Source organism: Sorghum bicolor, chromosome 6 (genome assembly GCF_000003195.3).
Source record: "Sorghum bicolor cultivar BTx623 chromosome 6, Sorghum_bicolor_NCBIv3, whole genome shotgun sequence".
Taxonomy (NCBI): domain Eukaryota; kingdom Viridiplantae; phylum Streptophyta; class Magnoliopsida; order Poales; family Poaceae; genus Sorghum; species Sorghum bicolor.
The window spans coordinates 46,436,701-46,561,115 of NC_012875.2; the positions used below are offsets into that span (position 1 = coordinate 46,436,701).

At 43.3% G+C, this 124,415-nt stretch overlaps 10 protein-coding genes across 16 annotated transcripts; 5 read left to right on the plus strand and 5 right to left on the minus strand.

Moving 5' to 3' along the window:
* Positions 23,067 to 40,620, plus strand: LOC8075867. Of its 4 annotated transcripts, none has more exons than XR_002454112.1 (5): positions 23,067 to 23,343; positions 24,813 to 25,291; positions 32,013 to 32,248; positions 39,168 to 39,453; positions 39,684 to 40,620. XR_002454112.1 is itself a non-coding variant. In XM_021462917.1 (5 exons), the coding sequence occupies exons 1-4, from the start codon at positions 23,216 to 23,218 to the stop codon at positions 32,378 to 32,380; spliced, it is 882 nt and encodes a 293-aa protein (XP_021318592.1). In that variant the 5' UTR covers positions 23,067 to 23,215; the 3' UTR covers positions 32,381 to 32,414; positions 39,684 to 40,620. The 4 variants fall into 4 exon arrangements, 2 of the variants coding, with proteins under 2 accessions (XP_021318592.1, XP_021318591.1); XR_002454113.1 differs by having other exon boundaries at positions 39,168 to 39,339; XM_021462917.1 differs by lacking the exon at positions 39,168 to 39,453 and adding an exon at positions 32,342 to 32,414.
* On the minus strand, positions 45,820 to 47,745 carry LOC8075868 (trihelix transcription factor ASIL2). The gene has a single exon (XM_002447868.2). It carries the CDS (start codon positions 47,351 to 47,353, stop codon positions 46,127 to 46,129), a length of 1,227 nt encoding a protein of 408 aa, XP_002447913.1. The 5' UTR covers positions 47,354 to 47,745; the 3' UTR covers positions 45,820 to 46,126.
* On the plus strand, positions 50,992 to 56,137 carry LOC8080362 (sm-like protein LSM1B). The gene is made up of 5 exons (XM_002446503.2): positions 50,992 to 51,271; positions 53,320 to 53,388; positions 53,463 to 53,578; positions 53,665 to 53,727; positions 55,716 to 56,137. Exons 1-5 carry the CDS (start codon positions 51,211 to 51,213, stop codon positions 55,791 to 55,793), a joined length of 387 nt encoding a protein of 128 aa, XP_002446548.1. The 5' UTR covers positions 50,992 to 51,210; the 3' UTR covers positions 55,794 to 56,137.
* LOC8075869 lies at positions 58,239 to 59,229 on the minus strand. Its single transcript, XM_002447869.2, has one exon. The coding sequence runs from the start codon at positions 59,031 to 59,033 to the stop codon at positions 58,680 to 58,682; it is 354 nt and encodes a 117-aa protein (XP_002447914.1). The 5' UTR covers positions 59,034 to 59,229; the 3' UTR covers positions 58,239 to 58,679.
* LOC8079389 (pentatricopeptide repeat-containing protein At2g06000) lies at positions 75,538 to 83,064 on the minus strand. Of its 2 annotated transcripts, XM_021462418.1 has the most exons (6): positions 81,140 to 83,064; positions 80,207 to 80,691; positions 77,021 to 77,791; positions 76,848 to 76,937; positions 75,960 to 76,073; positions 75,538 to 75,794 (listed from the first exon to the last, which is right to left on the minus strand). In XM_021462418.1, the coding sequence occupies exon 1, from the start codon at positions 82,896 to 82,898 to the stop codon at positions 81,246 to 81,248; it is 1,653 nt and encodes a 550-aa protein (XP_021318093.1). In that variant the 5' UTR covers positions 82,899 to 83,064; the 3' UTR covers positions 75,538 to 75,794; positions 75,960 to 76,073; positions 76,848 to 76,937; positions 77,021 to 77,791; positions 80,207 to 80,691; positions 81,140 to 81,245. The 2 variants fall into 2 exon arrangements, with proteins under 2 accessions (XP_021318093.1, XP_002447917.1); XM_002447872.2 differs by having other exon boundaries at positions 75,538 to 76,073.
* LOC8080365 (protein LURP-one-related 6) lies at positions 77,794 to 79,874 on the plus strand. 2 transcript variants are annotated; one of them, XM_002446505.2, is made up of 3 exons: positions 77,794 to 78,124; positions 78,527 to 78,769; positions 79,127 to 79,874. In XM_002446505.2, the coding sequence occupies exons 1-3, from the start codon at positions 77,900 to 77,902 to the stop codon at positions 79,256 to 79,258; spliced, it is 600 nt and encodes a 199-aa protein (XP_002446550.1). In that variant the 5' UTR covers positions 77,794 to 77,899; the 3' UTR covers positions 79,259 to 79,874. The 2 variants fall into 2 exon arrangements, with proteins under 2 accessions (XP_002446550.1, XP_021318094.1); XM_021462419.1 differs by lacking the exon at positions 79,127 to 79,874 and having other exon boundaries at positions 77,802 to 78,124; positions 78,527 to 79,125.
* On the plus strand, positions 85,797 to 88,192 carry LOC8080366. Its single transcript, XM_002446506.2, has 4 exons — positions 85,797 to 86,112; positions 86,373 to 86,525; positions 87,464 to 87,639; positions 87,776 to 88,192. The coding sequence occupies exons 1-4, from the start codon at positions 85,954 to 85,956 to the stop codon at positions 87,876 to 87,878; spliced, it is 591 nt and encodes a 196-aa protein (XP_002446551.1). The 5' UTR covers positions 85,797 to 85,953; the 3' UTR covers positions 87,879 to 88,192.
* LOC8065833 (probable signal peptidase complex subunit 2) lies at positions 88,268 to 91,260 on the minus strand. The gene is made up of 5 exons (XM_002447873.2): positions 91,035 to 91,260; positions 90,767 to 90,918; positions 90,562 to 90,643; positions 89,066 to 89,208; positions 88,268 to 88,570 (listed from the first exon to the last, which is right to left on the minus strand). Exons 1-5 carry the CDS (start codon positions 91,140 to 91,142, stop codon positions 88,477 to 88,479), a joined length of 579 nt encoding a protein of 192 aa, XP_002447918.1. The 5' UTR covers positions 91,143 to 91,260; the 3' UTR covers positions 88,268 to 88,476.
* Positions 97,080 to 99,737, minus strand: LOC8080367 (lysine-rich arabinogalactan protein 19). Its single transcript, XM_021463599.1, has 2 exons — positions 99,694 to 99,737; positions 97,080 to 98,106 (listed from the first exon to the last, which is right to left on the minus strand). Exons 1-2 carry the CDS (start codon positions 99,735 to 99,737, stop codon positions 97,524 to 97,526), a joined length of 627 nt encoding a protein of 208 aa, XP_021319274.1. The 3' UTR covers positions 97,080 to 97,523.
* On the plus strand, positions 99,511 to 105,961 carry LOC8080368 (peptidyl-prolyl cis-trans isomerase FKBP53). Of its 2 annotated transcripts, XM_002446507.2 has the most exons (12): positions 99,511 to 99,751; positions 99,848 to 99,921; positions 100,263 to 100,477; positions 100,638 to 100,737; positions 100,816 to 100,915; positions 101,705 to 102,002; positions 102,085 to 102,309; positions 102,411 to 102,630; positions 102,822 to 102,906; positions 102,993 to 103,034; positions 103,121 to 103,169; positions 103,255 to 103,641. In XM_002446507.2, the coding sequence occupies exons 1-12, from the start codon at positions 99,736 to 99,738 to the stop codon at positions 103,331 to 103,333; spliced, it is 1,503 nt and encodes a 500-aa protein (XP_002446552.1). In that variant the 5' UTR covers positions 99,511 to 99,735; the 3' UTR covers positions 103,334 to 103,641. The 2 variants fall into 2 exon arrangements, with proteins under 2 accessions (XP_002446552.1, XP_021319005.1); XM_021463330.1 differs by lacking the exons at positions 99,511 to 99,751; positions 99,848 to 99,921; positions 100,263 to 100,477; ... (2 more) ...; positions 101,705 to 102,002; positions 102,085 to 102,309 and having other exon boundaries at positions 102,602 to 102,630; positions 103,255 to 105,961.

Sequence of the window (124,415 nt, forward strand, 5' to 3'; positions counted from 1 at the left end):
GAGTTGGGGTTAAAGTTTTGTAGCTCCACCTCGTAGTAGTGCACGAGCGCCCGCATGAACCGGCAGGCCGGAATCCCGAACCCCCGGTCTAAGAACGACAGGAAGCAAACCACATAGCCTGGTGGCGGGTTTGGCTCCCTGTCGTTTACCGGAGGCATGAGCCACTCTAGCATTCTCTCGTCCGTGACAGGACTGAGAAGTCCACCCGCCACGCGGGCCTCCAGTGCCGCCTCAGTGATGTTGCACGGGTGCCACATGTAGTCGCCAACCATGGCTAGAGGCGGATGTGAGCGCTTGGAAATAGCACGGTGGTGGTAGGGAGGCGGTAGCAGGGGGCTTGGAGGCGAAAGTGTTTGGAGGCAAAGGCAGGTGGGGAAAGAACTAAAGACCCCTGTGGCGGCTTTTATAGAAGAATTGCACCACAACCCATCCTCCACGGAATGGATCGAGGAGGGAAAAAGAAACCACCGACCGCCTCATTAACCAAGAGAGGTAACCGAGACATCCACCCCTTCCGATTCCCACGCTAACTGCGTGCACGCGCGCATTAATTTCGCAGGCGAAGCGTCCAATCTAGCTCGGGCGCAACGACGCGGTCGTTCCAGCTCCCAATGCGAGCCGCCTCAAAAGGAGCGCCCCCCTAATTGGGTAAGGGCGGTTCCTTCTAGGGCAAGGGGCGCCCGACCCCCCTGCTACGCCCGAGGCGATACCTCCTAAGGTAAAAATCCCCAGGCCATGGCCACTGACGGTCCAGAGGTTGCGAGACTGACCTACAAAGTGGGTTTGAACAGTCGCCTCAGGATAACCGAGTAAGGGATGACTGAGGATGAGCACTATAGAGGCTGTTGCCCGAGCCCCATAGGGGCTCGGCGCATCCTTAACAGTCGTATCCGAGACCCATGCGGGTGTCGCGTGAGTGGGATCCATCGAGGGAGGCATCGAGCCCTCAGAACCTACCGAAAGGTTTCGACATCTGTTGACACTTGCTAACACCACTTGAATACTAGGTTGTCATCCCCAGCATGGCACTAGAGTGTACTATGGTATTTATACACACACAGATAAATCCGCAAGCGCACGGATACCGTTGTAGCTTTTACCCGGTTAAAGGTTTTATCGTATCCACAGGGAAATAGGAGAACTGATCTACGCTCTAACTTAACCTAGATAGATAGGTAGGTGTAAATAGGAAAGATGATAGAATTGAATAAGTATAATATTAATGGTAAGATAACAATGGATGATAATATGGGAATAGAGTAGAGCAATCTAGTATATGGGCGATGGTAGGAGAATAAAGAGGATAACTATAGTTTCTCTACTTCAAAGGGGTATGTCTATGTGTGGCATGAACCACGTGATAAGAATACACCACAAAGGATGCTTATCCATAGGCCGATAAACCCTACCAGTCCTGCTAACAGGAGGTGGACTACAGGGGACCAACGTAACTGTCACCTACGCGGCCTACCACACGATCCGGCTAGACAGGGGATATCCACAAGTAATCTAGGTCTAAGCACCATGCTTACACCTATACTACAACTCTCACCTATAGTGTCCTATAGATTAAAGTACTCAAAAGAGTTGTGAACCAGAACATACATGGATAGTAATTGCATAATGAAATAAGAAGTAGATTACCAGAGTCATCCCATGAGCAAGCTTGATTAGAGCTTGATCATGGCGAAGTACAACCAGAGGAAGAACCGACAGGCCGGCCTCTCCTCCAATCCTTCCTCGCTCTCCATCTCGCTACTATCTAGATCTACTCTAGTTTAGAGATGAGAGGAGAGCTCTCATCTCCAAACCCTAGCTTTTGCTCTGTCTATGAATAATGAATAAGGATGAAGGGGTGTCTCCTCCAGGGGCCAGGGGGTCTGCTTATATAGTCCCCTCAAGTGAATGTGGGTCGTCTGATCAAACCGACATTAATCTCATGATTTTCCTTGATCCTTTTGGTCGGTGGAGCATAATCCGCGAGATGAAACGTGATTGGCCACAACACCTAGGCGGGCGCCCAAGGGGGGAGGGTGGGCGCTGTTGGGTATTCTTAACATCATTACCAAAAGTAGACGTAGTTTTCTAATTCTAATAACGGTTCCAAAAATGTCAAACCTATCCCTCATACCACTTAAGCCAAGTTGTCATCCCCAGCATGACATGAGAGACGTGGTATTGAAATATGCAATTGCTCATCTAAATATATAATGAATGGGATCTGCAAGCGCACAGATTAATACCGATGTAGCATTTTAACCGGGAAGTATTCCAGGTATCGTTATTTATATTTTTACCACTGGGAAGGGATTAGTAACCATCAATATTGATTATAGAATGGAATATGAGATTGAGTATCTATCATTGCATGTATAATTGAGAACATTTATCTAACTCTTTCATACAGGGGTAAGTGTCACATAAAGGATATATAAAGTAATGAATAGTGACAAAGATAATTAATCTGATCAGCATAACTTAGCCACATAATAAATATGATAAGCACCTCAATTAGATATTCTAGAAAGTCATTAGCATGGAATTAGAACGAACTACAAGAATATTTCCTAAGTTATTCTCAACTATATAGTCTAGCATATCATAGTTAGTGCAAGTATACTTAGCAATCATTGCGAGACAAGACTACACCCATGCATAGTGATATTAGCAAGGAATATGAGAAACAACGTAATCACTCCCCTGTAATAATGTTGCTCTGCCAGCCCAATACACGAGAGGGGGACTATATAAGAATCAATGAAGCTGTCACTATCACGAACTACCCCACGATCTGGCATATTGGGTACAATCACAGATAAATACGGTATAAGCACCACGCCTACACAATATGTATCATTTACCCATGGAGCCGATGGATAAACGCTATACGATCCTAAACATGTATGTAGATCCAATCTAACTAAGCCAAGTATATAACTATGATAAACTAAGAACAATATAATCTTGAATATAAACAAGTAGAGCAAAGTCATAAGCAATATATTGAAGTAGAACAAAGTCATATTCATAATATTGAAGAACAAAGATGAACAATTAGAAGAACAATTATAGAATTACCAAGAATCCTCTTGACAGATCTGGAAACCAATCGAAGATTGACTCCTTCTAGTTCTAATCCTATGTAGCTATGCTAATCTAGATGTCTAATTGCTGTGGTGGCTATAGGCTTGATCAGAGGCTTCTTCTCCCTTGAGAATAATGAATTAGGGTTGAGAGGCTCTCTCCTCCAGGGGCCAGGGGGTCTGGTTTTATAGTCCCTCCAAGTGAATATGGGCCGTTGGATCAAACCGACATTGATTGAACGGTTATCCTTGATCCTTTAGGTCGGTGGAGATTGATCCCGAAAGAGAGTTCTGATTTGACTCTGTAAGGGGGCGGGCGCCCTGGTCTCCTGGGCGGGCGCCCAGGGCCAGGCTCCGTTCGGCCTCCGCTTCGCTCTCGTGGCTTCTGGAGTCTTCCAGATGTAAGATAATTGCGCGGCACGTTGATATCTCTATGTAATCCCGACGTGTGGGCCTTTCTTCCGTATTTCCTGATAACCCCCCTGCAGAAATAGACAAACACCAAAACTCGTGGAATTCTGTCAGATAAAACCCTAAGTCTGGATGTTGATTTTATTTGGATCCTTTTCTTTGTTTATTTGATAGTTAAATTTGATACTTAAGGACCGTCAACAAACTCCCCCAAGCTTACCTCTTGCTCGTCTCTGAGCAAGGATATGCTCAGTGATGGATCAAAAGTTGTTGTAATGTCTTTAAAAATTGACGGTACATATGCTTTTAAATAAGATCCCATCTCTGAGTTAGAGTAAACTTTCAAGACTTAAAACTTACTTTACCTTTCACCATGGGACTTGTAACCGTCACTTCTGTCTTAAATAGTTAAAAGATAGAACGGTCTAGCCAAGTGCCATGTCTCTTATTCTTGATCAGCTATAGCTCTGGAGTTTTTGCAGATTTTCAAATAAAACTCAGAGATTTCTTGTTTTACTCTCTCAAATCTCTCTGTTGTAGTATTTCTGGATCCTTACCAAGGCAGTGATGGTATATGCCTTCTCTCAATATATGTGGTATTTGTGGTATAAGGCATAGTGATATTGCCTTCTCTCTCACCCTACTCTAATAAGGCTTTTGATATTTGGAGCTCATAGGTGGGAGATAAAATATACATACTTACAAGACATTTATTGTATAGTCAAACCATGGATCCAAAGAAACAAATCAATAAGTCAAATCAAGATGTGCATGTGTGGCGAATGGATTGTGTATGGTGATGATGGTGATAACAATGGTGAAAGTCTAATTATACTTTTGCTCTTTGAGGGGATACATACCTTTCTTGCTTTTTGAAACTTCTTGAGGAGAATGAGATGCTCTATATTTTGTTTTTATTTTCTCTCAGATGGGTATCTTGTACCCCTAATTCTACTGTCGGACACTTGTCCATTTTTACCTCTCGTCTCACTTTTTCTTTTCTTTCGAGGTTCCGAGCACTTGCCCCTTTTTATTTCCTCGTATTCTTTCTCTCTTTTTTTAGAGCACTCATCTCTTGAGATAATATAGCAAGTGGTAGTAACAAGATAACTTGAGCATTTATTTCACAAGGGAAAAACAAAGATGTTTTTGGCTATTCTCTCTCTGATTAGGAGTAGAATATTTTTAGGTGTTTCTGGAGATGGAAATGGATGGATATATGTGGATGTGTACTTCCAGAGTAGAAGTAGCGTATGTGAGTGAACGTGTAAGTGAATCTTGATTTATCCACATGACAAGCTCCTAAGGGTCTTACACAGCTTGACCACACTCAATGCTCATAAGCAGTAAAAAATAAATGTGTGGCTCAAAGTCTAGCAAGCATGTATATATGGCTGTGGTAGGAATTTAAACTCTCATCATAAAGGAACTCATCATGTGATATTTTAAATATTTTCAAAGATAAAATTCTCTAGAATTCTAGCATCTCTAGGAACAGATAAACAACAGCTCAACCTTCCCATATCGTATCCATTAACAACTTAGACTTCAGATCAAGTTTTCTTCCCACAAGTTTAGGTTTAGAGCAAGCTTTAAATTATAACAGTTATGTCTAAACTTGAGAGAGAACTTAAATTTGAAAATTAGGCAGAGCAACTATTCATCATATCCATACTAGAGTTTCATTATTAAGATTCAGATTAGCATAGCCACTTTATTTATTTATTAAACACACTAAGCAAAAGATATATATATATAAGTACAAAATCTTTATTTGGTTTTTCATAGTTATTTATAATTTAATATAATATAAGTATAAAGATAGATAGAAATACTTATCGGGATAAATGGTGGTGCTCTCCCCCAAGCTGAATTTTGACGTAATTTCTTCTGATGTAGCTAGCAGGTGGCAGAGGTGTATTTGAAAGTCTGTATCCAGACAGCGATTAGTATGTCCTCCGTCTGCTAGTCTTCTTGATTCTTAAATTCTGTGGAGCTCAAATAGACAACAAATCTTGTGGAACTGATTAGGTGTTAGCATAAATATCTAGCCATTATCATGTTGAGCCTCCTCAATAAATGTTACTCCCTATTTTTATATTTTCATTTTATAAAGCACAAAAGATATTTATTTTATTTTTATGCCACCACAGTGAATGTACTTATGGGTTTTTATGCCACTCATATACTCACATGGGGCTTACTATTTTTTTAACATTTTTATTTTCTTTTTAGGATAGTATGAACATAATTAACTAAGTAACTATTTTAAATATTTAGAAGGGAAAGGATAACTACCAAGTTTACCTCTTGGCAAGACGTTCGGTGTTTTTAAGTCCTCTGAACGGGACTCTCCGTTTTCTTCAGTTGTCCTGGGATTCGTTGGGTGGCGTAGTCGGTACTTCCGGCGGCGCCTCTTCTTCATGTATAGTTATCTTCTCTCTCCACACCTGACTTGGTGCTACGGTCTCCTCAGAATAATTCTGTTTAAACTGTACGTCTTCTGACCTTACCACTTCTCCTTCGTAGTCTGCCCATCCATCCTTGATGATTTGCCTCCTCTGGTTGCGGTTGCGTCGTTTTCTGACCTGCTTAGAGTCTTCAACAATATAGTTAGGGTCAGTAAAATAGCGGCGTACCTTCTCTGAGGGGAAGTGCATATGGACTTCTCCAGTTCCAATGTAGATGATTGCTTTAACGGTGCTGAGGAACGGTCTTCCAAGGATGATGGGTGGATCGTATTCGTCTTCTCCCATGTCAATAACCTGAAAGTCTGTGTAGACAAAATGATCGTCTATTTTGACAAGGACATCAGTTGCTATTCCTTTAACCTCTCAAAACGTCTGATCTGCCATCTGGAGCTGAATGTATGTTGGTTTCAGGGGCATGGTTCCGAACAAGAGCCGATAGGTGACTGCGGCCATTATGTTGACGCCCGATCCGGTGTCGCAAGTCGTCTTGTAGAAGTTGTATCCATTTATGGAGCAATAGATGCTTGGCATTCCTGGGTCGTCCTTCTTGGTCAGAAATGGTGACTTAAGTTGATGCTCTTGACCTCCATGAACTGCAGTGACCATCTTAGCTAATCAAAGAACAAGAGACATGGCGCTTGACTAGACTGTTCTATCTTTTAACTGTTCAAGACACAAGTGATGGTTGCAAGCCCCATGGTGAAAGGTAAAATGAGTAAGTTTTAAGTCTTAACAATTTACTCTAACTCAGAGATGAGATCTTGCTTGAACACATGTGTACTTTTAAGGCATGAAACCACTGCAGAAACTCTTGAGTCTATCCTTGCTCAGGGACGAGCAAGAGGTAAGCTTGGGGGAGTTGTTGACGGTCCTTAAGTACCAAACATAATCATCAAATAAATAAAGAAAAGGATCCAAATGCAACCAACACCCAGACTTAGGGTTTTATCTGACTGAATTCCACGAGTTTTGGTGTTTATCTATTTCTGCAGGGAGTTATCAGGAAATATGGAGGAAAGGCCCACATGTCGGGTTTACATAGAGATATTAACGTGCCACGCAATTTTTCTCAACCTAGAAGAGTCCAGAAGCCACGAGAACGAACGGGAGTCTGAGCGGGCCCGGGGATAGGGCGCCCGCCCTCCCCCCTAGGGCGCCCACCCTGCTACAGGGACCAATCAGGTCCCGCCTCGCGGATTATGCTCCACCGACCTAAAGGATTAAGGAAAACCGTGCGATTAAGGTCGGTTTGATCTGACGGCCCACGTTCATTTGGAGGGGCTATATAAGTAGGCCCCCTGACCCCTGAAGGAGAGCAATCCCATTATTCATTAGCATATTTTCCAGAGAGGATTCAGAGAGAGAGGTCCCTCTAGGGTTCCAACCTCATAGGGCTTAGCATCCAATGTGAGATTAGAATTAGTTCTTCTAGATTGAGAGAGATAGAGTGGAGCTGTAGATCGGAGGAAGCCCGGCGTGTCGGTGTCTACTCCGAGGTTGTACCAGCGGGATCAAGTCTCCTAACCCAAGGCTTGCTCCTAGGATTCTTCAGTATTTCGACTTCTAAATTCTAGTAAGTTCTTTGTTCTTATTGTTCTTTGGTTTATGAGTTTACTTTAATCTCTTCTGGTAGAGTTTAGAGTAATCATTGCTAGTGTAAACGTGGTGTTTGGGCTAGGGTACTCATAGATATCCCCTGTCTAGCCGGACCATGGTAGTAGTGAGAAACGTGACATTTCCGTAGCTATCTCTATAGCCCACAATCCCGTTAGCAGGATCGGTAGGGTTTATAGGTGCGGGTCGAACATCCTTTGTGGTGTCTAGATTCCGTAAGCCTTTCCAATAGAACAGTAGATCATCCTTACCAAGGTTAGAACGAGAGTACGGTTGTAGTCTTCTCTATACATCGCTCACATCAAATCACATTGTTTGTAGCCTAAAGGGTAGTAGCAATAGATTTGGTTAGTCAGATGCACGCCTTCTTCCAGTGGTAAAAATATAAATACGATACTCTGGATAACCTCCCGGGTGAAGTGCTCACCGATATCCGTGCACTTGCGGATCATTTTCTGATGGCGTTAACAAATATCAACAGTGGGGAACCTTAGGGATCCCGTACTAGCAAGCCCTCGAGCATTCCATGGTTGATCTTGAAAGTCACCTTTGTTTCTTCTAGTCTTGATAGATAGGAACAAGTTTCATCTGAGTTCTTTCTTGAGAGAAACCTTAGATTGATCTTCTCAGATGTGCGTTTTGAAAAAAATGCCCTCACTGAGTGTTGCCCTAAGCCTCTTTCTATTTGGTATAAAAAGCTAGAGGGTCTTCCTTTTTTGAAAACTTTGAGGGTCTTTTCTGAGGATATGGACCCGGCAGCCCCCGAGCCTTTGTCCGGGTTCTTTTGCAGGAAGAGCCCAGAACAGTGGATCTAGCAGTCGTATCCTAAGAAATGTGCTTCTGACTTCTTCTGCGGTCTTTGGCTTGTTGTCCTCTTTCATCAGAGTTAGGTGGTAGTTGGTTGTTGAGTATTTACTCTTAGGCATTCATGGGTTGTACGGTGCTCAAGATATTCTCCAAATATATTGTCCTATGATTATGTGTACTGTTGCTTATTTATCCATCCTTTCCTGTCTTCTTCATCAAAACTTGTTGGTGGACTTGGTCTTTGTGCTTTGATTTTTTCCTATAAATACTTTTTTGGTGAGCTTGAGTCGAATCATTGAAAGGCTTGTTGTTCCTTTGCATGTGGCTCTGTAGCATGTTGTTTCATATAGCTAAGCTTTGTTTTGGTTGGTCTGTTCAGCCCCCGAGCATGAGCGCTCGGCTTGTTGAAGTCTCTAAATCTTTGCTCATAGCCTTGATGGTTTGTGAGTTGGAGCAGTCCCGGGAGTTGATAGAAAGTCCAATATAGCCTCATATGGATGGAAGATTTCTTGTGATGGGGTTCAGAAGCAGATTAAACCCCTGGTAGCATCATACTAGCTTCCACTTTTTGGTAGATGGGACAGTTCTTGTGATGCGGGCTTCATTTCCTCATGCAGGAGCTTTTGATCGGTCCTTGCGTTGGGTCTTGCTATTGTACTGTGCAGATCAGCACATGTTGGAGACTTTATGAAGATGGGTTCCGGCTAAATTTCTTGCATAAAGTTTTGTGCCTTGATCATAGAGTTCTTTGCTGTCCCCTAGTCCAAAAAAGGTTCTCCGCATTGGTTGTTGTACTAGACTTTGATTTGTATGCGCTCTATAATTTATTGTCATGCCCAGGTGGGAAGATTTTGATATTTGTCCTTCTAAGTTCATACCCATGGTGCTCTTTAGTTTGTACATCCTTAACGAAATGAGTACATTTCTTTAACTAAATCAAGTACCTCTTTCACTCTTGATCTAACCTTCCCCTTATGCTTCATGATCTTTTTCTTATTTGCTACATTATATTGTAAAAAGGTGTGCTATTGTCTTGTCAATCAAATCCTGGAGTTAATCCATGGAGAAGTCGAGGCACCACATTGATTTTACGGTGGACAGTAATTGTGTCCTTATCTTCTAGGGACTATTGAGTTGCCTTTGGCCTCATTGATCGCCCCATTAAACTGCTAGTTTGCTTCAAGTTTTCTCAACTTGCCTCCTTCACTTTCTCTTGTTCATTGGCTGCTCATCGGAGGAAGGTGCTCGCTCATCAAAAGCGTATCTTTAAGGCCCTATGCATTTCATAGCCTAGAGCAACCTCATCAGCTTGGGGTCCTCATTAGGGTCCTACTCGCCATGGTCATCGTCTTCTTCATCGTCGATTTCTTCGTCGTATTCTTTCAGTGTCAAAGCCCCTCTTTTGGCAAGAGGTGTGCCATCAGCATTGAAGCCTGAGTGTGAGGACAGACACCCAGGCCCTTCCTCTGTCAGGCCTAGCGATTCCCTTGTGGACGTCATCATAATGCCAATGGCGGCTCCACTGATCATCCTTAGCAACGATAATGAGGATGATGATAAAGTCGACTAGGCAACTCTCGCCAGTGATGATGAGTCATTGGGTAATAAGTCTCCTATGAGGGGCTAAGGGCGCCTGTGAGTGGTGTTATTAGCCCTTGCTTTGATGTTGGCATAAAGGAGATCAAAGGATGGACTACATGGCTTCTCTCCGTTAGCTTAGCTTTATCTTAGGTCTTCTAGGATTTTGATATCCTAGGTAGTTAAGTATATTTATCTTTTGTCATGGTCTCATTGATCCTCCTTATGTAAACAACTTTACTTGTTTTACTTCTGTGAAAGTACTTCCATCTTTAAATTCTCTCGAGTACTTTTCTTCTTGTAAGTGCTATCTGTTTGAGTACTTCTTTCTTTTCTATTCTTCTCATAGTCCCTTTGATTTGGACGTTCTGTATTTGAGTGTGAGCCTGAAAAGGCTGCATGCACATCCCTTGAGCTCTTTCTGATCATGCCCTAGCTTTTTATGACTTTCATTTGGTCATCGGACCCTATGTGAATACTTGTTTTTCTCTTCGAAGTTGTTGCATACTCATTAGTTTGTAATATTTCGTTAACGGTTGGGTTCTTCTGCCTAACTGCTCGTAGGTGTCTTCGAGCTCTGAAGTCGAGTACTTCGGCCTAGTTCCTTTAGACGTGCTCAAATTCCGAGTTAGGTTCTTCCACCTAGTTGTTCGTAGGTGTGCCCCTCGAGTTGAGCACCATACTCAGAGTCTGGTTCTTCTACCTAGTTGTTTGTAGGCATACACAAGCTTTGAGTTGGGTTATTTTGCCTAGTTTTTTAGGCGTACCCAATCTCTAGAGTCAAGTTGAACAGTTCTGTTGTGGGTTGTTTTGTTTTCTTGGTACCTTCAATTGGATGGGTCATCTTTGTGAGCTAGACGTGTGCCTAGATTGGTCATAAGCATTTCCACGATGCTCTTCCTCTAGTTATGCCCTTGCTTTTTATGACATAAGTCATGTGAGCATCGACATAGGGCTTGCTAGGTTCTCTCATCTAGTCTTATCAAAGGCTAGGATTGGTCAAGCATAGGTCAAGCAAAAGACAACAATGCAAATAAAATCTATGGAATGGCTTCTATGTTGTGGGATATCATAGCATCATGAGAAAGCAAGCATACTTGGAAAGTGGCAAAAGAGACATGAGTCGATGTTCTTGGATTGGTCTCTACAATGGCTTGCTTTTCATGAACAAGAAGATCTTGATAGTGAACTAGGTTTGATCAAGCTAGAAGTATGAAGATAAAGATTGAAGTAAGTATTGAGTGTCGAGCCAAAATAGAGAGGATATAAGGAATTGTGAATTGGCTTGACCATATTGATGCTGATCCATATATGTCTCTATGTGAGTCAAACTGAAGCTTGATTGATCTCAATATTTATATATATAAGATATTCAAGCAAGGATCACAATATTGAAGAAATGGTTATTCAATGGATGCTTAATATGATATGACATGAGTATGGCTTGATAAGGTGAAGATAGCAAGGAAAGGTCTTCGAGGGACTAAGCGGAGGTGAAGGGATAAGCGACGGCTTAAAGACCGAGGTACCATGGCTAAGGTGAAGAAGAGAGTACTTGCATTGAGTCGAGGAACTAATCAAGCTATGAGGAGTCATATTGTGTTGAGGATCAAATCATTACTGAAAGTGACTTGAAGCCATGGAGATGAACTCATATGTGTTGAAATGAGTCAAGTCACAAGCTCAAGGTGTGTTTGCTCAAAGAAAAGAGACAAAGTTGATTGCAACCCTTTATGGAGTAATATTGAGAAGAAATGACATATAAAGACATTGAAGACTCAAGTGGTTAAATTAGTTATATTCTCTTGTTCTTGAGTATAGGTATGTTGTACTATCAAGGGGGATGCAATACGAATCATAGACAAGTCTCAAGTGCTCAAACTAACCGAACCCAAGTGCTAACATGAGAGAAAACACTTAGCACTACACCTGTACAAGTTGATCTTGGAGCTTGTTCTCTGTAGGGTTAGATAGCCCTCGAAACAAGCTTTTCGAAAAGTCCAAGATCACTACAAATGGAATTTGGAGTAAAAAGTTATGGCTTTTTCCGTAAGGTAACCTGTGATGTTTTTAGAAGGGCGGCAGTGCCGCACTTAATGGGTGGCAGTGCAGCCCCTGTACAGTCACAACGGCTAGTTTTAAAATCCTAACGGCTAGTTTAAGTGGGATGAGTATATATACCCATCTCATGGCTTTTGGTCGTGTTGCTGATGCTCCAGACCTTCTCAACCTTTCCAAAAGCCATTTGAGAGCTCTCCCAACCCTCTCTTTGTGAGAGTATTGTGCTTAGTGCATAATTTAGTGTTGGGGTTGTGTGATTAAGAGCTTGAGAGCAAATTAGAGCAATCCTAACCTTGAGCACTTGCTAGGCTTCGTTAATCTTTGTTGTGCATTTGTTACTCTTGGAGGTGAAGCCTCCTAGACGGCTAGGCGTCACCCGGCTAGCTCCCGTGCTTGTGGTGAGCAGTGGGACAGTTTATAAGTTCATCTTGCAGCTAGTGAAATCACCTCTCACCTCAAGAGTTCATTCTCTTGACTTGAGAACGAGGGCAAAGCAAGCCTTGGTGGCGAGCCAATCCTTTTGTGGATACCTCAACAGCGTGGACTTAGGCAAGCCTTGGTGGCGAGCTAAACCACGGGATAAACATTGTGTCATCTTGTGCTTGTTTTACATTCTTGCAAGTTCATATTGTTGTTGAGGTGCTTGTAGGGTTTGTGGCCGATCTACTTGGTGGTACTTGTTCTGCTGCGTATAACTACTATGCAGTGACTAACATACTTGCAGGAAGCTGGAAAATTTACCTGATCTAAATTTCCTTGATTAAATTTTGAAGTGTGCTAAGTCTCCCGCACAAGGGCGGCAGTGCCGCCTTCCAAGAGCGGCACTGCCGCCCTCTAATCTGATAGAGTTTTGAGTTGAAACTTTGTAGATTTGTCACTGAGTACCTCTAGTACATCTTTATCAAGTTTGGGCTCTGTTGGACTTACGGTTGCAGGAAGACAGTGCCGCCCTCAAAAGGAGGCAGTGTTGCCCTGAGTTTTAATTTCTATTTGAATTGAATTTTGTAGGCCTATTCACCCCCCCTCTAAGCCTCCTAGGCGACATCAAGGTCCTTTCAGAAACCACCTCGGTCGCTTGTCATATGTCGGACGAGGCGGAACCACCTCGGATGCTTTTCATAAGTCAGGTGAGGTGGAACCGCTTAAGAGGTTTGCTTTATGCCGAGCAGGCGGAGCTTTTTCTCTTGAAACCACTTTGTCTAGTGGGCCGAATCAGAGCGTTCTTTAGCCTAGGATTCTAGCTCCCATGACCCATAACACCATCTTAGGTTCCTTAAGGAGGTGCCCTTCTTTTTGGGCTTTACTCCAGATGGCCCTTTGGGCTTTTGACTTGAACAGTTGGGTACCCCTAATTTTGGTACCCGAGAGTCCTTGTTTGATTTGATTTTTCCCATGGAGAAAAACCCCCTCCATACGTGTGGCAGTTTTTTTAAAAGAATAGTTTTTTCATGTGAAGGAAAACTAGAGGAGGGAAGGACGGTGTAAAGAAAAACCAAAACAGAAAAAGAATCAAACAGGGGTGATTAATTTTTGGCTTTCCTTGTTCAATATCTATGGTGACGTGATTAAAAGTCCTTTTTTGATTTGATTTTTTGATGTAGGAACGTAGGATTCCTATATAAGCACGAGTTATATATATATATATAATTTTAGACAGACATATTTTCCATTATCCAGTAGTTAGAGGGAGACGGACAAAAAATGGATGGACGAAAAAAAGATAAAATTTTACCTCTTTATTATAGAGGTATAGATTTACTATATATATATATATATATATATATATATATATATATATATATATATATATATATATAACTACTAGCTGGCTACAGAATATGAGCCAGACCAGAACTCGTGAGCCCGAGGGCCAACCGGCTTAGCATGGACACCGCCCGTGCATTTATCCACCCCAGGTCACACGTTAGCCTTTTGATGGTGGTCCCCTTTGGACTAATGCATGCATGCATGCAAAATTAATCACCATGATTTGTTCCATTCCTTCCACTGGCCACAAAAACACCTGCGAGTGGCGAGCATCTGCGTTTGACGCTGCGGTGTCGTCCCTTGCTCGCCCCTACATGATGGAGCCTAGATGGAGTGCCCATGGAAAGCTCGATGCTTTGAGCAGATCAGCATCGGCGACAGTATGTGTTGGGTCTGGGATTTTGGCTCTTTTTTTGTCACTCGAGGATTTGGCATCTGGACGCCGTCTTGGTTTCATCTGCCCATGCAGCGGTGCAAGTCACCCAACCATATGCATACAAGCTACTAGAATATTTCTTATTCTCATTTTTCTTGCGATCGATCTTTGCAGTTGCAGATGTACGTAGTGGATCCTCGATGGCTCTCTCTTGGTGGATCTTATTGCACAGATGACATCCACCGCTGTGACGATGCCCGCACGGACAACACCCCAGCAGCGAGTCTCGCTCGAATGGCAGCTCCTGATGGCGGAACGGCTTCCCTCGCTCGCATGATGGCCCCAGCGCTGGCGAGGCTCACCCCGCGCCAACGACGCCCCCGTGGCGGTGGCCTAGCAACGCGGTGTCGCCTTCCTCCCTCCTGATGGCCCTCATGATGGCGTGGTGGCAGGCCTCTTCCATGCCGCAGCGTGCCTTATTTTATTTTTGTTAGATTTATTTATACAAATACATATGAACTTGTTTGTTTTCATCCTAAAGTTCACGTGTGATGTATTATCGATGAACAACGTCATGTTAGTATTTGATTTTGTTATATTTTTCTTCTGGTTATCGTTGGAAAGCACCAAAATTGTGTAAGTTGCCGTAACTCCCCTTCTAATTATAGTAAGTCTACGGTAATTATAATCTCAAACTTCTTCTAACCAGTTTAAAATACACCTTATAACAATATAATAACAATATATATACGGCAACGCAATTCTACACCCTAGCTGTATTATTCTACACCGCAAACCAAAACTGAGCAGAAAAAAAAATACTGAGCAGTACTGAACTGCGTTCAGTATCATCTAATACTACACTCAGGACCACAAAATACTGAACAATACTGAAATGCGGATACTGAACGATACTGAATTCTGCTCAGTATGACAGTTCAGCGGTAGCGCTATTCTACATGTAGAATATTATTCTACACCGTGTAATACCCGATTTTAAGGACAAAACCTGATTTTAAGGACAAAACCAGATATGCACCATATGCGAGTTTTAAAAGGCAAATCTCACATATAGCTACAAATAAGGGGTAATACCAAAAGACAATGCATAAATATATAACGTACTTAATATAAAAGAGATAACCTTAAGCAGCAAACAACGGAAGATAACTTCAAACTTCGGGTATTAACTTCTCTCTACAGGATCCAACTGACTGGTTGATCACAAGCCTAAACCATCTCCTGAGGTGTGGGGGAAATAGCAAGAGTGAGTCCATGTCGAACTCAACAAGTATAGCAACTAGATTGTATAGATCCCACAATCTCATGATCAATGTGACATAAATAATGTAGAGCATTAAACAATAAACAATGAGCATATTTAACACACAAGAATCATCACCCTTAATGTAGATGTCCCCAAGGCCGCTCCTGACCGTGAGCTCGGCTAGTATACTAGTTTTTAACACTCTGCAGAGGTTGCACATCTTTACCCATGAGTCATGATTTACCCTTTCGCCCAAGGTAGCTAGTCTCTTAACCCCCTTCCAAGGGAGGTCGGCAGGGATCACTATGAAGTCTTTCAAAGGTTCGTCTAACAAGTTAGGGCCGCTTGGTTTCATTAGTCAGTCCATGTGATTCACCCGCAGGAATCCACGGTCTGCTATTCCCCAATTGCGCCACACAGGTAACCGCTAAGGAGCTAGAAAAGTTACTCATACTTAACTAAAGCCAGAGCCATTATAGCCCTCATGGTTGCACTGTTGTCCCGGTTATCACTTACAGATAAATCATCAAGTGGCTAAAAAGTCATTTTTATCATTTGTTGCTTAAACATTAATCAAGTCACAAGATCATGGTCACAGAAATAAAATCCAAATGCTATACTTGCCTTAATCCAAATGCTCTTGCTGATCCTTTTAGTTCTGCTGGTCTTACTTGTTGCCAAAGCTCTGATCTTGATCACCAAAAACTGCTCACCGTCTAATCACAATCATCGATCACACAAACAATCGGAGACAAACATATACGAAGCAAACAAGGCTACAATTAGAACAGTACACCAAACATATAAAAACAGTATGAAAAGTTTATAAAATGATTCTACACATCGCTACGATTTTATAGACGTAAAGATCACGAAAATCAGAGTTGAAACGGAGAAGTTATGAATTTTCTAAGATTTTATATAGAAAAGTAATTAATTAATTAGGATCACGAAATTTAAAAAGTTTCAAACTGGGAAAATAAAGTTACTAACATGTAAAGCTCATGGTTACGAATCTAACGCAACTTGAACGGACAAAACGGAGTTAAATGACCATTTTATGAGCAAATTAAATCCAGTGGCAAACTTGTAATTATCTGAAAACGTGTTTTGAAATCAAGCCGGCAGACTTTATGTCTTCCAAAATAGAAAGCATATTCCTTTCTATATGTTTTGGACTGCGGGTTGCTTTCAAAAGAACACAGGGGCTCTTTAGAAAAAATCCAGGCCGAAAGGGTATCGGCCCCTGTGGACCATCGGATTAGAAGCGGACGGCCTCGATCGGATATGGGAGAAAGGAGAGGGTGGGCGCCGGCCGGAATAGTGACTGGAGCGGCGGCGCCATGGCCGGAGGAGGAAGGTGCTCGCCGGAGGTAGGGAAAATAGCGTAGAGAGCTCGGTTTTCGAAGGGAAGAACACCGGGAGCAAGAGGGGAACGAGACGAACTCACCTAGGGGCTTAATATGGGCAGAGGGAGCTCGGGGTCGGGCGGACCACGCGGATGGCGGTCGGTAGCTTCCTACACAAGTTCGGCATCAGTTAGCGTGGCCTAGAACGTGAGAGAGGGCAAACGGAACTACGGAAGGTCTTGGCGGCTTCGTTACTCGAACGCGCAGCTCGCCAGCAGATCGAGGTCCACGGCTCGGCCGCAGACGACCAAAACCGCGACGGTGGCGCTCTCTACTTCTCGGCGAGATCCAAACGGTGGCGGGGCAGGGCAATAGGAACTCCTCGGTTGTGCTAGATGCGAAAGAAGATTGCAGGGAGGATGCCAAGGCTTTTAAGGGGGTCAAATCGCGCACGCGAAGCAATAATCCCGGGAAAATCGGGATTCGGGGTCGGCTTCCAGAGTCCAAGTCGACTACGAACAGAGGTAGGAGACGAGCGCTGTCCCACAGGCCCCACTTGTCATAGAAAGAAGGGTGGGACCCGACTGTCAGTGGGTCAAGAAGAGGGGAACGGAAAAACGCCTGCTGCTGCTGGGCCGCGGAGCGCGTTTGGGCTGGGGCGGAGGAAGTGGGCCGGGGGGAAAAGGGAGGGGAAGGATTGGGCCTTCGGGCCAGAATGCCGATGGGGAAAGTTTTCCCTTTTCTTTTGTTTTTTCTTTTTATTCCCAAAAGCTATTTAAAACTCATTTCAAATTCATTTTAAACTTTTTGGATTTTTTGACAAAGCCACACATCTCAATAAAATAAATGCACAACAGTTTTGCTAAGTCCTATGATAAATTTTATTTAAATGAAAAATATTATTTCCCTATGTTTCATGAGCACAAAAATATAAAATTAAATCATTTCACCTATTTCAAAAAGGAGTAAATTTTTGGGTGTTACACACCGCAAGTCAAATTTGAGCAAAAAAATACTGAACAACATTCAGTATCATTTATGACTACACCCAGGACCCTGAAATACTGAAAAATACTAAAACACAAGTACTGAACAATATTGAATTTTGTTCAGTATAATAGTTTGGTGTAGAATAGTATTCTACACCTAGGGTGTAGAATAGCACTTATATATATATATATATATATATATATATATATATATATATATATATATATATATATATATATATATATATATTTATATTCTACCTGAACTCTACCATATGCGGTGTTTGTGACATGGTTGGGTGCTAGTTGAGACCGAGCGTGGAGTCATGTGGTATGTGTAATAGAACCGACCAAATTATAAGAGATTATGTCTAATAGTGACCACTTTCGCAGTTAAACCATCGAAGTTAAACCCGTATAATCCTGATAGTCCATAAAATCTTGAAGGATCTCAAACTTTTCAACCATACAGCCAAGATCATAATAAGTTTAGTGGTCGTCATAGATAGTAGCGGAAGCAAATAGTTTTCAAGCCACACATACGCTTAGTTCCAATACAGTGCCAGAGTCTAATTATTTCCACAATAACAAAAGATAAGGTAGAGTGACCATGCTCGTCTATGCATCACCCATAGCTAGGTAGAGGTAGTTAATGTAGTACCCGTATGTGGAGGTATAAACCTCTATACCCTTACGGCTAGACTTGGGCCAAGAGGCTTGGCCCATTACGAGACGAGTTCGAGGCTTGATCTGACTGTTCGGAGTTTCGCGCAAGGAAACAAGACGTGGGGATCAAGCAGGATTCTAGTCGGTTGGAATAGGGATTGATATCACGCTATCTATGGCAATTGTAACCGACTAGGATTAGTTTCCAGATCTGTAACCCTGCCCTTTGGACTATATAAGGAGAGGCAAGGGACCCCTTAGGACACATTATCTCAACACAATTCAATACAATCAGACGCAGGACGTAGGTATTACGCCCACATGGCGGCCAAACCTGGATAAAAACCTTGTCCGTGTCTTGCGTCACCATCGAGTTCGTAGCTTGCGCACCGTATACCAATAAACTACTAGGTATACCTCAAGGTAGACTGCCGACCAGCTTTCGTCGACACCGTAGTATATCTGCCCATCTGCAAAACAATATGGAAACAGAGCCCCTAAGTACGAGAATATATTCAACTAGACTTACTTATCTTAAACCAGAAATAAATAACACCAAGGATCATGTAAGGCTTTATAGTGGGCTAGCTTGGCATACTTTTTACATAAAAGCTTAAGTCACCAAATAAGTAACTTGTCAGGTATTTATCTCAGTTAATAATCATTAACCTGCCATCTAGATCAGCACCCGTACTATAGCAATCACTTGATTCAGTACAATAGTAGTACCAAATTAATATAGCATTTCTAGCTCCATCAACATATCATAACCATCATGTGTTCCATAAACATTACTACGATGATGAAGCTGAAGTCAAGTGCTCACTATCTAGAAGCGATAATGATTCGAATTGATTTCTAACGAGCTGGTGATTTATTCCCCACACAAACCATGCTTCTGTTGCCAGGGTCGGTTTTGGTCACCGAACGCACTATTCTAGTCCAAGTCGTGAGTTTGACAAGCACCACCGTACCTAGGGACTGCCAAACTGCCACGGTGCACCGTGGTCTCACATCGCACCCTCGTAGTCCCACCGTACCCATGCATGGATCAGATCAACTCCCGACCTAAATAGTGTCCTGGCTTCACGGTCGGAACGAGTTATCCACCCAGTTAAATGTGGGACATGCGTTCAATATGATAAGAGAGTCGTCAACGACCGGCCCTTGATCGACACAGACAGAACCACTATGGTCCAGAACCCCTATAAGGCTCTGCTTGATCTTAACTTGTTCCTCAAGGCTTGGTTATGATCCATGAAAGCAACATGTTGCCAACCCCTTAGTATCCACCTATAGCTCGTAGGTGATAGGGAATCACCCGACTTCTACCGGACTAAGCAAAGCTAAGCATTAACTTCGAGCCTATACTACATTGGACAAGGTATATGTAAAGGTGGTATTCCAAGGGATATATAATGCATCAACGGTTGCAAGCAATTCCTAAAACTTAATGCAAAAGTATAAGCATCATGATATAATTTGATAAGTTAGCGAAAATTAGAGGAAGACTTAAAATGCTCCGAGCTTGCCTTTCTTGAACGAGCTAGGGCGATGGCCCAAGCACTTCTACAGCTCTTCTTCTTGCTCTTCCACCTCGGTGGCCTCCTGCACCACTGCTGCTGTCTCTTGCGATCCTGTATGATGCATATGCTTAAGTGAATAAGCAAACGATGAATACATATGGTGCATGAGGGTGCAGATGGTCAACATGAATGATCATGATTGCTTAAGTAACTTGAGTATGTGCATATCTCCTCTTTGGTAGAGGGATGACATGATGCAAAAAACACTCATCAGGTTTATTCTACAATGTAGTCAACATCATCCAAGAACATGCATAAGCACATGTCATCTACTGTATTCTCTTCTACTCCTAACAAAAATCACAACACTATCATTTCACACCAGCATACTTTATGATGCTTCAAAGATACACCAAACCAATTCTATTACTTCCAAACTCTCAAAAAACAATTAATTATTTACTTAATTAATACTAGGCTACAGTAGCAACATATATTTTTGTTATTTAATAAATTCTGAAAAAATTACAGTAGCTCATACATTGCTAACATAGCCTATCAGAAAAATTTCACTGTATTTGGATGCAGAACATGACCTACACAAAAATGACAAGGACACTAAGCATAAATCATGAAAAATACCCTATACATGAAAAAGTGTCAAAAAAATAGATTTCATATTTTTCCTAAACACTTTCTAGAATAAGAATCACCTATAAAAATTCACAAGTCATTCCCATGCATAGTTTATTTATTAAAAATCTCATACTATGACCATTTAAGCATTTAATTCACCACTAATTATTTTTGTACAGTATATACCATGTTTTATATTTTTCACAGATACTATACAACAATACAAAGCTAACAAAATAAGAAGTATATTTTTCTGAGCTATATTTTATTTACTATATATTTCCTAAGGAATCAACATTTTCATGATTTAAATAAACATATACAGAAAAATATTACAAAAATAATATGCAAGCATACCAAACTGTATCTCTACAAACAGAGAATACACCAAAATCTGTTTCACCATTTTTGGAGCCCTATAAATCAAGTTATACATTTTTCATCATTTAAATACATTTCTGAAAATGATTTTCTTAAATCCTTTTAAATCTCCGGTGCCTTAAACGCTAGATCCACCCCGCAGATGCACACCCATATACACACAGAGACATAGAGGTGGGTCCCTGACCCCACCCGTTAGTGGCTCAGCGCAGGGGGAGGAGTTCCGGCGACGGATCTTGCCATCGGCGAAGTCCCCGGCCACTGGGCGCATCATCGTGCTCCCCATGGGGAGGTGCACCGATTGGTGCCCTTGGGGTGGCCGGGAGGAGCACAGGAGCGAGCTCCTCGCTGGGAATGGTAGCACAATAGCGTGGGTCTCCGTCGTCCGGCCATCTCTGGCCAAGGCAGCGTGCGCGGAGGAGCAGGAGATGTTCGCGGTGATGAGGCGAAGCTGACGCGCGCAAATGCAGAAAAGGAGAGGGGGAGAGGAAAGCTGGCCACGAGAGCCGAAGACTCCGGCGAGGTAACTTCGGCCTCAGCTGTGCTCACCTCGAGGTGGCTTCGGCGTTGCAAGAGAGCGAGAGGGGGAGGCGGCGGTGAGCGGTGGAGCTCACGGTGGCGGGAAAGGCATAGCTGCGGCCGCTGCTGCGCTGCTGCTGTGCGAGAGAGAGAGAGAGAGAGAGTGAGTGAGAGTGGACGCAGGCGAATGTAGAGAGAGAGGCGAGGCGAGGCGAGTGCGTGCGCTATCCAGGTCACTGGTCGGCCGGTGCCGACGCGTGGTGCTCGTCGGTACGCATGGCGGACACACGGCGGGTGCGGTCTGCCGGTGCCAGCCACCGCTGGCGTGCGTGTGCGGGGGTGACACGGGTGCCGGGCTGGGGCGAGCTTACGAGGTTTGGCCGAGAAGTGGAGCACTCGGCCACTTCTGCACAACGTCCTTTCTTTTTTTGAAATTCTTTTAAAAACTGATTTCAAATGCAAATTTGAGCAACTTGGAGGCATTTTCAAAAGGTGACCTAAAAATAAAAGTCATTCAAAATAAAATCCTCTACAATTTTGCTTTAAGGTGCAACTCAAAACTCTAATTGGATTTTGAATTACAACTTTAAACTCAGTTTTTGGTTTTGAATAAAACCTTTTATAAAATTTGAATTTGAATTCCTTTTTCAAAATCAATTGCTCCAAAAATATATTTGAAGTTTCTAAATTTATTTAAAACATTAAACAACCATAATCAAGCATTAGAACTATTTTGGGCATAGTATAATTATTTAACAATTTAAACATTTAATTTAGCACACATGAAATAAATGCCCAAAATCAACAAATGCTTATGACATGATGGTGCTCAATGCTTATGCACAAATGCTTATGTCAAGTTAATGAGGCTCTAATGCATGTTTAACACTAGGGTGTTACATTATGTGTAAGACCTCGAATAATGGAAGGCTCATATGACACAGTGTATAGATCAAATGGTTATGAATGAGGAAGAGTAAGATCTCTGACGACGGAAAGCTCATATAAAACGATGTCAAGATCAAACGGTTATGAAAAAAGAAATAGCTCTTCTATAAATTATTTGCTCTTTTATAGTGTGATGATGATAGTGATATGCTGGATCTGATTAGGTTGGCTTAGACCATCCGTGTTGAATGACTATGATCATTATTATTACTATACGATATGATCAGTCGATCACCACGGGGCTGCCCTCACGGTGTCTTGGGCCATAGTCTATACAAACAAGAAGACTAGTGAACCAATCTTATTTGAAGCTATTCTGTGATGACAATTTAATTATTAGCAAATTTGTTAATTATGTGGCATGAATGAGAGAGGAAAAATGTACTTTCACAAAAGTTAAGAGAGGTAATGTGAATTTTTTTTCTTATATTTAACTTTTTTTAGGAACTTTTTCTTATATTTAAATGCCCAGCCTTGATCCAGCCCAGGCCGGTTCGGCCCTTCCCTTCTTCTCTGCTAAATAATCCGTAGCCCAAACGGAGCAGCCCAAAAGTTGGTCCGGCCCCTTCCTCTCGGCCCATCTCTCTCCCTTCACCCGCGAAACCAAACAGGTCAGCCCTAATCCAGCAGTATTCGGCTACCCTCATCCCCACGCCGCCGCCGCCCCCGCCGCCCCTGCTCCTGCCCGCTGCCGCGCGACTCGGACGCAAATCCTCCGCCCTGTTTTACGTTTTCTCTGACACACGTCGCCACCTCTCCTGCCCCAATGGCCTGCATCTCCTGCCCCACGCGGCCTCTCTTCTCTTTCATGGCCTCTGCAACGCCTCGCTGGTGGACATCAGCGCTTGCGCGACGAGTTCCCTCATTCATGCTACCTTTCTGTCGTTTTTCCCGGTGTGTTTTCTTGTCCTGATGCTAAAGTTTGTTCCTTTACTTAGCTGCATGTAATTCTGGATGTGCAAACTTAGCTGCTGCAATTCGAGAAATTTGTGATTACAGGACTTCAATCATGTGGGTTTCTCTATAATAGGACTCTAAATATTTACTTCGCTAAAACGACTCTCAAATCGTTAACGCTTTGCTATTATAACATTTGGGACTTAAATTGGACTTTTTGTATTCAAATCTCTTCCAAACTTGAAATATTTTCAATTAATAGCCATATTGCCCCTAAGGGCTAATAAACAGCCAGCTGCTGGCCGGCTGCTGCTAGCGATGGTCGATCGGCTGTGGCGCCACAACCAGGCGATTCTGGTGAAGGCGGACCAGGCTGCGCGAGAAGGCGGCGGAAGCGGAGCGCGAGGCGCGAAGCTGCGCCGAGCTGGAGGAGCGGCTCTCGCGCCTCCACGGCGAGGCGACAGCGTGGTAGGCCAAGGCGCTGTCAGAGCAGGCCGCCGCGGTCACCCTGCACGCGCAGCTCAAGCATGCTGCGGCCGCGGCGCGGGCGTCGGTCGAGGAGCTCGCCACCGCTGGCGACGCCGCCCCGGCGGAGTCCTCATCGTCAGCGTACGTGGACCCTTGCTGCCGCACCACGGGTCCAAGGACGTCGTCGGACTGCGCGTGCCTCGGCTACCGCCACAGGCCGGCCTCCGTCGTGCTCCTCCCTCTGCGACGAGTGCTTCGCCGCGGGCGACGCGGACACCGCCGCCATGGCGTGCCCGTGTGCCTGTGCGTGCGGACGGGCAGCGTCGAGGCCATCCTTTGCTGAGCGGAGCTTTCCCTGCCTCATCATCCGGGTCCGGTCGTCCGCCCTCGTGAGCCAGTGAGTGCGTGCATGATGTGCAGGAATCCATCCATCAATGCCTTCCCAGAAAATGAGAATGGAAGAAAAAAAGAACCCGTAGGAAAGCTAGAACTTTCTTCTGATGGCAGATTGGCAGGCGAGCGGTGCCAGGATTAACAAGCGATCGCAACTGTCGTGCCACTCGTGATGTCGTCCGTTTGGTGCGACGCGAGGCCTGCACCTGCAGGAGGCTGTTTATTAGCCCCTAGGGGCAATATGGCCATTAATTGAAAATATTTCAAGTTTGGAAGAGATTTGAGTACAAAACGTCCAATTTAAGTCCCAAATGTTATAATAGCAAAGCGTTAACGATTCAAGAGTCGTTTTAACGAAGCAAATGTTTAGAGTCCTATTATAGCGAAACCCACACGATTGGAGTCCTATAATCACAAATTTCTCATGATTGGTTTTTTCAAAGCATATGGGGTTTTAGCTATCCATATGACTCATAAGACATATAAAAATGAGACTGGAAAAAACAGAAATCAATTTCAGACTTGGATAATGTCACATCAAGATTCCAGTCCTCACTGTATGTCAAATGATGCTATTAATTTTTTTTAATGTTCTTCAATGATAGATTTTCTCATGAACCTCGGAACATAGCCATAACCAATCGAGTAAAAGACGATGGGTCTGGTAAACCAGACAGGCAGCTACCCATCTCTTCTGCCAACGTTATTACTAGATCCCAGAACAAGCATTCTGCTGTCACCCAAGGCATGAAAAACATCACCAGTGGCAGAATCTTGGAGGTTATAGCTGGAGATGAGAAAAGTGATAAAGATGATTGTAGGGTCACCTCAGAGTTTATATATGATAAATGTGACATATCGGGGCACATTGTGAAGCTCACTGGTTATGGTGAGGAAGACCCAAGGAATGCAACGGATAATCAAAGGGGTGAAACCGTTGCCAGCAACGACAAAGAAGTCAGTGACGATGAAGAATATACTATGGATATTATACTTCCAAAAAGTAGACACCGTGATGGTTCCATATACAGGGACATGGATAGATGGTGGAAAAGTCTTTTTCATATTGCTGACCGTAATGAAAGTAAGTTTTCAATATCTCTTTTCCTGTTTTTAATTTGTCATTAATATTATAATATGGTTTGTTTCCTTAAACATGGCGTAACTCTGTACATATCCTACACCTATACATATGTAATTGTGATCATAGAGCATTGTATATGAGAAGTTCTGCAGCAGTGCCAGCTGTTTACGTCATTCCCCAAAACCTTTCATGCGTTGATTTTAGATGTTTTTTTTTTGTACCAATGATGGTCCATACCATATTAGTTGTACCAATGCATGTTTACTAAATGTCTGCATAGCATTCTACAATGACATTTAGTAATGCAAATTAAAAAACCATTCCTATGTCAAATTGATCATGCTTTGATGATTGCACTGATGCAGGGCATCAGTTCTTCTGGTTTAGCTATAGGCTTGTAGCAGCTCAAAACAAATACCCACCTCCAGAGCCCAATACAACATCGGCGTTGCATACCAAATTGGGAACTAACAAGCAGCAAAACTGCAAAATACAAATCAATCCTCAATTGATCAACCAGGAGTTCACTAGTTCTGAACTAAATAACTCCAAATGATAGCTGAATGTTGGTTCAGAGCAGTGCATAGCAAAAGGCAAAGTAGTGTTCAATGGTAAAAGAAAAAAATGTAGTGGGTCACCTCTTCAACTTAGTTTTTGTGATCTCCTGCTCTCCTTTTTCCTTGTTTCTCCTGTCCTTTCAAAAACTTCGCACAATATGGAGCAAGTTAAATTCAGTGGCCAATTTGTTACTTCATCTAAGAGTATATTCCCATTTTGTTATTTCCAGAACAACTGTGCTGTTAAATGAGGTATGGTAATTACAAAAAATTCTCTTTAAGATCACATGCCAATCAGTGTACCTTTAGCTACATGGAAGTAGTGATTAATCAGTGAGAAAGACATACACCATACCTATTTTGTTTCGCATGGGTAGTTGGTAGGGTTGCAGATGGTACAGACATGACCAATTGACCAAAGGGCTACCGATGCTAATTTGATATGTTTTGAATATCTAAATGATTTTGTATTTTTTATTATCTGAATATTTTATGGGACATGGATACATTGATCAGATATTGGATACCGATATATAATATCTTCAATATCCAGCAGATACCAAATATCTGCCATTTAAACGAGATATATCCAAACATCCACTAACCGGATATCTGAATGACATTATTATCCTAGTGTTAATATTTATATTTGTATCATTTAGATTGCAGTTCATTAATTCATTTGGATCTAAAATTTCCAAATATTATTTTTATTGCTACAACACAGGTGTAGTAGCACACTGTGGCCTCTGTACCTGTTCAGTCCCCTTTATAACCAAACTCCACATAAATTCTGCTTGCGTAGACAATGTGGGATTAAATGTCCTGCTTGCTGAGCATTTGGCTGCTTGGTGCTGCAGCGCTGGTCCTCACGTTGTGGGCTGTATGCTCCTTCCTACGCCTCTGCAGCCCAACAAGCTTTGCCTGCCAAACCCCTGACGTGTGGACTGCATGTCCAGCTACCCAAAAGAACCATGTATTTAGTCCAATTTTCTTTTCCCTTTTTGCTTTCTACTAGGATCATACCCGTGCGTTGCAACGGAAAAAAATTAGACCATAATAATTTAAGTTTGCATCATTACATGTGTCATAATTACCTAAAATTGATGTGCTTGAGTTTGCATCCAAAAGAACCATGTATTTAAGTTTGCATCCATGTCCTACAATCCTCTCATTTTGCATACATAATATATAAAAAGGTTCACACACCGAAGGTAAGACCAATAATATACATATTCATGGACTACAATCCTAATTCCTAAGCGCCAAAAGAGTGGCTCCACCATCATACATGGAAACAGCTCCGGTTTCTCATCCATTATCACCAGATGTGCTTCCTCTTAGTGGTTTGGTGCGGCTCCGGCTCCTTGCAAGTGCTATCACCAAAGTGGCACCCTAAAATCCCTATAATACTTTTAAAAGTAAAATACATAAGATCTTAAATTGGAATGAGGGCAATAATCTGCATTGGAAAGCACATATACTTTACACTGAATAGCGAAAAACAACTAATAACCAAAAAATAGAGTGAATGATCTTTACATAAGTTACACGAAAAGTTTTTATTTATTTGATCCCATTGGGCATGAGCATCGACAAAACAGGATGGAGGTCAGGAAGTAGATTGTTGGAGCCAAAAAAACACCCACCTGGAGCATCTCAAATTACCAGTTGTATACCTGCTCGTACCAAGAGCAAATGATTTTTAGTATCCATGATTGATCACATTTTCTTTTCTACTAATAATTAACTGTAAGAGGATATAAAAAATAAACTTGACACTATAGTAGACCTGTGATATTCATGCATTATCAATGTTCACATATTCATATTAGCATCTAGATCAAATTATGTAGTCCACATCAGAAGATCACTCTTGCAAACCAATGCAGACATATCTATAAAGCAAAAGCAAAAACAACTAAGATATTTTCTTGAAACAAAATAACCTTTTTATTTTATCTTGAAAACTAACAAACAGCCCTCCTTCAATGGAGCAGAAAGCCAAAAACCTCCACATGTAAGGCTGGCATCATGAGCATAGAAATCCAGAATCATGGTATGGGTATAAATGTTAGATAGGACACAAACTATACATGAACGTGAGTTTGGTTGGTTATATAGCTCTAACTTGAACCAAAGTCGGGGAAAAAATGCTCTTTGGGAAGATGGTCATAAACTCGCGCTGAGATTTTCCTAGAGCCATTTCAAGTTCAACGCGCTGATGTGGCTAGCGCACCACAAGAGTGCTGCCTTGAATCATGATGAACCTGGCTCCCAGTGGTGCTAGCCTGACAGCAATAGAGACTACTCCAACCAATAGAAAATGTCTTATTTTCTTAGAACTTAAAGCTGCGCAGAAATGCAATATTCTCAAAACCATGAGTTTTGTCGACTCCACATTTCTGATGTGCCCATGTGGGATCAACCGAATTAACACCTGCATATATAATTACAAACATAAATTGCTTGAATGAAATAAGTGAAGCAAGTTAGCAGTAACAATGAACAATAGTGCTAAACAACACCATGCCAGTGTTGATCTACTTCAGCTGTTCACCGTCACTCTGTTTCAAGTTTCAGTTTCGTCAGAGCTTAGCTTTGTTTCATGACGCATGCGTTTGGTTCATGCGGAGGCACATCTGAGTCCTGCACGGCTCTTGTGTGGTCTTGGGATGGCATGATCATAGTGGCACTGGTGCTGCACATTCAGAAGGATAGCTCCATTGTATTTCCTATTGCAATCGATAAGCTGAAAAACGCTGGCAGTTGACAGTACTGAAACCAAGTTGTGTTCATCTGTGTTCCTGAGTGCGTTGCTCACAATTAGCCTGTCGTGAGAAACATCCGACGAGCACCAACAACCAGGAGTGAATACATACCAGCGGCAAATCTTGAATAGCACCAAACTGAAGTCAAGAAAAGATAACACTGGCATCAGTAATTGGAAGGAAGAAAAAATTTATGCAAACTAAGCACTACTATGTAAATAAACTGTGGTTATAAAAGCTGCATGTTGGTATGATTCCCATAAGTCATAGGTTTCAGTTTATACAGTTCTGAACAATCTGATGAGTGCCAAGTTACCCACCATCTTAGTACACATTCAGCCATGGGCTCTCACATGAGAAATATTTGATAGTTTTCCTGTCTGATATGAATTTTGTGTTTACTCAAAATGAATTTAGTGTGAGTTCTTGGGAAGCTGACGATGTCACCTCTACCTTTCCTTCAAGTATCACCTCCAGGGACTGTGACCTGGATATTTTTTGCTCTAATAAGGATCGTAAGGCAAATATTTGGAAAGCATTTTGAAGATATTCAGAAAGCCTTACAGGAGGAGAGAATAAAGGAATACAGAGAAAAGGGTAGCTTCCATTGCATGGTGGAAGAGAGTTAGCACCAATCTGAAGTAAAGAAAAGATAACACTGGCATCAGTAATTGGAAGGAAGAAAAAACTTATGCAAAATAAGCACTACTATGTAATAAATTGTGGTTATAAAAACTACACGTTGGTATGATTTCCATAAGCATAGGTTTCAGTTTGTACAGTTCTGAAGAATCTGATGAGTGCCAAGTTACCCACCATCTTAGTACACATTCAGCCATGAGCCCTCATCACATGAGAAACATTTGATAGTTCTCCTGTCTGATATGAATTTTGTGTTTACTCAAAATGAATTTAGCATGAGTTCCTGAGAAGCTGACGAGGTCACCTCACCTTTTCTTCAAGTATCACCTCCAGGGACTCTGATCTGGATATTTTTTGCTCTAATAAGGATCATCAGGCAAATAATTTATAAAGCATTTTGAAGATATTCAGAAAGGCCTACAAGAGGAGAGAATAAAGGAATACAGAGAAAAGGGCAGCTTCCATTATATGGTGGAAGAGAGTTAGATGCCAAATGAGGCCTGTCTATAGCACAAACACGAGACAGGTTTTGACTGTAAAGCATCCTACATCAATATTCTTGAGGAATCCATATTCTTGATAAGAGGAACAACCCGTGCCACATGGACTATTCATCGAGCCTTGCAGATGTTCTTCCATCTGTGGAATGCTTTAAGAAAATGCTTGATATTGTTGAATCATTTACATTCAGATTTCCTGCTGCTTGAGCTGCTCCCCCTGTTTGTTTGTTGGTGCAGCAAAGAAAAGTGTCCTGTTTTTATTGACCCGACATATAAAGAAAAATGCATGCACAAGTTTTCTCCCATTCTGTCTCCTATAAATTCTACTTTCCTGATAGCCGTTTGATCCAGTTTGAATGTGGGAAGATGCAGGGACACGCTATTTTGTTAAGGCGTTTGAAGTCAGACAGGCATAGGGCCTTGATATTTACTCAAATCACAAAGATGCTTGATGCCTTCAAAGAGTTCATAAACTTATATGGGTATACATATTTTCATTTAGATATAGCACACCAAAGTAGGGAGGATGAGGAGCACAAGGGCTAGAATATTCAGAGGAAAGCAGATCAAAGGACAAAATCACAGGTTTGCATCAGTAAAGGACATTGGGCGTGTACACATGTAATTAAATCAGATCTGGATATAAATATAGCCAGGTTTGGGTGCTCGGTTTCGCACACCACAAAGGGAAGAGAAGGGTGGGCGTACCTGTTTGGGTGCTCGTCGCCAATGAAGGGCCCGACGAAGACCTGAGCACCTAGTGTACGGCGACGCGGCACAAAGCAACAGCAGCAGTTAGCATGATGAGGCAGGGGTAGGTCACCGGCGTCAGTACGGAGAATGGAGAGGCAATTGGAAAGGGTGGGGAGGAGCCGTGGTGGTCCGGTGGCGTCGACAGTAGTGGGTCGTGGCTGCGGGGGTAGGCGAGCGGCTCGCCATGGCAGCGAAACCCTGGAAGAAGAGCGAGGATGTGGGATGGGATGGTTGCGGGGAGCTGCTCGTGCTCGTGCATCAGAGTCACCTTACACGGGCCCCACATGTCACATGGTAAAAAGATAGCAAGAGGAGGGGAATGGCAGCCGGCTTCACCAAAGGAGCGGTAGACGGGTCCTTGTGACATTTTTTTAGTAGGGGAGATATATATGTTTTCTTATTTGTAGCTCTCTAGTTTTATTTTCTCAAGTATTTTGTGGCAATAAAAGAATAAGATTATCTGACAACTAAAAATGTGAAATGGAAAGTACTTAGGGGCAAAAAGCAACTCACTACTTATCAGGCAGCAACACACAAGCAATAGCACATGCGTTTTGGTAGTTCACATACTAACAACCTAAAGGACAGGTGTGGAAAGGGCCGACCAAACCTTGCAATGCTCCTGTTTAACTTTAACATGAGGTCTGGGTTGTCACTTTTGAAAATGTATACCACTTACCATTTACCAAAATATGTACCACTTTCCTAGCAAAATTAGGAGTGTTCTTTTACTGCTACTCAGAAATAGACATTACCTCACTGAGCGATTTGAATTCATCTTGGCAGTTGTCCACCTTAACCCTCTTCAATACTTGTCTAATCTCCTTGCTTGCTGTCTCTTCAATACTTGTCTAATCTCCCTGCGTGCTGTTGTGTGTGGAACATCAATTGTTACTGCCCTCATGTTGGATATGAAAGTGGAACGTGGAAGAGTTGTTTTTCTGCTCCTCTGAGTAATTGCTTGGTTGTAATTTTGTGTGATGAACTCACACGCAGGGCGTCTTACCTTACCTTTGACAGGGAAAAAAGTATTAAGAAGTGAAGTTCTATTGTCTAGAAGGTTGGTGAATAAAAGAGTATTACCTACTTTTCTGTCGAGGTAGTCGACCATTAAGTTTTTATTGGTTCCTCCTCACCCTGTTAGTTTTCAAGCATTTCTATAGCTTCTCATGGCTTTGTCGGCTTTCGGAACTTACATCCCTTCTAGTTGTGTGTCCCCTTGTTGCAATAGCTGCGGTGTAGTTTGGCTCGTCTCTTGTGGATATCTTATTGCCATATTCTTGTAGATGATACTAGGAGTCTTATCCCATTAGAAGGATAGAGGTTGCTCTCCTCCATTACTCTTCTGCAGTTATTCTGCTTTGTAGATGGAATGGAAAAATTTCCAATAAGGCCATATATAATACTCAAATAGCATATGTGCTTTTCAAATGTCAAGTATTTGTTTACCGCATAATTTAAAGTTCTAAACTCACATTTGACTTTACTTTTTGTGAAGCTTGGTTGGAGGCAATGGCATTATCAAATCCCCCAAACTGTATCATTCGAAATGGAAGTTGTGTGAAACATTATCCTCGTCGCATGCTGCAAATTTTGTCCTTGGAATTGGATGAATTTCTAGTGGATGGTGGTTTAGTAGAGTTGTATGGATACATAGCAGTGCGGGATCAACTGGATTCATTGCTTAATTATGTTGTCAATGTTAGCCGGGATGATCCCATCGTTGTGGAGCAGGTGCACATCTATACTTATCTACTCTTGTTTCATGGAGTATGTCTATCTATCTTTAGTATTAAGACTTGCCCACTAAGTGTGTGTTTGGTTCAGGGAGATAGTAGGATGGGATGGACCAAACCCAGTTTTTAATGATGGAACCTCCCTGTCTTTTGTTTGTTTGAAGGTATGGGACAGTCCCGGTTTTCTGTTTGGTTTAGGGATGCGAAAATTTGGATCACACATCTGACCTGTGGGGTGCACTTGTCAACATCTTTTCATTTTCTCCTTCATCCTCTCCTCATCTATTTCTCCCTCCAGACCATGGCCGCTGCCCTCCATGGTTCTTTCTCCCAACAACCTCCAGACCACAGCTACCGCCTAGTGCTCCACGCAACAGCCTTGCCATCAGCCTTGCTTCTGCGGCTGGTGTCACCCATCGGTGCCCTCACCTCCTGTCCGTAAATAGACTCACCCATCGGTGCCCTTGCCTCTGTGTCCGATTTTGGGCTCGCCTGCGGCTGACCTCGCCCCTCTACTTGAGTGCTGCTGCCCAATGCCTATGCCCCTTGCGGCCCTCGTTGTCGCTTTCTGTCCACCCACACGCTTCGCCAACAACTAGCTCATCCCTCCCCATTCTCGCCCGATTTGGAGGTACCAGGAGCGGTGACATCTGACCCTTAGCTAGTCTTTTCTTTTCATTTTACACATGCTTGTGTTTATTTGGAATTTGAAACAAAATCTAATGAATATCATGGTCCAGTTCCCCTCCCCATTGCTAGAGAACGCAACTCCATGTATTCCAAAGCCCCAAAGGGTGAGGTTAGGAACATGTGAAACAATATGAACATGAAAAGAAGAGGCGCCACAACTATCTATGGAAAGAGACATGCCATCGGCGGTCTAAACAATGAGAGATCGATGGGGAGATGACATCGACAAGAAATGACAAATCAGAAATCATGAGAGGACACACTAGAGTCATGGGACCACTTTTATGAGATACTTGGGTGAGGAGGAAGGGTAGAACCAGAAGCTTGAGCAGTTGTCACGTGTGCGGTCTGTGTTGCGATAATGAGGCAGCAGGATAGGTCAAGGACCTGCTTAGCAATAGACACCGAGTGAGGGTCCTACAAAGTGAGGAATGACTAGAGCCTTGTGGATGAGCTTGAGCGGCTCCTGCGTGTGGTATTGTGCTTCTGCTGGGAAGGGCACCTGACAATGCTTGGCGATGACGTAGACGTCGCAGAAGTGGCCGACGTGGTTGATCACCAGCAACCCACGCGTCATGCCATTCCTAGGCAGCTGGTGGAGCGTGTTGAAGTGGAGATGGCCGAAGCGCTCATGCCAGAGCCATGGTTTGTCATCCTTGCGTGCGGCGAGACACAGAGGCTTGGCGATGTTGAGATGCAGGATGTGATTGGCGCCGCGGCGTACCTTGACGAGTAGCCGTCGGCGTCGATCCTAGATCCTCAGGACACCGTCCTTGATCTCCACCTTTGAGCCTCCCTCATCCAGCTGCCTGAGACTCATGATTGAGTTACGAAGTGCTAGGATGAAGTACACCCTTTGCAACACCCGGTGCTCGCTATTCTTTGCCTCGAAGAGGATGGAGCCGACGCCGGTGATCTCCACCTTTGACTCGCCGCCGAATCTCACCGATCCCTGGACAGACGTGTCGAACTTGGTGAAGAGTTCTCGGCGCTAGGTCATATGGTAGGTGGCGCTGCTGTCCAAGTAACACCCGTCCATCTTCTCAGCATCGTCGGACCTGGTGTCGAGGTAGGCGCGAGCTCGTGGTTCCTCGAAGTCGAGGGAAGTATGCTTGGAGCAAAAGGATGAAGCTTGGACCTTGTCGTAGCCCTCTTCTGTGTCCAGCTCAATGGAACCATGCGTGAAGAACAGAGCGGCATCCTCCTCTGCTTCCGCAACGTGAGCAGCTCTGCCACAATCTCGATTGCGTCGGGGATGGGGGCACTCGTGCCCAGTGGTCGGCGTTGTTGCAGTTGAGGCAGAGGTCATCGTGGTTCGCCCTACGGTCACCGTCAGAGCCTCTTGCCTTGGCCGTCTGTGGTCCTCCACCAGTGCCGCCGCCGCCGCGATCTCCGCGCGGCTTGTCTTCTTGCCGCCGCCGGGACGCCGACAACGATCCTTGGACGCCCTAGCGCCCTCCTCCTCCTCGAAGGCCCGCCACTGCTCGGCGGTGTACAACAGCTTCCCACCGACAACGATGGAGTCGGAGTCCGGCGCTTGCTTGCGGTCCTGGACCGACTTGTGCTGCCCGGTGACGTCCTCGAGTGTGAGCTGGTCGAAGTCGAGGAGTGTCTCAATCGAATTCACGATCTGGACATACCTCTTTGGCATACACCGGAGCACCTTCTCGATGGTGCGCTCTTCAGTGAGGTCGTGTCGCCGTTCCGCGCCATTTGCTCCTTCAAATTGCTCAGCCGCACGGCGAAGTCCTCGACTTGCTCGCCAGGCTGGAACACGAGCGCCTCCCACTCTACACGGAGCCGCTGCAGAGTCGCTCGTTGCACGCTGTCACCGCCGATCCTCCGCAACGTGATGGCGTCCCACGCCAATTTCGCCGTGGCTTTGTTGGCGATGGAGGCTGCAACTTTGGTGGGGACGGAGGCGCATAGGGCCTCCAAGGCCCGACGATCGTCGCTGTAGCTGACGTCGCCGACGTGCACCGCCTCCCACAGATTGAGAGCCTGCAGCTTCACCTTCATCAGAAGGCTCCATTCGTGGTAGTTGCTCTTGGTGAGCATCGGCCACGTGTCTCGGCTTCGGAGTCGCGGTAGACGGTCTTCAACGCTGGTGAACGCCTGCGATGACCACGACGCCGCTCTGGAGACGGTGACTGGCGGCGGCGATCGGCGGCAGCGACAGCGACTGCAGCCTGAGCCGCAGCTGCTGCCTGCTGTGCTATGACGGCCGCCTCCGAAGCCGCTGCCTCTGCGGCAGCAAGGTGTGCTGCGCGGTCGTGCCATCCTGCCCCGGATGTGCCAGCAACGCCCAGCAACACCGTGGACACCCCGACGGCAGTTGCAGCGGCGACGGCAGCAGCGGCGCGGGCTCTTGAGCTTTCGGTGGACATGGCAGCTCTCTAAAACCCTAGGCTCTAGATACCAATTGTTGCCCACACATGGATCAGATCAGGGTAAAGCCCATAGGGCAGTTTGGATTGAAAGTAAATAGTACAGGACATTGAGTTCTTAGAGGTGCTGCCACTGCTTAGATAGCCTAAGTGGACAGCCACCTACTACAGCATATTCTCTAGCAAAAGTAGATGCCTAAACTACTTGGTTGCCAAGGAACCTAAAAAGTACTAGACAGTAATTTGTAACTGCAGTAAATAAGATACATAGCACTTGGCTTAACTCACAACCAGATTGTTATGTGCCTGCTGTGATTGGGAGGAGAGAGTTGAGGGAAGCAGTGGTCAGCTGATCCGGCGTCATTGGTGAGGTCGTGGCGGGCGCCGCAGTGGGTGGCAGCGTAGCGGTGAAGGCAGGCGGCGGGAGGGTGGTGAGAGAACCTGATATCTCCGATACCAGATTGTTATGTGTCTGTTGGGAGGAGAGAGCTAAGGGAAGCAGCGCCTGCTGGTGTGCTACAGTACCCGCGGGTACTGTTCACGCTGGATGTTGTGGTGGTGACTAGGGCTGCTAGGGCGAGGGCCTTACCCATGGCCGGGCAAGAGGGAAGGGTTTTCCTTCTTAATTCTTGCTTGATTAGATTGATATATCTCCTTATACGGAGCGGTTTATTTGACTCCCAAGCAAGGCTTACTTGACCTCTAAGCAAGCGACTCCTATCTCTAGTTAACCCTAACACTAATGGGCTACCCAGCCAGCCCAGGCCCAATATGCCCCTGACATACTCTAACAGGACCACGTCGCAACAGTCCTTATCATGGCCAAGCTTGTCACAATAGCCATAACGACCATGAGAGGAGGCCACCACCACCACCACGGACTAGGACGACCGTGGAGGCGTGGAAACCATACCGACGTAACACCCCACATCCAAATATGCAATGTTATTAAGGCGTTGCCTAAGCACCAAGATGCTCCAGGCGGGACGACGACAGACGACTCACCTTAGATTCGTATGTCGTCCGCCTTATGGCCGTGGCGTCCAGAAATTGTCGCTTTGGCGTCTGATTCACGCCAAATTGTGCGTGGTGGGCACCATAATGGGATGATGCCTTTGTTCTAGGCGGCGGGAAAACGCGGGAGCGCAGGAGAAAGGGCGCGGAAAATAGTAGGTGCGCATAGAGTAGCGCGCAGGGGAAACGAGCCTATCAGCGAGCGGGAGAGCAGGTTAAGCACCAGAAGCCATAGCTGGCCTGAGCGGATGCATTCACTCCACTATTGGGGGAAGTTTCTGCTCGCTTGCCCATCACTGAACCGTGCGGCTGCACCAGGTGCCTGCTTGCGGCCCATCGAAGAGGAGACACCTCCTTTGTTCCTTTGTCGAGCAGCATCCAAAGCTCTTCTAGAAGTGCAACGCATCATGACGAGGAAGGTAGGGAAGAGACAACGGAGAGTAGCGATGGCGACGCGTCGCAGGAGTGGATCAGGAGATGAAGACACGCTAGGGCTAGGAGGGTGAGGGGCACATGGGCTTTTTATTTTTTCCTTTCCTTTTTTGTTATCATCTACTGCTCTGTGCTGCTATTTTAAATTTCGCTTTACTTGCTAAGGCGTTGAGTAGCCACGCCTCGCTTACCGCCTTGATAACCATGGAAATATGCTTATGGCTGAACTTGTCACGTGGAACAGCCCTGCATATTGTATTACTTCTACATTTTTTATCTCGCTTCGTGTAAAAGGGTTAACCTAGAGATGCTAAGCTTGGAGTGACATCACCCTCATATAGGGTGTGTTTGGTTTCATGGCTTAGTTGTAGCCTGGCTAGGATTGTAGCCTGGTTAGGTAAAACCTGGTTCCAACAAACCAACATGGGTTTGTTTGGTTATGTGTATTGTCTTAGCCTGGCTAGCCTCACAATGTGTTTGGTTGCCTAGTTTGTTTTGATACGGTCACCTCTTCTTCAAATGGGTAAATTTACCTCCTTTGACGAATTTTTTTGAACACGTGATGGGCATCTCGAAGAAGGATGGTGTCATCGGCTCAGCATACGCACGGTGGCTTGGTGACTTTACCTCCTTTGACGAATTTTGTTGAACACGTGATGGGCATCTCGAAGAAGGATGGTGTCATCGGCTCAGCACACGCACGGTGGCTTGGTGACTTTCCCGGCCTGGACGCGACCACAGACGATGACCTTGGCAGCTTACCGGTGTCCCGCCTGATGTGCCCTCGATGCTGCGAGCTCACCGATGCATCCCAATTGATATCCCAATAATCCCATCGCACAAATCCAGAACAAATGCTCTCAGAGCAGAGCAGAGCAAAGCAGGAACTGAAGGTGGCAGAGGTGCTCATGTGATGCTGATGTGGAGGAGCACAACATCGGTGTAGCGGTGCACGACGACGACTAGCATAGGACTCAGATGTAGGTGTTGCTCTCTGATAGGCAAGCAAAACTTAAGGAGCTTGTCCGCATTAGGATGCTTTGCATTAGAAAACTGTAATAGCTCGGCTTATTAGGCTATAATAGAGAAGAAATCTATAGGAAGCCATTGGAAAGGCACAAACCCAATCATAGTTTAGTGGTACGAGTTCATGAAACAAGCACCTCAATAGATATTAGAATCACAGTATGATGGGTGATCTTGCTGTCGGAGTCGGGACTGCATCTTCGGCGGTCCACGATGCGGCTGCAGACTTGCGCGATGGTGTTGTCGTTGAAGGTGAGAGGCCGCCATGATAGCATGCATGAAGGGGGAATTCGGTGGGCCAGTCGCCGCCTTGCTCGATGGAGTGCGAGGACGACGACGAGCGGCTCCCGTGGGGGACTGCCACGGCGGGCGTACTGGACAGTGTTGCGACGGCCGCAGCAGCTAGATGACTTGCAGTGGAGAGACGGGAGGTTCTACCATAACTCCCCGTTGTCCCCAATGGCCTTCATGTTCGTGCCGCGGCAGCGGCGGTGGCGGCTGAGCACTCGAAGCGCCTGAGGCATAGAGCGCGGCCGCTTGGGGAGCGGCCTCCGAGACCGCCACCAGCAGGGAGGAGTGCCGTCCGAACCGGCCACCGGCGGGGAGGACGAGTTGGGCTGGGGTATTGCAACGATGGAGGTGTGGTAGCCATAATGAAGGTGCATCTCAACCCACAGCTCAGGCAATGCCTCATCAAATGATGGTTGTGGACGACGTCGAGTCAACAACTCTACAACTCCTAGGATGAAGTTGAGAGAAACTTGTGAAGACAATTTTGTTTTGGTGATGGTCACAACATCTGCAAGTGCTAACACTTCAAAACTCGGCACCCAAGTTTTCCAAACAATGTCAGACAATTGAAACTAAAGTCTCTGCGATGAAGTCAGGCTGGCGAAGCAACTGAACCTCCTCAATAACAAGGTACACTGAATCTCTGAACTATGACGAAGGTGATCCCACATTAAGTGTGAAGTGGTGAGATGTTTGAGGGACAACGAGAGATGAACGTCAATGTTCGCAACAATGGCCTTACAGGCCTCACACAACCAGGTCTTGTAGACAGCAAGATTGGACTGGGAGGCATCTATCTCAGCCTTAAAACAACTTAAGCAAGCCACTCTTGACGTAATCGGTTACATTACATCTACTAAGTACGTTGGCAGTATGGGAAGAGTAGGATGTGGTGGACATGTTTGCTCGCCCATGTGAACCTTCATGTGGAAGACAAACTCCTCTTAGTATCATTGATTGAAAATGATTGGGCACAGAGGAATAGGGATAGCACCTGGTTGGGTGGACAAAGCCATGAAGTCTACTGCCTTTTCTGTTTCCTTATTTTTTCTTCTATTCTTTCATGCATAAAAGCAGCAGAACATGGACGTAAGGTAGATCTCACTGGACCAGCATAGGCAGCAGCAGTCGATGCGGGGCCACGGGTGCGAAGCAGGACCGTGGACGAGCATCTGCATGGGGCAGTGGAGAGCATGGTCGTGGCAGATCGAGAAGCCATGAGAATGGGGATGGAAGGGAGAGAGGAAAGGTGGAGTCGCACAACAACCTCTATTACCATGTTAGAGAATGCAAGTACACCTATTCCAAAGCCTCAAAGGGGATATGTAGAAGTACATAGTGCAAAGATCATCCTATAGCCTAGGTAATAAATACACATGTATATACACCTAACATCTATCACCATTATGCACTTTGTAACCATTTTGGTTTATCCATGATAGAGATCTTGGCTATCGACTATACCTATAATATCCATTTTTGTTGTAAAATAAATCTATAAGATCTGTTTTAAATGCCGCTACATGGGAGCAATCTAGCTTTAGATGTTTCTTAATTTTTTTTGAAGGGCAACTAAATATTTTTATTTTGTAGGGTTCTCTCATCAACATGACCGGCCCTAAGCGAGGGATAGACATGATGGACCTTAGTCTACTTGAATATGACATGAGGATCAAGACAGGTGGTGAAGAAAAAAATGACCTACAGCTGATTGATGGTGCATCACTCATAGGTTCTGCAGGCGAATGGGATCAGCCACTTACAATGCGCATCCCTGGAAATTATGGTGCAGTTTACATAACTTTATCACGTTTTAATTCAGCAGTTGAGGCGACTGTAGAGGTTCTGATATCAGAAGTACAATGCAGTTTCAATTTGTCGCTCACTTGTTTAACTAGTCAGCTGAGTAAGGAAATCCGGCTCTTTCATGGTGCCATAGCTGGGTCACGAGGCTTACAGAGGTCTGTGGTTGCCATACCATGGAATTCTTCGATAAATTTGAACTTCAAAGTTGGCGCATTGTCATCCAGTTCCAACCAACACTACTGTTCCTTCATGGCCAAAGTACATGGGCATGATACTCAAGAAATAAAGACTCTTTTTGCTTTAATCTCAGTGAAGGTGACTTGGTCGATGTTGCCCATTGCACTGGACTGCCTTTATTAGGCTGATAACTTTCTGTTTCTGTTATGTAAAAAGTGAGTCCAATAGATCAACTTTACTAAACATAGGTGTGGTAAACTTAGACTCTGAACTCATGTAATAAGGTAGTATTAGTACACTCCAGTACCAGTCAATCAGTCAGTCAGTCATATACATTTTATTCGGTCCAGCGGCCATGGTTGACACTCCGCAGTTGTTTCACATTTTATTTCTGCTCTCCATTATTTTTATATAGGAATTTCCCAGGCATATAGAGTGGCTTCCCTGCAACTTTGGTGGACAAGAATTAGTAGAACGTGTGGCAACTTCGGTGGATATGTATGACCATTTTCTGAGTGAATGTTTATCCTGAATCTGATTGGATGTTTGTCTCTATTTTTTTTAAATCAAATAGACCAGTGGTTCTGCGGTGTTGGTCTCTAGAAACAAATGGTGTTTGGATTATTGATTTTCTTAAGCCTAATACCTTTAGTCCTTGTTCGGTTCACAGGTCTTTGTGTCGTCTTCAAAAACATATTTTAGGCATATAATTTGACCTATAATTTTTCTTATACTATATATAATTTATAGGAACAAAATTTGATCATGAAAGTTTGAATTTTGAAATACTTCACTGACTGTAGTATTTGTCTCATGTACTATGCAATTTTTTCCTGATTGGATATTTCGTTCATTTTTCTTGAAAGAACATTTTGTCCATTTTTAGCTGCTTGCTTTCGAGACTGACATGAAATACAGTGTCACGTACGAGAACAGAAATTCTGATGGCTAGAGATGAACCATCGATATCCAAGCGCACGCAAGTAGGAGTAGGCAACACAAGCGCTTCTGTTCATCGAGACGTATCCAATGCTCAACTTGACGTTTGTTGTTTTCCGCCGGCAAATCTGCCCGTGACTCGCTTAAGATTGAATGACGCACCCCGTGCTGAATTATACGGTCCCTTCTCCCTTGTCAGGCCAGTTTACGTCTCGAAAAAAAAGGCCAGTTTACAGAGTGGGCTAATTTTAGGCATCGAGACCAAGCCCAATTTTGATCAGCCCAACAACCTTGTCCAAGAGGCAGGCCAGGGGTGAGCGTGCGTGCCAAATTAGGACAGAGGGAGTACCAAATTTCCGTTGCCGGTCAACTATGGCCTTGTTTAGTTGTATCACATTTGTAACTATATAGTAGTTAGAGCATCTCTAAAGGCTTTGGCAAATTGACTTGGCATTTGTTGCTATTAGGAACTTCCATAACAAAATGCAAAGGATAAAAATAGGTCATCTCCAAAGAAATTGGCATTTGGACTTGGCAAAGGATAAAAATAGAAGGTCTCTAGGCGCGCGCGCTTTCCTCGCGCGTGACTTTGCTCGCGCGATTAGGGATGTCAACGGCTTGGCATATTTGCAAAGTCGTCCACGGTTTGGCATTTTTGCCAAGTTTGCTCCCTTATTTGCCAAGTTGCCCAAATTGCAAACTCCAAATGCAAAACCGTTGGATACCTCTTTTGGAGCTTTTTGGCAAATTACTCAAATCCAAACCTCAAATGCAAAAACCTTGGAGATGCTCTTAGTATCTAATTATATAAATTAATTAGGTTTAAAAAATCCGTCTCACAAGAACCAGTTCGCTTGTCTTATAAGAGCAAGACTAATAATGTAGCCTATTTGCTGATTGTAAGGTTCCTTGCAATTTTTTTCCAGCCCACCCATATAATAGTTAGCTATTCACTATTAATACATGGCTCACTTGTCTCTCTTATAAAGTTTCATGGTTCTTGTGCCTAAACAGCATGCTCCTCCTCTCTCTCCTCCCCTCTTTCCTCTACCTTAGCATTTAGTCAGCTTACAGTTAGTTACTATACTTGCTCTAAGCTGCCATCAGTATTTTCCTCTCATAATAAATCAGCGAACAATACTTTCAGTCATAACTTTTCAAGCCAGCGAACAGACCCTATATACAAACTGTGCAATTAGTTATTTTTTATCTATATCCAATGTCTCATGCATGTGTCCAAATATTTGATGGGAATAGGATAAAAAGTAAGAAACATGTTTAATTATTGTAGCATATTTATAACTATAGCAATTAGTATCCAATTATGGACTAATTAAACTTAAAAGATTCGTCTTGTAAAATACATGTAAACTGTGTAATTAATTAGTGCTCTGTGCATTTAACTATTTTTAATCTATTGAAAGCCCTAGTTTGGTTTTGGATAATTGAAACCTATGTGTACTAACCTTTGTCATGAGTAAAATATAAAGATAGGTTGGTACACACCAAGTGATGGAGCTAGATGATGGTCATGGTGATGGAGGTGACTAAAAGTTAATATCCAAGTGCTCCAACTTGGAAAAGAAAAAAGAGAAAAACAAAATGGGCTCAAGGCAAAGGTATTTTTAATAGGGCCATTTTGTTTTGCCGCTCAAGACACCTAGTGGGTGTGAGTGGATTTAGGATAGATAACCGTACTATAAAGAGGGGAAATCTTTAATTGCAATGGTTATCTAGTGCCACTAAGTATGTTTTTCATTTGCATTTACCTAGCGCTTAGTGACGTGGTGAGCTGCATGAGAAAGCCTATAAAAATATTTGTGAAAAGCTAATTTAAATGTCCAATTTATTTTGGAATATTTTGGTAAAATTAGCTACTTGAAAAGGTGCTGAAAATTCACAGAAGGTGAACTGCTGAAGAACTACGAGCTGCTGTTAAAAGCAGTGCACAGTTTTAACAGCAAGCAAGTGAAGGCTTTTTGCAAGAAACTAGAAGCAGTTGTGACCAGTTGGAACTAGTTAAAATCAGTGCACAGCTCAACAGCAAGGAAGTGAAGGAAATTGTAAGAAGCTGGAAGCAGTCACAACCAGTCGCAACCAGTTAAATCCAGTGTGCAGCCCAACAGCAGGCAGGTGAAAGAGAGCTAAAAGTAGTTGCAACTAGTTGGAATCAGTTGAAAGAATTTACAGCTGCTGCTTGCTGTCTGTATCGTCCGTAAGAATGAATGGCAGTCAGGGACCATGCTTGCATGCGTTGCTTGGTGTGGAGCTTTTGTCATAATAAATGAGAGAGAGAAAGAGAAAGATGATTTGCATGCATGCATGCAAATGTGAACACACCTTGATAAAAAGAGACAGTCATTGACCTTTGCTCTTCATAGAGTGGTCCACTCAAGTACAAGGAGGTACTTAATTATTTTGAGGTGTTGTTTGTCCATTCAGTGTGGAGAGTGCAGGCGTGCATGCGGACTGCTGGTTGCAGCTCTTTGTCACACGCTCATTTATTTGCTGGGACCCGTTGCTGAGAGAGTGCAGAGGGTCACTCAGTGCATGTGCTGCCCGTTGAGGCAAACGGCACTGTTGTTTTGCCCGTTGGAGAGCTGGCTGGCCAAGAAAATATAGACCGAGCGCTCCCCTTTCTGGCTCTCTCTCAATCTCGCGAATACAGAACGCTTCACTTCTTTCTTTCCAGAAAACAGAGAACTCGAGCTCCCCTCTCTCATCTCTCCCAAGTGCTAATCCTACGGGAGATTTTTGAGAGGCCTGTATGTTTGATCCAGTGAGCTCGTGAGCATCTGCTCCCTCTCCTCTCCCTCTCATAGCTTGGTGCTCATCTGAGAAAGGATTGAGGGAAACCCTAGGTGCATTTGAAACTGCATATTTTTGTGGCACTAGGTGATTGTTGTTATTGTGGATTTCTTATTACTCTTGGTGATTGCTGTCACCTAGACGGTTGTGGATTTATTGATTGATGAGGGGATTTGGTGATTGTGTCTGCCCCCAATCAAGGTGATATTTGTGAGGGTTCTTGGGCTTATTCCTCGGCGGAGTGTTATTGAGCTACCTCACTTGTGGGTAGGTTCTTGTGGCGCCCATTTGTTGGGCTAGGTTTGTGAAACACCTATTAGCCGCCGAACCACCAAGTGTTGGTCGACACAACGGGGACTAGCGTGCCTGCAAGCACGTGAACCTCGGGAGAAAAATATTGGTGTCAATATTGTGATTGATATTCTCCCGGTGAATATATTGATATACATTGTGATTGGTTCATCCTCTACACATCGGTATAATTATCTCTCATCTCTTTACCTTCTTGCAAATTAGTTGTAACTAGTATTTTCTAGTTTTAGCTAGTTGTAACTAGTTGTAAAGAGTAGTGACATAGTCTTTGCTTGTGCCTAGAGATCATAACAATTAGAATTATTGGATAGGTGGCTTGCAACTCTTGTAGAGGTAGAGCAAAATTGTTCTATGTCTTTTGTTATATTAATCCTTTGCTCTAGTGCCTTGTAGATTTTTTAAATAAGCTATTCACTCCCTCTCTAGCCATATTAGGACCTTTCATCTATATTTAGTGTTCTGTGCATGTGTCTAAACATTCGATGGGATAAGATAAAAAGTTTTTGGATGGGAACGGCCCTGTTTAGTTCCCCACCTAAAAAAATTTCACCCAGAATCTTTGGACACATGCATGAAACATTAAATGTAGATAAAAAATAAACTAATTACACAGTTTGGTTGAAAATCGCGAGACGAATCTTTTAAGTCTAGTTAGTCCATGATTAGCCTTAAGTGCTATAGTAACCCACATGTGCTAATGACAGATTAATTATGCTTAATAGTGTCTTGTAGTTTCCAAACGAGCTATGCAATTTATTTTTTATTATTTTATAAAAAACTCTCCCGACATTCTTTCGACACATCCGATGTGACACCCAAAAATTTTTCATCACCAATCGGCCTAAGGCCTTAGTTACAAATGCGCTATAGTACAATTTTTATAGTTACAAATGATTGGACACTAATTACTATGTAGTTATAAATGTGCTACATTATCTAAAAATATTTGATAGGATGGAGTGAAAATTTTTATCTATAATGCTCCATGCAAATCCTAAATCTTGGAGCTGTTTGGTTTCCAAAAGTTTTACAACTTTTTTCATAATTCTATGTTACATCGAATCTTGTGGCACATGTATAAAGCATTAAATATGGATAAAAAATAATTGATTGTACAGTATGCTTGTACTTTGCTAAACGAATCTTTTGAGCTTAGTTAGTCCATAATTGAACAATAATTGTCAAATACAAACGAAATAACTACAATAGCCATTTTGTAAAATTTTCTGCAACTAAAAAGGGCCCTTATGTATCCAGCAGCCCTGCAAAAGAGTTAAAAGCTACAGTAGATTCCTCGGTGCTTTCCACTTCTAGGGAAGAACCTTCCCTTTCATGATTGAAGAACCTTACCTTACACAAGGGTTTCTGCAATGCCCACTCCACCATACTGATTTTTTTTTATTCTGCATATACAGCCACCGTAGAGGCAAAGCATTGCTCCACAGCATTATGAACATGGATCAGTTCCATCAACTCTCATGGCTGATTGCTTGCTGTTCCAAAAGGAGCAAGCTAAGCATGAGGTCTTGTTTAGTTCCACCCAAAATGAAAAAAAAACTTTTCAAGATTCTCTGTCACATCATAGAAAAAATAACTAGTTGCACAGTTTGTTTATAATTTGTGAGGCAAATTTTTTGAGCCTAGTTAGTCTATGCTTGGATAATAATTGCCAAATACAAAAAAAGCCTGATACAACTCCCAGCATGCCACATTGCCATTCAGCAGTAACTTTGCCAATTGTTGACACGAATGAGATCACATCAGATGTTATTAACGCAATGTTGAGAAGCAAGCAACGAATTTAACTAACATCATGGTACAGCAAGGGGCTATCTAATGCTAATGCTAGTACTTTTACTAAGATGACCAATTTCCACTACTCCCATAACAAGTCATTATCTCCTCTTTGGATCAAATACAAAAGTTAAATCGGAGCAATGCAATAATAATTCTATGACGATACCTATATAAATTATGGCGAATCGCCGATACAGTTACTGGCTCTCTTCTTCATAATCATCCTCCTCGTCATCAGACTGCTCACCCTCACTTGCAGCCGCTGCCACCGCGTGATTGTTGTTGTCATGGTACTGCTGGTAATGTGGGCGCGGAGCATGACGGTGCCTGTCACCATGGCTGATCCGGTAACGGCTATGGTGATTACTGCTGCCACCGGCGTCGGTAACCACTGACATCCTCCTAGACGAGCCACCGGCAGGGACGGCGGCCGTGGCAGGAGACGCGTGGTTCTTCGCCTGCGTGAGCTCCATCTGCGTGTTGAGGAAGAACTGCACGCGCTGCGACTCCAGCTCCTGCGTGAAGTCCATGCGCCGACGCTCCATCTCGGCGGCCTGCTCCAGCTTGGCAGCCTCCACGCGCTCGTACGCCTCGCCGAAGCGCCGTATCGCCTGCGCCAGCTCCCGAAGCCCCTGCGCGCGGTCATCGCCGCTGCTGCCACCGTCGTCGGCGCGCCCTTCGTCCGTCCTCTTCCTCTTCCCGTTCACTGCCGGAAGGGCCGGCACCGGCGGGAAGCCGTCGGAGGACTCGGAGGACACCGACGGCTCCGGCGAAGGCGCCCTCCGCTTGGCCGCGGAGCCTGCCGCGGGCATCAGCGGCGTGCGGCTGCGCTGCGGGAAGCCCACCCGCAGCGCCCCAGGCATCTGGCTGCGGCTGTTGGAGTTGTGCCCTCCGCCGCCGCCGTTGCCGCCGGAGCCGGGCTTGTTGCCGTAGGTGGGCGCGAGGAGGAAATCGAGGCGGTCGAAGAACTGCCAGCCGGAGACTGGCTTGGCCCTCTCGACCTTGTACTTCTTCTTGAGCGTGTCGATGCGGTTCTTGCACTGGACATCGGACTTGGGCGCCTTGGAGTAGCCGTCACGGGAGGAGACGGCGTCGGCGACCTCCTGCCACTGCGGGTGGCGGAGGCTGCCGCGGCCGAGCGCGACGAAGCGCTCGCCCCAGGCGTCGATGAGCGCGGAGGTGGCGCCGTCGCTCCAGGCGTCCTCCCTCCCGCCGCCCCCGCCCCCGCCTCCGCTCCCGCCGCCGCCGCCGCCGCCGGTGGCGCTGGCGTACAGGGACGCCGCGGTCCTATGGATCGGGAGCGCGACCGCCATGGCGGAGCCCGGCGGCGCAGCGGCGACGGTGACGGGGCCGTCCACGGGGAGCGCGGAGGAGGAGGGCGGCGACGGGGAGAGGGAGTGCGACACGTCGTCGTCGTCGTCCATCGCGCGGTCGCGGCGGATCGGAGCGAATTGGGCGAGGGGAGGGGAAGGGGATCGGATCCGATTTGGTTTGGGTAGGGTTGGTTTCGGTGGTGCGGCGGTGCCGGCGGCGTGGGGTTGTCGTGCTTTGAGGGGGATCCGGCTGGGACTCGGCACGGCAGGGGCAGCGCGGGGCGCGTTGGCTTGGGCCAGGCCGGGAGGATGGGCCGGCGCAGGTCAGGTGGTGGAGTGCGGGGGGGCAAACGGCCGGCGGCGGGGGTGGTTTGGGCTGGTTGGAACCCGACCCCGACGCGTCGGCCGGCAGGAAGACCGCTTGTCCACCACGTTCCGTCCATGGTACGGTACCGGGCGGTACGACGAAATTGGGATAGGAGACCGTGTGGCTTCGCCCGCGAAATATCAATTCCAGCACTGCATATATACCTCATCAACCAGAGAGAGAAGAGAGGCCAATAGAAAGAAGAGTGACGCTTTAATCTTTTAAGGCCTTGTTTACTTCCGAAAAAATTTTGTGTAGCATTTTCGTATTTATTTGACAAATATTATTTAATCATAGACTAATTAGGTTTAAAAGATTCATCTCATGAAACTGTACAATTAATTTTTGTTTTTGTCTTTTTTTTTGATACGCCATACAATACCACAAGATTCGATGTGACAAGAAATCTTGAAAAGTTTTTGGTTTTTTGTGAGAAGTAAACAAGGCATAAATACCAACAACATTTTTCATGATAAACCTACTCCCTCCATCAAATAAGTGTTCGTTAGCATGAGCTAATAAATTCAATAAACACGGTGCAAAATCCAATCATTTACTAAGGCCTTGTTTACTTCTTCCTAAAAACTCATTTTACAAGATTCTCCGTCACATCAAATCTTTAGACGCATACATAAAGTATAAAATATAGACAAAAAAACTAATTACACAGTTTGGTCAGAATTTACGAGACGAATCTTTTAAGCCCAGTCACTACAAACAAACGAAAGTACTACAGTGACGCGAAATTTTTTCCTAAGGAAACTAAACATGGCCTAAAGCGAATTGTACGCATTAAATTTGTGATGAAATAAAAAAAAGGTCTCGTTCACAACCCATACAAACTCATCTTGGGTCTTGTTTACTTCACCCTGAAAACCAAAAAGTTTTCAAGATTCCCCGTCACATCGAATCTTGTGGCACATGCATGAAACATTAAATATAGACGAAAACAAGTTTAGCTGTAAATTACGACACGAATATTTTGATCCTAGTTAGTCCATGATTGGATAACATTTGTCACAAACAAATAAAAGTGCTACAGTACCGAAAACTTTTCATTTTTCGAAACTAAACAAGACCTTGGCATGCGCATTGAGCCCTTGGCAAGTCGAGCGTTCTCAAGCGCTTTCTTGCCACTGACAAATGCAGTAGCCTAAGCAGTCGTCAAGCTTGCGGTCCTTCTTCCCGTTGAAACACATAAGGCCCAATTTAAGCCTTGGTTAGATACACCCAAAACCCTAAAACTTTACAAGATTTTCCATCACATCGAATTTTACGGCACATGCATGGAACATTAAATATAGATAAAAAAGATAACTAATTGCACAGTTTATCTGTAATCACGAAACGAATCTTTTAAGCCTAGTTACTCTATAATTGGATAATGTTTGTAAAAAAACGAAAGTGCTACAGTGTCAAAATCCAAAAAGTTTTTGATCTAAACAAGGCCTTAGTAGAGCTCCATGATTCTCTATGGAAGCTAATTCTCTAAGAGAAGTGTTTCTATTTGATTCAGTGTTCGCCTAAACGGCCTAAACGGCCGATTAAACGATCATTAAACGGTAAACGGTGGCAAACTGTTTTGTTTAGGGGGTAAAGGGGAAATTAAACGATTGACCGTTTAAACGGTCAAAAAACAGGGAAAACGGTCTAAACGGCCTACACGGAACGGTTGTAAACGGTATTAAACGTGATAAACGGCTGTTTAAACGGGCGTTTAGGCAAACACTAGGTAAATCTAGTTGAATTTTATATCAACAATTTGTATACTTAAATTTATTATATTAATAAATATCTAAAATTGATTTGTTACATGCATAAATATGTATATTTAATTCTTCTAACATCCAAAACATATATACATAATAAAATAAATGGTTTTTAGTTGCATAAATATGTATAAATGATAGAATGATTGATTTTACATTAAAAAATATGTACATTTTTGTAATATTGTGTAAAACCGTTTAGACCGTTTTAATCCGTTTAAACACCGTCTAAACAGTTTAAACGCTAAACGAAGGGTGACCGACTGTTTACCGTTTAGCGTTTAGGATAACATTGATTTGATTAGCATAAACTATCAAAATTACAATGGATAATCACTATATATAATTAGGAGAAGTTACTTTTTTTTAGCTCCTAGCCTTTTAGTTCATATTAGAGAACCACTTCTCTCAAAAAAGTTTGGCAGAGCTTCTACTAAATTTAGCAGAGAATCAGCTCTAGAAGCTACCAAAGAAGGCCAAAGAATCATACTTCTCATTTACTATGTACTTTGTACTTCATATTTACTTTTTACTCATTACCATGCACTTCATCGCCATATAGACTTTAGGAAACCCAATTAGTTTTCTTTTGAACTAGCATTTATTCGAAATTATACATAGTATATACAAAAAATTAAGGGTGCCGCCGTGGCGTTCCACTTACACGAAGGGTTACGTGCATTTTCAACCTTCATGTGCACGACAGTCTGATTTTCAAACCTAAATTATGATATTGGGTACTGAACAACCTCTAGGTGTCAAAACCAAATAGATTTGGTCCTTTGGCTACTTTTAAAGTTGATTTTCTATTTTTCACAATAATAAAAAACCTGTTTGAACATCTAAAAATTCATAACTCACGTACTTGAAATAAAAAAATAAAACTAAGGCCTTGTTTAGTTCAACCCAAAAACCAAAAAGATTTCAAGATTTTCCGTCACATCGAATCTTGCGGCACATATTTTGAGCATTAAATATAGACGAAAACAAAAACTAATTGCACAGTTTGTCTGTAAACCGCGAGATGAATCTTTTGAGCCTAGTTAGTCCATGATTGGACAAGATTACCAAATAAAACGAAAGTGCTACAGTACTCAAAACCAAAAAGTTTTCGGAACTAAACAAGGCCTAATACATTTTTTCCTAAAATGTTATCTAATTGTTGGTAATCTATTTATAGTTATTTAGAACTTATGTATTTCCTATTGGTTTATTGCTTATGGTCTAGTTTATATTAGAAACAAGAACAAGTAAGTTTTAGATGGCTATAAATGATTAAATGAGTTTTTAGGAAAAAATGGTATTGGTTTCACATTTTTTGCTTTAAAATAAATAAGTTATGAAATTTATAGATTAAAAATTTTAATATTTATGAAAATAGAAAATCACTTTTAAAAACTAGCTAGAGGACTAAATTTATCCTATTTCAATAATTTAAAAGATGTCCAGTATCCAATTTCATAACTTTTTTTTATCAGTACCCAATTTCATAACTTCTTGTGCGAATTGAAGGTTGAAAACGAGTTGCTCGAAATACAAGATGCACGCAAGCCAAAAGGAATAGACCTCCTGGGCCCACTGGTCAGCGGCTCGTCTCTTATCAAGTACCAAACCCTTTCGATCTGCTTCTTCCCTGTCCGTGCATCAAGCACCGAACTCTGCTCCTCCCTGCTTCCGTCACGCGAGAGCACTCCACTCCCACGCGAACCCTAGCAGTGGTTTTCCCTGGGGGGGGCCGCTAAGCAGCTTGGTCCCAAGCTGTAGAAGCAACTCCGATCCCAGCCGCGGCGCATCAGCTCCGGTTTCTGGAGCCGGATTGGGGGATCTGCGCGATGTCTTGGTCCGCGCCCGACGACATCCTCCTCTCCACCTCCCTCGCCGGCTTCTTGGACAGTGAGTTTTTGCGATCCCCTATCTGCGATGTTTCTGAGCTTGTCTAGTTACCTAGATGCTGCCGATGCACCTAGATTTGATTTTTAGGGGGGTCGTAGATCCGATTGGCCTAGATTCCTGCTTGCGGAGGCCGTGATTGCAAGTCATTGTGAAAATTTCGTACTGACGATTGTCTCCTGTGAGTGGTTCGGATCAAAAGCAGGCACATTAGTAGGTGATTCTCTGCAAATCCCTGTAGCCGTTGTTAGTAGGTGAAGAGGCTCTTATGGGTTATGCAGTCATCCATATCGATACAGCTCATTTAGGTTCGGTGAGAGATAGTATTTGTCCTGTAACCTGCTCCAATTTTGTCTTGAACTTTATCAAAGCTTCTGTAGGTTTATCCATTTATGCTGATAGTCTACAGATCTTTTGTGTGTATGGTTTGTGCCAATGTCTGAATGCTACCATGTCTCTGTACTGAATTAGAATGCCTTATGTTTGTTCATAGAAATCTTACCTGGAGTTGGTTGTGCCTCGTTCATATGAAGGCTGAGTTCTGGTGTGTTCACACCAACATGCTGTTTGGTTGCAGCACTGTAATGCAAATGTAAACAAATTAAAGCTGCCGATGTTACCGCCACACATACAATTTGAATTGATTTGTTTCCATTTATGTTAATGAGAAACGAACCAAATAGCACGTAAGCATTGTAAAAGGTTGTTAGGTCTCATGATTTGGTTCCACAATGTTTTTGGCAATTATTCATGCAAACTTAATTCTATCTACAAAATTATGGCTTATCGGACCATGTCATGTGCTATCATTCGAACAATTGTATTGCATTTGGGACATTTGGTTGGTTGGACTTGGATAGACTTGATTATGAAATGTTTGAGTTCTGTGTAGTAGTTCTGTGTTGGACCAGCCTAATTGTAAGACAACTTTGGTGTGTTCTTCAATCTCCAAACACCATTTTCTTTGGTTCACTGATAGTAAATTTCTGTTTTTCTTCCAATTTTCCCTTCAGTGGATTATGTGCACCTTTGAGTAAAATTTAAACTTAGCTATGATAGCTGTTAGTTGTTTGAAGATGTTATTTGGTACTTCCATTGTCTGCCATTAGAAAAGACATCACCTTCTGTCCGTCTGAGCTCCCTCTGAATTGGTTGATGAATTTTATAACTAAATAGGAACTTAAATTAAATTGTCTGGCCTATGAGGCTACGTCAGTAGAACCTTGCAGCGATTTTGCAAGCTGATGACACTATGATTCATTAATATGGCTATTGGTTTTGTAGTGTATATGAGACAATGAGAAGCCTGCCCACCTGAGTTCCTTTGAATCTGTTGAATTCTTAACACCTCAATACATGTTGAGTTGAAAGTGTTTCCTTGTGATGGTGGAAAACCAGAGTGTTTTTTTAATAAGCGGTGGCATTATGATTGTTTAGCAGTTTAGCACTTTTGTAAGTGCACATGAGATAATGAGAAGTGAGGGTAACTGATGCAAGCATTTGGGTAGCTGCAGTGCCAGTGCAAGGCATTAGTGACACAATAGCATAACTCGCTTCCAGAGTATATTGTTAGTTGTCTACTTGTCTATTGGTTTCTTGGCATATTTGTAAATCAATCTTTTAATCCAGTCTTTGTAAATCTGAGTGGGTGCTAAATACTATTTGCAAATGATGTTGCATCTTCAATCAATTTTGTTCCTAAGGCATGCCAAGTGTAAGATTACCGTGGCATATCCTTTGTTCATTTAATATTTCATTCGTAATTGGTGTATATAGGTAGGTTACTTAGAAGAGTATGCTAAAATTTCTTCTGTCTACTTTCATTACCTTGGAAGTATTATTAGTGATTGCATGGATGATGCTCTTTTGATAAAATAGTTTAAACGAAACTATTGTACTACCATGGTCATGTACTCATGTTAATGAACATTTCTTTTATATATTTAATAAAAAATGAGAACAATAGTACTTAAGTATTCCTTGTGCATGGCCTTCTTCATCTCAAATTTTTTTAAACCAATGGCACTAATTTATTTCGTATCTGATCTCAGAGAAACTTATTGTCCTGCTAAGAGATGGACGGAAACTTCTTGGCACCCTCTGCTCATTTGATCAGTTTGGTATGCACTGCCACTTTCCTTAGTGTTGTTTCCAATCATATTTTCTGCTACTAATATTCTCGTATACTTTGCAGCAAATGTTGTTCTTCAGGGTGCTTGTGAACGAGTGATTGTAGGGGAACAATATTGTGATGTTCCTCTTGGTCTGTATGTTATCCGAGGAGAGAATGTTGTTTTAATCGGAGAATTGGTAATAACATGTTGCATTAAAAGTGAGCATGGTCAAACTTATGTCTCCACGTTGATGTTATAGATCTGGTATATTGCATTGAGCAGGATCGCGAAAAGGATGAACTCCCTGCTCACATGACATGTGTTTCAGAAGCAGAAATAAGAAAGGTATTCACGTACCCTCAATCTGTTTTGAAGCCTTTTATGGTGTTTAACTAAATCTTTTCTGCATTTCACACATGCGTGTTGATATCCTATCCTAGTGATACAGATTATTCATGAACAGCCCTGTGTTTTCCCAAAGACAATTTAAACTGTGGCACTAAAAAGTTTGTTGTCTTGCTATTTTACGGGGTGTTTTACTGATAAGTTGCTATGGCCATAGTTTGAGCCTTAGGGCCTGTTTAGTTTCCCATTTGAGCCAAAAAAAAAATTGGGTTTTGGCCCACCATTCTGCAGAATGGAACTAAACACCATCCGAAAATTTTTGGCAAAATGGTTGCCATTTTCCATTCTGGATTTTGGCCTCAAGAGGCAAAAAAAAAAAGCCCAAAAGAGCCTGGGAGCTCATGCCAGCCTTCATTACCCCTGAAAAATTCTGCATTTTGGATGGAACTAAACATAACCCTGAAAATTTTGGCATTTTTGCATTTCATCATTCCAAAGTAGTTGGCATTTTACAATTTGCATTCCATGGGGAACTAAACAGGGCCTTAAAGAAATACAGAAACTTCGTATTAGATGAAAATACAGAGAATATGTAGATTGTTGTAACTTTTGCAACCCATCATATAACGTGGAAAACTGTGGACGCAACCATTGTCATTTTTGTGTCCTAACTCCTAAGTAACTTCTTTGCAGTCTGGTACATATGTGCGAGCAGTCTAGACAAATAGTTTACATGAACAATAAAGATGAGAATATTTATTTCTCTAAAATCTTAGTTGTGATATTTATTGTGGAAACTATTGCATCTTTTGATTTACTTTTACATTCAAACAAAAATGGAACTTGTATGTAACGTTGGACCATGTTTTTTCTTCCAAGATCTAAGCATTATTAATTAATAAAAAAACAAATTCTATGGAAGTAAAATATGGACTGTTAATGTTTGGTCTGCTTATTGCCTTGTATATATATATATATATATATATATATATATATATATATATATACTTGGAATGTAGGCTTGCCTGTATTAGATTGTAGCACTCTGTATTGGTGCTACTTTATTTTAAAAAGGGGTTAGACGATTAGGACTCTTTCATAGGGAGGCAAGCAATTCCATTAGTGCAATTTGGATGAAACCAATTACTTAATCTGACAAAAAGAAAGGAATACTCATACAAACCTGGAAGTCTGGAACTGACATGGGAGCAAAAGTGCAAAACAAAGGTTTTACCCTATTCCAGACAGTCAGACCTGCTGCATTTGTGCAGTCTCACCTTTGGCCTGCCGTAGCATTCTCAAACATGTTCCTTCCATCTGGTCTATCTGAATCTTCTAATGCTTAAGAATAAACTGCGGAGAAGGAACATGTCATGTACGGGCGCGCATACTCCAGGCGCCGCAGGTCGCGTGATGTGCGACGCGCGGCCGAGCGCGCCGTCCGGCTGGGGCAGCAGGAGATCGAGTAGGATTTAGTTTTGGGTCTTTCCTTTCTGAGTCCTAGAGTTTAGGAGTTTCGGTTGGGGTATCAAAGAATTATCAATCTAATCTTCCTCTTTTCCTAAAGCCGGCGACTGGGGGTATAACCCGTCGACGTGATCGCGATCTGGGGGGATAACCCGATCGGCAACCACGGACAGGGGCTACGAACTTCGTAGCCGCGGTCCTCCTACCCTCGGTCCCGACGACCTTGACAGAACAGATACTAATAATCTGTATAAACACGAAGTTATTGCGGTTAGCAACATGACAGCGTGCAGTTCCTAGAAGAAACAGTTTGCCTTTTTTGTACCCCAAAATTCTGCTCCTAGGATGAACAATTCAAAAGGACTTCAGGATCCTGGCTTTTCATACACTAGACAAATCTGCAATCCACCATTGAAATATGTTTGCATGGCTTACCTTTACGCTTAGACAAAGGAACCTGACTCCTCCATGTTGTCAATACACTAGCTAATGGTATTTTTTTTGTTTTTTGTTCCATCCAGGCTGAAAAGGCAGAGCGAGAAGCAAGGGATCTGAAAGGCACGATGAGGAAACGGATGGAGTTCCTAGACTTCGATTAAGATCGTTTCCGTGGTAGGTTGCTGCTCCCATTTTGTGGCCGCGGAGTTTTTAGTGGCGGCCTGTGCCATACCTGATGACTGCGCCGTATCCCACAGTCGCATGCTTCTCGTTTGTCCAGAAACGCTTTGGATTGATGGAGGGTTCAGCGAACAAATTCCTTTTAACTAGCAGTGCTGTTTTCTACTACTTTTGTGGCCACAGAATCCTTTGATAGCCTCCTGATGCAGCTTTGTGAACTGTGTTGATTGATTGCCTGAGGAGATGATGCCCTGCGCTCTCCTTGTCGTTCGAAACAGTGCCTTTTGCACAATCGGGATTTATTTATATAACTGACATTACTGTATACCTGATTGGATTGGATCCTGGAGGCCGGAGCTAGCTAATCAATCAAGCTGCCAATCAGCGCAGCAGCGGCGCAACATGCGTGCTGTGCTGACCTGGTCTAGCCTTGCAACAATAATACTGTATCTTTTTTGAATGAACAACAATAATACTGTATCCCCAGTGACATGCAATGCAAGTGAAGCAAAACGAGCCCAGCTAGCCTGTGGTGCGGGCTGCTGTCCGAGCGTCACTTTCCCCGTCCCTGCTGCCCATGTCCATCCTCCTGCCCTCCTGGGCGTAATGTGATACAGTTGAAATCTTGCATCGGCCGAGCCATCCATACCAGCATCTGCAGTTTGGCCGGTTGTACCGGTGAGGAACAGCGCAGGGGTGAAGGGTTTCTTGGCTCAAAAGCCATGATTGAAAGTACTCTTTGCCGATTTGTTGCGAGAAAAACACTGCCAAATAGATTCGGTAAATAAGCTGAAGCGAATAGGGTTGCAATGCTGCTAACGAAGCAAATGAGCTGATAATGGCTGCTGGTACCTAACAGATATTAATTCATGGCCCACGTTCCGTTGATACCGACACCAATCACACACACACACACATTAGCTTCCTCCTGACCTCCTACCCCAAGCAAAGCGTAGGCACGGGCAGTGAGGACGGAGATCCGTCCAACTTCCGTGACGCCAACAGGACACTGGAACGAGCCAGACACGGGAGCTGGAACCCTCCGTTCTCCCAATCAGGCATCAGTGGTGTCAGCCGGCAGATCTCAGTTGGAGGAGAGGGAGAGGAGAGGAGCTAGTAGTACAAATCGGGAGATCTCAATTGACCGGTCGATGAATGAAGCACACTTGCGCACGCACGGTAGGTTGGGCGCCTCCGTTGATTAATTGCCATGTTCGGTACTGCCCGGGCGTGGCAGCGCACATGGCGGTGCGAGCTCCTCATGAGGCCGGGGCCGCCGGCAGCAGGAGGCAGGACGCCTGCGATCCTTATCCGCCGGCCATTGAAGACGGCAGCGTGCATGTGGGATTGTGGGTGTGGTCTCCATCGATCCATCCATCCAGGCAGCGGCTCCCAACCGTCGGCGTCGAGTCACCGGCAGCGAGCGGTAGGCGTAGGCCCCCCCGTGCCGCACCGCACGTCCTCGGCGGCCGAACTCGTCTACCGTGCGGGCACCGGACACCATGCATGGTCACGGACGGGATCCGCCGGAAATCCGGCGTTAAATGACGGCGGGGGTTGGCGGGGTTCACCCTTCACGTGAGCAACCAACTCTGGTGGGAAAAGCTCCATCGGGCGTTACAGGGGCGAAGCCAGCTTAAAATTTACAGTGGTGCACAGTATTCAGAGCCACGTAGAAATATACTAATTTCAACTAATTTATATGGTAAAAATAAATTAATAGTAGTAAATATATTTTTTTTACCTGGTGCCGGTGCACCACCCAAACATAGTGTGGCGTCGCCCCTGCAGGCGTATCTACTGCACGCGACGCGATCGGCAGGTCGTGCTGTACTGCTGGCAGTGTTTTAAATAGCGAGCTAAGCCTCTTAGCGGCAGCCTCTCTAAAAGGCTAAGAAAAGCTATAGCGCGTTAATAGCGGGCTAAGCCATTTAGCGGCAGAGCAAAAAATATGTCAAACATCATATAATTTTACACATAATAAAAATGAAAGCATTATGAATATCAATAGTGATAGATATTTCAAAGTGTTACTAACATATTACATCAAAGTTCATAGTTCATATATGATACATCAATAATAACATACAAGGACATATCCTTGCTATTTGGGGGGGCCTCCAAGTTATTTGGATCGATGGAAATGAATCCCAAGGCCAAATAGCGGCGCTAAACTAACCCAATTTAGCGAAATTAGCGCGCTATTAGCTGCTAATAGCGGGAACAAACATTTAGCGTTAAAATCTCCATACCTTAGCAGTCCTCTTCCAAAAACGCTAAATAGCGCTATAGCGCGCTATTTAGAACCGAGACTGCTGCTCGACCCGGCAGCCATGGCTGGTGTAGTAAGGAGCAGTGAATCGATGGATCGTCTGAGAGGAGATCTCGTGCATGGGACACCGGTTCGTTATAGACAGTTAGGAGCATTGACAGTAGTAACATATTCATTAGTTATCAGTAGCAGACAGCAGCAGTACAAATTTAAGTACAGTCACTGGAGTATATGCCATAGCACGGTGAGCTAGTACATTTGTCTAGTTATTAACCTACATATGAATGGAATGGGTCCAAAACAAAAACAATCTATGGCGCTCATGATTGGAGCTGCAGCACGCAGTACGTACTACAAACACTACCCTGCTTGATGCTTCCTTGCTGTGTGTTTTTCAGGAGCCGCAGAATGGAGGGATGGTCACGGAACAAAAGAATGGAAGGTGACCATGGATGGAACGGAACGGACACCACAGCGACAGCCCCTGTCCTGCCTGCCCTACATGACTGTGGCTACCACACCGGTGTACGTGTTCGGCATTGGTTGGATGGATGTAACTGCGTGACCGTGGCGCGCGCACGGCGAGCTAGCTAGGCTAGGCATGCGCTCCGGCGCGCTTCATCCGCGCGACGGGGACGAAGGGCGCGGCGAAGTAGGGCTCCACGCCGGTCCACGGCGGGTGGTGCGCCGCGCTGGGCCTGGGCGGCGCCCCCGGGAGGCCCTGGCCCGACAGCGCCGCCACGCAGAGCTCCGCGAGGCGCCACGCCGCGCGCCGCAGCCACCGACGGAGCCTGAGCCCGCGCCCGTAGCGGCGCCCTTCGCCGCCGCCGCCGCCGCCGAGCCGGACGACGTGGACCTTCTTCCGGCGGCCGTGGCGGGGCAGGCGGAACGAGTGCGCGGTGGCGCGCCGCGGCACGACGATGACGCACGGAGGCGGAGCTTCCCCCATTGTTGTCGAGATCGTCTTCTTTCTCGGCACCTTTGCCCGCCTAGCTAGCTAGCTAGCTCCTTCTCGCTGCTCGCTCCGCCGCGGCGCGCCGGCGCCTCCTCTGTTCTCTCTCACTCGCTGGTGGTGGCCTCGTGGCCGCTGCTGTTTCCTTCTCTCTCTCTCCTCTGTTGCGTTGCGCTCTCGTGCTCGTGCTCCTCTGCCGTGCGCGTATATAAAGGGAGGACCGGCGGAGGGACACGGTCGGGATGGGCCAGGCCAGGGTTCATCAGTGTACGCGTATTTTTTTAAAAAAGTACAGTATATTATAAGATTAAAAAGTTGATGAATCAATGAAATGAAAAGCAGGGAGCCACCAAAAAAAGAGAGAGGAGAAGACGGGCAATGCACTCAAGTTTGCTAGGACTAAACAAGGTAGCTGGAAAATGCTGGAGCGCAGCAGCATATATAATTTTAGGCCTTGTTTAGTTCTAAAAAATTTTGCAAAATTTTTTAGATTCCCCGTCACATCGAATCTTTAGACGCATGTATGGAGTATTAAATATAAATAAAAATAAAAACTAATTGCACAGTTTGGTCGAAATTGACGAGACGAATCTTTTGAGCCTAGTTAGTCCATGATTGGACAATTTTTGTCAAATACAAATAAAAGTGCTACAGTGTCGATTTTGCAAAATTTTTTGAAACTAAACAAGGCCTTACTACTTTTTAGTTTCTGATTGGTGATGACTTGGAGAGCATCGTTCATAAACAAATGGAGGGTCAGAGGGTTCATACTGCCGGTGACAGGAAAATGAGGTGCCTACCAGAGTACCAGCCGCCAGGGGTTCCTATGGAATGTATTCCAGGTTCGCTGAATGTGTTCTGACAAAATCGGAAAAAGGTCATTTTGTTCAAAAAAGGAAATGAAAAACTGGAAAAGAACTTGACCTTATTTGCTAAATTCGTCAGTCATCAATAATGTTTCTCTTCTAACAAATCTGTGAACAGTTATGTTTTTTTAACCAGACGAACAAGGCCACTCAGAGGATCGTCACTGTGTCGGCTGATAAAAAATCTAGTGTTTTTTTGTTATTATTACCAGATGAAATGAAACCAGGTGGGTGGCAGGACAATTGTTCTAAGGGCCTGTTTAGATTGGGGATGAAAATTTTTTGGGTGTCACATCGAATGTGTCGGAAGGATGTCGTGAGGGGTTTTTAGAAACTAATAAAAAACAAATTATATAGCTCGTCAGGAAACTGCAAGACAAATTTATTAAGCATAATTAATCTGTGATTAGCATATGTGGGTTACTGTAGCACTTAAGGCTAATCATGGAATAACTAGGCTTAAAAGATTCGTCTCGCGATTCTCAACTAAACTGTGTAATTAGTTTATTTTTTTATCTATATTTAATGTTTTATGTATGTGTTCAAAGATTAGATGGGATGGATGAAAATTTTTTAGGTAGGGAACTAAACAGGGCCTAATACATTCTCGTGCCCTGAGACTTGCAGTACACCTCTGAAAACGTACAGAGCAGCTACTACCGCTGCTACTAGCATGGCCTGGGGTAGTTCAAACACGTTTATCAGGATAGGTTGCGCTCACGGTTGGTGACGATTGACGAAAGAAGAGCGAGGAGAAAGAAAGGAAAAAAATGGGCTGCAAGAATTAAATGGAAAAGGGAATTCCAGACGAGGACCATGTGTTTGTGTACGTACCGGCCAGGCCAGTGACCTTTTCTTTCCCGTTTCTTTTATTTAATTTGTGGTACAGTCACATCTCAGTGCTCCATTTTATTATTTTATACGGATCAACATGAACCAGCAGCAGGCACATGCATGCTGGTCTCTTTAATCTTAATTTGTATACTCTCTTTCGGAGAAAAATTAGGTCACATTTGGGAGCCTCTGTGCTTATTACTTCCCATGCCATGTACGACACGCTACTAGCTAGTAGTATATCTCCCGTAGACAGTCATTCCATTGGAAAGCCTTCTTTAGTTCTTAAAAAATTTTGCAAAATTTTTCAGATTTTTCGTCACATCGAATCTTTAGGCACATGCATGAAACATTAAATATAGATGAAAATAAAAACTAATTACACAGTTCACCTGTAATTTGCAAAATCTACACTGTAGTATTTTCGTTTGTATTTGACAAATATTGTCCAAACATGGACTAACTAAGCTTGAAAGATTTGTCTCGCAAATTACAGACAAATTGTATAATTAGTTATATTTTAATCTATATTTAATGCTTCATGCATAAGCCGCAAAATTAGATGTGATGGGAAATCTGAAAATTTTACAAAGTTTTTTGGGAACTAAATAAGGCCTCAACGAAAAAAAATTCATGCCTTGTAATCACACGCCTCTTGATTTGTATTTGCATGTGTCCATCATCCAGGAAGATGAAACCAGATAGATGGTTTCTGCGGCTGATGCAGATTTATTATGAGAGAAAAATATTATTGAAATAGCTGCTGATTCTGGCTGATAAGCTCTGGTAGGTCACTTGTTGGTTGCACATAGGAACAATAAAAACTATGGTTCATCCCCCCATAATGTCAGTTAGGGACGGCTTGTGATAATGCCATCATCAGGGTTCACTGTGTTCAGGGAGGCACGCGAGATGTTCCTGATTCCTGAATCCCCCCGTCTCCTGCATCGCGTTTTTCTGCAAACGCGTGAATGCAGTCGTATAGCATACACATACAGTACACATGCTAATGGGAGCCGTTACACTGATCCCATTAGCAAACTCGCGGCGAAAAGTAGAGGCTCCAGTGCATGGAACCGCCTCCGATCTGCTCGTCCAGGTTCCTCTTCAGAGTTGAGAGATGTTGAATGGAGACCTTGTTCGAGACCGTTTCCGCGTCCACACGGATTATTTGTTCTTATTAAAAACCTTCCTGGTTTTGCATGCATGCTTTTGGAATGGCACGCCCTGCTTTTTTCAAAAGCGAAATGCACCGACAAAATAGACGTTCCTCAACGCGGAAGAACGATATATTTCGAGATGAACCATCCACCTGCAACTGTGTTTGCATATACTTATACATACATGGAGTAGTAGTATATACATACAGGTGTATATCAACTTTGGGATGGATCGGCAGGTGAAACAAGACTGGTAATTGTAGCCTTGCACAGGCATTAGTAGCAGATAAAAATCTTGGTGGACAAACCTCAAAAAGTAAGAAAACATAAGTAAATCTCTACAACTAAAAATTATGGAGAGGACCTGTCTACCACACCTATAGTGAAGCCACAACTCCCATCGCTTTTACTGTGCCATGATAGGCTATCCCATCAACCCAGGCCTCACTCACTCATGCATGCAAATTTGTTTTAGCAAAATAAAAAAAGTCATAACTCTTAAACCGAAGATATAAATTAAATTCCGATTACACCATTAAATTTCTTATAACAAATCCTTCAAAACAAGATCACACATGAATATATTTAGATAAAATTTTATTAACGAATATTTATCTCTATAACTAAAAAATTATGGAGATGACCCGTCCACAACTTCCATCACTTTGGTGGTCTTTTTACTGCATGATGACACGCTATTCCATCAACCTAAGCCCCACCCACCTATACATGCAAAATTGTTTTAGCGAATTAAAAAAAGTAATAACTCCTAAACCAGAAATATAAATTAAACTCCGATTGCACCGTTAAATTTTTTATAACAAATCCTTCAAAACAAGATCACACATGGATATATTTAGATAAAATTTTATTAATGAATATTTATCTTATAAAGATAAAATATTTTCTTTTATTAAGTAGAGACAATATTCTAGGTTCAATAGACAATGTTCGGTCTTTGTAAAAAAAAGTTATCGATTTAGAAGAATAGTATTTTGGTTTTAGGTTTATGAAACTGATATTACAATATACATAAAAATACATAAATACATGACATAGATAAAAATAATAATAAAATCTAGAGTAAAAAGCATAAGAAAAAAATAAAAACACAAAATAGAGAAAAATTTCAAATAATGTCAAAGGGTTACTTTTCAAATATCATAAATATATTTATAAAATATTAACATCACTAAATATATCATAGAATATCATTAAATATATTATAGAACATCACATCTATTATAGATTACATGTATACTAAGTGAACACCATAAGAAATATCATAAAACATCACATGTATACTACGTAAACATGACATAACACAACATAGAACACTAAATATATACTACATCAATATCACATATATATAGAAAATAAAAATAAAAATAAAATTACAAAAAAGAAAAATATAAAAATAAACATGATTAACAAATGATAAAAAATGCATAGAGCAAATAAAATAAATAAATAATTTAAATAAGGATAAAAAGAAGATTAAAAAGAAATAAAATATAAAATAAGAATGAAGAAACATAGAAAACCTAAAAAGAAAAAAGAAAAACAAATAGAAACAAGGAAAAACAATAAAAATAAAACCAAAAGAAAAGAAAAATAAAAGGTAAAATTAAAAGAAGAAAAGAATAAGGAAAGGACAGAAAATAAAATAAAATCAAAAAACGAAAACTGAAAAGAAATGAAAAAGGAAGAGTATGGACAGAAAAAATAAAATAACAATGAAGAAACATAAAGTATGTGGAATTTTACCCGTAACAACGTACGGACATTAACCTAGTAGAAGCAGAAATGTGTACACAGGGTGCTCAAAAAATACTGCTGCCACACCCAGGGTCAATATGCAAAGGGACAAGGGAGTAATACCTGGCTATGAAGTCAGGACGACTCTGGCCCTTAGCAGCTAAGTTCCCGAAACATAGGATACGTGGTACGGGAACGTGGTACGCGGTACGATATTCTCATAAACTATGGAACGTAGGGGGTATATAGCTTCGTCTCGTTCCTTTAAGTTGCGGAACGCGTTCCACTTTCTAAAGGAACGTGTTTGGGACGTAGTGGTTGGCTCAGGTAGTTTTACGTGTTGTTTTGAACCAAATGAGTTCGATTCCTAGCGTGATATAATTTACTATTGTATTTTTGTTTCATTTAGGGCCGTCCAACTCCAACCTTAAGGCTCATTACAGGTCTAGGCCAATGAGTCAATCACCATCTAAATTTTTCGCCGACCGCTCACGAACGGGCACGGCGCAGTATGCACACACACCACGAAGTTCTATAGTCACTTGGGACTGACGTTCCTATGATTGCTCCTATATATGATTCGGGTTCCACCGCATTTGAGAACGATGTTCCATAATGTTCCCGTTCCACGTTTCGGGACGAAGTTTCCGGAACGGGGAACGTGCCCATGTTCCCGTACCCCGGCGGCTAAGCTCTGGCCTGCAGCAGGATAACGCTGAAAGCGAGGAGTAACACCTTGGAGATGAGATGATTGAGCTACGGCCATATGGCGTGTAACAATCGTGTATCACCAGCCATCGTTTTTCTCCCGTTTTGACGGCCGGCCGGCCCAAATAAAAGTTGGCTGGTATGGTTGCCGCCGAAACGAAAGCGATTTGGCTGATAAGCCATGATAGAAAAGTATTTTTTGATGATTGTTATGAGAGAAAAACACCGTTGATAAGTCGTTGATAAGTGAACATGAGCAGAAATAAAAAAATTCATTGCATCGAGCTCTGAGAAGAAGTCCATGCATCGTAACCATGACGAGCCAGTTCTTTGCTTTCGCTGAAGACAAAAGGGCGTTGTCTGTTGTCTCCATCAGCCACGAATATCATGGACCAAAAGCAAAAGGGACCCCCAGGGCAATCGTTAGGCGTACAGTTGGTGACTCGGCGTCAGTCGTCACATAGGTAGAAACAAGGAACATTATGGATCATACCAATCACGTCCGCTATCAACATTGGAGGCTTGTGAACGGCAATCAGTGGGGACTTCCTTAACAAGTTCCTGCATCACTAGGAATACCATGGAGTCGTCCAATGATGTGATTTCTAAGAGGTGTTGTGCGTCTGTATCCAGATTCCAGGTTCGACGCCAAGGGAGCAGTAGTAACCGGGCAACAGAAAAAAAAAATGCGCGTCAGCGTCACCCCCCACACCCCCAGGCCCCAGCCAGAGGCAGGCAGGCGGCGGTGGTGTTTACCCTTGGCCGTTCGTGCCGTCTTCACGCGTCTGTTGCTTTGGCGAGACGTTCCGAGGGATGGCACTGGCAGGCAGCTCAGGAGTCACACTACTCAGGCTTTGTTTAGATCTTTCAAAAACCAAAAATTTTTCAAGATTTCTCGTCGCATCGGATCTTATGGCACATGCATGAAACACTAAATATAAACAAATAATTACACAGTTTAACTGTAAATTGCGAGATGAATCATTTAAGCCCAGTTACTCTATAATTAGATAACGTTTGTCAACTAAAAACGAAAGTACTACAGTCCCAAAAACTAAAAAATTTTCGAAACTAAACAAGACCCCACACTAGTCAGCACTCAGCGGAAACTAACAGACGGCTACAGCAGGACAGTGCTAGCTAGCAGCGAGCGACATTTGGATGATAAGATCGTGCTTATATACCGGCATATCATCATGTAATCTACTCCTAATCTCGTGTTGTTCAGCATGCCCGGCCCAACTTAATGGGCTGGGTTTTGTTCTCTCTTTTCTTGGTTGTGGGCTGTGGCAGGTGGCGGGCCAGGCCGCACGGGAGGCTAGCTGGAGCCTGGGCCTGGCGGTGGCAGCTGGCACCTGGCAGGTCCCGCCTCTCCTGCGGGCGGCGTCTTCCGATCAGTTTCAGACGCGCGGACACTGGCACATTGCGCGGGCGGGTGCGGCAGATGCGGTCGGGTCGGTGCAGCTGGCACCGGCAAATGGCAATGGCGGGGAGGGTCCGCCACCGGATTTTGAGTCCTGCGCGCGGGGAGGCGAAGCGGTGGGTGACTGGGTGGCCCAGGCGTTTTCCAGCCTTGCTGGCCGGCGAGAATTTTTTCTATTTTTAGCCCAAATTCAACACATATTTCAAATTTAATTTGGTTTCAAAAATATTTTCAAAACTAGTCCGTTTGACCCCACCACCATGCATGGCGGGGCAAATGAACAGTACCTCGCCATGCATGGCGGCGGGGTCAAGATGCCACCAGGCCTAACGCCTCCAGAGGCTTGCTGATGTGGCAGGGTACGTGGCAAAGTGTACCCCGCCACCTATCATGACGGGTTAGGCAACTCCACCGCCCATCATGGCGGGGTATTATTCATTTGCATAGAGTATCATTCAGTTTGTTAAGTATCGTTCAATTGCAGGAACCAGTAGAAAAAAAAATAATCATAGTTCACAAGAAGAACTAGGCAACTTTCATATGCTTTCAGCTACATGAACTAGCAGCGTGGAGCAGCAGCCGCAGCCCGCAGGCAATGTACGGCCGTGTTTAGTTCCAAAATTTTATTGAAACGATCACTGTACCGCTTTCGTTTGTATATGACAAATATTGTCTAATTATAAACTAATTAAACTTAAAATATTTGTCTTACAAATAACAGATAAACTGTACAATTAATTTTTATTTTTATCTATATTTAATACTTTATATATGTGTAAAGATTTAATATAATAAAAAATCTTGAAAAATTTCAAAGGAACTCGACAAGCCGTAAACCAGCAGCAGTAGCCAGTAGCCGCCCAGCTGCAGCAGCAGGCAATGCCCAGCTGCCAGGCGATGGCAGGCCTTGTTTTAGTTCCCAAAAGATTTTACGAAATTTTTCAGATTTTCCGTTATATCGAATTTTTAAATGTATGCATAAAGTATTAAATATAGATGAAAATAAAAATTAATTATAAAGTTTGATCAAAATTGACGAGATAAATATTTTGAGCCTAGTATGATTGGACAATATTTATCAAATACAAACGAAAATACTACAGTATCCAAAATTTTTTAGAACTAAACAAGACCATAGTCTCTAGCACAAAACCACCGGTGGAGTAGCCAAAGTCCCATCACGATAGGTGGGAAATCATGTCCACCCTAAAACTCAAACATTTTCAAGATTCTACGTTACATCAAATCTTTAGACGCATACATGAAGTGTTAAACATAGACGAAAATAAAAACTAATTGCACAGTTTGGTCGAAATTTACGAGGCGAATATTTTAAGCCTAATTAGTCTATAGTTGAACAATAATTACCACAAACAAACGAAAGTGCTACAATATCGCAAAATTTTTTCGTAATGGAACTAAACACGGCCAACAAGAAGATGAGATCTCTACTGACACACAGACGGCACCAATAGCAGCAGCAGCAACGGCTTTTGGTGGGCCTGAACATGCCCCGCCATGATGGGGCGGGTTATGACTAACCCGCCATGATCCATGGCGGGGTACACGTCAGCCGCTCTTGGTGCTGCATGCCACGTGGCAGCTATATCCCGTCGCTATACATGGCGGGGTACAGTTTATTTGTCCCTCTATACATGATGGCGGTGCCAAACGGCCTAGTTTTAAAAATATTTTTAAACCCGGATCAAATTTAAAATATGTTTTGAATTTGGACTAAAAATAAAAAAAAATCGCTGGCGACTGGCGGTGGCGGTGGATTGCTGGTGTCCGTGTCCCTGACTCCTGCTGCACGGTCTAGCAAAGTCAAAAAAAAATCAGGCCTTAAGTTTATAAAATTTGGTACGGTAGTATTTTTATATGTATTTGGTAATTATTGTTTAACTATAAACTAAGGCTTTGTTTAGATGAAAAAAGTTTTTGAATTTTGACACTGTAGCACTTTCGTTTTTATTTGACAAACATTGTCCAATCATAGAGTAACTAGACTTAAAAGATTCGTTTCGCAATTTACAGGTAAACTGTGTAATTAGTTATTATTTTTATTTATATTTAATGCTTCGTGCATGTGCCACAAGATTCGATGTGATGGGGAATCTTGTAAAGTTTTGGGTTTTTGGGTGCATCTAAACAAGGCCTAACTAAGCTCAAAAAATTCGTGATAAACTATATAATTAGTTATTTTTTTATCTATATTTAATGTTTTATATATATGTGCAAAATCTTGTAAATTTTTAGAATTTTAAAAGTATCTAAACCAGGTCTCGGATAGTCAAGCTTGGCACGAGTGATGGTGACTGGTGAGTCACGTGGTGGTTTGGACGTTTGCCGGGCAGCAGCAAGTCACCGATCTCCATCTCCTACTGTAGGCCTTGTTTAGTTCCCAAAAAATTTCAAGATTCTCCATCACATCGAATCTTGCGGCGAATGCATGAAGCATTAAATATACATGAAAACAAAAACTATTTGCACAGTTCATCTGTAAACCGCGAGATGAATCTTTTGAGCCTAGTTACTCTATAATTGGACAATGTTTGTCAAATAAAAACGAAAGTGCTACAGTGCCGTTTTTCAAAGGTTTTTGCAAACTGAACAAGGCCGTAATTAATCCGAGTTTGCACAATAGTGACCGATGAAACGAAGCAGAGCATTACTGGTCCGCCCACGAAATTCCTATGCACGCACAGAATGTCGGACTGTAGAAAAGTCAAAATGTTTTATGATCTGAAACAGGAGAATAGATGACAACATAACCATGAAAGTGTCGGGACTTCAGGAGGACCTTCCACGTCACCGGGAAAGGGGCCTCCACCCTCCTGTACATCCCTGAGGAGTCCCGCAATGGGTTCTTCTATGGTGGTCGCCTTTGCCATCGCCGTCACTGCTACTGCAGCTCCAGTCGCCACCGACGAGGCTCCAATCAAAATACATCTAAATAAAATAAATCCGCTTATCCGCAGCACGACTCTCCCCTCCTCCACCTCCACCTCGCCTACCTCGCGTCGCCTCCTAGTTCCATGCTCCTTCGACCCGCATCCACCGCAGCTCGCCTTCACCTCCACCTCTACTTTGCAGTCATTCATCCTGCCGGTCCAGACAACTCTTTATCCTGTGTTGGCGCGACGACTTTGTATCCACCTAATACCTGACTTGGAGTTTCATCCTCTACCTCCGGCAACGGCAACATACTTACCCTTCTTTTTTTTGTGAACATAAATTTTATTAAAACTCAAACAGTATCTTTACAAGCAAGCGACACGACAAACTCAGGAAAAGAAGAAAAAAAGACATGACTACTACTCGACCTAATAGCATAATGAGCAAGTTGATGTGCGGTGTTATTTTGAGCTCGACTAATCTTCAAAACTTCAACCCGGCAAAGATCCTCCATCCCTACAGTAGCTTCTTGAATGGTAGACCAAATCAAGGAACGATCTTGTACAGGATTCCTCAGCTTCCCTACCACCACAGCACAATCGGTTTCCAGAATCATGGGGACCTCCGGCCAGCGTGCTGCAAGGATAATCCCTTCACGACACGCCACAACTTCAGCCTCCACTGCATCCCGGCAATGGCGAAGCAATCACCAGGCTGACAGTTTAATCCCACCACCATGGTCCCTGATGATCACACCTATTGCAGCTACACTAGAATCGGGTAAGAAAGCCCCATCCACGTTAATCTTCATCCATCCTGGGTCTGGCGGAACCCACTTCTTCTCTAGCCTGGCAACCCTCTCCAGCTAAGATCTCCCAATCAAGGCACAACGCTTACCCTTGTCTTTAGCATGGAAACTGTTTAATTGACACTGCATGAGAGAATCCATGTAACAAGTAAGAAACATCACAGAACTGTCAATCGAGAGTCTTTTGCCTGCCCGCAGAACACTGTTGAGCACACTCCAAACACGCCATAGAAGCATCAAAAGATTTCCAATGACCTCCACTGGGAACCGGCTCACAAGGGCCAGCAGCCACTGAGGCCCAGTATATTGTAGATCCTCCTCAGCCGGAAGTACCCAATGCATTCTCATGGCCTGACGAAGAGCAACAGCATGTGGGCAGCGTACACACGCATGGAAACAGTCCTCACGAGCATGTCCGCACAACTCGCAGGTTTCATATTGTGCCAGATGTCTGTAGTACTTATTAGCTTGAGTGGGGATACTATTATTGGCGACCTTCCATGCAAACACCTTGACTTTCTCTGGTACATTAGTAGACCACAGGTTTTTCCATACCTTTCTACCATCAGGAGGAGTAGAGCTGGTGCCGATGTTCCCTTCATCGTGTTCAATCCTCATGGCTAGTCTATAAGCACTTTTAACAGAAAACATACCCGATGTCTCAAAGTTCCAAGCTACATAATCTGGACAGGGATTGCTGGGTATTTTTATTTTGAATATCTCCTCGACATCACAGGCATAAAAATATCTTCTTACAAGTGTCTCATCCTAGGACTTAGTTTGAGCATCAAGCAAATGAGACCCGGCGCAGTCGGCAATGCCGAACGCTGCCAACTGGCTTCATGCCATGAGCTCTGGGCAACCAGTTATCACGCCAAATGTGAATACTTTGTCCATCTCCCACTCTATAGACCACACCTTGCTTTAGTAGTGTCAACCCAAACTCAACTCCGCGCCATGATGGGGAGGCATCTCCAGCAGCAACTGTGTCCAGCAAATTGCCATTGGGAAAATATTTGGCTTTTAGAACTCTAGCACACAGGCTCTCAGGAAAGAACACCAATCTTCATGCTTGTCTTGCTAGTAAGGCTTGGTTAACCAATCTGAGGTCTCTGAAGCCCATACCCCAAACCCTTTTGGCATAATCATCTTCTCCCATGGAACCCATTGAACCTTCCTGTGGACATTGTCAGAACCCCACCAGTAAGCCCGTATATGTCGCATCAACTCATCACACAATGTTAGTGGGAGCTTGAAAACACTCATCACATAATTAGGCAGGGCTTGTGCAACTGACTTAATGAGGATTTCCTTACCAGCCGTAGATAACTCCTTTTCCTTCCAGGCACACATTCTCTTCTGGAACCTCTCCTCAAGTGGTTGGAAGACTCCTCTTTTCATTTTTCCATTAGGCATTGGTAGCCCCAGATACTTGGCTTCAAAGTCAATTCTCTGAACCCCAAGTTGTTGTCTCACCTGATTACTGACCGTAGGATCACATTCCCCACTCATAAACAAAGAACATTTAGAAGGATTAAGCTGCTGCCCAGTGCATTTCTCAAATACGCCAAGAATATGCTTGATCGCCGTTGCCTGGCGCTGATTAGCCCGAAAGAAGAGCAGTCTGTCATCAAGGGGACCCCATGTCGCCCTTACTATTTAATATAGTAGCGGATATGCTGGCTATACTCATTGCTAGAGCAAAAGCAGCAGGGCAGGTAGAGGGGGTCATTCCAAATTTAATACAGGAAGGGTTATCCATCCTTCAGTATGCGGATGACACAGTTATCTTTATGAGTCATGATTTTCAAAAGGCAGTAAACATGAAATTGTTGCTGTGCACTTTTGAGCAATTGTCTGGCCTAAAGATAAACTTTCACAAAAGTGAAATTTTCTGCTTTGGCAAGGCAAAAGAACATGAAGAGTTTTATTCGCAATTGTTTGGCTGTGCAGTTGGAAAGTATCCCTTTCGTTACCTTGGACTGCCTATGAACTCTAGAAAACTCAATAATAAGGACTGGAAGGAGATTGAGAATATAATTGAAAAGAGGTTGAGTGGTTGGAAAGGGAAAATGCTTACAGTAGGGGGACGTTTAGTTTTAATAAATTCGGTGCTGACTAGTTTACCGATGTTTATGATGTCTTTTTTGAACTACCAAGAGCTGTTCTTGAAAAAATAGACTGCTTTAGGTCCCGTTTCTTCTGGCAAAATGACCAACATAAAAAGAAATATAGATTGGCTAAATGGGAGGTTTTATGCCAACCTAGAGACCAAGGTGGAATAGGCATATACAATTTGGATATTCAGAACAAGTGTTTGCTGAGCAAGTGGCTCTTTAAATTGCTCAATGAAGATGGCATGTGGCAGGAACTGTTGAGAAATAAATACATCAAGGACAAGACTTTAGGGAGTTGTGTTAAAAAATCAACGGATTCACATTTTTGGAAAAGCTTAATGAACATTAAAGATTTGTTTATGGAATTTGGCTCGTTTAAGATCAATGATGGAAGTCAAACCAGGTTCTGGGTTGACACTTGGTTAGGTAATAAGCCGCTTAAAGACAAATTCCCTTCCTTATTTAACATTGTTAGAAGGAAACATGACTCTGTAGCACAAGTGCTTAGTTCAATCCCATTGAATATTTCTTTTAGAAGGAATTTAGTGGGGGCGAATTTAAGTGCGTGGAATAGGATCGTTGCTTCTATACATGATTTAAATTTAACGGAACATAGGGATGAGTTCATCTGGGGCTTATCTGCATCTGGAATTTTTACGGTCAAATCCATGTATGCTGCGTTAATTAACAATGGGGTTAGGGTGTCAAAAGATATTTGGCAAATTAAAGTACCGATGAAAATTAAAATATTTCTTTGGTACCTGAAGAAAGGTGTAGTATTAACTAAGGATAACTTAGTGAAACGTAACTGGGATGGCGACAAACATTGTTGTTTTTGTCATGTTTCGGAGACCATTCAACACCTATTCTTCGGCTGCATTCATGCCAAGTTCTTATGGCGCGTTGTTCACTGTTTGTTTGGGTTGTCACCTCCAACTGGCGTGACTGACCTCTTTTTGCGCTGGTCGAAAATTGGAAATAAAATTTATAACTCTTTGTTATTAACGGCAGCTGCAGCGCTTTGCTGGACAATTTGGCTAACAAGAAACGAAGTGATTTTTGATAAATGTAGACCAAAATCTTTCTTGCAGGTACTCTTCAGAGGAACACACTGGCTTCGTGAGTGGGCAAATCTGCAGCGGCATGATGATCTTCGAGAGCAGCTGATCCATGTTGGAACTTACCTTGAGACATCAGCTCTGCATTTTTTTAGCGCCCGTGGATGGTTAGCTGCTAGATATATTGGTCATGTTTAGTTCAAAAAATGTTATTTCGTTTTGCTTGGTCGATTTGTTGGCTGTCAAGAACTCTTTGTAATTATTGGCCTGATTCTATCAGTTGATAGAAGAAGCCGGATATAAACTATCCTTTATCTAAAAAAGCAAATAAAAGGTGGGTGATACTAGGTGCACGTTTGCAGACCTTTAAGCCTTCAATCTGTCCTAGCCCCTCACAATGCCGCAACAGAGAAGAAAGTCCATCAGCAACTAAAAGGAATAAATATGGAAATAGCGGATCACCTTGTCGTAAACCACGTGTTGGGGAAAAGGAGTGCGAGGGCACCCCATTGAAGCGGACAGAGTAGCGAACAGTGGAAACACATGTCATGACCCACTGCACCCACTTGCTTTGAAAGCCTAGCTTCTCCAATAACCTTTTTAAGAAAACCCCAATCAACGCGATCATACGCCTTCGATAAATCCAATTTGTAAGCAAAGAAATCCTTCCCATATGGTCTCTGAATGGCATGTATACACTCAAAAGCAATTAATGCGTTATCCGTTATTAGTCGGCCCGGAACAAAAGCACTCTGTTCTTTGGATATGATCTGCTCCAAAAAAGGTCTTAGGCGATTAACCAGGCATTTGGAAATAATTTTGTAGATGACGTTGCAAAGACTTATTGGTCTGAAGTCTTTGAGCTCTACAGGATTTGGCCCTTTCGGGATGAGAACAATAGCTGTGTCATTAATTCCCCCAGGCAAATTCCCATCCTCAAAAAATCGCTGAACTGCTGCCACCACATCATCTCTCAGCACTTCCTAATGACGTTGGTAAAATCTTGCTGGAAATCCATCTGGACCAGGCGCTTTTAAGGGTCCCATCTGGAAAAGAGCATCCGAAATCTCTTCTGTAGAGAAATTCCTGCATAATGCCTCATTCATTTCATCAGTAATTTTCTGGTCCATGAGCTCAATAAGGACAGAGGGTCAACCTGGTCATCAGCAGAGTAAAGGTCTCTGGAAAAATTAACAGCATGGACTGCATTTCTTTGGGGTCATCACACCATTCTTCATTTTGCTTTTTTAGCTTCGTGATTCTATGTTTTCGGGCTCTCCACATTGCCTGACGGTGGAAGTATTTAGTGTTCCGGTCCCCCTCTCGGAGCCAGGCAATGCGGGAGCGCTGTAGCCACATCATCTCTTCTCGATACAGAAGCTCATCCATGTGATCAGTTAGTTGCTAAATATCTGCTCTGCCTGAAAGTGTATCTGCCCGTACCGCCTCTAGCTTGACTCTTAGTTCTTCCAGCTCTTTAGTCACCGCACCAAAATTTTTCTTACTCCATGAACGCAGCGCTCGTTGAACATGCACAAGTGCTTTAGCAATACCACCTAGGCCTTCTCTATTCGGGGCCGTGCACCAGGCTTCTTTGACTTCCATGGCCAGAGATTCCAATCGCTCCCACATAATGTCATACCGAAATATTCTTGGCTTATGACGCTCCCAGCTTTCCTTCTTAATTTCCAGCAACAAAGGGCAGTGATCTGATCTGGAAGACACCAGATGGTGCAAAGTTGCCTCACCAAACATGTCCCGCCAACTAGAGTCAGCTACTGCCGTGTCAAGCCTCACTTTCACATTAGCTCTTCCCTCTCTACCATTGTCATATGTAAATGGCAGACCCACAAAGCCAAGATCCATCAATCCACAATCATTCAGCACATCTCTAAATGCAGCCATTTGCCTCTCCTGTCTCTGACATGCTGAAAAATGTTCATAGCCCCACATAGCCTCATTAAAATCACCGATAAGGAGCCAAGGCTCACTTGATGCCCCCCCCCCCCCCCCCCAAGACGACGCATAAGCTCCCACATAAGATGGCGATCTTGGCAACATACTTACCCTTCGGTCGCTTGGCGCACGCTTCCTCACCGGTTCCGTCGCCCCACCTTCAACCGACGCTTGGCGCGGTCTTCCATCTGGATGTATGCGCCATCGACGCCTCTATGGCTCCTCGCCGGTGAATCTGTCGTCGTCAACGTCTCTTTATCCGGTCGTTGGACCTCGTTGTAATTCAGTCTTTCTTGGAGGAACTTTCTCTAAAATAGCTGCTTAATATATAATATATGTAGTTGTAAAAAAAACGCATGGTCACAGTCACACACAAGTAGGCTGGCCCGGTCCTGATCTTAGACTTGGCCCATGGCCTCAGGATCAATTTTAGGGGTCCTGAGTTGATCCATTTCACCAAAAGACTGATCGTTTTGGTCTAATGGGTAATATAAGTCGATCTAAATATTTTTCTGTTATTATAAGGCATTACTTAGGAGAGCTTCTACGTGAACTAAGTATGCTAGAGATATTGCACTAGTAGACTAGGGGCGACATGGCTGGGATGAGCTTGAGTAGCAGCGCCCCCTATTTGAGAGTTTCAAGGGTTTTGTTCACCTTTTCAGCGAGGTTGGTTTTTTTTTTCCTATAGTGTGCATCGACCCGCATTGAGATTTTATTCAGTTGATGGTCAATGATACTATGCAGTGAATTTACGCTGACAAAGTTGAGATAACATCTTTTTTATTTATTTAGCAAAAATAAATAAATGAATAAATAAATAAGATAAAACCATTATCATTGTGGCAAAACCACCATCCAAAATTGCTTAGAGGTTATTTGACCAGATTTGAAAAGTTCAGGAAGTAGAAAATCTAGTTTTATAGTTTGAAGATGAAGTAGTCAATTCTATATAGTTTGAGGATACAACCTCGCCCAACAAAACTATTGCAACTCACGCGCCCAACCACCCATTTCTCCGAGCATCAATCATCATACATCGTTATGTAATCAAAAGGTCTCGAGGCTACAATAAAAAGCTAGAAGTTGTTATCACCAGTCTTCAACTTTTGTGAATCTTCCGACCACTTTGCATCTGCGACCAGCATTTTCGCTGCAACGAATAGTAGTTCCATCTACCACAGTTCACAAGTCAAGAAAGAACAAAAGTTATGCTCACGGCCTCACGGCTCCCAGCTACATAAAACTGCATTCCGCAGAGAGACATGATGATGGATTCAAGTTTCCTTTAGCAGGTGATTGCCTAGTCCCAAAGGTTCAGTGGGATGGGAAGAGCTCACCGGCAATTCCTCTTTGCGATCGCTGAACATGTCAACACACCCTTGTTAACTGCCCAAGACTCTGCTTGCCAGAAATATTTGACGATGTCCCACAATGCTACCGTTCGACTTTCCCTGGCCACAGATGAACAGTAGGGTTAGGCATGAGAATCCTTTAGGTTAGGCATCTTGTACCAAAGCTATATTAGAGTAGAGGTTGCAACAAAAGCCCACGGCTCTGGCTAATGCTTGCTCAACTGTTCGGCAACAACATGGCCTATTAACCAAGTCAGAATATCGAGGGTATGCAGCTTGGCACATAGAAAAATTTCCAGAACTGGTGTGCCTGTAGTGGTTGGGTTTACAGAAAGAGAATAATTGCCACTTACCTTTTTTGCAAAATCTCAATAATAGTCTGCTAATCACCAGTGAAGGACGAGAACATTGGAACTAACTCTCAGAAAGGAAGCCTTTAAAGACCACCAGAAAACACCAGTGGCAGAACACGGCCAATCCTTTTCAACACAAATAATATTCGCATCTAGAATAGGTGGTGCACTTTTTTCTTGCAAAGTGCCTCAGAAATCAAGGATCCAAAGATTCAGCACATCCAGCCAGGATCATTGATTGCATAAAAGGGACCGTCAAGAGATGTCAGTCTTTAGGGGGGAAAAAAGGATATGGTGTCCAAACAACAATAAGCCAAAATTTTGCTCTAAACACACTAAATTAACTAGTCGAATGGCAAAAACAAAAACAAAAATAAACTAAGTCTAGGTTCCGTAAAATTTCATAATTCAAAGTGCTTGCAGACTTAAATTCTAATAATAGTTGCACTTAAAGGGGCAGATCAAAAAGAGACAAACTCTCATGAAATGCACAAAATACAGGGATGCAATGGGCACCTACCATATGACATGCTAACAATATGCCAAGCCTCCATTTAGTTGTTGGTAAAGCTATTCTTCACCTGTTTCATGTGGCACCTCGGTATTTTTCCTTGAAAATAGGTTAACAGCTTGATCAGACACACTTTGACAAATTGGATAGGATAGCAAAATCAGGTGGACTTTTCGCAATACCTTTCCTCCAATGTCGTCTTTTCTTTCAGCTCACCACACAATATATAACTGCTTCCATGCTAATCCACATGTTTGCTGCATATGTAATGCTTTATATTGCCAATTATGATGACATATGTTCAATTGCTGAACAGAACATTTTTATGGATTCATGCGCAATATGAAAGCTTATTAGTTAAACAGAAAAAAAGAAGTTATTGATCATAGCATGTAGAGAGTGTGTCCAGAGCCAAGACACTGTAGGTACCTTTCCATGCGCATGGATTACACAAGGCTAACTTCATTAAGACAAAAGTATATGTAATATAAGAAACAGTGCCAGTGACAAATGCTCATTGTTCTGCTAAAATTATTATCATTTAAAAATGCCATGTGCTCCATATCTAGATGTTACAAGCAGCTTGAGATGAAAAGAATAAAAAATGGTTGCAACCTCAAACGAAATCAGTTAGAATGTGCATAAGAAGCACTCACAGAAGAGATAGATCCAAATGAGCAAGGAGAAACTTCTGAGCAAGGCCACCAGACAGATAATGCTTTATGAAAGTTAGACAACATTATTAGACCAGAACAGTTTTTCTGCAGTTACTTTATGCAGGGCTTTTGTCCAACTTGCAAGAAAAGGTTCTTGCAGTGACTTTCCATTGTAGACTCTTGAACCACACCAACCTACTGAACTCTCCTTGTTGCTTCTTAGCTTGGGAGACTGTCTTGTTTGAAACAATCATCCATTGCTCCAATATAAGTACTCGCCGCTGGCCACAGAATTTGCTACAGGCAAGGTAGACAAACAGAAACAGGGGTTCAGATACAAGTATTCTCTCTCTCTCTCTCTCTCTCTCTCTCTCTCTCTCTCTCTCTCTCCCAGCATCAAGCAAAATGAACAAGAGCATTCCTGTAGTCAGCAAGATTTTTTGCTCAGGCACTCCAACAATGCTGATGATAAGGAGGAGACCAATTGTAGTGAACGGTGGTGGTTTTGTTGTTACTGACCTCAGTCATAACATTGTTTTTGTCGTGGATGGTTGTGGAATACTTGGATCCAAGGGAGAGCTTATGGTCAAAGATGGTGAAGGAGAACCAATATTATCCATCTCTAAAAAGGTAACAGATCATAACTGCATAATAGTAACCCTTGGACAAAGGTTGCATGATTTCTTGATTTTCCATAATTTTGAGTGTTTCACACTTTCACTAATCGATAGGTCCAGAACTGTAGCTCTATTAAATTGATCTAATTCCTATGAGCTTTTTTACATTATTTCATACTTTTTTGGACAGGCTAGCTCTTAAATTTTGTGGAGATGTGGGAATTCTTTTCTGTTTCAGCTCCCATTTATGATAATGAGACTAGCTCTTAGAGAACAAAATAACAAGAAGGATGCAGAACTTCTTTTTCTTGAGAAATGGCAGAAAGATAACTTGTGAAAAACACATATAACATATTTGCCATACAATGACTTCATTTCCTTTTTTTTTGTGCTCACCATATTAATACCACTACAGGGAGGAATTGTCCAGGCGCTAAGCACAAGGAACAAATGGAATGGATACTCCATGGATTACCAAGGAAAAAACACATTGGTTTTTAGCCTAACTGATCCGAAATCATGCACAGCGCAAGGTGCTCCGATTAGAATTCATATTGAACCCAAGAGGAATTGTAAAAATTGGGATTTCGAAATTGGTGGATCTTTTGCAGATAGAGACTGTACAATAGTTGATTGCACCAGAAAAATAGTAGCCCAGGTATGCAGTGCCTTTATAATCCTCTACACCTCTGCATTTGTAGTACATTATCTTAGCAGATTCCTTTTGTTGTCACTAATTAAAGGAATACACAAGCTGATCCAGGTCATGATTAACAGGAGTTATTCCATGAGGGCAGAAAATAAAAAAGTCTATTTGTACATGTCTATAGACATGGTGCATTTTTTGGCTAAGAAAATGCATAACCATCTCTAGAGATAGCGCTGCCCTGTTATGTACATGTGTATGCAAGCACTTATATGAAAGTGTAGAAGTTTACAGGCAGCATTACATTTATGCCACCAGCATTTGAGTGTCAGAGGGATTGAGATCTAAGACATAGTATCTGTTCTGCAGATGGGTATGAAAGAGCTGATAGGAGGCAAGGACTTCTACCATGTGGAAGTGCAGTCAGGATATGACCAAGCTTTCATCATTGGGGTGATGGCAATTCTTGACAACATACATGGAGAATCCACCAGATGCTGATAGCATGTATTAGAGAATTTGCTCTTGTTTATAAGAGTAGAAAAATGTTCAATAGCACTGATCTTGCAACCTACTTTCATCTTCAAGTAAGAAACAGACACATGCTAGCACCATCATAATGACTGTATGACCCACATGGAATAACATTCAGAGGACAGCTGATGATATGAGCCTAACTTTCGCTGCCACTTACTTATCTTTTTAATAAACAGAGAGATGTGACTAACTGACTAAATGTACAGCAGCATAGAGCATCCCTATTCCAGTGTTACATACCTGGTACTTAATATAATTCAATACACAAGAATTGCAATTTTCATGAATTGTGAACAAAGTAACTAAATGTGTACATTGTACCACAGTCACCAGAAATCTGGATCGACTATTCGACTGGGCCATGGATCATGGGTGTCTAAAAAGTCCAATGAAGTGATATCTCTTAAGCAGCAAAAACAGAGAAAGGATGGGAAATGTCTTGACTAATTGAAATCATGAAGAATGTTACTGCCTTAAATTGGACTTCATTTGAACAACTTAAAATTAATTTTAATTCTGAGACCAACTTAAATCCTCCCAAAAAGATGAAAAGTGTGATATTGGAGGCCTAGTAGACAAGCAAATGTGCAACTTTCATAAAGAAATAGAAGTCTTTCCTTGACTTAATGATTCCAGTTCCTAGGACAGTTCGCTAAGCTCCTCAATAGACAGTAGATTATGTTTGGAAAACTAGAAACCGGATACTCAGCACCTTAAAGGAAGGTTTAAAATTGCAATGGGAAAACTGTATAGTCAAGCTTGTGTAGACATAAGCTAGCAAAAATTGTATAGTCAGGCTTGTGTAGATATGAAGAATGCACAACAATGTGCATACTGCATACTCTTTCCTACAAGAAAAAAATCTATATGGGAATGAACAATACAAGAGAAGAAAGAATACAGATGAAGTACCTCTGCTAGAGAGTAAACTACTTCTATCCAATTCTTCAAGCATCGAGGCTTCTAAAGAAAGAATACAACTGAAGTACCACTGCTAGAGAGTAAATTTACTTCCATTCAATTCTTCAAACAATTAGTTCTCGTCTGCTAATTTAATCTTATCCAGTTAACAATCTCCCAAATGTAGCTGCTCTTGAATCTTGGCAAAAGGCCAAAGCGACTGACAGACCATATGCTTGGATATAATGTTTACAGGAGCGTGTCCAACATTCATGTGTGCAAGTTTTGTAGCACCACCACAGCAAAGCACTATGGACACTTGTTTGATTCTTCATGGGACTCAGCAAATCACTTCACTGGATGTGCAGTGCACCAAATAGATTACCTTTGTCATTCTTACACGGCATAAACTTGGTTTGACTACTTTTTGATAGTTAGGTAGCCTTGGTGCAACCAATATCTCAATATTCACACCTGAGTTTCTTTAGATGAATGTCCTATAGAAAACAAAAAAAAAGTTAAGATAGAAGCACAAGTCCTTCCAATCTTCGGTAGCGTTTTATTAAATAAACCTGGAGTGGGGAAATGAGGGATTTACATAACGAGGTATGTTAACAAACTAAGGACTTATGCCAGTTAGGTCTTTAAGTTAGAAATGATCACATTATGACCAATGTAGTAAAATCTTGCCCATAATTTGTGCATATCCAATCAGGCTATTAGACCCAGCATTTCTCTCAGACTAAACATGTTATTGTTACCATATTTGTGATGTACTGAAATGTAGGTAGGGTATTAAGCATGCTGTCAAGCTATTAAATCTAACCAGAGCATTGATTAGGTAATTTTGAGTTAGATTGGAGATAGAGATAGTTCAAAAAATGTACAATCTAGTATAGGTGTCACACAGGAGGCAACTGATAAAAAAAGAAGAAGAAAACTCACCATGCTTTGTTGTTCTCATCTAGAGAAGTCCCAGTTCTATGCTGCAATAAGCATCTGAGACAGCTCAGGTGCTCTTCCCTACATTCTTTATTTTAGCACAATTCAACTATACAGCAACTGAAATATCTAGTCTTTGGCTCGGGTGAGAAGGAACTTTCTGACTAGCTGAAGCATGCCCTGAAGCAATAAGCATTATTTGATCTACCTCATTAGGCATCCCAGCCTTCAAAACACAACTAATAAAAGAATTAACTGTAATCTTGTCAGGGCGACACCCAGTTTCCACCATTTTGTGGAAAAGGGTGATTGCCTCTGGTATCCTACCCTTCATACAGTGCCCAATTATTAGAATAGTATATGTATACTTGTCAGGATGACACCCTTTCTCTTCCATGTCTGTTACAATCAAGTTTGCTTCTTCCACCTGTCCTCCCTTGCACAGTATATCAATGACCGGGTTATATATAAATGTCTGTGGAGCAATGTCTGCTCGCATATTCAATTCCCTTAGAAAACCAAGAGCTTCTGCTGATCTGTTCTGCTTACAAAGTGAGTGTATTATGATGGAGAAAGTGTATACATTTGGTTGAATATGATGCTGACCCATCTCCTTCCAAATCCTCATGGCATCATCAAGCTGTCCACACCGACAATATCCATCAATCAAAGAACTAAATGTCACAACATCGGGAGGGCAGCGACGGAGAATCAGCTGCCGATACATTCTCACTGCAGATTCCATGTCCAAAGCCTTTCCATATCCATTAATAAGCACATTGTATGTGACCGTGTTGGGTCTTGTTCCAGATTCAAGCATGTCATTATATACTGACAACGCATCCTCCATCCTGCCAGCCTTACAATAACCTGATATTACTGAGGTGTATGTCACAACATTGGGCATGCAAACACCATCCCTCTGGAGCCTCCTCAATAAATCATGGCCCCTGTTCACCTGCTTCGCCCTACATAGCCCATCAACAAGAATATTGTGTGTGATGGTATCAGGAGAACACCCAAACTCAGTCATCCTTTCAACTAACTCAAGTGCCTTCTGGAAATTCCCCACCCGACACACCCCCTTAATGACAACATTAAAACTCCAGCCATCGGGAGAATACAGCCCATCCTGAATCCAGCTCTCAAACAAAGCAACAGCATCCTGTGCACGGCCACGGGCAATTAACAAGTTCAAGAGGTTGTTATATGCATACGGCTCAATGCGGCGACCAAACTGGGAGGCCTTTGTGAGCAAAGTCACCGCAGCATCAAGAAGGCCAGCATTGGTGCAGGAGCCGGCCACAAACGAGAAGAACACTGCATCGGGTAAGTACCCCGACTGATCCGTCATTTGGTCGAACAGCTTGAGTGCGTCCCTGTGGCGACCGGACCGGCAAAGCAACGTGATAACGTGGCTGTAGGACTGCTCAGAAGGGGGTACAGAGAGCGGCGGGGAGTGCAGGGCGGAGAATATGCGGAGGGCAGACCCGGCGCACGGCGCGAGACGGACTGCGGCCGCGGCAGCAAGCGGGGAGGGAGCGAGGCCGTGGAAGGCCGGGAGGCAGTGCGGACGAAGGAGGGCCGCTGACGCGAGCGCCTTGGCGATCCAGAGCTCGGCGGCGTGCGGCGCTGCCGGGGCCGGGTGTTGTGGCGGCGGGTGGGGCTCGGGGCTGATGGCGTAGTGGAGGAGGCGGAGTAGGGGGTGGTGAGGAGGTAGGCGGAGGCGGAGGAGGAGGAGAGTATCGTGGCGGAGGAACATCGGGGAATGCGTAGGAAGGGGTGTCGGAGCGTGTGCGTGGAGGAGGCGGCGGCGGCGGCGGCGGCGGTCATGGACTCAGGATGCGGGGAGGCAGCATGGACGTCACAGTGATGCGCATCGGAGGACGGAGGGAGATGGACTGAGGCCTGGTTCAGTTTGAGAAATTTTTTGAATTTCGCTACCATAGCATTTTCATTTATTTGTGTCAAATATTGTCCAATCATAGACTAACTAGAGTCAAAACATCCGTCTCACGATTTACAGGTAAACTGTATAATTAGTTTTATTTTCGTCTATATTTAATGTTTCATGTATGTGCCACAAGATTCGATGTAACGGAAAATTTTGAAAAATTTTGAGACCGGAAACCGCGGGTTTTCTCATGGGGAGGTTTTTCTTTTGAAAAGGACAACTCGACAATCGAAACAAGGCCGTGTTTAGTTACGAAATATTTTGCAAAATCACTATAAGTGTTTTGTTGGTATGTGATAAATATTGTTCAATCATAGACTAACTAGGCTCAAAATATTCGTCTCGTATATTTCGACCAAACTGTGCAATTAATTTTTATTTTTATCTCTTCCTCCATCATCCCATACTCTCTGTCCTCCCGCATCTCTCCCAACTCTGATCTGAGGAGCAACAAGACCAACCTGAGAAGCAGCCGAGCAGGGAGCCTAGCTGCGTGCCTACATCGCCACCAGCCCGGCCGCTTGCATGCGCGCCGCCGCAAACTGCCACCGGACAACCATGCGCACGCATGTGACTCATCACTCATCTCCCAGGTATTGGTGTATTGCCCGCCCGCACACAAACTACATCAGGGCTGCACACGGGCAAGCGCCGAGCCCATATAGAGGCAGCCGAGGGTCTGACGACGATGTGGATGGGCCGCTGCCTGAATGGTGATCGTACGTGAACTAGAGCGAGTTCGTCGCGCGTAGAAGTCGGCGAAGAACGGCGGCGGCAAGCACGCATAGCGGTGGCGCGGGTGAGCACATTGGCTGTCAGCGAGCATGGTGGTGGCGCCAACACCGGCGAGTGTGCGACCTTGAGCGAGCGCGCATAGGGGTCGACACACGAGCGCGGTGGCCGTAGGCGAGCGGGAGGGCAGCGGCGCCGCCGGCGAGCGTGCACAAGAGCGGCGCGGGCAAGCGCGGTGGCCATTGTGAGCATGCACAACAGCAGCGTGGCCGAGCCCGATGGCCATCGGCGAGCTCGCGGCCAGTGAAACCAGAGTGCACCCTGCTCGAGCGAGCATGCAGCGGCAGCTGGGCAGCCGTCACGGGCCGATAGAAACGTCTAGTTTCTTCCCAACGCTAAAATCGTGGTTTCTACATGCCTTGGTTCTAGGGACGACGTCGTTTCCTCAGTAGGAAACGGTTTCCTCAGTTTTTCATCTCTTTCCTCATTAATTAGGCTGCCACATCAACTTTTTGCTTAGCTGGCAAGTCATTTAATAAAGATAGAAATCATCATTAATTCTCCATTAGGAGTGCTCTAAGTAACCCATATCCTCTTACGTGACAACAATCAAATATGAGAAGTGACTAGCATACTTTCAAGTAGATAGCCATCTCTAGCTGCCCATCTCAGCCATGTCTTTGTATAACTTGATGTCTCAACTAAACTATTATTAATCTTTAGTGACCCTACTATTAAATCAGGCTGCACTCTTCTTGGTTTAGCCAACTTAGGGCACTCACAATGCAAGACTCTATCACTGAGTCCAAGACACTTAATTACATATTATTTATGGTATTTTGCTGATGTGGCAGCTTATTTATTGAAGAAAGAGGTAGAAAAAATAAGACTCCAAATCTTATTTAGACTCCAAGTCTACATTGTTCGAGGTAATAAATAACTTTAGACTCTATGATAGAGTCTGCATTGTGAGTGCCCTTAGTAGCCTTTTCATCTTATCTTGTCCGGCCTATGGGAAGCGCCTTGAAATATTGAGTTTTTGGTCGCTTTTTTATGGCCTTGTTGCTCCGATCCTTCGTCCTATGATACTTACGGCCTTTCATCATCAAAAAGATAGATCCATAGTGGTGTGGCACCAACTAATCTTCACCGTTCCTATCCATTTGATGCATGACCCTACTTCGGTACTTCATCTACAAAAGGTGAGATCCAAAGTTGCGAGGCAACTGTAGCACTATGATCGTCAATGACATTGTGGGGATGGAAGTTTGGGAGGCTGGCAAGTTGGATCAAGTCATTTATTTATTCTTTATGAGTAGATCGGATTCGTTTTTTCTCTCGCTCTCTCTTCTTGATGATTCGATGCTCTCCAAAACTTGAATCGACTTAAAATGCTGCCACATATATAGGATCATAGTTTCTAGTTCTCAATGGAGATAGTTTTAGATAGCTCAATATAAAAAAAAAGTCATTGAACTTCCTATTTAGAAAGCCATTACTATCTATATATTAGATAAAAATATTAAGCCTGCTCGTTTGCACTTAAAGCTATGAATTTTCAAGAGCAACAACGCTGAGGAAAGGACAACCGGACTCATTAATTTTATATTCAGTCTGGACGAGCAGCCTATTTCAAACGTCCAAATGGTTATAATTTTATCAGTTGCTTATAAAATACTTCATCCGTTCTAAAATAGATGTCATTCTCACTTCTCGAGAAGTTAATTTTTTTAACTTTAACTAGTTATATATTAAAAATATTAATATTCATAATACATAATTAGTATCATTAGATAGATCGTTGAATATATTTTCATAATAAATTTATTTAGAGATAAAAATGTTGTATATATTTTCTATAATTAAGTTGAGAAATTTTAACCAGCATGCATTATATAACGACATCTACTTTGACGGAACCAATCCACAATAGGTGTTTAGCTTTGCTCCCATTTCTAGCGAGCGCAACGTCCCTTATATTCAGTATCTGATTATTTGAGGGTGCGAGCTGAAAATTCACCACGGAGATTACGGCCGGCGGCGGCCCTCTCTGTTCCATCGCCCCAAGCTGCGCCTCAAGTTCCGCCTAATTCCACCGACGAGCGTAAAGGGTGCCTCTCTCACACACACGATGGCCTCGAGCTCCGGAAGCGGCGGCGGGGTGGAGGGCGGGGTCGGGGAGGGGCCGACGACGCTGGACGAGCTGTACCAGATCAACGTGGTGCCGGCCGAGCTGCACTTCAAGTTCCGCAAGGAGCTCCAGGGCCTCCGCGTCGGCCTCAACCTCGAGGTCTTATACTCTTATCTGGAGGACTCATACCAAATTCTAAACCTCGCCATAAACCCTAGAGTGCTGGATGTGAATGTTCGTCACTCGTAGATTTGTTTGTCCATTGCCTCCAATCATTTCCCTCTCTGATAGTGAAATTGATTTTTCCATAGTAGAAATTGTAGGGTTACTTTCCCATAGTGGTTGTTACTACTCTGTGACGTGGTTAATCGTTTCTGCTGCTTCGTAATGTCAAATTCAATGATATTTTGTCTTTGCAGTTCTACAACCTTGAGGTGAATGACTTTGAGGCAAAGGTAGTACTGAAGCCTCTAGACTACGACCGGAAATGGAAATTCCAGTACAAGCCCATCAGTGGCGACATACAGCTGCTTTCCAAGAAGATACCAGTCACAAAGTATCTAAATCTACAGGTTCTTTTCTTGTGCAGAATCCTGTTAGTTGTAATAGTGTTTTTGGGACAGCAAGTTTTGTACTTGGAAAACTACAAGTGCAAGATAATTTGATATTGTCCATGAAACAGGCATCTAATGGTGCACCCATCAATGTTAATTGAATAGTTGCTCAATGTGATTGTGTGACTACAAATTATGCACTTGATGCTTAACTGAGTGCATAATGCAAGTTCAAAAAGATTAAGACTGGTAAAAGTCTTAATCTTATTTATTTGCTTCCATGGTTCTGATAATCTGATAGCATAAATAATGTTGATTGAAGCAAATATCTCTTTACATCCTTGCTAAGGATAATCACTGCAGTACAAACTACAAAGTATAAGCTACTGCTTCTGCTTTAGGAACTGTTCCTCAGGATATATGAAGTTTTATTACAAGAAGTGAGAATAATGTGTTAACACCTACTAGTTACATGAAGTATGAATCTAACCAAATGATGAATAGATGTGCAATATATCTCTTTTATGATTTAAACATTTCCATGGTGAAAATTTAGCCGATATACTAGTCTTCCCTATGTGTGTGATTTGATGATTAAGGATTGTGTGCTTAGTTTATTTATGGAAGCAAAAAAAATTGTCACGGAAAATGGTTCAGAAAAGATTTGTGTGCTTCATCAGGAATAGATCATAGACCATTTTCCTGTCCAGGAAGTCGATTGAACATTATTACTCACCTCTAAAAGGTGTGCTATAATCATCTGTGTCCAATATAGATGCCAATATGCCATAAACATGTTAACGTAGATTAGCTGACATGATCTGATAATCAACATGGCTGAACTCAGAAATGGTAATGAGTTAAAATTAAATACTCGGATGGAATTTCACTTTGATGTGGAGAAATTTGTTCTGTGGCTTTGATTGTGCATGAGAATTTACAGCAATGGTTCACAGGTTGGTATTGGCCACAATTATCATCTGAATGCAACTGGATGGAAGTGGAAGCTTTCTACTTGCCTGGGGGGAGACGGTATCTCTCAAATAAGAAACAAGTCAAAACTCAGCTTGTTCCCAGGGTTTGATTTGAGGATTGGATGGAAAGCAGAATATGTGCTTCCAGAGATTCATGGGTAAGTCTGAATCAGCATTAAACTACTTAAATTGCTTATAATTATTAGAAGCATTCGAACAGGATCCATTGAAACTTACTGCATGAGCACAATTTGAACTCACAAACACTGCGGTTGACATATTTTCTGTACACAGGGCTGTTGGCACAGGAGAACCAGCCTTCAGTATGAACTACGGAAGGTTGCATGCTTCAATAGATCGGGTCGAGGCTATTGTTACTCAGTCAGATCGGTACTGATCTTCCAATGTGGAAAGGCAAGGGAGTTTCTTGATCAACAACAAAGATTTTGACCAAATCCCAGGGGTACAAGAAGCATTCCGAAGCTCCGGCCTGATGTACAGCAAATACCATCATACTTTAGGACCACGCTTTGAGAAACAGTTTAGAGTTCTCCAAACCTTTGAGCGGCTTTTCTTGTTTCTGAAAGCATAATTAAATAATGTTTGTGCTGCTTGTGTTCGGAAATACCAGAGTATATCAGTATAGTAAGCCAACGTCAAACCTGTGTTCTAAACTATTCCGAAGTATGAAATTGCTTACACACTGCGTAAGTGGAAGCAGTAACGAAATACGATGATTCAACGGTTATTTCATTTCTCTTCACGTTTCTTGGATTCGGATATAAATATAAGGTGACCAGTCAGACCAGATAGTTCTCTTTGGAGTATGGGCACGACAGAAAGCTTGGAACCAAGGTTTATGTCTAGAACAGCATTCATTCACTGGTCAACCAGTACAGTATAGCAAAAATGTCTGTTTAGATTAAGCTAAGCTTTAAGGGATTTCTCTAGACGGCCAGTGTCTCCCCAGATGGTTAGAGACACGAACTATCAATTCATTTACTCTTGCGCTCGCTGTTATAGTCATCAATCAGCTTCTCGACATCCTTCCAGAACAGGCCTTCCACAAGGACTCCTTCCTTTGTAAACCTGCCCAAGAATATTGTTAAACTTGTACAAATGAACATCCAGGAGAAAAGAAAATGAGTCGTGTCGCTAGGATTTAACATTTAGAGCAAAAATTGACAAACTGCGTTTCAGGGAAACTAGGTCATCGTGTTGACAGTTCGAACAATAAGTTATTTATATGCACTCAAGCTTGCACATTTTTCATGGTATGGCGTAAGTCCCAAAAAGCGACCATTCCAATTTTCCATCGATGCCTGGTATTTGCTGACTAATTAGATGCTATGGAACCATATAGGAGTTTTAGGTACATCATACATGAACATCTAATCATGAAATCCTAAAGTTGACAGGGGGTATCAGTTGATTGTAATTTGGAGTTTTGGACAGTAGACATTTGAGATTTTAAATACAATTAAAAAGTGGTGCATCACTATAATTCAGATTTCCACAAGACATGCATCTGCCAGAGACTAAAAAAATGCAAGTCTGCTGAACTGAAGACAACTGGGCACATACCACTTTGTCACGCTCTTAGTGAAATGGACTGGCTTGTTTGCAGAGATAGACTGCGGATCTGCACTTGCTATTGTGAGAGTGTACATGTCCGAGAATCTTGGTAATTTAGAAGAAATAGTGAGGCCAGTGCTGTTGAAAGAACCCTGGGAGAAAACCCATAAGTTAGCAAAGCTATAGACATCATGTCGTTAATAAATACTGAATCAAACAAGAACAGACATCTCACAGAATGGTCAATAATAATTCTCCAAAGCTAAAAACATTCAATACCACATCAAGGCAACATGTTCACCAAAAAAAATTTGTTCGGCAAATAACAAGCACTGCTTTTGAAGCATATGTTTTAGTGACCACAAGGACTGCATATCAAAGTACATTTGAAATCAATGCATATTTGGCCCCTAGTGCGGTTGGCGCCCTCATTAGCTAAAATATCATTTTTGCAATGTTTCAAAAAAAACATCAAAAAATATGTATATAGGACACATAAAGTTAAGTATAGTTGCAACAGTTCAGTTTGAAATTCAGACTAGATGTCAAGAAGCAAAATAGGCAAGCACACAACCTGGCACAGTTCATCATGTGCTGACAGTGACGTGTTTTTTTTATCTCAACATCAAAGATGAATTTCAAACTGATGAATTGTTGCAAATATTTTAAACTTTAGGTATACTACAATACTGCATACATGATTTTTTGAAACATTGCAACATGATATTTTAGCTAAAGAGGGTGCCAACCTCACTGGGCGCCATATAATTTCACATTTGAAATTGGGGCAAAGTGCCCAGAATCAAAATAAAGTCAAATGGTCTACCTAAACACCCTTTTGCTTTCTAGCCAATCCAATGCGGTTTCATTTCTTATACATTGATAATATTTGTACGGACTTAACAAAGCAGTTATTTATCATTGACGCAAAAGCGAGACTAAGCACACAAATTGCAACCACTCAGCATAGTCTATCACTCCATATCACAACTACTCAGCATGAGTTGAGTAATTAGGAAGCAAAATACACATCTGAGCATAGCTTTGTGAGAGAAAGGTATGAATAAAACTCAAGTTGTAGAACAATTATAAGAGAAATCCACTCCATTTTCAGCAAAATGTTTGCAGTAACTGGGTCACCTAGAGTTTGGACAGGTGAAAACTTCCAAAAAATTGTTAAAAGGGCAAATGAATTCCACGCATGAATACTTGTGGAAATACAAACTCTTCAGATGGTTCAATATAACATTATTACACATTCTTTGAGAAGCAACTTTGTCAGCTTATGTTTCTATTAAAAGACAGCCACTTGCAGTTCTAATGTCCTAAACATGATCGAGCATATATCTAACATATGCAGATACACAAGCTGAAGTTAAGAATTTGACTCCGGTCAGATACAGTACAGTCAGGAAGAAAGTGAAATAAAGTAAAATAGAATGCACATTAATATATACATTTGGAAAGTTATAATTCAAGAGCAACAAGTCCAGATGGAGACCAACCGCAGGAGGATGCGTGAAGAGGATGGCATCCTTCTCCTTAGTGTAGCTAAGAATCAGCAGCACCACATTCAGCACCACATATGTATCGACCCATGTAAGTCAAGGATCAACAGCAACAGACAACAATTCGACACAATGCTCAACTGAAATCAGATCTAGCATCGATTCGTCATCATAACCAAAAGACCAGTGCAGAAAAGGATATAGTGCGATGCAGCCGAGGAGGAATTCGCGGTTCTGCGGAAACTTCTTGGGGTAAAACTGCGCGAGGAGGGCGACGGCGATCACGGCGGCCCCGATGCCCAGCTTCCAATTGCCTAGCCGCGTGTCCTCGGTGTAGCCCTTGTTCTTCACGACCTGATCGCGTCACGAAAACCACCTCGTCAGATGATAAATCTGGAGGAGGGAGGAGCGATCGAGAAGGGGGGAGGAGAGGGAGGGGGGGCTAGGGTTTAGGGTGAAGCATAGTGTACATCTGAGATGGTCTCGTCGAGGAGGTGCTTGATGGAGTACGGGTCGAGGAGATTGGCCTTCTTTGGGGTAACCTTCGCCGGCGTAGCCGCCGCGCCGTCGCTCGCCATGTGCGCCGCCGCTACGAGATCGTCGACGAGGAGAAAAGTGGTGGTAGACAGAGCGGGCGAGTGAGCGATGACAGAAGAGGGCCTGTGGGTTATATGCGGCTCTGTCAATGACGGGTGGGGCGGATGTACTGGGACCGACCTGTCAGTTATACATAGGGCTGCTTCTTGGTACATGTACAGCCTACCGGGCCGCCACGCGGGTGGACCAATCGGAGAAAAGCAGCGCGTCACTGGAGTGCCACGTCGGCACCGAGATTTCTCCCAAAAAGAATTCTCTATAGTTCAGCCCGAAATCCAAAATTTTTTCAAGATTCCCCGTCATATCGAATCTTGCGGCACATGCATGAAGCATTAAGGGGTGTTTGACACTGCTCTAGGGGGTGTTTGACACTGCTCCACGAGCTCTGCTCCATAAACTCCACTATAGAGCAGCTCCATAAAAAACTGGAGTTCGTAGAGTATCTGTTTAGGTGCTCTCACAACTCCACCCTTTTTTCTCGAACTGAGTGCGTGGAGCTGAAACCGTTTGACTAAAAAACGTGGAGCGGAGCTGAAAAACGTGGAGCAGAGCAGTCCCAAACACCCCCTAAATATAGACGAAAACAAAAACTAATTACACAGTTTGTCTGTAAATCGTGAGACGAATTTTTGATCCTATTTAGTTCATGATTGGATAATATTTGTCAAATAAAAACGAAAGTGCTACAGTAGCGAAATCCGAAAATTTTTCGGAACTAAACAAGGCCTGAGTCCATGGCATCGTTTATTTTCCAAAAATTTTGTAAAATTTTTTAAAATTTCTCATCACATCGAATCTTGCCGCGTATGCATGAAGCATTAAATATAAATAATAAAAAAACTAATTACACAGTTTGTCTGTACGAGATGAATCCTTTAAGCCTAGTTAGTCCATGATTGGACAATATTCATCAAATACAAAAAAATGCCACAGTATCCATTTTGCAAAAAAAAAAATCACAACTAAATAAGGCCCATGTTCGAAATACAGAATAGAAACAGTAGTTGCAATATTGAGGGTGTGTTTAGTTCTCCGCAGAATGCAAAATGCAAAATGCTAAAAACTTATAAATAATAAAATGCAAAAATCCAAAATTTTAAGGGTTATATTTAGTTTCATCCAAAATACAAAATTTATTGCCCTTATTAAAGCCTCTTAGGGCTCTTTTGGTCTCTTGAGATCAAAATTCAAAATGGAGAGTAATCACATTTTTCTATTTTTCGCATAGTGTTTAGTTCCATTATGCAAAAATGATGAAACAAAAATAAAAAAAATTAGGATAAAAAAGGGACTAAACACCCCTTGAAGTTGTTGTCAGCTTTGATCGTTTCTAACAACCTTTCCAAATTGAGAGTTGAAGAAAAAATTAAAATAATTTGAGTTGCTCGTAAACTACAATTTTAAGTTTTTTACAACCTTTTCAAATGGAGAAACAAGGAAAAATAAGAAAAAAGAATAGCGTCTTGTTTTTCAGCACTACTTCAACAATAGTTTTCAACGAAAGAATAATATTTTTTCTCACAATAAATCAGCAGCAGCCAAATTTCAACGAGCCAGCTAGAGCCTAGAACACCATAGCATGAAAATATGAACAATGAGAAATCAGGTTATTGGGTTTATCTATAGCTCCCTCAATGTGTATTTGCATCTATCTTCTTGAGTACTCCCATACATGATTTTATACTCTTTGGTGCCATAACTTACCAAATCACGGGAACCAAACTGAACTAGCTGAGTCCGATGATTGAAACTGATTTCTCTAGTCTCATGAAGTAACCAACCAAATTAAGTCTAGATAATTCGGTCTTCATCATTGGATAGCTAAAATGCCCCCAAAACACCAATGTATATGTTGAAAACTAGTATCAAAATCGTCCCAACCTTATAAATCTTCCCAACCCTAGCCTCGGGGTTCCATAAAACCTAAGTGAGTATTGAGTGAAACATAATCTCTGGTTTATATCTAAGCCTATTTTACCTCAATGTAGATGTCTCGATCCTTTTAGAAGGGTTGGATGTAATAGAAAGAACATGGCGAGATATAGTATATGATATAAGTAATCAGACGATTTTGTGAAAATCATGATCTTGAATCATATCAGAACTCCAATGGTTAGATCGCAAATGATACAATCATATAATAACTACTAAAATCACAAAAATATTGATTCCACTTTAATTGAATCGTAGAATCAACTAAAATCGCAAAGTCATAAAATAGAACAACAAAATAAAGATTTTAACTATGCAATTAGGTACAATCTATTTTTAAACCTTGAACTTACACATTAGTCAAAAAATCTGGTACGAGACAACAAAATACTATCTCGTTAGGGTCCAAAGTGTTTCCAAGGTGATTTTTATTTCTAAAATTAATAGAAGTATGGATTTAACCTCTAAAAACCATAATTTTTTTCTTAAAAATAAAAACTAGTAGAATTTATTTTTAAAAAACATGGACTGCAGGGGATAGCATATGCCTCTGAGCATTTCGTATTAAGGTAGAGGACTCGACACAAGGCTCTGTTATCTTGTATTTGTCAGTGATCTATTTGGAACTGTCTAGAACTTACTTATTTATATTTTTATTGTCATTATTAATAATCGTGCTCATTATTTATTCAAATTATGATTTTGGACTCTATCTGACCTAGAACAACCATGAGGCTCTATCGAACTATTAATCCATAGAAAAATGTGGAAGACAACACCGCCTTGATGCCATGCTCCACCATATGTATAGATTCTATTAAGACATTGCATGGCTACCACTTTGATTGCATGATTAGTTAGAGCACTCCCAATGCTAGAAACTATATATATAGTTTCTATACCCATTAAATTTTATAGACACTATATATATAGAAACTATGATCCCAATAGATAGTTTCTATAGAATATTTTTATATCCAATCACATTCATTCTTTCTCCATTCTTAGCCAATCATATCACTTCATGTCTTGAATTTTGTGTAGACATGGTTTCTAACTTAGACCCAGTTTCTATGATTTTTAGTCTCTCTCTTCAATAACTACATCGCCACGTCAACAAAATGCTTAGGTGGCACTGCAATTAATGTCTATAGAAACCATGATAGTTTTTGCATTGGGAGTGCCCTTAGGGCACTCACAATGCAGACTCTATCATAGAGTTTAAAGTTATTTATTACCTCGAACAGTGTGGACTTGGAGTCTAAATAAGACTTGGAGTCTTATTTTTATTACCTCTTTCTTCAATAAATATGCTGCCACATCAGCAAAATACCATAAATAATATGTAATTAAGTGTCTTGGACTCTGTGATAGAGTCTTGCATTGTGAGTGCCCTTATAGGTTCCAAACTAGGCAGTGCCGCAAACATCACAGAATCAACTAGTTATATGATCAATATAAAGTGAATACATGAAGGCCTTCTTATTTATTTAGTTGAAATCTTATTTCGCAATTGTGACCATCTTATTTATGCTTGGTCTCATTTGTATCGAAGAACAATAAAATGATATACAAGTCTTATTCATGGTCGATCATTGTACTATGCATCCATTAAACATCTTTGTAGACATTCAAATAGACGACCCTTTGTACTTACTCTCTGTTCAATCGTTTGAGGTGTGACATGGAAAAATTTAGACACCTCTGTGGGTTGTACTTGCACATGCTCTTAGGCTCACTTTTCTGCAAGCCCTGCAATATACAATGGTATCCAAAAATCTCTTTCTCAAAGCATAACCTACTGTAAAGCCTACCCAACCATGTTAACTTTAGGCCTCAGTGATAAGTCCACGGTGAAGCAGAAGCAAGTAGTGTTATTTAGGGCAGTCCCAATAGACATTGATGGTGGTTTCTATATCTATTAAATAACTTGCCAACTAAGCAAAAATGTTGACATGGCAGTCTAGTTAATGATGAGAGAGATGAGAAATAGAAGAAACCGTTTCCTACCGGAGAAACCACGTCTACTCTAGAACCGAGGCCAGAAGAAACGATGAAATTTGCGTTGGGAAGAAACCACCAGTTTCTAGGAGTTTCGCATCTGCTCGCGCGCTGCTTCGCCGGCCACGCTCGATCGTCGCCTTCGGTTTCTATGGGGCTGATGATGGACACTGCATGTCTGCATGCGCACGCGCCGCCGAGGTCGCCGGCAGTAGCATGCACTCGCCAGGCGCACGGCCGCCGTGCTCACCCGCACCGCTGAGCCCGCGATGGGATGTAACTACTCGCACGCGGGCCGTTCTGTGCACTCGTCCATGTCGTCGAGCTCGCCCGCCGGCCGCCGCATGCGCTTGCCTGCGCCATTGAGGTCGCACTGGCCACGCTTGCCTTCTGCTCTGGCTACACTCGACGTGCTCTTTTGCTAGAGCCGGGCTCCATGACGATGATGGGCGCAAGCATGCGGCCCTCCATGGCGAGGTGGAGGCCGGTCGAGGCTTCACCGTACTCGTCACCTGCGCAGGCCATCGTCGTCTGCTGTCTTGGCCACTCGCCATCAACATTGGATACGTGTTCGATGTTGCTCTTCAGCTAAGGCCGGGCTCCAATGACGAGCGTGAGCACACGGCCCTGCGTGGCGAGACGAAGGACGGCCGAAGCTCCTCAGCACTCGTTCATGCAGGCTTCTCACGACCAGACGAGCTCACGGCTCGTGGTCAGGAGGAAGATGATTGATGTTAGAGAGAGAAAGAATAAAAAAGAAGTCAAATATTTATTAGGCAAAGAAACTGGCATTGTACAGAATAGTTTCTATAGATGATTTCTTGTTGACGTGGCTGTTATGGAAATCGTGTAGAGTTTCAACCATTGGGAGTGCCCTTAGCTAACATGATTGACTAATGCTTATACCGGGATTCTTGCGCGAACACTGAAAACTTGAACAGCAATAATCACCCAGCTGACCCTTGTATACAAAGTACAAACTCATTTCATAATATAAGCATAAGCATGTTCTCTCAATGACCAAAACTGTTTCGTCTACGCCTGAGAAGTACAGCGAGTAGACCGAACTCAAATGTCAAGAACATTCCAAGCTTTGGCATTCCTCAGATAGCTGCTCTTTCGAGATCGGTGTGCATTCCTGAGGTCGAGAGACCTGGGCAGTTTGGATCTGAGCACTAAAATAAGATCAGATTCACTCGAGGTCTCGAGCTGTCCCAGATGCATGACAGAATATATGAGCATACAACTACTCTCTGACTTGTCTCACATGCATTGCCAACAATTCTCATACATATATATTCAAAATACAGTTTATCATGAACGGCTGTTGCGTTTTTCTTTTCCCCTCAGAATAGCTGCTGAGTAATGCAGAGGAAACAACACCTATGAGCAAATGCGTTTAACACATTCTTGAGCAGGCCAGGGCACGCATACTGCTAAGTCAGTACAATTCTTTCTGCAATATGTAGAAGATCTGGAAAATATGCTTAGTTCTATCATAGATTGTGAAAAGGAACCATTTGCCACTGCTTATGTCGTAAAACATTATTTGGCTCCTCGCATTATTAACCGCACAGAGATTTGAGAGTATTCCATAAGATATAACCCGACAACTTCACTGCTGAGTTACACTGGTTGTGAAAATAAAGCAATTGTCTAATCTGACATAAGATGAAAAGTTGTGATTGCAGAACTTCAAAAAAAAAACAATAATAACTAATTATATACTCCTACATAAGTAGGAAAATGAGTATTTCTGGTTCAAGAAAGATAACTGAAGCACTGGTACGTTTTCTTCTGATTTTTTTTTTTTGGAATTGCAAACAGTAAAAACATTCAGATCTATAAAATCTAATGAACACTAGACAGTAGTATATAGCTTTGTAAAATTGCACCAATATCCTGAGTGCACATTGTATGTTTTATTTTTATTTTATTTTACTCGATCATTCACATGTGGAGTGATCTTGACTGTGAAAATGGAAAAGAGCAACTGACAGGTTAGTTTATATCATCCAGTGCAATAATTGAAATATAAATCGCTTTGTACATTGAAGCCCATTTAAAGTGAGTAAAGCGATTGCGATTCTAACCCCCACACGAGCGAACACTGTAATAGCACATCAGCAGTAGTAGAACTAGCAATCTAGATCAGGTAAGGCACGGTAACAACCAATCAAAGCTGCAGCACAACTCTCATATCACATAGCCTCTCAACTAGTGGTGCTCTGCACGGAGCAGAAGCAGATTGTACACGGTAGTACAGCAGAACGGAAAGAATGGCGTCGAACAGGGGGACAGACGCAGCAGCTACTACACCATGGATTCATTCGGGTGTTACAGCAGCATCAGATCACAGATCACAAATAAACCACGGACCTGCGACTGACGCTCACGGCGCCGCTTCGGGCGGGGATGGGGGTCGGTGGTCAGGTGAGGGGCGTGGAGGAGGACACCTCGGCCGTGTCGAGCCGCCGCAGCTGCCACGCGCGCAGCGCCAGGAAGGCGCCGAGGGCGACCTGCATTGCGACGGCCACGCCGGCGAAGGCGATCCCGAGCCGCTCCCCGAAGTTGAGCCGGCGCCGCCTGGGCGGCGTTGGCGGGACCGGGGGCCGCGGTCGGTGCCTCCGGTGCCGGTGGCGGTGCCGCTGCGCGGGAGGGGGAGCAGGGGACGGGGTGTCGGAGGCGGAGGGGGAGGCGGACGTTGCGGCCTGCCGCTGCGTGGCGGGCACCGTCGGCGGCGAGGGGGCAGCGGCGGCGGAGGCGGAGAGGAGGGACGGGGAGGCGAGGAGGAGGAGCGGGAGGAGGAGGAGGGTCAGCGTCGCGGCTCGGGCGGGTGCGGTGGGCCGCGGGCGTGGCGCCATGGGAGGGGGCGTGGCATCAAGGGTGAGCGAGGAGGGGGCGGCGAGGCGAATCTGGTGGGAATGGATTGGGGGAGAGAGAGGCGGTAGGAGAGGAGCCGAGGAGCGGAAGTGGAGGGTGAGGGGGGGGGGGGGGCGGAGCTGGGATGAGCTGGTGCGAGGCCGAGAGCGAGCTGGACGCGTGGTTCGGTTTCTCACTGCCTGGTTGTTCTTTTAGGTGTGAGCTCGGTGGGAGGTCGGAGGTGTCACACATGGTGGCTGCCTTGCAGTTGCAGCCGGCAAGCTCGCCAGCCCGGGACCGGGACACACCCAACACACAGCAACACCGGCACACCCAGCACCGTAGCGTGTAGACTGTGGCAAGCTACGAGCATACGACAGGTACCGTACCGCCACAGGCGAGGTGCAATAATGGCGGAGACGCGGCTGTGCAGCGGACGTAGCAGCGCAATGCGCCAATGCGCGTGACCGTGCCGTGAAGCGGTGAGGAAGTCGACCCCCCCTCTGGTCCTGCACGCACCGTGATGAAGCTGATTGGTGAAGCCCCATTTTTTGCATGCTGAAAATGCTGCGAGATTTGTTTCAACAGTTTGGTATCTCCCTGTAAACCAAAATTTTGACCAAAGTTTACCGTTGTTTCCCGTTACTATGTGATTTCGACCACCAGTTTTCTATTGATATATAGGAGAAACAATTTCGTTTTTCATATCTGTACCCAATATTAAAAAGACAAAACTTCTACTCTAGTTTAAACATACAATAATTAACCTATTATAAAAGTTTATTATAATTGGATCATAAAAACTGCAGCTATGAATTAAATACAAAAAACATAGATCTAAAGATATTTTTTTTATGCTAAAGCATATCATTTATATATTCATTGTGTAGATCTATTCACGTAGAATTCAACAAAAAATAGATTTTTATTTTATGATTTTTTTCTATAATTTACTATAATTAAAGATTTAGTTGAAATAAATAAAAAAAATATAAAATCGCTTTTCAAATCAACTTATAACCGGTCAGGGAGCTAAAACGAACCATTTAGTGTTTAGAGAAAAAATATTTTCATAAAAATTGAGAGAGAAATAACATGGATTTTTCCTCCTAGGCCTTGTTTAGTTCCAAAAAAATTTGCAAAATTTTTCAGATTCTCCGTCACATCAAATCTTTAGACACTTGCATGGAGCATTAAATATAGATGAAAATAAAAACTAATTACACAGTTTGGTCGAAATTGACGAGACGAATCTTTTGAGCCTAGTTAGTTCATGATTGGATAATATTAGTCAAATACAAACGAAAGTGCTACTATTTTTATTTTTCAAATTTTTTTGAAACTAAACAAGGCCTAAATTGTTCATGGAGATGTGTCTACTTCCGGTTCTACCGGGAATGACCAAATTTCAGAGTTGCGGATCCAAAACCACGAACTTTATAGAATGGCGAAACATTTCCCGTCCCAAACGGGCCGCCATGTGCCAACCGGCCCAATTCAAAGTTGAAGGCCATATCACATACTACTGGAGGGCCAAAGTGCAAAACAACACTCCATACATTCCCTCCGCCGCCGCCCGCCGCTTAAACCCCAATTTTAGGGTTTCTCGCTGCGGCGCTGCGCTGCTCTCCCTTGTCCGCTCGCCGCCTGATCGGCTCTTCTACTACCCTCTCGAAGCTTCCACTGTCCCGCATCCCCCACCCATATCAACCCTAACCCCTCCCGTCTCCTCCTCACCGAGACGCCGCCGCGCGAAGCATTCGCTCAGCCTCCGCAGCCATGTCGTCGTTCTGGGGTAAGAATCGTTTCCGTGGCTACCGATGTTGCTGCCAATTTCCACTGTGCTTGCTCCTGTTGGTCTGACTGGACTATTGCGTTGCGTGCTTCGCAGGTGTAGAAGTGAAGCCCGGGAAGCCGCACACTCTCACCCACGGCGACTTTATCGGCCGCCTGCGCCTCACCCAGGTCTGTTTCTCCTCAATGTCTCCTCTTACACTTTGATGGTCAACGAGTTTATTAGGTCTTCTCTTGGAGGCTTGTAGTTGTAGCATATTATGGGCCTGTTTGGTTTCCCTTGCTAAATTTTAGCCAGCTAAACTATAGTCATTTATAGCTAAACTTCCAAACACACTGACTAAAAAGGAGCTAAAATAGTTTAGTTCCACTAGCCACCCAAGAGTAGCTAAAATAGTTTTAGCTAGCTAAAATTTAGCAAGGGGAACCAAACATGTGATTTTCAATGTTAAAAAATTTGTTATGACAAATGTGATTTTTTTTTTCGGATTGTCAAATGACAACGCACGCAGGCGACGCTAGGGGCTGAGGTCGGTAAGGGGGAGAAGGGTGCCGGCTTGAAGAGGTGTGTGCTACAGTGCAGTGTCGAGAACAAAGATCCTGTTTTCCTTTGCGTCCTCATGCCCGAGCAGTCGGAGACATGCCACCTGGAGCTAGAGTTTGAGGAGGAAGTCACTTTCTCAGTGATTGGCCAGAGGAGCATCCACCTTGCTGGATACTATATGACGTATCCTCTGCTGTCTTAGGATCAATTTGTTATCTTTCTCCATCCTAGATTGATGTAGGATGGCTTCAGATGATTATCTTTCTTTCTAGTAGATTGCTGCAGGATGTTCTTCACTTCTTGGTTCTTGTGGGACTCTGTTTTTCCTTAAATTTTTTGTCAGTGATGTGTGTGAAGATAGGAGTGACAGTGATTCTGGGAGCGATTCTCTTCAAGGTTCAGATGAGGATGGTTTCTTGGAGGAGGACGATGATGGTAACATGGTAATGATCCACCAGACAATGACAGGCAGTACACAGATTTTATCCTCTTGCACAACTCATGTTAGTATCTTCTGACAGGTTATGGGATATTCAGATAGTGAAGATGATGATTCAGAATATGATTCAGAGTCTGATGATGAAGAGATGGCATACAATCAGGGAAGGGGCAAAAGTTCAGGTAAGCCATATATGATCTGTGAAAGAATGCCCGCGGGAAATCTTTGTGAATGTATCTTGTATTTTGCAATGCCTCCTTGATCATTATTCTGAACCATAGAACATGGTCTATCTCTAGTTGTGTTTTTCCCCTTCCATAGAATCACTACCGTTGGTTAATGGTTAGGTGTGCTATTTTCCCTTTCTTTTTATCACTGCTGCTAAAGTAAGCTTTTAGGTTGAAAGTTATGAAGCAGAACAGTTCAATAACAGTCCACAGCTATGATATGAACTGTTAGTGGGAATTGTAATTTCATATGCCCTTGAATAATTGATGAAAATAAATGTAATATTGGTTTTAAGTTTTGGTTAGGGGTGTGTAGCAAATAGCTTTTTTAATAACTGATGAAAATATTGATTTGAAGTTTGTATATAAAACATATCCATGAAAGATGTATGTTGTCAATTATTAATTGTCAGTGTGGAACTTCTTGTGAAACTTCATTCGGTCATTTCATGTGTCATGAACCTTCTTTTAATATGCTCTAAAACGTTACAGGACTTAGGCATGCTGTAGTTGCAGGACGTGTTAGTTATTCTATACCTTATCACTTTAAGTTTAGCAGGATCAAATACTTCGTATTGCCATTGAAATTATCTCGTTCACATTAAATAAATAATGCATTACCATCCATTCATTTAGATTGAATTGCATTTCTCATTGGCATCGAAATTACCTCATAAAGTCATACACGTCAGGTGCCGGCCAACATATTTTAATGGGTTTACTTGCCCTTGATAAATTCTGTAGTTGTTATTGAGGAAATTGAAGAGGATGACAAGGCTGCTGTTGCTGGAGTGCAGAAGGGATCGAAGAAAAAGCAATGCCGTGAAAATGGTGATGAGTCTCAACTTCAGCTTGCTGTAAGAAATCCACCTACTGAATCCTTGGAAAGTGAAGATGAAGATGGTTTTCCTGTATCATTTTCTGAATCAAAGAAGAGTTCTGAGAGTGTTTCAAACAAGAAAGGGGGAAAAGACAAGGAGACTAGCAATGAAGACCGGAAAAGAAAAAGTGGAGCCATTAGTGATCGTGGTGACTCTTCAGGGTACATTTTTGTCCCTGGATATTTCTTATATCATGGCATAGTAACATGCTCCATTATTTTGTAAATTTACTTGTGGTTATAGGGAGGTAAATGCTGAAACTGATGGTGCATCATCAAAGAAAAAGAAAAAGGCCAAGGACAAAAGCACTGATGTGGACACTGGAAAAGTAAACAACGAAGAGAAGGAGATTAAGCAACACGATTCTCCGGCTGATTCTGTCAGTAAAAAACAGAAGAAAAAGAAAAACAAGAACAAAAGTGCTTCTGAGGGTGATGCCAGTGAGCAATCTGCTAAGAACAACAATATGTTAGTATCTTGAGATGTTGCTTTGTAGAAGCTTTTCACATAGGAATGTTATTTACATGGCTCGTTATTGTTTGACATTGTTGCCTTTTATCTAATTTCAGTCATAAAGACAATGAGGAGGCAAGTGCACAGGAGGCTAGTAAAAAGAACAAGAAAAAGAAGGCAGGTGACATAAACAGAAGTGAAAGTCAGGCAGCAAATGGACTTGGTGAGTCAGATAGAAAGGAGCCACTCCAAACACGAACGTTCGCCAATGGTATGATAATTCAGGAGGTAGAGATGGGCAAACCTGATGGTAAAAAAGCCACCCGTGGGAAGAAGGTAAATGTTTCTGGCATCTGAGGAGCTTCAAAGGGATGAATCCCCTCCTAGCTACCCATTTATTATTGCAATTTCTCACTGCTTCCTGCAATTCTCACATTTACAAGCTTTTTCCTGGCTATGATCAATTTTACTAATTGAGGCCCTCCTATCTGGTGTCCTGAACTACACTATTTGTTTTTTCTTATTAGGTTTCTGTTAGATATATTGGAAAGCTAAAGAATGGCACTATCTTTGACTCCAACGTTAGTGGAAGACCTTTTGAGTTCAGACTAGGTAATTATTTCTTCTTGCTGATGTCTAGCTCTCTACCATTACTCCAGATTAGTACTGATGGATGATTAATGATGTGTTGCTTGCAGGTGTTGGGCAGGTTATCAGTGGCTGGGACGTTGGCGTCAATGGTATATATACTATATATTTACCTTCATCTTGTTATTAAACACAGTTATTGATTAGTGCTAATTTCATGCTTTGTGCTTTTTAACAGGTATGCGGGTTGGAGACAAAAGGAGACTCACCATTCCACCTTCCATGGGGTAAAATGCCTTCACATTACATTGTATCAGAAGCTGTTCGTTTCAATCTAGTCCTTATTTGTGGATCCGGATTCTCCTTTCGTAGGTATGGGAGCAAAAGAGTGGGACAGATACCACAAAACTCAACTCTCATCTTCGATGTGGAGCTGGTGAACGTAAAATGAAGTGAGGACCAGATCACTTGAAGACCCATGAGAAACTGCGGCAGTTTCACAAATTTTGCAGCACAGTTATTTGTTTGGGCAATGCTGTTTAATAGATAGGGACTTGTTAAGTGGATTCATCTCTACCGTTATCGTACATTCGTACTTATAAATCGAGTATCAAAAAAAGAACTTATTGACTGTTGCGACCTTGGATAATTCCCCGCTGGCTAAGACATTGTGCGGCCGATTCTTTGAGTGTCATTTTGGCATTCGTCTGATGCTCCTGAACTTAATTCGAATGGTTGAAATGGTTGGCTGCACGTGTATAACTTCGTGCCCATTGCTGGGGTTTGCCACTTATCATTTTGGATTTTGTTTAGTCCACCCTATTCTCGTCTACCCGTTACTGACTTTTGCTTGTGTTCATGTCTTTTTCATGGGAGAAAAATGTTGACATTTTTTAATAAGAAAATAAGGTTAGTATAAATTTTGCCAGGTTCTTGAGAGTTGAGATCAGCCCAAAGAAATCTTGACGGCTAGCTGTTGGACGCCAGCCGTGGCTGCAAGCGGCGCGCCCGGCGCCCACGCGGCCACAGCCACGGCCCATCGCTTCCCGAGCGCCGAAATCCAAACACACAATGCCTTCGCCGCCGCCGCTTCCCACCGCGTGCGCTCTCCTCCCCTTCTCTCCCTCATTCGCCGGCCACCCTCACCACTCGCGCCTCCCCGCACGCCGCCGCCTGTGTGTCCGCAGCTCAAAACCCAGCACGCCGGGTCTCCCCAAGCCCAGCACTAGCACTAGGCCGCCGCCGCGCCGCCTGCACGGGGCGAACCGCCGCCTCAGCGCCCTGATCCACCGGGGCGACCTCGACGCGGCGCTCCGCCTCGTGGGCTCCTCGCCGCGCCCACCCGACGTTCCGCTCGCCAACCGGCTTGTCCGCGACCTCTGCCGGCGGGGCCGCCCCGCCGACGCCACGCGCGTCGTCGAGGCTTGCGGGCCCGAGGCCACCGCCGCCACCTACGGCGCGCTGGTCGACGGGTACTGCCGCGCGGGCCTGCTCGAGGACGCGCGCCGCGTCGTGGGCGGCATGCCCGCTCAGGTTCAGGCCAGCAGCGCGTACGCCTACAACCCGCTCATCCACGCGCTCTGCGAGCGCGGGCGGGTCGCGGACGCCCTCGCGGTGCTCGACGGCATGCTCTGGCGCGGGTGTGCGCCCGACGTGGTCACCTACAACATCCTCCTCGAGGCAGCGTGCAAGGGGAGAGGATACCGGCAGGCCATGGAGCTCATCGACCTCATGCGCGCAGAGGGGTGTGAGCCCAACGTCGTGACTTACAATGTCATCATCGATGCTATGTGCAGAGAAGGCGATGTAGACCAGGCACGCGAGCTTCTCAACAGCTTGCCTTCTAGAGGTTGCAAGCCCAACACTGTCAACTACAACACTGTTTTGAAGGGTTTGTGTAGCATTGAGCGATGGGTGGATGCTGAAGAGCTTCTAGACGAGATGGTTCGAGAGAATTGCCCACCAAACGAAGCAACAGTCAATGTGATCGTCAATACCTTGTCTCGAAAAGGATTGCTCCAGAAGGTTACTCGGTATCTAGAGAAAATGTCAAAGCATGGATGCACGGCAAATGTTGTTACTTACAATGCTGTGATCAGTGGGATGTGTGAGCAAGGGCATGTGGATAGTGCCTTGGAGTTACTAAGCAACATGCAGTCCTTTGGTTGTAAACCTGATATTGTCACCTACAACACTCTGCTAAAGGGTTTGTGCAGCGCTGATCAGTGGGAGGATGCTGAGGAGCTAATGATTAAGATGTCCCAGAATGATTGCCTCCCAGATAACGTGACATTCAACACTATAATTAGTTTCTTGTGTCAGAAGGGATTGATTTTGCAGGCCTTTGAAGTCTTTAAGCAAATGCCTGAGAAAGGCTGCAATCCTAATTCAACCACTTACAGTACAATAATAGGTGGACTAGCCAAGGCTGGCAAGATGGAACAAGCCCTTGAGTTGCTGAATGAAATGGCCAGCAAAGGATACAACACAGATAAGATGTATCAGTTGTTAACTGAGAGTCTGAATAAAGAGGATAAAATTGAAGAGGTAGTCCAGGTTGTTCATAAGCTGCAAGATTCAGGCATATCACCCCAGACAGTACTCTTCAATACAGTACTGTTAGTGCTTTGCAGAAATGGGAAAACAGATTATGCTATTGATGTCCTTGCTGATATGGTGTCCTATGGTTGTATGCCTGATGAATTGACCTACATTATACTCATAGAAGGTTTGTCTTATGAGGGCTATTTGCAGGAGGCAAGAGAATTGGTAAGCAGGTTGTGCTCAAGGGATGTTCTTTCTAACAGCTTGATCAAGAATGAAGCTTTGTTGTTAGATCAAAATATTCACTCTTCTTGAGTCACAATTGATTCAAGGGCATGTGTCCACTTTTAACATCGTTGTATGTAGTGGTGGAGTAGGTTAGCACTTACACATTGCTTCAATTTTGATTGTAAGTTCTCTTTGCTTCAAGCATGTTATAGTGTAGAGCTTAGTTCTCCATCTTTTTTTTTTCTGTAACAATGTTGTCCAATATCATGCCTGTTTGGCAGATTGTAGTTGCATTTTTTTATGCATACTTACAGAATGTGAGCACATTGAATTGTAAACATGATTTGATGTTTACGTCAACGGACCCTCATATCCAAAATATAAGCTACTTCAGGCCTGTCCTTGGGATCAGTATTCTTTGTTTCTTTTTGGAGATACTTGACCCTGGATTTAATTAAGGTGGAATGTGTAGCCAGGTTTAAGGAGCAAGATATTGTGGGCTTGCACCTTTATAGTATTACAGGTGTTCCTGGAGTACTTTGTTTAGAAACAAGTGATCCATTTTTTTACTTGCTTGTTATATAATAAAAAACCATAAATGGATATTAGGCCTTTGCCTCTGAGATCAATATAGTAACTATTACTTTGTTTTAGTAGACTAGAAAAATTGGGTTTGGGTCTAATGTGAAATCAATTCCTGCTATGATTGCTTACTTTGGTGTAACAGAAGTGGTATTTAAAGAACCATTACACAATTGGAGCTCAATTTACTTCTGTGCTTATCTTGTATAAGGTGTATGGATCCCATGTTTGTGCCATTTCAAGATAATGAGCCTTGTGATAGTGTGTTTAGTATGATAATGAAAATGCAGGCTCATGCTCTGTTATAATAACCTTATGCTCAGTAGATAAGTCCACTAAATTTGATTAAATTTCCCTTTATGCCAATTATATTAACCTCTGGCTCCTGAGTTAAAATATAGTAGTGCTAAATATTTCTAGGACACTACTGCTGTATATTTACATCGGGTGGCCTTGTTTGCTGTTGCTGCCGTAGGAGTTAAGACATAAGGCAGCTAATATGCTTTGAAAAGAAGTTTTATAAGCACTAATGCTATGGATATTGCATTAGCAGATAGCCCTCTAATTTCTCTGTTATGGCCATTGCATGAGTTCATACATCTTTTCTTCTACTTTAATCGATGGTAGCCAATTATGTGTCCAACCTTACTTTACTACATTTATCATGCCTGTTTGGCTGATTATAGTAGCAATTTTTTATGCATACTGACAGGATGTGAGCACATTGGATTGTAGACATGATTTGATGTTTACTTTCTGGATTCACGTTTAGCCAACGCACCCTCATATCCAAAATATAAGTCATTTCAGGCCTGTATCAGTATTCTTTGTTTCTGTTTGGAGATACTTGCCCCTGGATTTAGGTTAAGGTGAAATGTGTAGCCAGGCTTAAGAAGCAGGATATTGTGGGCTTGCACCTTTATAGTATTATATGAGTTCCTGGAGTACTCTGTTTACAAACAAGTGATCCATTTTTTAGTTGTTTGTTATATAATTAAAAAAACATAAATGGGCCTTTGCCTCTGAGATCAGTATAGTAACTGTTCTTTTGTTTTAGTAGACTAGAAAAGGGTCTAATGTGAAATCAATTCCTAGTTATGATTTGCTTACTTTAGCGTAACAGAAGTGTCATTTAAAGAATCATCACACAATTGGAGCTCAAGTTACTTCTGACGGATGGCCATGCTTTGTAAGGTGTCCCGACTCCATGTTTGTTACATTTCAAGATAATCAGCTTTGTGATGTTGTGTTTAGACTGATGATAATCAAAATGCAGGCGTCTTTGAGTTAGCTAAGTCCATTGAATTGGAGCAAATTTCACCTTATGGCAATTTTATTAACCTCTGGCTCCTACTGCGTATTTTCTTGGACACTACTGCTGCTGGTGGTCTTGTTTTCTGTTGCAGCAGGAGTCAAGACATAAGGCAGCTAATGTGCTTTTGTAAGAAGTTGTATAAGAAACAATGCTATTGATATTGCATTAGCGGATAGTCTCTATTTTCTCTGTTATGGCCATTGCATGAGTTAATATATTTTCTTCTACTTGCATGGATGGTAGCAAACTATGACCCCAACCTTACTTTACTACATTTATATCTTACATCCTAGATTGGTTAGGTTAGCATGTCGTATCATTTGGAAATTCTTGTTATGCTATGCTGTAATTCCTGAATTGTGCAGAGTCTTGCACAAATACAGAAAGCTCTCCAGCCTGGATACCTTGGAAGACTGAAATTGAGGTATGCATGATCACCTTTTACTTATCTTCGCTTTGCTCATTGTATGGATGATTATCTTCCTTTGGTCAAACTTTTGGTGTGTATAGTCGACACGTTTAGTTGATTCAGGGTGATAATCCTTTTAAGATACTCCACTGAAGTTCTTCCCTTCTGAACAATGCTGGTTAGTTTATCGTTACTTCCTTAAACTTCTGTTCTAGTGCTACCTGCTAAAGTGGTGAAAAGTTGTGCTGCTGCACTTGACTATTTGGGTTGCCATCGAAGCTTTCAAACCTTTTACCCTTAGGAACATTTTTTTTTGTGTCGCCAACCTACAGAGGGCTAAGGTAGCGACATAGCTTCACTGATGGCCCTTGAATCTTTGAACATGCTTAAAGCGTTGGATTGATGCGTGTTCTTTTCATCTTCTTTGTGTAGCAGTCATCCAAATTCTAAACCAAAGGTAGGCTGAACATCACCAAATTTTCTGAACTTATGTCGCCTTTTTGCAGTTTACCTCTACGGAACTCCTGTCCTGTGACATTAACAGTTCATAGGAAGTTCCTGGGCCTGAAGACCCTCTGGGCTTCTGTTTGGAAGGTAACTCATGTTTGGGCAGCATCATGCCAATTGCCAAGTCGATTCTACTCAATCAGTCCACTGCCCCAAGGACAACATAAGTGACATGACGCTGCTAATTAAAGTTCCTTGGTTTCTGGTTGTCGGTAAAGATGCCTAACCACCACCGCCGACATGATGCTGAAAGGCGCAAAGGTTGGGGCCAGCGTATCATAACAGTACACCTTCTGGTCCTTTTTGTCTATTTCGTTACTTTGCTGGTCTATGTATCGACGTATCTGCTTTCCCTCAAAGCTGCTTAGATGTTGGACTGAACGAGCATACTCCTACGGAGTACAGCATTGCAAGTTCTGTGTGGTTTTTCGTCGTTCTGAACCCAGCTGTTCATACTGCAAGAGCATTTTTCAGCTTCTGGCTGGTGCTTTATCTATCTGCTCTCGACTTGCTGACCATGGACCGCGATGTGCCACTAACCACAGCATGATAACTCGGACCTGGAACCGGAGAGTCTGGGTGCAAACCGATGCTTCTGCTGCGCATTGCCACACGGGACCAAGACCAACCGGCCGACCAGGTGAGCAAGAACAACCAGGTAAAATTTATTACTTATAAAATTAGGACAAGAACTTTACCCAAAATCACTCTACCAGTGCTTCATCTATATTATGATATAAAATAAACCGAGAATCATGAGGGGACATCTTTTTTTCGTGTGTGTAATGGCATCAATTTTGTGCGATAAAAATGTACTAGTATAGTAGAATAATTGCTGGTCAAAAGGTTTGAATGAATGAACAAGAAAAAAATATACTCGTAAAAGCTCCGTCTCGTCCGTTTCTCACCCACGGCAAAGCCAGGTGTCCGTGTAGCAGCCGACCGCGCCGTGGCCGGAGGAGCTCCCTCGCCCCCGGTCTCGTCGACAAACCGCTGCCCTGCCGCTCGTTCAAGGTAGCCAAGTTTGCCGGGCGTGTTTGGTTTTGACATTCTCGGCGTCAACACGGACCTGCACTCGGCCGTTTCACACTCTCCGTCCACAAGCTGCGTGGACTCTAGGCACCGGGACCGTACCAGCTGACTGACGTGCGTGCGGCTGCTGTGTACAGCCGTCGCGGGTTCAGACCCTGGAGCGAGCGAGCGAGCGAGTGCACGCAGCGCCGCCGGCCGGCGCCGGTCTCCGCTCCTGGTCCTCCGTTGCTCATGACGTGTCCCGTTTGACCGCACCGCGCCGTGCAACTGTTATCAGCCGAATGCGAGTGTTTTCCTCTCATAACAAATTAGTCAATAATAATTTTTGTCATGACTTATCAGTCAAACAAACAAGACATCACTATCACATCGTATATTGTGGCACATGCACGAAATATTAAATATAAATAAATAAAATAACTAATTATATATTTTATCTATAATTCGCGAGACGAATTTTTTAAGTCTAATTAATCCATAGTTGAATAATAATTACTAAATATAAATAAAAATGTTACAATACCAAAATCAAAAAATTTTACCAATTAAACAATGACTAGTAGTAGCGAGACCCGTCAAGTGCACACTAGCTAGGTCTTTCCGGCCTGTCGGCGTCGCGTGCGACGCGAACGCGAGGCCGTTAGTTGTTCACCCGGGGGGAGCGTTCCAACCGTCAGTGGTGAATAGTCACAGGCATGCAAGGCGACTGACTAGTTATTAGCAGCATGGACCTTCCAGGAAAAGCAGGCTGGAAATTTGTTACCGCATCGTGTCACTGTCCGTGTCGTCAATAGCGAATTAATTACCGGAACGGAATCTTCTGATTTTTTTTTTCCAGTCTCATCATCTCATCATGCAACCCGCACTGCAGTAGTAGCAGCAGCAGCATCCCGCGGCTTGCGAGTTTACCACCATGGGCGTTGCCGCCAGGGTTTCGAGGTCAGATCTTAAATTACGTGCCCCGTCACAACTCACAACCTCCCTAGATGGTGCTCAACTGCTCACGTTATTTGTGTAGTGCCGTCTGCCGTGCGTGTGCGTGCCTTTGCCCCCAAGTGCCCTACACTTTTTTCACCGTAACAAAGGCTCGTCTTTCACTTGCTACTGGCCCTAGGAGGCCGATCCCAGCTACTTTTCCACCGAAACACTCGCTGATTGAGACCTGAAAGCACCTGGTTTTGCTCAGTCCTTTAACATATACATTGGTCTAATCTTCTAGAGTGCCCGGTAAAGAAATGCGCCCGACGTACGACGGCCCTAATCGCGATCGAAGTGATCGTGATCCGACGACGGCCCTAATCGTGATCAAGTGAAAGAGATGGCATCGCATCCGCACCAGATTCTGCCGCCTTCCCCCCTGCTGACCGGATCCACGATCGAAGGCGCTGGTGGCCGGAAGGAAGGCCCGAGGCCCACCGGATTTGGATGCATGGGAACGCTTGGACGACCCAACAGGCCGCCGCATGCGTCCCCGCGCGGCCGGCCTCTCGGTCCCTCCGGCACGCCGCACGCCCCGCTGCCGGTCAAGCTCCGACCACCCCTCGTCTGGAAAAGCATGGACGGCGGCCGGCCGGCCGGCACGGTGTGCTCGTTAACCTCCGGCGGCGGCGGGCCAGCCGCAGCGTCGTCCCTTTCGGCACCGTGCGCCCATCACACATGGGATGGGATGGGATGGGAGCGTTCCTGGGGGTGGGTGCGTTTCTTCAGACTTCGTCGGTTGTACTCTGCGGTTCTCCCTGGTCTCAGAAATCGCAACATCCGGTTTCAAAAAAAATCGCGACATCCTGGTCGATCGAATCGAGCATTCCAGAGCGTGTTAGTTGGGTCGTTGCGGTCATTTCTGTACTTGTGCTCGCTTTCGGCTCAGTGACTGCTCCGGGTCCAAAATTCCTAGTCCAGCGCGAACTTTCTTGCTGGATACCAATTACCAACCCACCGCTAATTAGTCTGTTTCTTGTTAGCCTGTTCTGAACTCTGATGATATAGATTTTGTCATCCGTGACTTCATCGACCGACGACGACGCATGCGGGCCAGAGACTAGGTCAGTGCCCGACGCCATCGAAACACCACCATATAGGCAGGCTGGTACGTACAGTCTCCGTCAACGGCGAGTCAACGTTTCGTTAATCACCGCCGGCAATGCGCCAGTGACCGACCCGACTCGACCGCCGTTGTCCATACATAACCGGCCACGCCGCCGGAGCCGATGTGCGCCTCTCACGCCTCGCGTAGGATGTGGCTGCGACAGCCGGATGTGCGCGTGCAACCACTCCTGCACTACCCGGCCGCCCCCGCCAGCAGGTCGGCACGCAGCAGCACGCTCTTTGTCAGTAGTACCAGTGTTGTGTAGTACTCACACGTAGCCAATCCACACGAGGCCGCAGCCTGCATCGGCCCCGTCGTGTCGCGCGCGCGACCTCGATCGACGGCGACGGCGACGGACCGAGAAGCACAAATACGTACTCAGTCGCCGGTCGTGCTGGAGCCAGCCGCAGCCGCACGAAAGGTTGTCTACGTGTGCGTGGCCGGAGGCGGGCGCGTCGCCGTGTGCCGTGCGCGTGCGTGCATGGGCATTTCGCGGCCGTACGTTTACGCTACGCCCGCCCGTCGCGGTCCGGTGCGGGGTCCCAGCCGGTTTAAGTCAACCGCGGGAGAGGGGGTGTTTATTTGCCGCCACGAACACCGTGGCCACGGTCAGAAGGGTGTCTCTCGATGTCAGCTGTCACTCTCCAAGTGTCAATGCCACACGGGGCCTTGTTTGGGTTCGGAAAAAAAATTCGGATTTTGGTACCGTAGCATTTTTGTTTGTTTGTGGCAAATATTATCTAATCGTGGACTAACTGGACTCAAAAAGATTCATCTCGTAATTTACAGACAAACTGTGCAATTAGTTTTTATTTTCGTCTATATATCTAATGCTTCATGCATGTGCTCCAAGATTTGATGTGACGGAGAATCTTGAAAAGTTTTTAAACAAGGCCAATCATTTTTTCCTGTCTTTTATAGGCTGCGGTCCAGGCTGTGTTGTGTTTGTTTCCCTTCTCGATCTCGATCTTTCCCGAAGATCTCCGCTCCAATAATTCTGATGTTGCCTGTTGCAGTGTTGCGTATCAAATCCGACGTGCAACCACGAATAATGTAAATTACTGTGGTTAGTCTTCTGTCGGTCTAGAGTTACCGAGCTCTGTTTCGACTAGTATTCACTACTGCTAAACATTGAGAATATAAATAATGAATAACTTTTAAGTTGTTGAGTTTGAAAATATAAAAACCATATGAATAGATTTGTTTTGAAAAATACTTTCATAAAAATATATCTATACCACTTTTTAATAAATATTTTTATAAAAACAAGAAGTCAAAGTTAGACTTTGGAGACTGTGCCATTTTTGAAAACGACTTGTTTTATGGGTATGAAGAGAGTATTTAATAATTAGTGTCTAATCATGGACTAACTAGTTATCTCACGATTTACAGACAAATTGTAAAATTAGTTATTGTTTTATCTAGATTTAATATTTTTTTTATACGTCCAAAGATTTAATATGATAAGAAATCTAAACAAGGCCTGCCAAGCAATCAATCATCAATGGAGTAGTCACTCGCCCCTCAAGCCCTCGGTCCTCAACCAACCACCACCAAACCGGCCGGGTTGGCTGACGCGCGCTAGCGAGCGATCCCACGGCTGGCTTTCGCCCAGCGCGGGCGCCGGCGGCGGGCGGCGTCGCTGTTGAGCAACAGGCGGACGGTCGCCGTCACCCACCGGCATTCGTACCGGCGGGGCTCGGCACGGCACAGCTCCATCAGAGAGGCCTAAGGTCCTAGCTATGCATTGCCTCCAGCCTCTCCTTGTCAACACGCCACAGATCGAACACGTACGAAGCCCCGGGCCGGCCGGCCGATTGATGATTTGCCATTGCCGGACCCGGACCCGGACACATGTGGTAGCCTTGAGGCGCTGGCTCCTGCCACGCCGCGCGGCTGCACCGCCGGTTGCAGCAATGTGTGACTTGCAAGCCATGCCGACCACGATGCTAGAAGCTAAGCACTCACATCATGTACTTAGGCTTAGCTTGTTTAGTTCACATCAAAACCTATTTTTTTAAAAAAAATTCTCTGTCACGTACATAGAACATTAAATATAGATAAAAAACTAATTACATAGTTTGTCTGTAATTTATTACGAGATAAATCTTTTGAGTTTAGTTAGTCCATAGTTGGACAATAATTACCAAAACAAAAACAAAAGTACTACCCAAAAATTTTTCATCTCCTCAACTAAACAAGGCCTTACCACCCATGGATGATTCGGAACTGTTTGCTGGTCTGACAAGTTATAGTTGAAATTAATATTGGTTGATTATTGTGAAAGAAAAATATGGCTGGGTGGCAGAAAAAATACGGTTGATAAGACAAGCGAACGGGCTCGTATAATATAAGACAAGAAATTATGGAGAGTCCGATTAGAATTAGAAACACGGACGATGCTAAACAGGAACAAACCCAGAGAAATATGTATATGTATGGTATATATGTGGGATGAGGTAGAAAAAAAAGGAATTTACTATCCTAGGTGCCTGAAAAATAGCATTTGTTCAGGCAACGACTATGAGCCATCATATGAAGATCTAACAGATCTGATGTAAGAATCTTGAAGCAAGATCAAAGGATCACATTATTGGCTGAAGCAAAGACAAATTTTCAGTTGCTCTATAGGAGAAATGAGAAAAAGGGGGTAGAAATTTTATCTCTCTTATACTTGGTATAGATACAGATTTGTCAAACTTAAAATAGTTTAACTGTTTACAAGTATTGTACACACATATTTGGCCTTGTTTAGATGCGAAAAGATTTTGGTTTTCGCTACTGTAGCACTTTCGTTTGTTTGTGGCAAATATTGTCTAATTATCGACTAACTAGAATCAAAAGATTCGTCTCGCGATTTACAGGTAAACTGTGCAATTAGTTTTTTATTTTTGTCTATATTTAATGCTTCATGCATGTGTTGAAAGTTTCGATGTGACGGAGAATTTTAAAAACTTTTTTATTTTCGAGGTGAACTAAACAATGCCTTAGAAATGTATTCTTTTCTCCATCGATGAGTATACGGTCACCTAGATTGACTATTTTGTAGGCATACTGCAGATCAGATATGGCCTGGCCCGAGGTGCTCCCCATGTGGCAACAAAACAGGGAGACGGCTATAGCTGACACTGATAGAGCAGGTAAGGACTGAACAGTGCATCTTGGAGTAGTCCCTCGCACTGTTCCAAGATGCCGCCACCCTCATTCAGGGCTATTTTTCTATGCTACGAGAACCACCACACGCACACATGAAGCAGAGAGTTATTGGCTGCTGCGCTGGCTGGCAAGTTTTACAAGGGTTTTGTTTAGTTCACCTCGAAATTCAAAAAAAATTTCAAGATTTCCCGTCACATCGAATCTTACGACACATAAAGCATTAAATATAGACGAAAACAAAAACTAATTACATAGTTTGTCTGTAAATCACGAGATGAATCTTTTGATCCTAGTTAGTTCATGATTGGACAATATTTATCAAATAAAAACGAAAATGTTATAGTAGCGAAATTTGAATTTTTTTGGGAACTAAACAAGGCCAAGGACTACTAGGTCATTCAGAGATGAAGACGAATGAACCAACCCTAAAAAAAAGCTTGAAGTTGTAGATAGATGGTAGATCTAGATTAGGAGGGCATATAACAAACAAACTCTGGAGATGGGACACGGTGAAGCACGGAAGCATAGTGCTTGCTGCAGTAATGATGATCGTCGCTTTGTTGTTTTGGGAAAGCGAGGGAGGCCAAGCGGGGAGCAGCCGCAGGAAAAGCGCGCGACCGAAGTGCCCGATCTGACCCTGCAGATCCCACTGCACTGTTCGTCCCAGCAGAGGCCAGCAGTGACGGGGAGCAGTGCTCAGGACTCAGGAGCAAAGCCACGCACCCGAAACTGTAGGGCGCCGCCGGCCTGCAATGGGAAGGCAGAGGAAGCACAGGGCTGGTACTGGTAGGAAAAGGAAGCCGGCCGGCTGGACGGTCAGTGCTGGGTGCTCCGCCGTCACGTCACATCGCCATCGCCATCGCCATCGCCGTGGAAATCATCATTCTTTCTCGGTGCCGGATGCGGAAGCCTTTTCCCCCAATCATTACTCTGCTCATCTCTGGCGTCGCGTCATCCGCGGATTCCGGCTCTCGGATCGCAAACAGCCATTCCCATTCGGTGCACCTGACCGGCTGATCGATCCATCCGGTGGCGGTGGCGCCCCTGACCTGACACCATGTGCCGCACCGCGAGTGCAGCGCGCGCGCGCTATCGCTTGGCCGCCGCGGCTGCTGCTGCACCTGCGCTTTCTTGCTTGTTCCTCCGTTTGGACCGTTTCAGAAGAAAACAATGACCCGGCCGGAGAGTCCACGCCCCCCCCCCCCCCCCCCCCCCTCCGCTGCGGTCTCCGCGGTTAGCTAGGCTTTTGTTAATTGTTAATGGTGCTGGTGGAGTGCCAAATTAAAGCAAACAGAGTTAGGCTAAAGCCGCATGGATGGATGCATGCCATTGACACGAGGGCGGCGGCGATCGAGGACGTCAGAACGTGATGTGGCGGCTCTTGCTCTTGCTCCGTCCGCGTGAGCGTGACTAGCGTTAGGCCTTGTTTACTTCCTCAACGAAATTTTTTCGGTACACTGTAGCACTTTTATTTGTTTATGGTAATTATGGACTAACTAGGATCAAAAGATTCGTCTCGTAAATTTCGACCAAACTGTGCAATTAGTTTTTAATTTCATTTATATTTAATATTTCATGCATGCGTGTAAAGATTCGACTTCCGGCGCGCAGCGGGTCGCGTTTTCTTCCGTTGGGCTTTCGTGCCATGGCATGCCATTGCGATGCTGCCGATCGATGCGCATGCATGCGTGCATGCTCTCGGGTTGGACTTTTGGATCTTGAGCCGGGGTGGGCCCCTGCATGCGCTAGGATCGTCGGAAAGAACGGACGGACCCGCATGTCGGACTTTTACGGGTCAACGAAAGCAAAACGCGACGACTGCACGAGTACGACGAGAAGGTCTCTGGTGAACCCGTCAACATTCATGCCTGCCTGCCTGCCTAAGTGCCTAGCGTCAGCACGACCGTACGTACGAGGGTTAGTTCAGCAGATACCAGACGGTTTTTCTATGCACACAGCACGCGGCCCGTCGTAGAAAGATACTCGTATACTATGCGCCGTGACGACGACCGGTACAGCTACTTCTGGGCTGGCTGCTGCCGCCGGCTGCTAGCTGCTGTTTTACTTTAAGGGGGTTGCATGGTCTGCGACGTTAAAATTTAGCATATACGGTAGTATTTTCGTTTTGTTTGATAATTAGTGTCTAATAATAAACTAATTAGATTTACAAGATTTATCTCGTAAATAATCTTCTAATTATGATTTTAGTTTTATAAATAATTTATACTTATTACTCTATGTATATGTCCAAACATTTGAGATGATGGATAATAAAAAAATTAGCCTCAACCAAACAAGGCCTTAGTCTGTACTACATGTATTTTCTGCGCTTGTGGCTCGCAGCCGGTCTGCAGCACTACAGAAGTAGCACAACCAAGCTGCCATAATTTTTAGAACGCCGGACACTGAAATTAAACTATCATCTTTATTTATGAGTTGCAACAGAAAAAAAAAGATATTAAGTTTAACTAAATTCCAGTGTGAAAACCGTCCATTTCGGTTGAATCATGAAGCTAAAAGAACATTTTACATGTTTTATTAGAATATTCTTTGATAGAATCATGTGCATAAAAGCACGACATGATATTCTGGCGTATGAATTGTGAACGCTAAACTAGCGATGGCAATGGGTAATTACCCATTGGGTGTGTTACTCATACCCTTACCCACGAGAAAATATTTTACCCGCTAATTTACCCATACCTGTGCACGGGTAAGAATTTTTTCCCATACCCTTACCCATGCAGGTAACGGGTAACCCATGGGTTATCTTTACCCATGATTTGAAGAATATTTGCTATGAAAAAAAATACATGTTTTAATATATCAGGCTCCTAAATTTAGCCAAAATATCATAAATCATTAATAAACTCTTCAAATATTAAAGCTACATGAACACACAATCAAATTATCTAATGGATAAATCCATCGTTACTAGATAACAAGTCATAAAATCCACAAGTTTCATGATTCTAATATAATTTATCGGGTTCAATTTACCCATGAGTTAACGGGTATGGGCAATGTAGTCTCATACCCTTACCCGCTTTACCCGCTGGATAAAGCTTTTTTCCCATTATCTTACCCATGGGTACAAAAAATAGCTATACCCTTACCCTAATGAGTTAATTACCCATCGGGTTTCGGGTAAAAATTGCCATCTTTACCCTAAACCCTCCTTAGGGCCAGATTGACAGGACTTCGACTCTTTCTGGGCTCCAACTCTAATCCTCTGGTAGAGCTGAAACTGTTTTTGAAAACGTTTGGTAGCTCCTGTGTTAGTTTTGTTACAAATTTGTGAGGAGAAACATGAAGAAGCTATGTTTTGACGGCTCTGGCTGCCTTGTAGAAAAATGATTGTGGCTCCTCCGAGCTTATTCGCCGGAGCTGTTTCTTGATGATCGTTTGGTAATATACTCTGGTCGAAGTCAAAGCTAGAGCCACTACATAAGCCCTCGAGCATCTCCAAGAGTTTAGCAAAACAACTTATCATCCATATAATTTTGGTAAAACAAGAAAAAATTGCCTCCAACAGTTGGGAAAATCAACTTGGCAAAAATAGCAACTTGGCACATTATGACTCCCAGCAGCTCTCAAAAATAGCAACTTGGCATATCAACTTGCCATCATGATTTCTGGCACGCATGAAGCCTTCACGCCTTTTCTTCCCCGCGCGCGCGGAGAAAAAAGCGCGCCTCTCCTTCGTCCGTATGAAGAAAAGTCACACTGCCGACGTTCTTCGTTTCTCCTCGCCGCGAAGCCAGGCCATCTAGAGTTTAGGTACGTGTGGTTCTCTATTTTTCCCATCGTCGATCTTCATGCCCACTAGGGTAGTCGGTGTCTGGTAGGCAAGACCGGTGCTGTGGGTAGTCATCGTCCTTCTAGGGTTCATGCTAGGTCTGACACTAGGGAACTGATCGATGAAGCTACGATGCGGTGGCGCCGTCGTTCGCGCGAAGGGGGAAGGGGAAGCACGCGGAATCTGTAGCGCTAGGGGGAGAATCATATTGTGGGCCTTCTTTTTTTATTTTGCCAAGTCTATAGCAAACTCTTGAAGATGGGCTATTTGTTTTTACTCCCCATATTGTTTTAGGAGTTGACAAATCACAAGATTTGCCAAGTAAAAAATATCAAACTCTTGTAGATGCTCTTAGTTTGCTAGATATAGATTGAAAAGCCATGCAAATCCCAGTGACAATCATGGCATATACATGATGTATTGTTTTTGGTGAACTATATATGTACGTAGTCTGCAAAGTTGGATGCAGATATATTATATGTATTCATGCCAACCAAACAAAAGCACCATTATTGGAGTGTGTGGCTAACAAAACTCCTGATAAATTATGATTCATCGATGGCTAATGCAGAGCTTACATATGCACATAGGCGGCCGGACAGGTGATATAATTATGCATCCATGGCTAATGCAGAGGTTATGGACATAGTCTGCCAGGTGGTTAAGCCTTTAATGATATAGATCATGAAAAATCTACAAAGTAATAATCAAAATGGAATGTTTATAAAACATGATCATGTGGGTCAAGGTCCTCCTTGGAATGGAGATTCATCCCCCCCTATTTTCTGTGTATTTCTAGTGAAAATGATTCCTATAAAATCCCTGGATGTTCCAAATTAAGGGTCTAAATGATGGAGGAGAATATACACAATTAGCCAGATAAGGTCATGGCATTATTCACTGAGATCCTAGTATGATTTGTCTAACAATTTTATTTTATATTTGAAGATGGTGATACTCTACTCCATAACAATATAATGCTGTTGTATGGGAGGGGGCTGGTGGTTGTAGTAGGAGTAAATGGTCTATCTTGGATACTCTTGTCCTTCTCTTGTCCTTATATATAATATTGTGTGTGTGGGTGGGGGGGGGGGATCCGCCACCAATTAAAGAGCCAAAGACTAATTAAACTCTATAGTTATAGCTAGACAGGACAACAACATCTTTAGTTAAAAAAAATTGAACTAAGACAATCGAACAGAATTCGGAACATTCTGTTGCTCCCACTATTCATCGATGTATGGATATTTTTGAGCTTAATGATAAGTAAAGTTTTACAAAAAAAAAAACTCAAAAGTTTGTAATATAAAACTAGTGCCATGAGTTCCATTTGGTCTATTATATGAAAACACTTTAACTAGAACACAAATACTTTCTTATTGTCTAATAAGCATCATGTATTATTCCTGAAGAAAGTAGCTATGAATTATACATTAGTCCCAGCAAGATCACACCTAAAACATGCCGAATCCCCAGCTCAAGACTATAGTAGTTACAGAAAAGAGCACAACATACATACTTTTATCTTTTTTATTATATATATACATGACACGGGATTCGCACGCATGCCTTTACTAACAAAGCCCTAAAAAGATGTATAGTACTAGTAGCATGCCATGCCACGCATGCGCGTCGAGATTAATATAATTGCTCAACAAAAGAATAATAATGCCGCCGACCACTTTTCTTTTCTGGACTAGAAAGGTGAAGCAAATGGATCAGTGCATGCATGGGGGGCCGGGACCCGGTAGTCCAGCAGCAGATCGCAGCAGCAAAAGCTATATACTCCGTAGTACTGGCTCGACCACTTTGAGTGATGGGAGCCGCCCAAAAGCTTTGCCATTCTGGTGGTGGTCCGACGACGATCCTGTATAGATTCTGCCATGTACTCGTGCATGGCGGAGCTGTGCTCTCGCGGCCTCTTTCGATCGATTCCTTTATTAGGGCCTCTTTTTATCTCAATCCTGATCCATGAGGCTAAGGCCTTGTTTAGATTTTTTTTTATTTTAACACTGTAGTATTTTCGTTTGTATTTTATAAATATTATCAAACCAGGGATCAACTAGGTTTAAAATATTCGTCTCATGATTTATAGATAAACCGTACAATTAATAATTTGTTTTATTTATATTTAATGCTCCATCAATGTGCCCCTAAGATTTGATTTGATGAAAAAATTTATAAACTTTTAAGTTTTTAGTGCATCTAAACAAGGTCTAATCAGACATCAGCTAGCTAGCCAGCGCGTACGTGGTCCAGCCGGTGAGTCTGACAGGGCCCGTCGTCCGTACTACTGCCGCCGGTGGTCCGTCCGGTACACGGCTTTGACGGCCGTGTGTGTGCGATCGGTGCTAGCCGCTGCGTCGCCGTCGTCGTCGTCGTCGTCTTGATGACTCTCGACTCGACTCCCCCACGCGCCGAGAAGCGATGGATCAGGAGGAGAGGAGGGGGCCGGGCTGGGCAGAAGCTAGGGTGGTCAACGCGCTAACTATAGAGCAGAGGCGGGCGCTCTCGATCATCAGCTAGCGTCCGGCCGGGCCCATTATTATTGTATTGTTTTTCTCGTGCAGCAAGCACAAACAGCACATGCATGAAGCATCATGCATCGCCCTACGCGTCCGATCGCGTCGCGAGTGCCAGCGATAGAGCTAGCTACTAGCCAACTTTTTTTTTTCTTTTGGCGATATAAATTTCATGGACAGGCACAGCCCGCTCTGTCACGTTCTCTATCGAATAGTAGCATACAAATACTACTATGGAAAGCACTCCACTGCAGGTTAATTAAAGGTATGGGATTAGGCCTTGTTTAGTTACACCCAAAAGACAAAAACTTTTTAAGATTTCCTGTTATTAAAATTTTGCGGCACATATATATAAAGCATTAAATATAGATAAAAAAAACTAATTTCATAGTTTGACTATAATTTATGAGAGGGATCTTTTAAGTTTAGTTAGTCCATAATTAGATAATAATGATCAAATACAAATGAAATTACTATAGTACCAAACACTTTTTTACCCCCAACAACTACTCCCTCTATCCCAAATTGTAAGTCATTCCAAAAATCTTGGAGAGTCAAACTTTTTAAAGTTTGACCAAATTTATATAATAAAATAATAATTATTATCATACCAACTAAATATCATTATATTCTTCCTTAATTATATTTTCATAGTATACTCACTTTATGTTACAAATCTTAATATTTCACTCTATAATTTTGGTCAAACGTGAAAATGCTTTAACTCTCCAAAATTCTTGGAATGACTTACAATTTGGGATGGAGGGAGTAATAAACAAAGCCTCAATTACGTGGTAGCCAATAGCGCCGTCGTCTGTCCACTGCTTCCCCCCCCCCCCCCCCTTCCTTCCACGTAGCAATTTTTGTGTAATGTGACACCAATTTAATGTTTATATATATGTTCAATCCACTTATATACCATTTGTACCCTCACTCTGTCTTGCACAGGGGTCAAAACAATTGAAGAGAATACAAAATTTGGTTCTAAAACTCATTGAAAATTATATATTTTTCTCCAATACACAAAAAATTTGCACATCTTTATAATTTATTAAGTTACAAATGTGTGGTGAGCACCCTAGGAGGTCTATAGGATTACATAGCCGTGGGTTCAACCATGTAGTATACAGATACAAAGTTTGATACTACACAAATGGTAGACAACCATGATAAGGATAGTAGCGCAGCCTAGTAAGAGGGCTTTGTGCTTCCGCTGCTGCGTGCGCAACTCATTCCTGACGTCCTCGAATAAGAGCGCTTCGACGTTGGAGAATCGTTGGGGGCCCGGCGTCGTAGGCCTTCCTGATGTATAATATGTGTCTAGCTAAATTCAAAAATGGTATCATAATACATAAACCGAAACACAGCCAGTACAAGATTTATCGCATTCACTTTCACCCTCCACACCATCATATCAGCACCGGTATCGCAGTGGACATCCTTTCCACTTTGACGGTTGATGATGGGCCACACATCTACACTATTGGTGTCGCTACCTTGACCCCACACCCTGACCTAGCCATCGCCATGCCTCATCTTTACCTACTAGCCAACAAATGACAGACCACCACCAAGGCCTTGTTTAGTTCCGAAAAGTGAAAAGTTTTCGGTACTGTAGCACTTTCGTTTGTTTGTGACAAATATTATCCAATCATGGACTAACTAGGATCAAAAGATTCGTCTCGTGATTTACAGCTAAACTGTGTAATTAGTTTTTGTTTTCGTCTATATTTAATGTTTTATGCATGTGCCACAAGATTCGATGTGACGGGGAATCTTAAAAACTTTTTGGTTTTCAGGGAGAACTAAACAAGGCCCAAGGCGTCCTTTCACTATTGTACGATGATCAGTGTTTCCTGAGCAGAGTGTTCTTATTCACACTCCTCGCGTTTCCCCCTCCCTCGAAAATGTGATGTGCAATGTCAGCGATAAACTGACAGTCATTTTCCTCGGACAATTAATTTGCAAATGACAGCCGTATATGCATGCATAATCATATCCTAGGAAAACAAAATTACAAAAAAACAATTTCTGTGCAAGAGCGTGCATTTGATAAGATATTGCGCGCATCGTCAAAACACCCAATCAATCAGGTCAGAGGAAAATTAAAAGAACCAACATGCTGTTGGGAGTCGGAGAGGATGGGAAGCAAAAGACCGACGACAATGCATCATAAGAATGCTTTAGAAGATGGGATGATGGAGCTAGGGGTCCGATCGATGTGTGTGTTATTGATGCGTACCACCGCCGGGTGGAGATCGCCCCCGCGATCGCCGTGGACAGCAACAATTCGACGACGAGATCTCTCGGTCCCCCTCCCCCACTCCGCCCCAGCTGCTACTTCTTCCTGGGCCTTGTTTAGTTCCGAAAAGTGAAAACTTTTCGGAACTGTAGCACTTTTGTTTGTTTGTGACAAATATTATCCAATCATGTACTAACTAGGATCAAAAGATTTGTCTCGTGATTTCCAGCTAAACTGTGTAATTAGTTTTTGTTTTCGTCTATATTTAATATTTCATGTATGTGCCACAAGATTCGATGTGACGGAGAATTTTAAAAACTTTTTGGTTTTCAGAGTGAACTAAACAAGGCCCTGGTTTAGATAGACGTGATCATTGGTGGTACGGCACGGCCCTGGCCCCATGCAGGCACCACGCCGGCTGGCTACGTGGCCAAGTCCCCACACGCGGCCTTGTTTAGTTCACCCCGAAATTCATAAACTTTTCAAGATTCCCCATCACATCAAATCTTGTGGCACATGTATAAAGCACTATATATATAGAAGAAAACAAAAACTAATTGCACAGTTTGTCTGTATTTACGAGACGAATCTTTTGAGCCTAGTTAGTTTATGATTGGACAACATTTATCATAAACAAACAAAATGCTACAGTACTAAAATCTAAATTTTTTTTCAGAACTAAACAAGGCCTATACCAATATATATATGGACGCGTCTCCATCACACCATCTATGGCCCTGTTTAGTTTCAAAAATTTTTGCAAAATATGAATAGTACCACTTTCGTTTGTATTTGACAAATATTATCCAATCATGTACTAACTAGACTCAAAATATTCGTTTCGTAAATTCCGACCAAACTGTGCAATTAGTTTTTATTTTTGTCTATATTTAATACTTCATGCATACGTCTAAAGATTTGATGTGACGGTGAATCTGAAAAATTTTGTAAAATTTTTTGGGACTAAACGAGGCCTCAGCCTAGGCGCGGCCAAATCGCGGTTTCGCACCGGCATCGCAGTGTACAGTAGCTAGCTAGTGTGCTCCTGCAGCTACCTGATTGATCCTACGACGATTCGATGGACCTCAGGAGTCACGCGTAAATATGCCAC

What these genes read in the sequence shown, in the direction of transcription:
- LOC8075867 (XM_021462916.1), top strand. Translation starts at nt 23,216, where the DNA reads ATGGCCTGCATCTCCTGCCCCACGCGGCCTCTCTTCTCTTTCATGGCC. An exon ending in CCTTTCTGTCGTTTTTCCCG is followed by an intron (nt 23,344 to 24,812) that starts GTGTGTTTTCTT and finishes CTTCAATGATAG; the next exon opens with ATTTTCTCATGAACCTCGGA. An exon ending in ATCCCATCGTTGTGGAGCAG is followed by an intron (nt 32,249 to 39,683) that starts GTGCACATCTAT and finishes TTTATTTTGTAG; the next exon opens with GGTTCTCTCATCAACATGAC.
- LOC8075868 (XM_002447868.2), bottom strand. Translation starts at nt 47,353, where the DNA reads ATGGACGACGACGACGACGTGTCGCACTCCCTCTCCCCGTCGCCGCCC.
- LOC8080362 (XM_002446503.2), top strand. Translation starts at nt 51,211, where the DNA reads ATGTCTTGGTCCGCGCCCGACGACATCCTCCTCTCCACCTCCCTCGCC. An exon ending in CTGCTCATTTGATCAGTTTG is followed by an intron (nt 53,389 to 53,462) that starts GTATGCACTGCC and finishes TATACTTTGCAG; the next exon opens with CAAATGTTGTTCTTCAGGGT. An exon ending in TTGTTTTAATCGGAGAATTG is followed by an intron (nt 53,579 to 53,664) that starts GTAATAACATGT and finishes TGCATTGAGCAG; the next exon opens with GATCGCGAAAAGGATGAACT.
- LOC8075869 (XM_002447869.2), bottom strand. Translation starts at nt 59,033, where the DNA reads ATGGGGGAAGCTCCGCCTCCGTGCGTCATCGTCGTGCCGCGGCGCGCC.
- LOC8080365 (XM_021462419.1), top strand. Translation starts at nt 77,900, where the DNA reads ATGAACAAGAGCATTCCTGTAGTCAGCAAGATTTTTTGCTCAGGCACT. An exon ending in TATTATCCATCTCTAAAAAG is followed by an intron (nt 78,125 to 78,526) that starts GTAACAGATCAT and finishes ATACCACTACAG; the next exon opens with GGAGGAATTGTCCAGGCGCT.
- LOC8079389 (XM_021462418.1), bottom strand. Translation starts at nt 82,898, where the DNA reads ATGTTCCTCCGCCACGATACTCTCCTCCTCCTCCGCCTCCGCCTACCT.
- LOC8080366 (XM_002446506.2), top strand. Translation starts at nt 85,954, where the DNA reads ATGGCCTCGAGCTCCGGAAGCGGCGGCGGGGTGGAGGGCGGGGTCGGG. An exon ending in CAAAGTATCTAAATCTACAG is followed by an intron (nt 86,526 to 87,463) that starts GTTCTTTTCTTG and finishes AATGGTTCACAG; the next exon opens with GTTGGTATTGGCCACAATTA. An exon ending in GTGCTTCCAGAGATTCATGG is followed by an intron (nt 87,640 to 87,775) that starts GTAAGTCTGAAT and finishes TTCTGTACACAG; the next exon opens with GGCTGTTGGCACAGGAGAAC.
- LOC8065833 (XM_002447873.2), bottom strand. Translation starts at nt 91,142, where the DNA reads ATGGCGAGCGACGGCGCGGCGGCTACGCCGGCGAAGGTTACCCCAAAG. An exon ending in TCGACGAGACCATCTCAGAT is followed by an intron (nt 90,919 to 91,034) that starts GTACACTATGCT and finishes TGACGCGATCAG; the next exon opens with GTCGTGAAGAACAAGGGCTA. An exon ending in TCTTCACGCATCCTCCTGCG is followed by an intron (nt 89,209 to 90,561) that starts GTTGGTCTCCAT and finishes GTTTTCTCCCAG; the next exon opens with GGTTCTTTCAACAGCACTGG.
- LOC8080367 (XM_021463599.1), bottom strand. Translation starts at nt 99,737, where the DNA reads ATGGCTGCGGAGGCTGAGCGAATGCTTCGCGCGGCGGCGTCTCG. An exon ending in CTTCGCGCGGCGGCGTCTCG is followed by an intron (nt 98,107 to 99,693) that starts GTGAGGAGGAGA and finishes GCCTCGCACCAG; the next exon opens with CTCATCCCAGCTCCGCCCCC.
- LOC8080368 (XM_021463330.1), top strand. Translation starts at nt 103,954, where the DNA reads ATGCCTTCGCCGCCGCCGCTTCCCACCGCGTGCGCTCTCCTCCCCTTC.